This window comes from Sprattus sprattus, assembly GCF_963457725.1.
Source record: "Sprattus sprattus genome assembly, chromosome: 2".
Lineage (NCBI taxonomy): Eukaryota > Metazoa > Chordata > Actinopteri > Clupeiformes > Clupeidae > Sprattus > Sprattus sprattus.
Window position 1 is genome coordinate 24,184,739 of NC_137921.1, and position 125,843 is coordinate 24,310,581.

Here is a 125,843-nt window from a genome sequence, read left to right on the forward strand (position 1 = left end):
TTCCCTCATTCTCAATAGCCCCAATGGCAGGACCTGTATAGCGGAAGCCATCAGGCCCTGTAGTCACAGGCATGTGCGGAACTTCACCTTTGTTCCCTCTCTGAACAGTGTGAGACAGTTCATGAGAGAACGAATGCGTTCTTGTGGCATAGCCACCGAATTCAGCTCCAGCACTATGAATGTGACCATCTGGGAGGGAGTGAAGTTGCTCTTGGCATAGTTCAACATGAAGCCTAAGGAGTCTAGGTGTGTCCGACCTGTTGTGTGTCCCGTAACACCTGGTCTCTGGAGCTGGCTAGTATGAGCCAGTCGTCCAAATACGTCAATATTCTTATCCCCGCAAGATGTAGGGGGGCTAGCCCCGCTTCCACACACAGACAGAATGTTCTGGGGCTGAGGGCAAGCCCGAAAGGAAGAACCGTATATTCGTAGCATTTGCCTTGGTAAGCAAAGCGTAGAAACTTTCTGTGGGGGGGATAGACGCCAATGTGGTGAAAGGCGTCTGTCAAATCGATCGATGTAAACCAATCGTTTTGTTGTATTGAGCGTGATAGAGTGTTGAACATTAACATCTTGAAATTATATCGTCTCAAATGTTTGTTTAACACCCTCAGGTCCAGAATAGGACGGAGTGAACCGTCTTTCTTCGGAATCAAAAAGTAACAGGAAAAGAAACCATGATTCGCTTCGCTTAGGGGAACCTCCCGAATTGCTCCTTTTAATAAAAGGGAGTTGATTTCCTCCTCTAGGAAGTGGCCTGAGCCCTCTTCCGTCTGAGAGAAAATTATACCGTTGAAAAGTGGGGGTCTTTTGCAAAACTGTAGGCGGTAGCCTTTCTCTATCGTTCTGACAACCCACTCGGGGGCGGCCGTGGCTTTCCACGCGGTGACGTGTAGTGAAAGCCTGCCCGCCGACTCTGTCGGCACCTGAGCGTGAGGAGTGAGCACTCTCATGTGCGCTGCAATGTCGCCAGCTGATGGCTGAGTCATTGACAGCATTGGCTTTGGCCTCATAGTGCCTGGTTTCTGAAACATTTTGTTCAAACACAAGGCCGTAGCCTTTATTGGGAATGTGAACGTGATGTAGTGCAAACGGTGTGGTAACCCTTTCAAAGCACTGGACATTCCCACGTCCCCCTTTTCTAACGCGCTCTGGCGTGGGGATAACGGGCTCTCTCCTCTCAGCACGGGGAACGGTGCTGGAAATTTCGTGAACACTGGGGAGGTGGAATTCTCCCCACCCGCTTCGAGTCTTCTCCTCTTCAGCGGGGAAACACTTAAGTCCAATGGGCTGGCAGCCCAAGAACCTGGACAGAGCCCCGAGAGTAGACGGTCAGGTAAACCGCTTTCTCTTGGGATCGTTAGGGGTGGGTGGCTTCTTAGCCGCGGCTGCAGCAAAAGACGCCTTGCCCCACGGCTTAGCCTGCTGCTGCTGCTGCTGCTGCTGGGGCTGTTGTGGTCCCGGGCGAGGACCGCCACCGCGAGGTCTGTGGCCCCTATTGGGACCTTGTTGCAGGCGGTTAAATGGCTGGGGTCGGGGAGGTGGCGGTGGGCGAGGGGCTATTTTCCTCGGCAAGCAAAGTTTAAACGCCTCGTCCTCCTTCTTCTTGTCGTCGCAGCGTTGCTGCATGAGAGCGACTGCTGGACCAAAAAGCGCCTGGCCTGGCTCCACGGCAGCCCCTGCAATGCACCTCTTCTCGTTGTCGGGTAGACCAGAGAGGTTGAGCCATAACGCCCGTTCACCCACGACGGACAGGGCCATGTGTAACGGAGTTGAATAATCCGTTTGTATATATATATGAGTTTCGCCATAATTACTTTTATAAATAGTGTTGGTGTTTTGGAGCCACCTTTGGAGCTAAGGTGTACTGCAGGCTTGCAGTATATATGTTTGTACAGTAACCGTTACGAGTCAGAAAGAGTTTGCCTGACAACGGTAGGTCCACTGTCCAAAAGTACTCCCACGATTTGTACATATTAAGATTGATTATTGTAATAATAAATAATAAATGTCGACCACTTCGACATATAACATGTATTTTATTTGATTAGTATGTATTGTGTTGTTCATAGAATAGTTTTGTCCATCTACTGAAAGTGTAATCATATTGTACCTACCACGAGGTTCGCTAGCTAGTTCGCTGGGAATTTCCCATTCCTGGTGCTCCGTGAGCTAGCTGTCTGTACAGCAGTACTGATTGTATTTTGTTTGATTTTATTGGTGCAGGTGCTGTGTTGTTATATGATTGAAACAGGTATGTTGCTGTTTCGATAGTGTATTGTTTGTATGAATTGCGTGCATTGTCCGTTTGATAATTTGTGCAGTGTCTTAAAATGTGTTGTTAACAAGAAAGAGTTTGCCTGACAACGGTGCTGTGTTGTTATATGATTGAAACAGAAATAAAGAAAGATTTTGAAGAGTTCGTCAGGTCCTCAATTTGACCACCGTCACACTGGTGCCGTGACCTTGCGATTCAAGATCAGCTTGATGCAGATCGCCTGACCGAGGGTGCAGCGTGATTTGGAGGAATTCCGTGTTGGAACGTTGGAATTTCTGCTGGAGCTTGATTATGGTCAGGTACTGGGGACTGACAAAGCATCACTGACAGGATAAGATTTTGGTTACTTTCACCCTGTTTGTATTCACACTGAAATTTGTAACTGAGTTTTAATATATTTGTCTTTTATTTTCTATTTTCTTTATTTTCTATATTTCTTTCCTGCCTAGAGGTAAAATGGCTAGCAAATTTCCATGTGATGAGTCTGAACTTAGTCTCTTCTCTTTCGGGAGGGGTAGAGGTGTAATGGGGATAAATGTACAGCCCAGTAGGTCTGTTGGGAGGGATGTGGGTGCTTCGCCTGTGTTGCCGGCTGGAGATAGGGACTTAGGATCGAGTCAGGATCTAGGTGAGTCACCTATGGGGCAGGGGCTGCAGGGTGGGCCACACCACTCAACACCTAGTGGTGAAAATACGACATTACACCAGTTCAGTGATATGCTTTACCAGATGGGCTCGCAAATAGGTGAAACAATTGTAGCCTCACTCCTGTCTAGTGGTGCTATTAGTGGCGCTAACCACAGTAGTACTAATTTACACAACGCAGAGAACCAGAACACTCATACTGGCAATATGAATACAATGAATGACAATTCACACGTTAAAGTCGTTGTGAAATCCGATAAGGAACCTGTTATTTTCAGGGGAGATAAGACTGACAAATACACGGTGACTGAATGGGTTGAGTTGATGAAATCGTACCTCAACAAACAGAACTATGGTGTCCAGTCACAGACAGATGTGGTAATGGGGAGGCTGATGGGGAAAGCCAGATATGTAGTCAAGATAGGCCTCAGGAGTGATCCCTTGCTTGAGACTTCTTGTACCCCAGATGTTATATATAACATACTGAAGCAGTATTTCAGTGACACATCTTCATGCCTGCCCTTACAAGACTTCTACTCAACCATGCCAACTCAGAGAGAGAATCCAATTGATTACTGGATACGCCTCAATAAAGCTGCAGACTTAGCTGAGGAGGGTTTAAAACGTCAGGGCAGACAAGCAGAGAACATGGGGGGAGAAATTGCGAAGATGTTTGTGAAGCACTGCCTCGATCCAGAGCTTGCGTCTGTGTTTAAGTACAAACAGATTCATGAGTGGACTTCAAAGGAAATACAGCAGAGGATAGATGAATATCATCGAGAGCGTGTGTCTTCTGTGTGCACAACCCAGACACGTGCGGCGGCACTGCTTTGTCAGGAAATGCATACAGAGCCTTACAGTGTAGACAACATAGAGACATTCAGTGGCAACTCTCTGTCTTACCCAGCTCTCTCTCTTGGGGTTATGCCGTCTTTCTCTTCTCCACTTGTCTTGTCCCAGGCCCAGCAGCAGCCCTTCTCTCCAGGTCACCAGGGCCAACAGCCTTATTCCTCTTCTCTGCCGCAGTACCAGAGACAGCCTCCATCTTCCGTGCCACAGGGCCAGTTGCCTCCAAGTCAACAGCAAGGCAGTGATGCTATTCTCGGAGAGATGATGTCTATGCTCAGGGAGCTCCTGACTAAAGTGCAGGTTGGAGAGGGAAGACCCACCTGGCGGCGTGGTGGTCAGCAAGCCCGCAGCCGAACCCACTTTAACCGTGAAACCAACTGTCAGGTCTGTAACGAAAGAGACCACACTACGGAGGCCCACTGCCGCGCTAACCGTCTCTGTTTTGCATGCTTTAAGCCTGGTCATTCAAGGCATTCATGTCCCAGTGGTGCATCAGGCCACGATGCTGGGCAGGGAAACTGAATGACCTGTACTATAAGGGAGGCTGTACAGGTCCTGAAGACATCTCCCACATACATGATGCTGCAGCGCTATATGATAATGTTAAGGATTTGGATAAGTCAGAGACTGTTATCATTCAAAACACACAGAAACTTAGGAGCAGTGACAGTCTATTTTACACTCCTGTTAAAATTGGAAAAGTGATTCTTGGCGCTATGTTAGATAGTGGTTCAATGGCTTGCTCTTTAAGTGCAGAAGCGCAGCAGAAGCTTAATGAAGCTGGTGTTGTCTCTCTTAGCAGTCAAGAGGTGACTAGTGTGGTTTTTGTTGGATGTGGTGGCATTCGTGTGAGGCCTAAATCAGTGGTGAATCTAGAGATGGAAGTCTATGGATGTAAAGTGTCAGTGCCTACCTTTGTTGTGGAGAATCAACGTGATGAATTAATCATAGGCTCCAATGTCATCAGGTATATAGTCAGCAAGCTAAAGGGAGATCCAAGCTACTGGGAAGCTGTGTCGACATCAGGCTCCGGTAACCACGAACTTGAACAGTTCCTTTCTCTACTAGCTGGGCTGGAGCGCTGGTCTGATGATGTGGTCCCAGACAAAGTAGGCACAGTCAGATGCAACAGAGCTGTTACCCTGACAGCTGGCAGTGAGCACCTTGTGTGGGGGACCCTTCCTAAAGACGTGAAGATATCTCCTGGTAGCACTGTCATGACCGAACCGACCTCTTCTCACTCTGCACCAAGGGGCATTATGGTTGCCAGAGTAGTGACACCTCTCTGGGGTGACAGATGGGTTCCACTCAAGATCCTGAACCTCTCAGACAACCCAGTCACGTTGCGTAAGAACGCCAAGCTTGCAGATGTCTACACACATGTCTTGCGCTGGAGGATATGGAGGTTCCAGAGCTCAGGAGTTCTCTTCAGGCTACCTCTGTTGAGCCTGCTAAAACATCAACTCCATCAGATGTCGAGGCCGTGCAGGAGAGACTGGGACGTGTCGGCCTAGGAGGCCTGGACCTTGGATCTTGTGATGTGTCAGCGGACTGGCAGGCAAAGTTGGCTGATTTTGTGCTTAAATATGAAGATGTCTTCTCTCGCCATAACCTTGACTGTGGTGAAGCCAAGGAGTTTGTGCATCGGATTCGTCTGACAGACGAGAGGCCATTCCGTCTGCCCTACCGACGTGTTCCACCTGCCGAATACCAGAAGCTCCGCCAGGTCCTGACTGAGATGGAAGAGAAAGATATCATCAGGAAGTCAGCCAGTGAGTTTGCTTCACCTCTCGTTCTTGTGTGGAAGAAGAATGGTGACTTGCGAGTGTGCACAGACTTCCGCTGGCTCAACAAAAGGACACTGAAGGATGCCCATCCTTTGCCACACCAAGCTGATTGCTTAGCTGCCCTGGGTGGGAATGCGTTCTTCAGTACGATGGATCTGACATCTGGCTTCTATAATATGCCACTCCATGAAGATGACCGCAAGTATTCTGCATTCACAACGCCCATGGGCTTGTATGAGTACAACCGGCTTCCCCAGGGCTTGTGTAACAGTCCAGGCAGCTTCATGAGGATGATGACCTCCATATTCGGTGACCAGAACTTTCTCAACCTCTTATGCTATCTTGATGATCTGTTGGTCTTTGCCCCAACTGAGGAGTTAGCTTTGGAACGGCTAGAGCTGGTTTTCAGTCGCCTTCGCCTGCACAACCTGAAATTAGCTCAGAAGAAGTGTTGGCTGCTCAGGAGGTCTGTGAAGTTCCTTGGGCACATCATTGATGGATCTGGTGTGTCCGCAGATGCCGCGAAGGTTGAGGCTGTCAGCAAAATGACCACAGCAGATCTAATGGAGCCTGATGGACTCACGCCGTCTCAAAAGCGTGTCAGATCATTTCTGGGAATGGTGAACTATTATCAGCACTTTGTGCCTAATTACTCCGCCATTGCAAAGCCTCTCTTTGAACTCCTGGCTGGCCAGAAGCAGAAGCGCAAGGGAAGACCGCGCATTACACGCACTCCTCAGTCACGGAGGTTAACGCCCGCTGACTGGACAGCCGACCACCAACAGGCATTTGAGGGTCTGAAGGCAGCTTTGGTGACCTCAGTTGTGTTGGCTCACCCAGACTTCACTCGTCCATTTGTGCTGTGCACTGATGCCTCCTTGGATGGATTGGGAGCAGTTCTCTCACAGGTTCAGGAGGGTGACACCGTGGCGCGGCCTGTGGCTTTCGCCAGTAAATCCCTTTCACGGGCTCAGAAGAAGTACCCTGCTCACCGCCTTGAGTTCCTTGCGTTGAAGTGGTCTGTGTGTGACAAGTTTAGTCACTGGCTTAAGACATTGCACTCTGGTTTATTTCATGTGGGTGGGGTGTTGCATGAGCAGAAAGGGGGTGAGTATTGTGATAATAGCCTTGTACTGACAGATGTGTGCATTCTATTCTATTCTATTCTGTTCTGTTCTGTTCGACACTAAATGTTCTCTAAATAATTAGGCAGTTCTCCATATTAACATTTTGATTCATGTTTAGCCTTTGCATTCATTCTATTGAACTTGCAGTAGAAGAAAGCATGGGCAAGTTTAAGGAGTTAAGTGTATCTGGCTTTCTTGCAGAGGATGTACTTCCTGCGGCAGCTGAAGAAATTCAACCTGCCAAAGGCAATGATGTTGAACTTTTACACCTCCATCATTGAGTCCATCCTCACCTCCTCCATCACCATATGGTACGCGGCTGCCACTGCTAAGGACAAAAGCAGACTGCAGCGTGTCATTCGTTCAGCAGAGAAGGTGATTGGCTGCAGTGGCGGCGCCAGAGATTTTTTTCTGGTGGTGCTATGGGGGTGCTCTGCGTTTTACTGAGGGTGCTATGAAATTAGGGTGATAGCATATGAGTCTCATTTTTCTCTACTACAACACCTCCCCACCATATCGTCACACATGTATACACGTTTGATCTCTAACGCGTCTTTGGGGTACATAAAAGGCGCCATTCAAATCGATCGTATTATTATTATCATTAGGCTACTTCTGACGGACGCACACAAAGCCACGTTCATCTCCGAAGGTCAAAATGGATGCAACATGTTATAGATAACGTAATCCCAAATACTTCACTTACTTTAGTGTGTGGATTAAAGTTTGCGCCAGATGACTACCAGGTCACCACTACCATGTGCGACAAATTAAACTAAACATACCAAGTTCAATACACTTCTAACTAAAGACGGCAGTTTAGAATATCAGATAGAATTAACTTAAACGGGCAAAGAGTCAGAAATGCTTTCAAAAAGTGTATATTATTTTAGGTCACAAATCAATAAAAACATGAATGAAACCAAACAGTGGGCACTCAAAACTGTAATGTTTATGATTTATAACATGTGGTGTTATGTTAGGTTATAGGTTTTCCACATGTCAATGTTTCATTCAATCCAGAAGGGGGCGCTTTCAGTATTGGTTCGTAACGTTAATATTAGAGAAAAAGCAAGGGATTCAGAAAGCAAATGGAGTACGTGAACGGAACATGTAAATGATTGCAACACGTTTATAAAGAGTCCACAATTACTTTATTGTGTCAGACATTCATTCAAGAACTTTACACTGGCGACGAGGATTTAACTGTATTTCCCCCCCCTCTTCGAACATGGCAACTGCTGCACTACCGTCTTTCCCGGCTTTTGATGTCGGTGAGGATCAAAACTCATCCGCTGGAAGAAGTGGTTAAAGCGCTTTGAAAATTTCATAGTTGCTCTGGATATAAAGGATGAAACAAGGCAACGTGCAATGCTTTTGCATTATGCTGGGGATGGTGTACAAGACATCTTTGACACACTTACTGACACCGGAGAAGCAAAGGATTATAAACGCGCAAAGGACAAACTAAGTGAGTACTTTTCTCCTAAGATCAATATCGCCTATGAGACTTTCAAATTCAGACAAGCTAACCAACTAGCCGGGGAAACACTTGACTCCTATCACGTAAGACTACGGCACTTAGCATCTACTTGTGATTTTCCAGATGTTGAAAGAGAGATTAAAACCATGATCATCCAAACATGCAAGTGCAATAAATTGCGGCGTCAAGCATTACAGAAACCGGAGTTAACGTTGACGGAACTCCTGTCACTCGGTAGAGCCATAGCACTCGCTGAGATTCAAGCCTCAGGAATAGAACGAACACAACAACGTCCAGCACAAGAACATTCGCGTGAAGACGTTATGGCTGTAGAGATGGCAAGAGGGGAGGGAAAGAAAAAATGCTACAACTGCTCTGGTACTTTTCCCCACCGTGAGGGAATGGTATGTCCAGCACGAGAGAAAACATGCAACGCATGTGGAAAACAAGGACATTTTGCTAAATGTTGTCGCTCCAAACGGCCACAGCACAGCATCAGAGGCAGACATGACGTGCACTATGTACACACTGGTGGAAGTAGCAGCACTACACCTCAAGCAGCAGGTACTGTAGACACAGAGTCTTCTGAGGAATATGTGTGTACACAGTTACCCAACGAAATGCAAATCTCCCACATGCAAAAATAAAGGTCAGTGACTGTAATATACAAGTGATGCTTGATTCTGGTGCAACTGTGAACATCATTGATGAAGCAACCTATCAGAGACTGAGACATAGGCCCTCACTCACGAAATGTACAGTTCCCATTTTTCCATATGGTTCAAACACCCCACTGCCCACCCTGGGAAAATTCACCTCACTGGTGGAATCCAAATCACGATTCACAAATGCAACTTTCCAAGTGCTTCAAGGCAGTAACGGCAGTTTACTTGGCTATGACACTGCCAGTCAATTAGGACTAATCAAAGTTGCTAATACACTCCACACAGCTCTGGAGCAGCCAGTGCAGCATACAACCTCAAACCAGACTGAGATTAATGCAATAGGTGATCTCCTCACTGAGTATGCTGACCTTTTTCATGGGATGGGAAAATTAAAAGACCTTCAAGTCAAGCTGCACATAAGAAAAGACGTTTCTCCAGTCACGCAACCTCACAGAAGAGTACCGTTTCACATCAGGAAGCGAATTGAAGCTGAATTACAATGTTTAGAGACACTTGACATCATTGAGAAGGTGGATGGGCCCACTCCATGGGTTTCTCCAATTGTCCCTGTTCCAAAGCCAAAAGACCCAGAAGCAGTGCGCATTTGTGTAGACATGAGGGTACCAAACCAAGCTATTGAACGAGAAAGACACCTCACACCTACAGTAGATGACGTAATACAAGCGGTCAATGGAGCCAGATTCTTCTCAAAACTAGATTTAAACAGTGGGTATCATCAGCTGGAACTGGAGCCATCATCACGATACATCACAACATTCTCCACTCATGTTGGACTGCGACGCTACAAAAGACTGAGTTTTGGAGTTTCCTCGGCAGCAGAGGTATTTCAAAACGCCATTCAGCAAGCCCTGGATGGTATCCCAGGAGTCATCAACCTGAGTGATGACATTCTTGTGTTTGGCAAAACGAAGGCTGGCCATGATCAAGCTCTAAGGGCAACATTTCAGCGACTCAAAGAGAAAAACCTGACTCTTAATAAGGCTAAATGCTCCTACGCACAAACCACTCTGGATTTCTTCGGCTACACATTTTCAGATGGTGGTTTCTCTCCTGATCCCAAGAAGGTCCAAGCGCTACATGATTCTGCTGCCCCAACCAATTCTAGCGAAGTCCGCAGTCTTCTCGGCATGGCAAATTACAGTGCCCGCTTCATCAAAGATTTTGCCACTATAACCCAACCTTTGAGAGAACTTACAAAAAAAAATGTTCGCTGGACGTGGACCACCAGAAGTCCCTTGATAAAATGAAGCAAAGTCTAACAAGTGACGCGGTCATGACCTACTTCGACCCATGCAAGCTAACTGAACTGGTGGTTGATGCGAGTCCTGTGGGTCTTGGGGCCGTCTTGGCACAGAGAAGTAGCCCACATGAACCAGCCAGAGTGATAAGCTATGCAAGCAGAGCCCTGTCACCCATTGTAAGTGGCACTCTGTCTTAGTTCCATATGCCACTAATGGAGCAGGCTTCTAGCAACCAGTGTGAACGCGACAAAAAATCCAAACTTCCAAAAATCTTACTTTTAAACGTTTACTGACAAAAACGAGACATACAAACAAAACATGAATTCTTTAGTTCTTAATAAAAGGTTAATCTATACATTTATGTTGTCGGTCAGAAAAACTGTGTTGCTCCTTAACCTGACCATCTCAAACTGAACAAGCACAAGTTGGTCACATGACCACCGTTCTCTCCGGATTCCATTCCACTACTTTTAACCAGTAAATGTACTTTACACCTATGAATCAACTAACATTTCTCTATACATGAAATTATGAAATTACAAATTTAAATAAACAATATTCTGAATAATATTTTTATACAATTAAACTTTTCTTCCAAATTGGCTCTTACATTTCCGGCCCCTAATTGTTATGCAGGTGGGCAGAACAATTACCAAATTTCTTTATTTAAACAAGAGCCTAAACAATGTAATCCTACAATATGCTCATGCCTTATACATAGAATAACTCAAATCTTTACTAATACTCAAAACTATACAAATCAAGAATCAAGTCCTAGAGCCATTTTCATCCTGACTTGTATCAAGCAAAGCTTGCTGACCGGTCTATCCAGCTTGTTGGTCTTCGTCTGCACAATAGCTCTCCTTACCACACCTTTGCCGTCTGGTAAAGTCTTACTGATCCTTCCCATTACCCAGGAATTCCGCGGGGCAGCATCATCTGCAATCAAGACGACATCTCCTTCTTGAAGATTCCTTCTTGGTCTTGACCATTTCTGTCGATTCTGAAGTGATGGTAGGTACTCTCTGAGCCATCTGGTCCAAAACAGATCTGCAATATACTGAACCTGCCGCCATCATCTTCGAGCATATTGGTCATCCTTGGAGAAAATTCCAGGAGGGATGCTTGGTTGTGCCTTCAAAAGCAACAGGTGATTGGGTGTCAATACGTCCAGATCGTTGGGATTGTCTGACGCCAGTGTGAGAGGCCTGTTATTAATGATGGACTCCACCTCACACATGACTGTTAACAGTCCTTCGTCATCCAGAGACTGCTGTTGGACGATTGATCTCAAGATCTTTCTGACTGTACGAATCTGTCTTTCCCATACACCGCCGTGATGAGAAGCTGCAGGCGCATTGAAGATCCATTTGACCCCTTTCTCCATCATTGCATCTGCAATCCTTTTCTGGGTCAGATCTTGAAGTGCCTCGCGTATCTCTCTCTCAGCAGCAACGAAATTAGTCCCATTGTCTGAGCGCATGATCTTGACCTGACCTCGTCTGCATGTAAAGCGGCGGAGTGCATTAACGCAGGAGTCTGTGTCCAGACTGTGGGCAATCTCAATGTGGACAGCTCTTGTGGTGAGACAAGTAAAGAGTACTCCGTACCTTTTAACATGGCTGCGCCCTCTCTTGACCTCGAAAGGCCCAAAAAAGTCCACTCCTACATTTGTGAAAGGAGGCTGATCCGGGATGATACGATCCAATGGCAGATCAGCCATCTTTTGTTCTCCAGTCCTACTGGTCAGCCGTCTGCAGACTGTGCATCTTGAAATGATGCCTCTGATCAATGAGCTGGCTTGTGGTATCCAATATTTTGTGCGCAACTTAGATAACATATAGTTGCGCCCACAATGTCCAATTTGTTTATGGATATGTTGCAGGATAAGAGCAGCCACTGGTGACCCTTTGGAAAGAATTGCAGGGTGCTTTGTTTCTTCTGGCAATGACAACCTGGAGAGTCGTCCACCCACTCTTACGATTCCATCCTTCAGCAAGGGATCCAACTTGTAGATTGGGCTGTTCTTCCTCACATATCCCTTTGTTTGAAGAGCCATGATCTCCTCTGGGTAGGTCTGAATCTGGCAAACACGTACGAGTTGATTTTCAGCCTCTTCCAAGTCTTCTATTTCAAGCACAGCTGGGTTAAGCGTCCATCTGAACTTCCTCATGTGTGCTGTAGCCAGCATATCTCGCTTGTTTGGACAGATTTCTGACAGTTTGACTGTATCCATGAAAGCTTTTCTCTCCTCTCTCAGCACTAACAGTCTTCTTCTCAGTTTTAAAAACCAAGCGACTGCTCTTCTGATGCATGCCCAATCTGAGTAGTGTGATATGAGCTTGTTCAGAGGTGAGGCCTGTTGTTGGGGAGCATCTTCTTCAACTCCTACTGCACAGGACTTGACCTCAGGGTCATCTACGGATATGTCCATCATGCTAGGCAATTCCGGCCAATCATCTTGAGATTTTAAAAGGAAACCTGGACCTTGCAACCAAGTCTTGCCTTCTACAAAGTCCTTCACTCTCATTCCCCTTGAAGCTTGGTCTGCCGGATTTTCCGCTGACCTCACATAATGCCATTGTGAGGGATGGGAATTTTCCCTGATCATTGTGACTCTGTTTGCAACAAAAGTCTTGAAACGACTGTGCTGGTTTCTTATGTATCTCAGAACTGTGGTGCTGTCAGTCCAAAAGATGGAGTCTTGGAGTGGCAGCTGCAGCTCACGTCGCAGCATCTGATCCATTCTCACAGCCACCACTGCGGCAGTCAACTCTAGCCGTGGAATTGTCACACATTTCAAAGGTGCTACCCTTGCTTTTCCCATCAAAAGAGTGCAACATCTTTCACCTTCTTTGTTTTCCAACAGCAGGTAAGTGGCAGTACCATAACCAATCTCTGATGCGTCAGCGAAGTGGTGTAGTTGTGCTGACTGCAAAGATCCAAATGTCAATGGCTTCACACACCTGCTTACTGTGAATCCTTCCAGCATTTTCAACTCTGACAACCATTCTTGCCATCTCTGTGCATGTGGTTCCATGATTTCCTGGTCCCAGCAACACTTTTCACAGAGCGCCCTCAAGATCAGCTTTGCTGGCAGAATGGCTGGTGCTAGGAATCCAAGTGGATCATACATCGCACTTACAACAGACAGGATCCCACGTCTTGTCATAGGCTTTTCAGGTATCTTCATATGGAATTTGAAACTATCTGAGTTTGTGCACCACTGGACACCCAGGGCACGCTCCATGGGAAGAATGTTGTGGCTTAGGCCTAAGTCTTTGATCTCAGTGGCTCGGTCTTCTTCAGGAATGGTCAATAGGACAGTCTTACTGGAGCTGATCCACTTAGTCAGTTGAAAGCCTCCCTTGGCACACAATGCTCTCAATTCTCCCACAAGTTCAACTGCCTGAGCCTCAGTAGGAACTGACTTCAGACAGTCGTCCACATAAAAATTGTGGAGAACTGTGTCAACTGCTGTTTGGCTAGCTGTTCCCCTGTTGTCTTCGGCTGTTTTCCTCAAGGCATAAGATGCACAACTCGGTGAAGAGGTAGCACCAAAAAGGTGAACCGTCATTCTGAACTCTTCCATCTCTTCGCTCAGGTTGCCATCTGGCCACCACAAGAAACGAAGGAGATCTGCATCTTTCTCAGGGACCTTTACCTGATAAAACATAGCCTTGACATCTGCCATCAACGCCACTGTTTCCTGCCGGAACCTGATCAGAACACCAACAAGCATGTTGGTAAGATTTGGACCCTGCAGTAACTGTTCATTCAGAGAGACTCCTCTGTATGATGCTGTGCAGTCAAAGACTACGCGAATCCATCATCACGCAACAGTTGTTCCTTGGGGACCTTGACTGCATAGCCATTCTCAATGACTTCCTTCATGAATGCCTTATAGTCCTCATGGAAGCTCTCATGTCTTTTCAATTTCCTTTTCAGGCTGATGGCACGCTGCTCTGCTATGCAACGATTGTTTGGCATTTTCCTTGTCTCATCTTTCAGTGGCAAACTTATGCAGTAATGCCCATCTTCCAGTGTAGATGAACTCTCCACCAGAGTCATGAACTTGTGGTCCTCTTGTGACAATTCTTCTTTTTCTTCACAGTCTCGCTCAGGGAAGTCTGCATTATACTGTTGTCGTAGCAACTCTTCAATTTCCACAACTGAAACACAATTGGCTGTGTGGCTCTCCTGGGTGTCACTCTTCATCTGTAAACCTCTTATTGGTCCATTTACCACCCAACCTAGGGCCGTTCGGACTGCATAGGGACCTTCTCCTTCACTGTGTATAACCTGCCATGGCTCCATCGCCTTTGGTACATTGGTGCCAATGAGCAGACCTACTTCAGCGTCAATATGAGGTAGTGACACATCTTTCAGGTAAGACCACTTTGCAATGTCTTCCTGTTTGGGAATGTTTTCCTTCTGAACTGGAATGAAGCTATGGGTGAATACCTTGGGCAGATCTATGTAAGTATCCTCTTCCACACCGCACATCTCTAAGTCTGTTATGACAAGTGTCTTCAAAGTCTTACCATCATCTGCTTTGCTACAGCCCATGGTGTTAAGCAGAATCTGTGTTTGTCTACCCCTGAGATTCAGCTTTCTTCTGAGGTCTTCTGTGCAGAAGCTTGCTGTGCTGCCAGGATCCATAAACGCATATGTTTCCACATATCTATCACCTTTCTTTGACTTCACCTTAACAGGCAAAACAGCTAATGCACATTTTCCTCCGGCCCCAGTGTAGGCACACGCTTCTTTACTCAGAGAGATGCATGCATTGGTGATTTCCTTGCTCTCAGAGCCATCCTCTTCTTGCTTATCAGCAGACACACTGTCATCTTTCTTTACAATATGCAACAAGTCTGGATGTCTTTGTGAGCATGTTTGACACTTTGCTCTCTTTTTGCAGTCTTTGCTGAGGTGTCCCGGGGACAGACATCCAAAGCACAAGCCTTTGGATCTTAAGAAATACAATCTTCCCTTGAATGGTGAATCCTTTAATTTTCTACACTCTGCAAGAATGTGGTTGTTGTGACAGTAAGCACAGGGTTTCTGTGAAGCGACAGTAGCAGCCTTTTTAATTGTCACCTGTAGTTCCTTTTCTTCTTGTGGAGCTACAACTCCTGTTGCTAAGCTGCTGTTTCCCTTGTGAACACTTTTCTTGAACATCTGATCTTTTCTATCTCTCTCTTCCTTCATTCCATGAGATCCAGACAAGCTTCCAAATAGAGGGTCAATGGCAATTTTCGCCTGGCGGTCAATGAATTTGACCAGTTCTGAGAATCTTGCACGTCCTCTCCCCTTCTCTTGAATTTCAAAAGCTGTCATTCTCCACTTCTCACGCAATTTATAGGGAAGCTTAGACAGAACAGTCCTCATGTTAGTTGGATTGTCCATCTCCTCCATGAACTCCAAATCATCCATTGTGTTCTTGCAGCCAGTCAGGAACAGCGCATAAGCATTGAGAGCTTTGCCATCTTCCACCCTGATGACCTGCCAATTCAACGCCTTCTCTATGTAGGCATTAGCGATTTTAAGCTCATTGCCATAATGTTTCTGTAGTAGCCTCCTTGCTTCTTTATAGCCCCTTTCAGAAGACATATGCTCACAGCCTCGGATTAATTCCTGTGGTTCACCACTGGTGTATTGTTCCAGATAGTAGAACTTATCTTGGTAGGTATCAGCCTTGCTCTCCACAACATGTTCAAATGCTCTAATGAACGACTTGTAGGTGAGAGGATCACCTTTAAACACTGGTACCTCTTTGCTGGCAAACTTGATAAGTTATGCTGTTTAACAAGCATTTCTGTGATGTCACTTTGTTTTTGTAACACCTGATGGAGTTCTCTATCATCACTGTGCTTTTGTTTTGCAGGTTGTTTCTGCATGTTCATTGTTGACTGGTATGTCACTGGTCTGGAACGCTGAGAAGCCTTCTCTGGTGGTGACTGCAGGCAATCATCTTTTTCATCCTCCAACTTCACTCTACATTTAGAAATGTAACTGCTCATGCCATCTTCATATGACTCTAACACCTTTAGTTTTGCAGTAGACTCGGCAAGTGCTGCATCAACTTCCATCTTCTCTCTTTTAGCTTTGAGCTTAGCTTTGAGCGTAGCTTCCTCTAAATCAAGAACTTGTTTTTGTTCTAATCCTAATGCTCGTGCTTTGAGTGCTGCACGTTCTGCCTCCTCCCTGACACGTATTGTAGACAATGAGCTACGTGAGGATCTTCTTGATACAGTGGAAACAACTGATCCATATCTACTTTTAGGTCTGCAATCTTTTAAATTTACTTGGGACACGCTATCATCCGCTTGTACCTCATCTGGTTCTGGTGGGACTTCTGACAGTGCTCTTAGAGCCTTTTCTTTTCTTTTAATCTCCCCACAGACCCAATTCAGTGAGGTTTCCATATATTCTTTAACTGATGTCAATTTTTTATTAAACCATTTTTGATCTTCAATTATTTCTTCTTCATCCATCAAAGATATTATGGATTCATTGAGCTCTAAGAGTTCTGTATGCAAGTTGCACAAATCACTTTGCAAAAGATCTTGTACAGTATACAGATCATCTTCATTTCCCTTAAGCTCATCAATTTGTTTCGTTTTAGCAGTGATCTGGCCGAATTTCCCTTTCCTTGTGCCCATAAGCTTACGCAGCTTCTCTAAGGTAGCCTTTTCCGTAGGCTTTGGCGCCCTCTTCTGGCTAACATCATCGGGTGTAGGTTCACTTCCAGAAAGTTCTGCCATCTTCATTAATCAATGCAAATTCACTAACAAATGTCTCCAAAGTAGTCTTCCGACAGCAAATGTTAATGTCTCAATGGTTTCTTCAAATCACAATGATTATCAAGCATTAGATGATTCCTAACTTCAGTATGTCAGCACTTTCAATAGCAATCTGTTAGCTAGCACAGAATAGCAATAACCGCTAATGCTAACGTTAGCACAGGATAACTTCAGCTTTAGCTCACCTTTTCCAACTTGTGTTCAAACTTCGAAGCTGATTTCCACTTTCACTCTTCGAGCTGTCTTATTCTTGCTTCAGATCTGGGTTTTCTGTTTGTCCTTTTCAAGTGAAGCAAGTTTTTCTGACTTTATGTAAGTGGCACTCTGTCTTAGTTCCATATGCCACTAATGGAGCAGGCTTCTAGCAACCAGTGTGAACGCGACAAAAAATCCAAACTTCCAAAAATCTTACTTTTAAACGTTTACTGACAAAAACGAGACATACAAACAAAACATGAATTCTTTAGTTCTTAATAAAAGGTTAATCTATACATTTGTGTTGTCGGTCAGAAAAACTGTGTTGCTCCTTAACCTGACCATCTCAAACTGAACAAGCACAAGTTGGTCACATGACCACCGTTCTCTCCGGATTCCATTCCACTACTTTTAACCAGTAAATGTACTTTACACCTATGAATCAACTAACATTTCTCTATACATTAAATTATGAAATTACAAATTTAAATAAACAATATTCTGAATAATATTTTTATACAATTAAACTTTTCTTCCAAATTGGCTCTTACACCCATTGAACAAAAATATTCCCAAACAGAACGTGAGGCTCTCGCCATTGTGTGGGGCTGTGAACATTTTCACATATATCTTTATGGGGGACCATTTACCCTAGTCAGTGACCACAAACCTTTGGAATGGATTTTCAACAACCCTAAATCCAAGCCACCTGCTCGTATAGAACGCTGGAGTTTACGCCTTCAGCCTTACAATTATACAGTCCGCTACATGTCTGGCAAGGATAACCCAGCGGATTACATGTCACGTCAACCCGCACATGTTTCACATGTCTTTCAGGAAGTTTCGAACGCCGAACAACAAGTAGAAGAATATGTGAACTTTGTTACTGCAAACGCTGTCCCTAAGGTAATGACGCTAACAGAAATTCAGAATGCAACCATAGCTGACCCCACTCTATGCAAAGTCATCCAATTCATCAAAGGAAGCTCATGGGGGTCGCTGTCAGAAAAAACAGGATTTTGCTGATGGTGTGGATGTCCCTGCACTAACATCATTCCATAAAATCAAAGATGAACTGACAGTGACTGCTACTGATGACACAGTACTACGGGGCACAAAGATTGTTATACCTCATTCTTTACAAATCAGGGCCATATCACTAGCACACGAAGGCCATCAGGGTCTGGTCAAAACAAAGAAACTGATCAGGGAGAAAGTCTGGTTCCCTGGCATTGATAGACAGGTAGAATCCATGATAGCTGGCTGCATCCCATGTCAGGCTGTTGTGCCCAATCACACACAAGAACCTCTCCGCATGTCTGAGCTGCCGTCATCACCTTGGGAAAAAGTTGGCGTAGATTTCTGTGGCCCATTCCCCTCGGGTGACTACCTTTTAGTGGTGATGGATGAATACTCAAGGTATCCAGAGGTAGGTATCAGCCAGAGCCACCATTCCGAAACTTGACAAGATATTCTCGACACTGGGAATTCCGCTGGTGGTAAAAACAGATAATGGCCCACCATTCCAAAGCTCAGAGTTTGCAAACTTCGCAACATATCTGGGTTTCAAACATAGAAAGATTACTCCACTCTGGCCTCAGGCCAATGCAGAGGCTGAACGTTTTATGCGTACCCTTGAAAAGGCTATACGTGCTGCACATGTGGAAGGCCTCCCATGGAAACAGACACTGTACGCGTTCCTCCGCAATTACCGTGCCACGCCTCACTGCTCGACTGGAATGGCTCCTGCTGATGTGCTGTTTGGGAGGCCGCTTCGGATCAAACTACCTGGATCTCCTCTTTCCTTCCAGTCTCCGACTGATGCTCCACTGCGACTGGCAGATGCCCTAGCAAAGACCAAGATGAAACAACATGCTGACCGGATGCATCGGGTTGCTCCTCCCTAGGGAAGCTATGTCCTCCCTACAACCCCCACCCATACAAGGTTATCGCTGTCAAAGGTTCCATGATAACAGCCAAATGCAACAACCATGTCATCACCAGAAACTCATCCCACTTCAAGATTCTACCAGCATATGCAAATCACCCTTCTCAGTCATGTGGTTTGAAAGTCATGAGTGGTGGACAAGATGTCATGGACTGGACTGAAACTCTTCCTGAACAAACCCCAGAACCCCTAGCCCCTGACCCCCCTGGGCCACAGTCGCCTGTTCGCAGATACCCAGTCAGGATGAATAGAGGACCCCCATCACACCTCACTGACTTTGAATAGACAGTTATTAAAAGAAAAAAAAAGTCTAAGGAAAGGAGGGTTGTAATGTTTATGATTTATAACATGTGGTGTTATGTTAGGTTATAGGTTTTCCACATGTCAATGTTTCATTTAATCCACAAGGGGGCGCTTTCAGTATTGGTTCGTAACGTTAATATTAGAGAAGAAGCAAGGGATTCAGAAAGCAAATGGAGTACATGAACGGAACATGTAAATGATTGCAACAAGTTTATAAAGAGTCCACAATTACTTTATTGTGTCAGACATTCATTCAAGAACTTTACAAAAACCACAATAATAAGAGATCAAAAAGTGTATCAAAAAGTGCACACAAAACTATGCTTAAAACATCCCTTAATTGTTTCCTAATCATTTCTGCCATTACATTGATGATCTCATTCTGCACGTCATGGTGCACATACTTTGCATTTGACGGGTTGTTATCTAACTTTTTCTGAACGGTTTTATCAAATTTTCCAATTACAGATAGCAACTCGCGGAAATTACCCCTGTTTGCTGAATCCTCATCTTCAATGTGGCCTCGCTGTGAGATCCCCTGACAAGCAGTGTAGCGCAAGCTTTCCACAACATTTTTGTAATATTGGTCTTTTCGGACCATCCTGGGCGTTCATGCTTAAGTCACCCAGGGTGCTAGAAGCATGGCTAGCAGCGCCCTCAGTAGAGGTGAAGGGTTGACTTGGACCAGGACGTTCCTCTTCTTCTACATCAGAAACAGAATCCAATACCTCTTGCATGTTTTCTTCCTCTTGAACATCTTCTTCAACTCGAGGAAATTTGCGGATCAAATACCGATCCATTTTCGTGATTTTGTAAACGCTTGACTTGACCGATCGCGAGGATTACTGTTACTTAGCCTACTACTCATTAAACAATCACGTTCACGCGCAACGTGTCTGTGTCGTGCTACGTGAACAATCTGTTTATTAGTGTGCTTGCCCGAAGGGAAGCACACTATTGTTCTTCGTTTTTTACTATTTTTTTTATTCTAGTAGTTTTTCTTGCAGCGAACTACTCCTCGCCCGATTGAGATAGAGACGCCGTTCAAACACCAAAACGTCCGGCCCGATCCGGTGCAAGCTGCTATGACTTTTCGTGGCGGTACTCCTTGCCACTCCTTTTTTATTCCTCTTTTTCCATCACCTTTTTTCTTCATAGACTTGCATGGCAGAACTTTGAGGCATTATGACATCATAATAGGCTCATTAAACTGGCTTGCACCTGTGATTCACTGACAACTCTCACTGACACCTGCGCACGGTTCCTCTTCTCTCTCTGTCCCTCTCCATTCAACTGTATAACTAGGAATATTAAGAGACACCTTCCATACCAGGGCTCTACTGACTCATGCATACTCACTCATGTTTACTCACTCGTGCATACTCACTCATGCATACTCACTCGTGCATACTCACTCATGCATACTTACTCATGCATACTCACTCATGTTTACTCACTCATGTTTACTCACTCATGCGTACTCACTCATGTTTACTCACTCATGCATACTCACTCATGTTTACTCACTCATGCATACTCACTCATGTTTACTCACTCATGCATACTCACTCATGTTTACTCACTCATGCATACCCACTCATGTTTACTCACTCATGCATACTCACTCATGCATACTCACTCATGTTTACTCACTCGTGCATACTCACTCATGTTTACTCACTCATGCATACTCACTCATGCATTCTCACTCATGCATACTCACTCATGTTTACTCACTCATGCATACTCACTCATGCATACTCACTCGTGCATACTCACTCATGCATACTCACTCATGCATACTCACTCATGTTTACTCACTCATGCATACTCATTCATGCATACTCATTTGTGCATACTCATTTGTGCATGCTCATCCAGCAGGGAGAGCTGGAGAGCTGACACCTGCCCCAATTCCAAGGCACTTGTTCTCTCGGTCATGGCCGCAACAGAGCAAGCACACTCTCGCAGTTCGTTCACGAAACGCATTCTAGTTTCAATCTGTTATTTTCTTTTTTTAATTAAAATATTATTATCACACAATACATTTTATTAAGAACTCAGAATGAAATTAAATAACAATAATAGGCCTAAATAAACCATTATTTTCTTGGGGGTGCTATGGGGGTGCTATGGCCAATCTAGGGGGTGCTCTAGCACCCCCTAGCCCCCCCCTGGCGCCGCCACTGATTGGCTGCAATCTGCCATCTCTCCAGGACCTGTATGGATCCAGGACCCTGAGGCGTGCTGGGAAGATTATGGCCGACCCCTCCCACCCTGGTCACAAACTCTTTGTGACCCTTCCCTCCGGCAGAAGGCTACGGTCCATCAGGACCAAAACCTCGCGCCACCAGAGCAGCTTCTTCCCGTCTGTGGCTGGCCTCATCAACAAGGCCCGGCCCCAGCCCCCCAACACGGACTCTAATCCTGAACTCTAAATTGCACACTTATATTTAGTTTTTTCCCATGTTTAATAACTTAATATGTATATAATAACTTAATATGTGTATTGTTTATTGTTTACTGTGTATGTTTATTGTTTGCACCAACGAACCACAAAAAATTCCTGGTAGGTGAAAACCTACTTGGCAGTAAAAACTTTTTCTGATTCTGATTCTGATTCTGATTGACACAAAGGCTCAACCTAAATATCAGAGGGCCTGTCTTGAGGGGCAGAGCCGGCGGTCCGCTGGCCTTTTGCTCATCTGTTTTTGGGGGGTCCACTGGTGAGTTACAAACGGCCCACCATTTTGCCATTTGCTCTAAAAACATTGTTTTCTTTATACCTGTATATACCTATTCACTAATTTTCACCAACTCTTTACATTTTAAAGATGTCACCAGTGCGTAACAGATTTTGAATTGACCATGTCATTTTTCATCTTCAGAGCTTTCTAGCAAGACTACTTTTTGAAAGTTGACCGATATTTCAAACAGATTATATTTTATATTATAGATTTTATAACATTATTTGGAGAGAACTTATCATCTTCTGTCTCATTTTGTACACCCACACCATGTTAAATGAGGCTGATGGTGGTCCGAGGGGGAACCAGAGACTTCAGTGGTGTGCTGACAACCTTTTACCTGTGAATGGAGAGGCCGCTTTGCTGTCTAGGCCGCTTTGAAAAGCATATGTTAAATGGGAAATTAGTCAGGCTTACGTGCGCACACACTCATTTTACAGGCTTAGGGTAGACAAAGATGCTAAAACATCAGGAAAATCATCAAAACATCAGCTAACATTGCCTTATCAGCTGTGCAGAGTTATTAAATGATGATTGTCGCCTTACATAGGGAGAGTGGTGGGGACTGATCGGGGTCACTATAAATCTGGGGGGGACATGTCCCCAGTGCTATCTGCGCCCCTGCCTGTGAATTTATATACACATATAGCCTAAATTACTTACCATAGTTTCCTGCTTGATGTACCTTTTCTGGCAATATACAAGCTTGTGTTTATTGTTATGAGGTGGTTTTTGACCCCTTAGAGAGGAGGTTACTAATAGTGATCACAAGATGGCAGAGTAGTGTCACAATAAGATAGGAAATTCTGTTTGCAGATCTCAGAACTGTATTTGTAGACCACAGGATGTCAAACAGAACCAAGTGAACTATCTGCACTGATAAGAAGAATAAATAATGGCAAGGTTTAAAGATGTTTAATGTGCGGTGATGTGGTAGTTTGTTTGTCTCCAGTGTGAGATGGGGTTGTGTGAACTGCCATGTTGCCAGTTGATGTGTATTTAAAGATATTCCCATATACTGTGTTTTCTGTAGGCTATTTGTTGGTAAAACTTTGGACTTGGTCACTTTGGAACTTTGGAAGACGTTGGTGAACTAATATGCAAGTATATCTACCTGTGAACCAAAAGTAAAATCAACCCACCATATACCTTTACTTTTCTGTGATGTTTCCTTTAAAAAGTCTAATTTCAAAAGAAATCAATGTGTGTGTGTGTGCTACTTGCTCTTGTTTCCGGAGTCATTGGCAAAACCATTTTTGCCCGTGTTCTCTGATAACAACCCAAGCACACACTCATATCCACTATCATTGGAACAGATTTCCAACTGTTTTGGCCAAATCCACCATGCATTATGAGCAAACTCAACATTAAAAAGAATAACATATTTCTACATCAGGAAGTAGAACAACTTCTAATCCAGTCAGCTTAACTTGTGGGTGTCTCAGCCAATCATAGCTAATGACTTTGGACATGTCATAATGGCAGTCACATGGGGCAGTGCCGAGGCTGAACTCGACTCGGTGGGAACCATTACAGACCCAGCGTGGTGCCCATTGCTCATCATACTCTTAACAGTCCTTTCGTTTAGAGACTGAGAAAGAGAACGAGGAAGGGAGGGAGGGAAAGAGAGAGATAGAGATAGAGGGAGACAGGGTGTGGGATGGAAAAATGGCAATAGAGACAGCTGGGAGAAGGGGGGGGGGTGATAGAGTTGTGAGAGATGGGGGTATGAGTGTGGAAAAGAGCTGGAAGGACCGAGGCAGAAAGCAAGCTGGAGGGAGTAAGTGAATGTGTGTTTGGGTCTGTTTGTGTACATTTGTGCATGTGTTGGTGTGTTTCTGTATGTGTGGTTGTTTTGTGTGTGTATGTTGTATTTGTGCTATGTGTGGGCTATTATGTTCATGTGATTGCATGCATTTATGGATTTGTCATGCCCTTGCTGTGTGTGCACATGTGTGTGCCACCTTACAAAAGTGTGTGTTTTCTCATTGTGTACATTTGTGTGTGTGTGTGTGTGTGTGTGTTGGTGACCCATGGTGACACACAATGCTTGCAGACTGAGCAGTCTGTTCCCAACACACTGCTGAGCTCACAGCAGTCAGCCTGCAGCTGTTCTAGAACCAACTGACCATTACAGCCTGACCTCAGATCAGTCGCACATGTCACACTGCTCAGAAAGTTCAAGACTTACCCCCAACACAATCAACATTCAATACAACATTCTGTTCACAATATTCAGGAGAGACTAACACAATCACGCTGCCCCCAACATTCAACACACACTTACACAGTAACATTTATCAGTCTGATGGCTCTAATCTACGCTAATGTAGTCTCAACATTCAAACCTCATTAACTCAAAGACTCGACTTAGTGCACATGGCTTCACGGGTCAGCCTTCTCAGACCTGGAGTTACTCCACTCTACCCCCTCACACTACACACAGCAACCACCTCACAGCACACATAAACAACACACCTCACCCACTCACTCTACACACCCCCAAACCACTCTGCTCATAGACACTAGGAACCTGCTCCCAGCAATCACGTGCAAACTGTAATGCACACAAACATGGTCAGACAAACTCTCACCTCCAGTCTGAATGTCAAGCCACTGCCTCAAAGATTGATTTACCATTTGTGTGTGTGCTCAGTGGCACTCTGTTCCCTTGATCGCCAGAAATCACTTTGATCCCATGACAGCATCTTTCAAGGGTCAGGGGACAAATTGGACAATAAAAAACACTTTACACACCTCATTTGAACTCTGCTGCCTGTGCTCCTCCGAGTGTGTGAGGATGTGTGTGTGTGAATGTGGGAAAGAGATGAGGGATAAATACATAGAATGACAGCTAAAGTGAAAGTGGTGAGGCTAATGAGAGTGGTGTGTGTGGGTGTGGGGTCTGTGAGTACATTTACATTACACAGACCACCGACTCAAAATCCTGCATGCTAAAATTATATAAAAAAAGAAGTAACAACTGCTCATGTTAATTTGAATGCTTCTGGGTTCAGCTCTCTTCTCTCTGTGCTCTGTGTGGGGCTGTTTGAATGATGCAGTCACTCAGCACTTACCGACGAGAAGCCAAAAGCCAGAGTACTTCTGAGAGTCATGACTCATTACATAACATCGCTGCCAACTGTCATGACAACTACTCTGTTTCTAAATAAATAAATAAACAAACATACAGTATACTATGCATTCTACCTCCACTTCCATTATGTTTAATGCTTACCATGCTGTGTAGTTTGAGGTTTTATTTCACTGGTCACTCATCTGTTTCCTTTGCTCTTTGTCTTTAAGTGTTTAAAATGTCCCCGCCATTGCATCTTTGGTTTTTCTTCTTGAAAATGAGATGTGTTTATTTTTAGACGAGCTGAGGAGGGTGGCGGTAGTCTCTGCTTGGGGAGGATGGACGGCAGCGGCATCATGGCATTCCCAGCGGAGCCTCTGACCAAGGCAAGTGTAACATTCATGGTGTGGGTTATTGCCAATCACTACGGCCAACAAAATATATACATGTGCACACTCAAATTTCACCCATACAGCTATAAAACAATACATTGACTTGATTTATCCACATATTTAAAACATGAAATGGCCCTTTCATCACAGTACATTTAAGTGACATCCCTTCCAGTAACATGATCTACTCTGTTTATGTATAGGCATTCCGTAGATATTTGTATACAGGAAAAGTTTTGCCTTGAAGGTGCAGATAAATACTATAACACCTTCATGTTAATTACGTTTGAAGACAGGGTTTAATTCTCTCTTGGTGTACCACTGTATTGTTTTTTGTTTATGAGTCCACCTGATTGTTCTTACCTGTTCTCTTTTAAAACCTGATGATTTTATGACTGTTCTATTTTGGTGCCTCTGTGAAGCCCTTTGTCACGTGGAATTTTTTGCTCTACGAATAAAGATTGTTATTATTATCAGCAGTAGCAATACTACTTTCACCTTAGCCAAAGGTGTCAGTAGGTGTCATGGTGCATTTTAAAGCTAACTGCATTCATTGCGGCATCGGACTCTGGACCTAGAGAGGTGATCCGTAGGCAGAGCATGGGTTTACAGCAGTTAATGTAAGTAACCTTGTTTCTGGAGTGAAGGATATGGGCCAGAAGCAACTGTCAAACATAGACATCTGCTGAAGGTTAAATGTATATGTGTGTGCTTAAGTTTCTGAGTGTGTGGGTGTGTGTTAGAGGTTTGCAGATGTGTTCACTCAAGACATATTGGCTCTCTTGAGTAATATGTAAACACCAAAGATTAGAGTAACTGATAATAGCGTACATTGTACAATGAGCAACTTAATATCTTGGCATCTTTTTTAAATAAGTTTGACATATTGTTTTTAAATAACACTTTTACACAACTATGGGGATATTATAGCAATCTGAGGACAGCAGACAAAATAAAGGTTACCAGCTGTATCACCCCTAACTTTCCAAGGTTATACTCAGTCTTCGAAACAGAATCAAACTATGATTTAGGTTAAAAGGTCAGTGAAACACTAGCACAATCCAATAGCTTTGTTTAGTGAGACATACTCAATTTATGCTTTACACAACTGTTACGACCCCCTGCGCACCCCCTGTCCATGTACTGGCCATACAGAGGCTACAGGCTGTGGGCCTACAGCGGGGAAGCTGATTAGTGGTGATTACCCACACCTGGCACCGGTGTGAGGATAAAAGCATCTTAAGGTCTTCTTGTGGGAGCTTCCGCTCCACTCCCCTTCTCTTTCAGCGCACACACACATTTTTTGCAAACACTCCTACTCACTAACATATGCTACACACACCCATTCATCTTTGAATCCCCCTAGACTTTTTCTTTAAATCTACTTTTGGCTTAATAAATTAATTTTCTTAAAAAATCCTCTCTTTGTCTGTTTTTATATTGCGGTTTTATGAGCCGATCGTAACAACAACCAGAATATACATACTGTATATACTCTACTGATATGGTATGATGCAATATGCACAAATTGAAAAAAAAGGTTCAGTTTGAAACAGGATACTCAAATCTAAATGTTTCATGGTAAAACTGTAGGCTATACTGGCATTAGATCTGAGTTAACAGTTGTTGGAAAAAGGCACTGTGAGACTTATTGGGATATGTTTTGTACATTGTATTCAGAATGGATCTAGAATAATTTAAACCTACACCATTATCACTGTGGCTTAACACGTTTTAAATAATAGCTATTTATCAGAAAGCATGTTTGAGCAGCTGTTGATTCTCTCCGGCTCTCCAGAATAAACATGGCAGGCTCTGAAATATACGCTCTTGATATTTGGCTTCAGACCGAAGTCAGTTTGAAAATGTGTCTTTCACCTCTTGCTCACTTTCATTGTGTAGACATTTCTTCTCTGCTGAGGCATCTTTTAAGCATCTTTTTATGACTAATGAATCAGCACAACAGACTTCTCACCCCATTGGCTAAATCCCCTTGGTATACTGGATCAACAGTTCACCTTTGCAGCGAGCACCTTTCCCTGTGTCATGGGGTCCATGCTCATTGGATTTTAGTGGTGTAAGAAGAGACCCTAAGGTCTGAATGCTAAGTGGATGGCCTGTCTTACTCTCATTTGTATAAGCACTCAAAAAGATATACGGTTGTTTTTATTTTTTTTCTATCTCTTTGTTCCTTCTTCTCTCTCTATACCTGCTTCCTTCATGTTTGGTCTCAATATCTTTGTTCTCCCTGCCTTTGTTTCCATTTTTACATTCTGATTCTGCCGTGGTCCTACTTAAGGTAAGCGATGGTGATACCAGCTGTTCAGCCATCTCTTGAAAAAATAACACCAGAGAGCAAGCGAGAGGCATTTAAAAAGACCTATCCATGAGACAGACTCAACACTGAGAGGTTTGTGACAGCAATCATCTGAGATTGAAATCTATTTACTCAGTTTGTATGACAAGTGAAGAGAGCTGTAAAAATGCTGCTCAGCCTTCAGAATCATCGAGAAGATTGGAAGAGAAGGAGGAGAGACCAGAATTAGCAAATATTATGCATGAGTTCAAAATATATTGATAAGCTGTTGAGCATTCACCAGTCCTTAAAAAAGCAATGTATTACTCATTATCCCTCTTCTTGAAGATCCGTTTAAATCCAAAACACACCCATTGGCCCATTACCTTGCAGTAATGATAGGGTTAACAGCTAACCACACGTTTCTGAGCTTATGTTCAAATTTGAGACATTGAAACAAATGCGACTTAACAAGAATAAGAATAAGATATTTTGATCTATGGCCTGATGCTATTAATGTGGCCTTGTTGAAAACAGCACTACAACATTCTCTCACACACACACACACACACACACACACACACACACACACACACACACACACACACCACACATGCACACACACACACACAAAGTAGGCAGTAACAGAAATAAGCCTAATGAAAAAAATATATTAGGTACCAATATATAAGATAATAATAACAATGATAATAATATAAATGGGCATTTAAATGGGCAGGTGCCAATCCAGTTGCTGTCATATAAGCCAGAGAGGGATTTAAATGTAATTCTAGCAGCTCCAGGGACCAAGTGAAGGGTGACCAGCAGATGAGTTACATGTGTCCTCTTTGGTTGATCGAAGACCGAACATGCCGCAGCATTCGGAATCCTCTGCAATGGTCTCACTACACATGCAGGCAGGCTTTTTTAAATTGCATTGCAATAGTCTAAAATTGCAATAGTCTAGTTTAGACATAACCAAGGCCTGCTCAATACATTATGTAGCATATTGTGTAAGATAGGTAGCCTGGCCGTTACCAGCCAGTGACTCCATTTAATTCCGTCTTTCAGTCTGGGCCAACCCAATGCATTTTGGTTTCCGAGATGGGCGGGTGCTTATCTTGAGGTTTAAAATCATTGGAGTTCCCTTAACCAATCAGCAACGTTTAGTAAGCATTCGGTAGATTAAACTCTTCCCAAAGCCAGTTGGGAGAAGAGCTACGACGTCCTTTCCAATCATAAAACTTACAAGAAAATACTCTTGTTCTCCTTTTAATTTTCTGATGTTCACGAGAGTTGAGACAACTTTTCCGATAGCTTTTCATGTCTTTTCCTCCAAGGCGAGTTTTGCGTCACAGCTCTGAACTGTTCGCTGATTGGTCCTGCAAGATTTTGAGTTCTGGAGACGATTGTCAATGGGGTTGGGCCAGACTGAGTATGAGCTTGAAATCAATTCAGGCGGAAATACGTACGCTGGTGTCACCAGGCTATAAGATAGGGTCTGATGTTCCGAATAGTATAAAGTGTGAATTGACAAGACCCGGAGACAGAAGATACATGCTCAGGGAAATTAAGTTAGTCATCAAATATAACTCCCAAGTTTCGAGTATATTAAGTTGGGGTCTTCCTGTTTATCAGGGGGAAAAAAACCTTTTGATGGTTCCATGGCACTCATCTGTAACTCTAAATCATTTTCTTGAGTCTTTTTCAGCCTTCAGAATGCTTGACTAGTCAGTTGATTGTGTTCTATGGGCAACCTTTTTGTCTGTGCAGAACCCATGCATTTTGGAAAAGCTTTGTTGTTGCTTCATATAATTGAGTTAAAGCCAAATCCTGTCGATAAGGGCAAAATCAGCACTGTCCACATTGCCTCAGTCTGGTAATAAAACCATGACTGACAACCCTTGGTGCATATAAATAGACTGCTATAAATAGGAAACTCTGTTAACTGACTGTGTGCAATAAACACTGTCAATACAGATGATGCATTGCGCTGATCCAAGAGGCCAACTAATGCAATAAAAACATTAAAAAACATTGTAGTGATGAGGTTACATCTCCTGTTGATTTGATCTGTGTTATCCTCTTTATGATCCTCTGTGTTTTACACGTGTTTCTTTGTTTATGGGTTTGTGTGTGTGTGTGTGTGTGTGTGTGTGTGTTCATTAGGAGGGATGATGTTGAGATGACAGAGATAACAGTGGGTGTTCTTCCACCAGAGGAAGAAGATGCTGATAAATATTTGTGTGACTGTGTTTTAGTGTCTATGTGTGTGTGTGCGCGTGTGTAAGAGACAGAGTGTGTGTGTGGGGGGTCCTACTGTGTATGAGTGTGTGTGAATGAGGTTGTGTATGTATGTGTATGTGAAAAACAGAGTATGTATGTGTCTGCCTATGTGTTTGTGCAGCCGTGTGTGTGTGTGTAGGGCTGGATACTGCTGGTGAATAAGCAGGCCTAATTGAGCCCTGCAGGGGTCCTGAGGCAGGCGAGAGCATCATGCAACTGAGCACAGGCAGGGGAGGGGGCTGCCCATTGCCCATTGCCCTCACCCTCATCCCCCACTCTGACACCCTCTCAGCTGGTGGGAAGATTAGGGGCAGGGGTGGCAGAGGGGCTGCGTAAACGATGACGATAATTGGCATCAGGACTGGCACTGCCACCAGTGTGCCACTCACACTCTCTGTTTCTGCCGGTCTCTCTGTATCAAGCTCTCTTTTTAAATTCCTATTTCCATTACCATTTCTCAAATATTTCTTTCATTTCTCTCTCCATTGACCCTGTCCCTTCTCTCTTTTCTCTCTCATTTCTTTCTCTCTCCATTGACCTCTACTCTTCTTGTTTCGCATTCTCTCTCAGGTCTCTCCTTCTCTCTCTCAGTCTTCCTCGATCTATCCCTGACTGCAACACTGATTTGGTTTTCAAGCAGAGCTGTTATGTAATCGGGCTCTTTCCATTCGTTAAACTTTCACCCCAAACCACTGCATCAGCAGGGCTTCTCAAGCCTGACTCCCTTAACAAAAGCATAGTGTATGTGAGTGTTTGTCCTCATAAGAATATCCCTGCTGTTCTTTTTAGCCCAATGGTTAATTAATAATACTGGTCTGTTATATTTGTTCTGAAATGATCGTAAGTACTTGGCAGCAGTGGATCAGCAGCCACAGCACTGATTGCATATTACTATTTTGACAACACCAGGCTTAACATAGGAGCTTGGGGGAAACTAGATTGCATAGTCTGTTCATCTAATCATTGCTATACCATACAAATACACATTCACACACACACACACACACACACCCACACACACACACACACACACACACACACACACAGAGACACACACACACACACACACACACACACACACACACACACACACACACACACACACACACACACACAAACACACGCACAAACATACATACACTCGCACTCGCACTCGCACACACACACACACACACACACACACACACACACACACACACACACACACACACACACACACACACACACACACACACACACACACACACACACACACACACACACAATATCTCATCTGATCATAATTGCATCTCCAGTACTCAGTGCCACATCCCCTGTCATAAGGACATGACCATGTGAGGCCCCTTTAAAATTCACCATTTTATGATATTAATGAAATGTCGAAGCGGTGTTAATTCAACACAAGAACATTTAATCACTGATTACCCTGGAAACACATTCCCCTGAGAGACACCCACCCAAATCCTCTCACACAGACACAGGCAGGCACACACATATGCACACACACTATCTCTCTCTCTCTCTCTCTCTCTCTCTCTGTCCCTCTTTCTCTAAGTCCTTCCCCTGAATAAGGCCTACTAAACCTGTCTGGTTCTGTAACAACAACAATCTGTAAAAAGTGTTGTCAATCTATGTTTAAGCATGCTTTACCCATAGTAGAACAATCTGTGTCCCAGATATGGGCTATCATGGCTCCAGCACTCTTAAAGGCCTGTGGCCATTTTCTGTGGCCAAAGCATGTGGGGTGAATGTGTATGTGTTGGGGGGGAGGGGTATTTATTTCTCTCCTCTGAAATATGTCCTGGGATATCTGTAACAGTCCCAGAATGTACCAGCCTGTTTGTGTGTGTGTGTATGTGTGTGTATGTGTGTGTGTGTGTGTGTGTGTGTGTGTGTGTGTGTGTGTGTGTGTGTGTGTGAGTGTCTGCGCACAATACTTAATTTCACGAGTAAGCCAGGCAGGGCTTTGAACCAGAATTTTTTCCCAATTGGATCGTTCCGATCAGAAACAGTATTTTAACGTTTCCGGTTTTCGTTCCAACCCTGAAATTGACGTTCCTGAACGGTTAGAACAAAAAAATAAAGTTCCTGAACCGGTTAATAGCGTTCCATGTCAGCTGCGGGACATACAAATAAGTAGACTGATCATTAGGACTTTAAAATAATCTTATATGTCTCTATCCTGTCATTAAACATTAAAAAAGCACTATAGGCTACATTATGTAAGCGGCAACTGTAATTCTGACATTTTGTAAGTATTATACATGAGTTAAGACAAGGAAAATGTATGCTATGTTGTTTATTGGGCAAACAAAACATAACAGCATTTGGCCAAACCTGGTCAGGGCCCAATCAGTGCATTTTTGTCAACAGAGACAATACAAATATTACAAAACTACAATGGTATCTACATACATCCCTCAATGTTGTATTTGGATTTGTTAGTCGCGGGGTCAAATGAATAATGCTGCCGCATAGGATTCTCGCAATGTCTTCCCATCTGAACAAAAAGTTAAAATTCCAAATATGAGAACTACCGTATTAGCCCACGTTTTAAATAAAGACTTAACAAACTAGGGTCGGTTATGCTGGGCAATAGCAAGGTAGTCTACTGCCAATGCTAAATGTCCAATTTAGCTATAATTTCATTAACTTGACCCTGCAGATTTTTACAACAATGCATTGGGAATTCGTAGCCTATCTTATAGAATTCCTATTTAAAACAAACATGTGTGAGATACTTGGAACAATATTTACCTCTTCTTAAGATTGAGTTTGAGAGACTGGTGGCTACAGCTTGTGCATAGATTTGATCCGATAAGGCTACCAGCTGGCGGCGCGGCACGGTTCTCTAGTATCTAAGTTAACGACCGGAAGAGAACATCACCAATCATATTGCATTTAGGAATCTTGTGAAAGAGCGAAAAAATAACGTTATTAACCGGTTACCATTATTTTAGGTAAACGACTCTGATCCGGAACATATTTTTTTTGAAAGTTTCTGGTTTCGTTTCTGTTCCTAGCAAAACATCAAAAGTTTCTGGTTTTCGTTTTCGTTCCGTGAACCAGTTCAAAGCCTTGAAGCCAGGGTGAAATATGAAATAAAACTTTTCAAAGATCTACAAAGTTTCTCCATGATTTGATTGGCTGGTGTTAACTTTTGCTCCTTTGATTGCTGTTATCACACAGATGGATGACTGTCTGATTTCAGAGCAATTCTCTCGAATTCTGGGAGTTTTTCATCTTCTTTTTTCTCTCAGTCTTTGTGCCTGGAGTGCTCAGATGAATTGATCTCACTTTGCAAAAGAGAACATATTAGAACTAGATCTTATCTCTAAAAGTTAGTTTTGACCTGGCATTTTGTGGAGTAGTGGGAAATTGAATCCTAAAAACATTTCAGCTCTTTCTGTCGTCAAGCATCATCATTATAAACATGTCCTATCAGGTGCCATAACAGAGTTTCTGTGTATTGTTTATGTCTAGTCTTAAAATGTCTCAGTCTTCATTCTGTTGTTGTTGTTGTTTTTTATCAGGCCACCTCCAGCCACCCCTGGCACGCGGCATAGCTCCACTGAGTGTGGCTCCTCTGCCAAGTCATGGTCTTTCAGCTGACTGACTCCCCCTCACATCTTTGCTCCCAAATTGCTGTAATGACGCTGACACTGCAAATCCCGACCCCCCTTCTACCGAGCCCCCTGTCCTGGTCCAAAGGTGCTATGATCACATGCCGTGAAGTGACAGTGGTAGCAGCTGGGAGGTGGCATTATACATGGCAGAGGTAACATGACGCCACAGAACTAGTAAGTGTGGCTCTCTCACACTTTAAATAGTGTCGCTCTCTCATACTCTAAATAGTGTGGCTCTCTCAAACTCTAAATAGAGTGGCTCTCTCACACTCTAAATAGTGTGGCTCTCTCACACTCTAAATAGTGTGGCTCTCTCACACTCTAAATAGGGTGGCTCTCTCACACTCTATATAGTCCGGTGGCTTAATGCACAATTTAGGGTCGATCGTGACCGGGGTGATAAAAGCATGAAATTTGGCACACAGTTAGCTTTTACCCTACCAAATGATATTAGAAGGGGTGCCCAAGTGAAACTGGTCGTTTTTTCGTTTTATGGAGATTTTTAGTTTTGACCGATATCAAGATATGCGTTACCTGCGGTACAATTTTCAAAACTGTTTTTTTGCCTATAAATGCTCACCAAATAAGTAATAAAACGGTTATTCATGCATGTTTGTGTTTTCTAGTTTGTTTTTTATATGTATTGATATAGACTTAGTAGCAAAATTAAAATAAACAGACAAAAATACCATGCGCGAGCTCATCCTAGATTGCGGAATGACGTTCCTGTGGTACACTTTTTAAAACAGTTATTTTACCACCATTAAAAAAGAAAAAAATCCATTTGGTCTTGTATATGTATACATATTTTGATAATGTATAACAGATTTGCATCAACATCATTTAAATACTCCAAAGGCACATTATGCTATAGTTGGACTAGAAAAGCGGTAAAAATGGCCGCAGAATAAGCCCGTCTTTTCGTACATTAAAACATCATATGAGAAATGTGCTGCTATAAATTGCTCCACGATTTGCTCTTTGGTCAACTGCATGTAGGCTACACAATGATATTAGAAGGGGTGCCCAAGTGGAACTGCTTGTTTTTTCCGTTTTAAGGAGATATTTCGTTTTTGACAGAAATCAAGATATGCGTTACCTATGGTAGCCTACGATTGTCAAACAGTAATATTTTATTAAAGATTTGTATTAAAATCTCATCAAAACTGATCATATGAGCTCTATGTTTTGCTCTCTGGACAATTACATTTGCACAATGGCGTGCATTTCAATTTTTCTTTCACACATTTGCAACGTGAACAGCGTTGTGTGCAGGTGCACTTGATGAGCTCTCTGCACACAGTGGAGACTTTGGGGATAGTCATCCACACCGGTTCCCAGTGGTTGCTCTCTCCTTGGACCCATGAAAACTCTGTGGGAGAAGGAACATTCTGCATTGCCTGTTCCGATGACGTCCAAAGGCCTGCCTGGTACACTGCCCTCCGACAATGTTGCAGAAGTGCATCCTGAAATTGTGTAAAAAGTAAGCTATACAGTTATAGCTATTGAGAACAATCGGTATCGATAATGAAGTGTTACATTCTTTCCAGTCTTTTATAAATTAAAATTCTTGGTTAACTTTAACGATCAACTACCGTTAACACTGTGTTTTACCTGCGTCGGAGGAATATGGTCCAAGTCTCTGTTGCGCTTTGAGAACAGCATCATGCGTGCCTCATTAACAGAGATCAGGGGACTTGACTGGTCATATATTATCACCGTGAATCTCTCCAGCATCTGAAATATCTCGGAGGAGACACTCAGATGCTGAAAGGGGTTTGCTGCAATGTGCTCCAAGGCAGGTGTAACTTTACTTAAATTCCATGCTCGCCATGCAGTCGTTTTCCCGATGCCACAGAACTGCGAAGTACAGTCACACCCAGTGAATGCGTGGAATACTGGAAGGGCTCGTGACTTTGACTCTCCAAGAGTAAAACAGATGGTGTTAATGTCGATTACTGAATAGTGGCGTCCCATGCCAAACGCCACCCATATTTTGGCACGTCGGTTGTAGGCTAGAAGATCGTAAAGCTTTCCAACCAAGATCACCACAACATCGGTGTCAACCGTCCTGACAAGAATGGATTCTGCACCCCCCTCCAGACTGTGGCGTACGTGGACAATGATGCGGGTGTCGGCCTCTTCATGGTTACACTGACCCATAACCTGTTCAGACCCTATGGATACCACAGACATTCCTGGAAAACAATTAAATCACGAAGCATTACAGCTTAAAACAGTTTATCATATATCGAATAAATGAAATAGGCTACAACGCAGACCTCTTACTAACCGCATGTGATGTATAACCTTTTGTCAAGGGGCCATTGGAACTTCCTTGCCTTGGACGTCAGAAAAGCAAACAGTTCTGATTTATTGTCAGGGTCTCGTAGAAACGTCATCCAATTCTTTGGAAGCTTAGTTTGACCTGCCACTTTCCTTCTGATCCCTTGGCCTCTTTTCTCTCTTGTCGCGTCCTTTAGGCTGTTAGAGACGTATGAGTCCCACACTACATCCACACGTTTGCAATGATGGAGCTGCTGTTGGAGATGGGGTATGAAAACCTTCTCTGCGTACTCATCAAAGGTCAGAGCTTCGACAGTTGGCAGACTGTGAACAATTACTGCGCCATCCAAGACTTTGCAGTCAAACTGAGTAGGTAACTCAACATGAGTATAACCATTTGGCTGCAGACACTTCAGCAGATCAGACTTGGCACTTGGGAGGCGTATGTTACCAAACTCGGACAGCGCGGGTGGAAACGATTGCACTTCATGACTGAAGAACTCTCTCATATCCCCATCGCGACTTTGTAGTGCCACGTACAATTGAGCAAACAGGTTTAAATTGCTTTTGAGAACGGCGATCTTTTTACCTTGATTTGAAGTCACCTTTTTGGAATTCTTTCTGAAGAGGGGGAGATTATTTTTCTTTATCGGATTTTGGATGGAACTTGAGCGATTGAAGATCACATCTGTCACGTACTTTTGGTATTGCTCTTGGCCAAGTTTGTCAAGTGTCTTTATAGATTCCACTACACTGATGTCCGCACAGTCCCTGCTATCGAGAGTGAGTAGTTCGGGGAATTTGTCAAGAAAAGGGTTTCCACTTCGCCTCACCACATCACACAGGTTTTTCACTTGCCGGTGGAAGGTTTTCTGAGCTGCTCTGCCTGCTTCATGATTTTGAAAGTTCTTGTCTGCGTCCTGACTCGAGAGGAAGTGATCTTCAAACTGGTGGATTAGTCTTGCGAGCTCTGAACCAGACAGCATCCATCGTCTGTAAACAGTAGTTGGTATACATTACAATAACATATAACATGAGCAAATATCTCTGACTGTTAGATTGTATATGTTTTGTACCTACCTGAAGGCTACAGGATTCTCGGTTAGACCAACTGCACCACCAGAACCTTTGACCATCTTATTTTCCTGTTCATGTGCTTGATCTAGCGGCATTGAAGAGAACGTCTTTCCAGTCTTCGAAAGAACCCAGTGATGATGCTCCTGGAATTCAAGTCTGACCGATTCAGGGAGATATTTCATATCCCTGATGTGGATGGGAACCCAGCGCGCATAGTTTGTGTGGTCAAGAGCAAAGAATAACGGCACTATTTGCTCCAACACCTCAACAAACAGAGAGAAATCGCGTTCCCTGTGCGCACGGACGAATATTAGAATCAGAGTCTCGTACTTCATAATCAATTCCCAAAAAAGAAAGGTCGGACTATTCTGCCTCACGGCATTCTCCCACTCTGCAAACGAAGCTCCGTCACAGGCGGAGGCCAAGAATGCTTCCTGCTTCATAGTGTGTAGCGCCAACAAGGTAACTTGGTGAGCATGTCTGAAGTGAAATACAATTACATTATTATATAATTATAATTGCAACACCATCAAGTGCAACAATAATGATTATTGAAATAGTACTAATAGGCCTACATATAACTGTCGCAGTTACCTGGTTCTCGTAAGATGAGATGCATTCAGTAAACCTTGCGCTATGCCAGAAGAAGCCACCTCTGCTTCTGTAAGAATGGTGGTCCAGCCACTACCGTCAAGGAGATCGCCAACGGTGTTCCACATAGCCATCTCCAAATGTAGTCCACCGAACATGACTATGAACTTATCTTCTCCATATCCAATAGGCCATTTCCACTGAATAGCTTTTGCCAGCGCAAACAATGGCTGATCCAATGTAATGACTGGTACCTGTCCCGGATTAAGAAACGATGTTGCTTTTCTAATCACATCCATACCATGTTTTATCATTGCAGGGGTATCTGCCTTTTCGTAAAACAGAGGGAGGAGTGCTGTTATAGCAGACGGATCGTTCGTTTTCTGCTGATTGCGAGAGTGATAAGCAGCCCATGTAACACAATCTTCAGCACTTGTGTCATCATTGCTGAGTTTAGATAAAGCGTGGTTCAGCCAGCGACTTTCATGCTGTTTTGCGTCGTCACCGCTAACATTGCCGTGAAGCGGTGTTAATTTGCAGGCTGGGACTGAAACTGAACTTGTGCTTAGAGCAACTGCAGGGACCGTTACGTAGCTCTCTGGTAATCCTTGGTGCTCTGTTCCAGATGGCAGAACTAGTGGGGGTCTCTTTTCGCCAGGCAAACTTTTTGTTGGGAACTGAAATATGCTGATACCAGTTCCGTGAAATGAGGACACTGATGTAGTGGAACTCGGATTATGATCTATATTATCGAGTGCACCTACAGAAAATATGCCCTTTCTTAAACAAGCGGGTGCTACGCACCCATCTGCCTTGTAGCGCTCGCAAAGAGACGTCGCTATCCAGTCTTCTATTTCGATGATGCGGTCATAGGAGACAGAAAGGCCCATTGCGTACATCTTTTCGATCAAGCTCTTGCTTCTGGTGGAGCTATGTATATTTAGACCAACATATAGTGGTAGGGGTGGCTCACGAGATGCTGAATGGCGAGTTTGGCCCGTTTTGGTCATGTAGGACCTCTTTTTGCTGTTGAAGACCAATGTCTCACAGATTGTCAAACATGCCTGGCTTTCAGACTTGTCTTGATCCTCTATGTTGAGACCATTCAGAATCATTGAAATGAGAGACTTTAAGCTGGATGGTAAAAATTTTGATTGGCAATCCATTGGAAAGGACCCAGAGAAATGAAACCCTTTATGTGCAAAAATATCTTTCCTTATAATTGTCGCAGCCCTTGATAGAATGTCGGCATCTTCTGAAAAGTTACGCTGTTTTAAAGCGTCCTTTAATAGTCTGCTGATTGCATCCCGGAAAACTAAAATAGTGTTTATCCCATCTGTTTGCTCTTGGAGAGTGTCTTTGTAATATTCTAGCAATGTATTCTTTAATCTGGTTTTATTGATGGTTTTATGAATTCCTATATCTACAAGTCTCTGGGTGTATAAAGACGCCAGCTCAGCCAATTTAAACATATGAGTTCCCTGTTCTATCGATTGTTGTATATACTCGATAAGCTCAACAAATGCTATGGACTTGTCCATCTTCTCATCGTCACATGTGTCACTTAAACCTTGCGCTTTCTGTGCACAGAGTGATCTATGCCGATTTTTTAAAGCGATCAGGCATTTCAGGTGGTATTTTGCTTCAATGGCAATTAAGTCTCCCTCTGATATACGACCTAATAGTTCAAAGTCTTTAAGCTCAAGGGCCATTCTACGGATACTTGTATCCGTTTCTATCACCGAGAAACAGTGTAACTTATCGCTGTGGTCTCCTACTTTACAGAAGATACATTTTAATCTCTCTTCAGAGACAGACTGGCGTTTCCTGCTTTTCAGTGTGGGCCTTTCCTCCTCATCTGACCTACTGCCTTCGCCTCGTTTTCGGTCGGCTCGCTCTTTTGCTTTATTCAGCTTTGACCGACTGAACTTTAGGTGACAGGACTTGTGCCAACAACCGCGATTGAGACAAAGGCATTCTACATCAACATCATTACCAAATTTAAGTGCGATGGGTAAAGCGTTTGCTTCCCGAAAACTGTTAACGTTTTGAAGGAAAGCCAAATACGTTTGATGGGTATCTTCTGGTGATCCATGGCTGTTTAGGGGACACTTCAGTGCTTCTGTCGTACACTCCTGACAAATGACACACTTAAGGCCGAATTATGCTCTGTTTTAGACGTAACGCGTAAGCACGTAAGATACATAACCCCCCCTTGCGGGGTAAAATATCCCCCCTTACGTGCTTAAGTGCGTCGCCCAAAATTCCTGACTATGCGACTAAAACACTACGGCCCTACACAGCTCGCAAAGGCTGTGATTGGCCGGCTACCACAACGTTTCACAGAGTCTCACGTTTCCGGGTTAATAGCATACTACAGCCTTTTTTAGACCCAGACATTTTTTTAAATCATGAATACCCTGCAGACCGTCTCACAAGCCTTTTCTTATGGATTAGGAACAAACATAACAGAAGAGGTCCAAAGACATGAACTCCTTTACAAATCCTCTTTAAACACTTATAGAATGCTTAAATTACCGCGAATTTATGGAGAGAATATCCCATTCTCACCCGCGATTGTTTGGAGAGAATGTGGTCATTCACGAACAAATAGGTACTTTCATATTCATTTTCCGCCACTTGTGAGTCATGGTGATATCTTTCATTGAGTTCATATTGACGTGAATCATCAATTGCACCAGCGAGATTGATAGAATGAGCCCGGTCTGCTCATATACAAAAGTTAACAGTAACCTGCCGTTACCTTAGAGAATATCCCATTCTCACCCGCGATTGTTAGGAGAAAATGTGCTAATTCACGAACAAATACTTTCATATTCATTTTCCACCACTTGTGAGTCATGGTGGTATCATTCATTGAGTTCATATTGACGTGAATCAATCAATTGCACCCGCGATTTTGATAGAATGAGCCCGGTCTGCTCATATACAAAAGTTACATAACGTGGGCTTAACTGATGGCCAGCACCATTGTAGTTACAAGCATTGACAACATGATGAGATTCTCTCACTGTTTACCACCTCATCTTAAATAATGTAACTCATAAACACATCGTTTTAAAGCCTGTCGCAGTCATTAAAAGATGTCAATAAACGAACTTTTGCGTCATGTCTTTTTCGCCACTGGTACTGAATTGCCAACATTTGTATTTTGTGTAACACATGTATTCATAACATCAAGCCTTTCGCCCACTACACTTTCATGCTCCGGTAAGTTTTTTTCCTTTGTCCTGCTGCAATAAATAGGCTTACTTAACTCAAAATAAATCTACAGTTCTGGCGTCAATTTGCTTTGCAACACGCAACACAAGCCTTGCAACACGCTCTGCGTCTAAAACGAACCTTAAATCAAAACTTGTCTAAAACAAGTTCCTTGTGTAAATTACGTGCTTAGGCGTTACGTCTAAAACAGAGCATAATTCGGCCTTTAGTCCAATCGAGTGACATTGCCGTTAAACTGAAAATTCAAGCTAACACTCACTGTATGGCGTAGCTATTAGGCATCAAAATGAATGCTCTCTATATTCCAATATCAATCAATCAATCAATCAATGCTGTAAAAAAAAAAATGAATGAATGAATGAATGAAACAGTATAGGCTAAAGAAAAACAAAGATGATTGATGATGAATGAAACATTTCTTTCATGAAGTAGGCTTCTAAGGGTAGGCTACGCTACACAGCTCACTTATTTTTACATGAATGGAATCGCAAAACTGAACATTACGATACTGTCACTTAAACTAGGCATATCAAACCATTATATTATATAGCCTACACATTTATATTATTGTGTAGTTCCTAAAAATAGTTTCAACATATCAATCAGTTTTTTTTGTTAAATAATCTTTCACATTTTCATTAGATACTTACAGATTTAGCAGAATGAATGAATGAAGAATTCAAATTTACCGCCATGAGCTCGCGCAGGGCACGCGAGTGTTTTTGTCTGTTTATTTTCATTTAAAGGGACATTTGTCTATACCAATACATATAAAAAACAAACTAGAAAACACAAACATGCATGAATAACCGTTTTATTACTTATTTGGTGAGCATTTATAGGCAAAAAAACAGTTTTGAAAATTGTACCGCAGGTAACGCATATCTTGATATCGGTCAAAACTAAAAATCTCCATAAAACGAAAAAACGACCAGTTTCACTTGGGCACCCCTTCTAATATCATTTGGTAGGGTAAAAGCTAACTGTGTGCCAAATTTCATGCTTTTATCACCCCGGTCACGATCGGGTTGTTAAGCCACCTGACTAATATAGCGTGGCTCTCTCACACTCTCAACAGTGTGACTCTCTCGCTCTATAAATATTGTGGCTCTCTTTCAAATTAGGGTCCTTCCCATTCCCTCCTGAACCTGAGCCTGAGGGAACACTGTATTTCAATTTACAGTGTCAAAAATGTTATTTTTAATTTATCTTAGATTGCTTTTGTGCACACAATTCACACTTGTGCGCTGTGGGCTTAGAAAAACAGAGGCCTAATATATTCACTTGTCAAACGTATTTAAATCTTCGAGCAGTTATAGATTGCATCTCAGAGCAACACATCCTATTTTTATTGATTTGGTCTATTTTTAGCTCTGCTTTGCAAATTCACTTGTAAGGCAGCATGAAGATTTAACCGATCCATCAAATGATTTATTGATCAATTCGGTCCTTCTACAAGCACTGCAATTTATGCCTATTGACTTCATAAAGGAATCAGCTGACCTTTTCTTTAACGAAATAAGATTGTTCAGGCACACCAAGGAACTTGGTCGTTTCAAAGTGCATGCTCAATGTAGATGGATCCCAGTATTGACTTGGGGCAATACAATATATTGTGCATATTTTGTGTGTTGTTGTTGACAGCCAAACATTAAATAATAAATATGCTGTGATTAAAGTGACTTGAAGATTAACTTAAACCGTTATATTTTATGATGGAAAATATGTATTTTATAAAGTGTGAGAGACCTGTTTTTGCCAACAAGGATGTAACTCAGTTCTGTGTGCTGTCAGCAAGGAACAGCAGTTACTCACAATTAGGAAGAACAGGAAATAATAACAACAGCTGATAGTGATCACTCCGCCTGTTTGGTTGATCCATTTCTTGTGTCATTAGAGATCATCCTCTGTCCTTATCCTGAGCCTCTGGGAGGCTTTGTCATTGAAATGAGGAAAATACTATTTTTGTGCTACTTAATTCTCTCCCTTGCCACAAAAATTAGCTTTAAATAAATTGATAATTACCTTGTATGGCTAGCAATCAATTGAATGATTTATGGTTAATTAATAAAAAAGCAGATAGGCCTGTTATTTCTGCTATACTTTCTACAATACTTTGTACAAACATGAGCATCAAGTGCAACTACCAAGTGTATATGATTTGCCAAGAAGGGGCTAATAAAATGGTCCACCAATACTGCCTGAAGATTTAACAAATTGACAAACTTAATATAATCTCAATAATATAAATAGATTAATTATTGTCATTGCACAGAGTACAAGTACTGAGACAACCAAATGCAGTGTGTGTGTGTGTGTGTGTCGTGCGTGCGTGCGTGCGTGCGTGCGTGCGTGCGTGCGTGTGTGTGTGAGAGAGAGAGAGTGACTGTCAACACAAAAGTGCCTTGGCAGAATTTTAGTCCCTTCCGGATTATGTCTAAACTCAGCTGGGGGGATCCAGCCTCCAACTCATTAGCTCTTAGCTTTCCTCAAAACGTTCTAGTGAGGCCAGCATTACAGTTATAGATGGAATGTGACATGTTCCAGAAGGGAGGCCTTCTCCACATTTGACATTCATCAATGCGCTTGGCTTAGACAGGCTCTAATTACAGTGATTGCGTCCTGAGTAGTGACTGAATGCCACCTGGGGACAAAACTGGATGCCGCCTGGGGATAATGCTGCATTCTGGCGATGGACAATCTTATAAAAGATATTATCAAAGACAATATTTAAATCTTTAAATGTTACAATAATAACGTCGTTTTACATATCAGGGAAAAAAAATAAGCTTAATGTTGTCAGATAAATACACAATGCTGTTGTTAATTGTACTATACAGTTCCAGTCAAAAGTTTGGACACACCTTCTCATTCAATTAGCCTACTTTTCTTAATTTTGTATTATTTTATACATTGTAGATTAATACTGAAGACATAAAAACTATGAAAGAACACATATGGAACTATGTAGTAAACAAAAAAGTGTTAAACAATCCAGAATATGTTTTATAATTTAGGGCCTCGTTTCCCGATAACGACGTATCTTAACGTTCTGCGTGGATTTTGGCGACATAGTAGACTCAGTAACACTTTCTATTTACGAGCGTTTCCCGAACATCATCTTAAAGTCAGGTGCACGAGCGCCACGTGCACGAGTTCTTAAGTATCTCTTAGGGTGGAGGTCGCCTGTTCATCGATGTCAGACGAGTCGATTTTCTTACTTGTGTATACATGGGTTTCTCGGCTACGTCATCACTGGTTGCGTGCGCAATCTCGCTGCAGAAAGAAGCAAGAGAACGTTGAAGTGGATGAGAAAGCTGTGGAGGAAGGCAACATGACAGGGAGTTGTTGTGTGGTGAACTGCTCTAACAGAGCTGGTAAGATGTTCAGTATACCTAGGAGGAAGCATCCGTTTGCCAGGAAAAATAAAATATCAAATCAAATCAAATATAGAAAAAGGCTCAACAATGTACAAGGTTATGGGAATATGTTGAGGGTGTGTGCAAGCATTCATGGCAACAGAATAGGGAACGGTAGGCTAAATAAGTAATAAACAATACATTTAAACTGGGCTTTCTGTATTCATTTGTATTAGGGTAGATGGCTTTCTGCCGCGGATTTGCTCTCGCAGCCTTCAATGTTTGTATACAAGAAACCCATGTATAGGCTCATGAATGAAGTTCCAATATAACAAGTGTCGACATAAGAACAATACCTCAATAAATATATATAGGCTAGCGGGTGCCACCCTCTTGATGTCAATTTCCTAATATTGCAGCCTTACTACACAGTCAGAAAAACCATCTCCTTAGTTCAATAACATATTATTTTGTATAATCTTTATTTTCAAATACTCAATATTCTTTATTTCTATTTTGATGGGAATAGGCAGGTGAAACAATGACATTCTCATGATGTACACAGAAACATCCTTTGGATTTCGTCTATAGGCCGAACGACGCCCCTGGTGGATTGCATCGCTAAGTGTGAAGTTACTACTGGATTGCATCGCTAAGTGTGAAGTTACAACTGGTCCTGACCACACGTAGAATTCTTCTCAACGAAAGATAAATTTAAGCTAAGTGCCGCGTCGGGAAACCGCTCTGGGCCTCGTTTCCCGATAACGATGTATCTTAACGTTCTACGTGGATTTTCGCGACATCGTTGACGGCCGAACTCTTTCTACTTACGAGGGTTTCCCAACCATCAACTTAAAGTCAGGTGCACGAGCGCGACGTGCACGAGTTCTTAAGTAGCTCTTAGGAGCTGTTTACGCCACGTTAACCTGTTAACGTTAATTGCTGTGAAATTAGCTAGCCTATGCGTGCATCGAACGTACACTGCGCACTGAATTCGGGGCGGGGATAGTAACGCCATTTCCAGCAGAGTTAAACTGTGTTCCCATTGTAAGGACATTTATTACATCTGTCTGAGAGTGGGCTGTCAAAGCTACCATCATCGAAGTCATACAGTACAGTAGGCTACATACATTCAATAAAATTAACCTACATTTGAGTCCAACTGCATGCCCATTCTTACCCTACACTTACCCTTACAATAAAGAAGTGATCCTATTTCAACCATAACTTCATTTTAAATTATTTCTTTCTTTCTTCATGACATTTAGTTTATAGTTTAGACAGCAACGTTGACATCTATATTCAACTGCATCCACTACATAATCTCAAACTTTATTTGTTGGTAACAAATTCAAAAAGGCTACCATTAACACATTTCTTAATGAAAAGGAAACATGCATCACAATAATACTTCAGTGTAACCTGTACCTATGTGGAGTGCAAATATGTCTTGCCATTACACTACCCAACAGCTCTACGTCTGCTTACACTACAGAATGCATAATTCCTACGGGCACTGCACTAGTTTTGTATAGCCTAATCTTTATTTTCAAATACTCAATATTCTTTTTTTCTATTTTGATGGGAATAGGCAGGTGAAACAATGACATTCTCATGATGTGCTATACACAGAAACATCGTTGCAAAATATACATCGTGCAAATATATATGTATACAACTGTGTAGGGCACGAAACAACCACCTAGCTATAAAGCTACCATATAAGCCAATGGAGTGGTGGCATAAGCGCTAAATGTGCCATCAAACTACTGTTTGAAAGCTTCAGTAAAGACCTGCATACTCTGCATTGGTCGCGTAGCACATTTCCGATCAAACCGAGTCATTATAAACATATAAAAAGTTGTGTAGATAGCTTTATTAATGTAAAATATTCCTCGCTTCAAGTAGCCATGTTTTTTTTTTTTAATTCCCCTTTCTTCCGAACGACGGTCGAACGACGCCCCTGGTGGATTAAATCGCTAAGTGTGAAGTTACTACTGGTCCTGACCACACGTAGAATTCCTCTCAACGAAAGATACACTTAAGCTAAGTGTGGCGTTGGGAAACCCGTCTGCAACGTAGGAATCCTCTTACGAGCGATTTCAAGTGCTTTTTAGGCTAAGTGCGCGTTCGGGAAACTGGGCCCTGCAACGTAGGATCCCTCTTAAGACCGATTTCAAGTCCTTTTTAGGCTAAGTGCGCGTTCGGGAAACGAGGCCTAGATTCTTAAAAGTAGCCACCTTTTGTTTTGATTACAGCTTTGCACACGCTTGGCATTCTCTCATTTATCCCAGCATGCAGGGTCCGATCTATAAAGATTTGCAGCGGCAACAACAGGTGAGGTTGGATTGGCTGTTCCACGGATAACGTTAATTCCTGAGATGTTGGTGATTGGTCTATGCCATAGCTAATCCCGTGCCAAACTGTGAGCCTTTGTTAAGTATATGAAGACGTTTCGGCATTTTTAAAGACGCTGTCCAGTACAACCAAATTGAATTTATGAACTTGGCCACATCTACCCAATCACATAATTTGTTTAAACGTTTCTTATGGGCCAATAAGGATCAAGATTTTTTTTTCTGGCCCATACGGGACCTTTATACACTTGGTGGCCCTCCGCTGCTGCCTAGGCCAGCCTGTGCATTAATCCGCGCTTGCGGATGAGGTTCCTTTGGGAGCAAGATAGAAACTAAAAAAAAAATGTTTATAAGAAACTGACAAGAAGACCCTTTTAGCACTTTCTATGTTACCTTCCCTTAGGGATATTGACATATTTCATGTTTCACTTCAGAAATAAAACTAATATTACATTGAAAGTCTGAAAACATTGTAAGTAATCAAAAATGTTACATAACTTATATTAATGTAAGAAAATATGTACCCCTCCCCTGCCCCCCTTCCCCAAGTTAGACCCCCCGCCCAATGTACTTGAGACAATGATTAAAAAAAAGTGTCGTCGTGTGCAGGCTAAGTCTATCCTTCACAAGCATGCGCACACGGGTTAGGGTAAGATAAGGGGAGGGGAAAGGTAACGATAGGAAGAGGAATAGGGTGTTTGAGTGTATAAGTGAGCGAGAGGAAGGGAGAGGGATAGAGATAGAGAGAGCAGCGTGCGAAAATAGGGGGTGGTGCTGAACGAACAGCTCCGAGAAAACGAACGCTTCGGCGATAAAGTCATCATCGGAACTGGCCGTCCACCGGCGCACCCCCGGTCCTCTCTGACCAGACCAAGCGGAGCCATGAACCAGCCCAGCTCGCCGTCCTCAAGATCCACCGTCAAACTTCTGGAGCCCACCAACTCACCCTGACCATGAAGAGGCAAAACGTGAGGACCCTCGCGCTGATCATCTGCACGTTTACCTACCTGCTGGTCGGAGCGGCTGTTTTCGATGCCTTGGAGTCTAAGAAGGAGACTACACAGAAGAGGAAGCTGGACGCGAGGAAACGGGAGCTGATGGAGAAATACAACTTGTCCAAAGTCAACTTCGATGAACTGGAAGGGGTGGTATTGCAGCTGAAGCCGCACAAGGCAGGAGTTCAGTGGAAATTCGCAGGTTCTTTTTACTTCGCCATCACTGTGATCACGACAATAGGTAAGACGAGCTGAGAGCCTTCAAAAGTTAACGTTTTGCATGGTCACACACAACAAAACAGTGATCATTCATGAATTACACACTACGAGGAAGCGTCGTTATCTGCCACTAAACTAAAGTTAGGCTTGTTGTAAAGGAAATCATCAGAGTATCATTCCACTGCTCAGAACCCCCCCCCCCCGGTGTTAGAACTGCCTCATCTATAGTCCACATATTGTATAATCAAGTAGTAAACGTATGCTTGATGCAGTTGCCAATTCTAATCAAATATGGAGATAACGACAGTAAGTGGTTTATTTATGGGAACCCGCGGGAGTAGTTGATCACATCACTTACGGGGATGAACTGTCCACTTGGTTCCATCATGCGTAAAGGGCACTCAGAGATCGTTCTTTCCACTTGCTCCTGACTTGTTGAATGACCATTTCCAGACTGTCCACACGGAAGCGATTTTACAATATTTCATCCCCCGGGGAGAAAATAAATCACATGTTGACCTTGCAATATTTACCTTTTCAGGTAAACAAACACGGCTTACATTTTTCTCATGGAGGAAACCAACCTTACACAAACGAGTAAACGGGCTGCTATAGACAAGCAGACGTAAATGGTTCAGTCCAGAAAAACCTACAAGAAAAACCTAAAATATATGTATACTGTCAAGGAAAACTGTATGTGTAGGCTACTGGCACTGAATCAGTGTTATTACAAGCGTCACCTCCGAAACTCCGAAGCGAGTCGTTTGAGTGGAAAAGCGGGTAGTCCGTAATGTTTACGTAAATGTACCTGCATTTAGCACTTAAAAAAACTGACTTATTGCGGAAATCAATTTCTTGCCAATTCAGAACGACTATTTGGACACTTGGTTTCGTTGATACAGCCTGGTTCAGACATCCAGTTGGCTGAGTCGGAGCACAGGTGGCAGAAACCTCTGGTACAACGTGAACCTGCTTGCACATGTTTTACACTTTAAAGACCTACAGTCCATATTCAACATTGTCCTTATTAACAGAGTGGTTACTCGGTTCAAAACTGCATGGAGGATTTCATCTATGGAGTACTCCTGTGGCTAGAAAGCAAGGGCGTATGCATAGGGTTGGTAGGGACTAGTCACGACCAAAGTTTGGGAAAGACAAAAAAGTCCCTACCAATATTTTGTTAATTTGAGAAAATTATTTTGCACAATATATTTGCAAACTCATTCGTATTATTATCAATACAATGTTCGTCGCCCAGAAGAGTTAGAAATACATTTCTAAGTTTTCCAATGCGCCTGTGAGACAAGATGCCGTCATTTAATTGGCTGAAGTGGCAGTCAGAAACACTACGTGAATCCTGAAAGAGTGCTGCTAGTAGGTACGGTAAGCTACTAAATTCGCCAGGAAATAATAACGCCTCATATCAGTATTTCGTTTGGTCTCAGCATTGATATTTTGACCCTTTTGTGATCTGAAAAGCCACCTAAAAAGAAAAGAGATGCCAGAAGTTTTTTTTCCACCCATAGAGCTATCAAAAAGCCCAGATCACTGTTAGTTAGCTAGTCGGAAAACTACCCACATTACGAAGCTGCTAACCCTAAATCGCCACCCATTGTACAATGGAAAGATGTTTTGAAAGTTGTTAGTGTGTAGGGCATGAAACTTTAGCTTGCATTACATCTCGTCTTGTTGAAGCCAGAAGGATAAGCTACCCTACCCTGTTTAGACAATTTTACCCATGAATGTAATCAATCATACTGGCTATTTTGAGAATACATGTTATTGAAGGTAGTAAAAAGGTGCAATAAATTGGGATGCCCAAATGTATGTAGCATATAATTCATGACTACATTATTTCATTGCACTGCAATCCAGATGATGTAGGTTTAGTACAGCTCCATAAAACCTTAACCATTTACCCACATATTACAAAATACAAATTAATTTCAGAACAAACAAATGCACTGCATGTACTTATCATTAGGTCATTTTGTTCATTAAGGCAATATTTTGAAATGCATTCAGGAAACTAAGAAATCCAGTGCAGGTTGAGGAAGAAGCAGCTGGACCATCAGGGCTTGAGATGAGGTCTTACTCATGTTTGGGATATCCAAAAAGGACAACAAAAACATGTGATGTCAAGAAATGTGGAGAACGTTTAGTTTTTTATTTAAACTAAGGGTTTATTATTCTTATTATGTTTAAATCAGTTCCAAGTTCCACAAGTTAGTACACAAATGTTAATATATTCTAATAAAGTTTGCCTGTTAAATATAACATCAACTACATTTTTCAATTTATGGTGGGGGTGGGGGGGTCTGCCGGGCAGTGTCCCTACCAATGCTGAGACCAAACCTACGCCCTTGCTAGAAAGAGACAGCTGTCTATTAAAGTCTGTGGTTACATCTACATCTAACAGTCTCACTTGCTTTGAACAACTGATAAGCCTAGGACCAGTGGCCAGACCTACTGGACTGAGAAAGTATTCTTCTCATGTCTGTGAGATATTTTTCTCATGTTCATACATGAAATAGTGTTAAATGCAGCAGTCTGTTCACAACAAAACTGAAGCATCTGAAATAAAAAATACAGGAAAAATTGATGGAAATCTCAAAAGCATTATGTAGACCTTTTTGTATTTGTATACATTTGTCATACTATACGTATATACATATAGACATACAGTATGTGCATGCTTTACTCTTCAGGTGGGGAAAGAAGCAACGTTATCCATTCTGCACATGCAGATTAAAATGACTACTTTATGAAGTTTTATGTTGGGACGTTGAACTTTAGTGTACATAAGCCTTCTTGGACTTGAATAGAGCTTTACTTTGACTGCAGGAAATATTTATATTCATTCAATATCATACCGCAAGTGTTAATTACCCTTCTGTGGGCATATCCTGTCACTTCACCTGACCTTGTCCCTTGTGGTTGATAACATCTCCACCCCAAGTGTTTCCCCTTTGTAAAACCCAACAGCCGCCAGGCAGTTATTCACAGCGACCTGGGTTGTAACCCTAGCACGTTGCTAGCGCTAATTGCACACCAACCTGATCCGTCCAGCTGAAACCGCATGCTGTAATTGTGAGTGTGGGCCGGCTACAAGGCAGGCGTAGGGACAGAGCTTTTCACTGTGCCATCAAGTATTGATGAGAACAATACCTCCTCTACCCCTGTCCTCACTCTACCACCAGCCTTGCCCAACCACTGAGTTTCTTGGGATAGCCACCCTGCCTCATGTTTTCCCCAGACACTCCTACATCCCAAACCCTTTCAGCCATTAAGTGGCAAGGAGGACCGCACTTTATTTTGCAGGCACACATTGTATTCATCTGGCTGCAATTAGCGGGCTGATATGTTTGGTGAGGTAGTTTTCAGGAATCATTAATCATTCATAACATTTTCATACATTTAGTTCTTAGCATTTTCATAAGCAATACAAGGTATTTCATCGGTCTGTTGTAGGTGAGGAACTTGAGTGCTTTAATCAACACTTTATCATGTGATATGGATCTCACTGGCCAGTTATATGTCTCCTGCAATTGCCTGAAACAACTGTCAACTTGGAACCTGATGTCTGATACATGTCTGACACAGTCCATCTCAGGGTTGTTGATGTTGCTGGGCCATGTGGTGGGAAAACTGGCAGGGGTCTCATGACAAAAGATCTCCGTGCAATTGAGACAGTGGCTGACTCTCAAGGGATCAGCAAATGGCTGACATGAAATAAGAGGAGGGGAAGAAAGCACACAAGAGGGGTAAGGAGCACATTAAAACTTTAGCCTCATAAAATGAAATGTTTTCTTGAGCAGAAGGGCAAGTTTGAGGGGGGAAGAGGGTTCAGGGTTGGGGGAGTTATGAAAACAAAGAAGAGATAGGGAGGGTTTAGAAGCAAATAGAGAGAGAGAGGGGGGGGAGGGAGAGGGAGAGGGAGAGAGAGAGATCTGAGAGTGTTATGAGCTTTAAAGCCCACGTGAGAATAACACACAAGCGGAGCCTGCTAACAGCTTGCCCGGAGAGGGTGTTTGGGATGATTTGACCTCTCGTTGCTTTTGCACGTGCATAAACACATCCTGGAGTTTTAGTCAGGGGGAGGGGGGTGTCTTTTGGGGGTTGGTGAGAACAGGCAGTGCACAGTACAGTGGAAATCAACACAACCAGAGAGCAGGTGGGAGGTCCTTCTTTACCCTCCTCCCCCTCGACCAAACCCCCTCCTCTCCCCAAAAATCGGCCTTCTTTGCCTCCTCCTGGGAAAGAGGCTGTGACATGGAAGGAATGTGGGATCACAAAGAGTAAATAAAGCCCTGGACCTGGAGAGCTGACATTCCGATATCCCTGGCACAGCCAAAGAGAGAGAAAAAGTGAGGCGATGTGGGTCTTGGCACCAGAAGGTTTTTTTTTGGCAACTTCTGCTGGGACCTTCAGCAGAGACCGTCTTTGACTTTGGGTAAAGGCCCTGGCAGTGCCACCCTCCCTGGCCCATTCTCACGTCCCCGGGGCGCAGGGCACTGATAGCCCCCAAGGCCGGGCATGCTTATGGATGGCACAGCTGGGAATGGGCAGAGAGTTTCAGCAGTGGCTTACTTTCAGGCGTTTAGTAGGTTGTTGCGGATTGCAGAAGTAGCAGGCAGGAATAGACCTTTCTCCCTCTGGCCGGAGCGAAGCCACTCGCCACTCAGCATCGATGCCTCTCTAATGCCACACTCTCAGCTCAAGCCGCTTGTTTGTTCTCTTCTCTTGGCCGAAGCTTTGTAGTTTCAGCAAGTGGCAGTTGAAGCACACAAAGACATTTGTGCCATGGAATCGTCTCTGAAACAACAAAAGGCATTACTTTGCCCTGAGTATATGGGCACCCTGTCCTTCCCTAAAGGAATGTTATGTTAACATTACAAAAGTCTTTAAATGCTCACTGAATCATAATTATGAGTAACTTGCACTAGCACCCATCTATAGGGGCTGGTGCAAGCTTTTAGAATTACATCAATAAATGGCAGTCAGAATGATATATATATATATATATATATATATATATATATATGTGACCAGCCGTGGCTAAACCAGCCACAAGTCTCCCCAGAGACATTTTGAGTTATTCACATATTCTGAAAGTGTAGGTTTAAAGCTATCCAATGATGTCTCACTCATGTAGATCTGATGATATTTTTTTTATAAGTTGTGATCATTTGAATGTATACCCCTCAGAAAAGCTTTTCCTGAGAAAAAGGACCTCTAATTTTTCCAAATTGCCACCTCACCTGGGACAAAGGGAAGACAGTTGTGCTCATTTGCATCTCAGTGAGATTAGCCCTCCTCTACAGATGTCACACTGACATCTGGTATCTGTAGCCCTTCCCCCTACAGGTGTCACCGAAGACTCGAATCGAATGTGATGATGTAGTACGGTACGCAGCGTCTTAACTGAAGCTCAACTCAACTATTAGTTAACTTGCCGCTAACACTAACTGAAACACATTGGAACACATAGTGGCTAGGTAGCTAGCTGCTAATAAGTAACATATAAGTAACACATCAGCAGTAATGAATCAAGTGTACTGATATTAAATGTACTACTAAATGTACTAATAACATGCCATTCTCAAATTAAAGCCAGTGACATGATGGTTAACGATTAACGAGTTAACGATGGATACCGACAGTTAGCATACCTAGCTAGGTAGCATTACCATTGGATTTGAATGGCAGTTATGCTAGCTCTGGCTATCCAGACAAAGGAGCCTGTTTCAGGACACGTTTCACTTGACGAGCGGGGGCAATACAGTCATCTGGAAAGTTTAAAATTATACTAAACGAAGGGAAATCTACTGTATGGAGATATTTCTGCTAAGTAGACAATGCAGATTCTAATTAGGCTGGTGGATATGTCCAATGTAAGAAGTGTGAAGTTTTAATGAAATATGATTGATGCAACTCTCGTTCTCCACAACAACATGGATAAACCTCGCTGGTTGGATGTAGATAGTTTTCAGAACGAATGTCGTCGTGCAAAAAGATCCTCAATGGTAAGACTTGTCTGTTGAGCCTCTGTTGGTGTCTCATAAAACGTGAGGTTTATTAAAGCATAGCGTGTGTAATGTGTAGCTATTTCATTCCGTTTGTTAACATTTCCTGCTGTCTGTCTCTGAACGTAGAGATTGCAGGGGAGTAAAATGCTCCGCTGCCGAAGTAGATTACATGTTTTTAACTTCGGGGTTAATAACCTTTCCTTTGCGTCTGCTGCTGGCTTTTTTGGTGGATGTAGTCATCTCCGAAGTAACTACTGAACGTCTGTTTGCCTCAAGATGTCCAATGTTTCGCATGTCCTGCCACTCTCTCTCGGCTGCTAGAGAATCACTCTGTATGTTGTACTAAAGCTCTGGAGAAAGTTTGTTGCTACACGAATGTCTCCCGAGGAGAGAGTTCTCCTTTCTTCTTGCGTTGCATTTGCAGTCAAAGTTACCGTAGAGATAGCGTCTTATATGTCATGCTCCAGCTCCTCTGCTGCGAGGCCGAAAGATTCTTCCTCGTCGGCTAAGGTCAGCTGTAGACTAGGGATGTTCTCCAGTTTGATGAAATTGCGTTCATCATCTGTGCACTCATCTTCAGATTCAGAAGTCAGATTGCCATCTGGATAAGACTAGTGGAGTATGATGCTGTTTAAGTAGCCATGTGTATCGCTTGTAACGTGCAGCTGATTGGTCGAAAAAAAATAACAAACGCGATTCAGCAGTTCATATGGAAATTAGGTAACACCCCCCCAAGCGCCACGAGAGCGAAGCTGAATTTAACCAAACTGTACCCACTTCATCGACAAAAGGTATACTTTTAAGGTTACCAATACTGGTAGCCTATCTGAAACATGGAGTGGCTTCTTCATGACTTCAACTTGCACATTCTGCAAAAAAACGAAAATCACTAATTTTGAAAAAAAAAACTTCAATTGTGTTTACTCGAAATCGTCTCGGCCGACTTGTTCCCCCTTTTCGCGTACCGGGTCACACATATATATGTATATATATATATATATACGTATATATTACATGTTTTCAGATATGAATATTGAAAAAGACTGACAGAAAACAGCTTTTGCAATGATACTTGGGCTTTGTGGAGACACTCTCTCCTACTTCAGCCTACTTAGGTAATCTGACCTGCTTTTAAACTGGTTGGATCAGCCCTGGTCATAAAGCCTTTGATAAATGGCTCTGAATAGAGGCTCAAACAGGGGGTACTGAGCACACATGATCCATGAACAAGCAGCAGTCTTGTGTGTAACACAGCCCTTAGCGTGCATGTGTGTGAGACACACACACAAACACACAAACACACACAGGATCTTACACACACACACTCAAACATACACGCACACGCACACACAGTTATGCACACACACTGATCTGATGCAAACACGATGTTTCAATGTAAGCAGGTCAGTGACAGCACTGTTTGTGTGTGTGTAATGCATGAGTTTGTATGTGTCTCTGTGTGTGTATGTGTAGACTGTGTTGATCTGTGTTGGTATACACCAGTATCAGTAATGCACGTGAAAACACCCTAGACACATGAACACACACCCCTCTCTGACCACAGTCCTGCACACACAGCTGTATATGTATGGGGCAGCGAGCCTGAGCAGAGCTAAATGACCTGAGCGTATCCTGAATGAGTGTCGGGTCATAGCAACTCTGAGAAGTGATGCAGTGATGGCCCTTCAGAGCCAATCATTACATCAGGAAAGAGAGAAGCAGCTCGCCCCCTCTGTCTGCAGATGAAAGGGGATTGCCTTACAGAATGACAACAATCATCTTTTACCAGCTCATTCTGTCTTACACTCTCTTTCTCTCTATCTGTTTTTCTCTGTCTCTCTCTCCTGATCCATTCTTCTTCATCTGTTTAGGTGTTGCATCAGCTTCCTCTCTTGGCAATGTTTTCTCTATTCTGTACCTGTTTTGTCTTTTCTCTATTTATGTATATGTATTTTATTTGACTGCCCATATTTTTCCAGTTGTTAGCTAGATCTTTCAAACAATTGTGATCAACCGATCGTTAAGAGTATTTCAAAGCATTTATGTTTACTTCCTTTAAGGTAGTAAAACTGTGTATACCTTTTGCCATGCGAGAAAATATTTGCCCTGAAATCAATGATAAAATGGAAACTGAGCTGATATCAGGTTGAAGACTCTGTTCAGTTTGTTTGTCATGGACTCCTTTTTATTGACTTATTACAGTGAATGGTCCCGTAATAAAAATGGAGGTGATCATGACAGAAGCCAACCGTATTGTTCCAAGATGAATCGTAAACCATGAGAGTATATTTGTGGATACAAAAAAGAGAAAGGGACAATTATGACAGTAAGATAAACAGTATTAACAGCAATCCAAAGGTAGTAGTACCGTATAAATCCTAATGGTTATAGTTACTGATGCAGACCTTTGCCATTAAAAATGTTTGCCATCTCAACTGTCAACTTAAATTAAAAAAACATCCTGTAGAATATAGTAACCAGCAGCGCCAGAGACCATGGTTTCAATTGGTTTGCATCACAAAACATTACATTAACATCCTACCTTAACCTTACTGCAAGCCCATACAGAGGGTATCGTTAAAGCGTCTCTGTGTTTGCGAGACTCATCTCATCTCTGACTCATCCAATAGGCAACCTTTTCCCGCTGCGCTTGACCTTACAGGACTCACCTTGTCCGTTCTAAGAGCTGTCCTTGAGCGGGAGCGTGGTCTTATCCAAAAGGGAGGGGGGGATGAGAGATCACCTTCCGTAACCCTGTGTCACACCATGCACCACCGGGCTGCCTGCTCTGGTCACGATCAAAACGCAGTCGCACGACAAGTGACAACGTGCTACCCATCGCTCGCTCCGGCCCTCAGCCACCCGCACCGCTGAGCAGCAGGGTGCAGGGCTGCGACTCAACGTGGTCAGTGGGTGCACATTCACAAAAGCACACTCATGCATTTACACAGGAAAAGGGGATTCAGTCATACATGTCCACACACACTCACAAGTCCAATCACATATGTTCACATTCACACATCCATATAGTATGTCTGCAGTTACATTCACAGATGTAGACACAGAGGTAATCATATACAAAAATGCACTCTGGCATACACACACAAACACACACTCTCTCTCTCACACACACACACAGAAAGACACACATACCTAATACATACACACACAAACACACACATGCTTTTGTCAAGCAAGCACAAAGAGTGTAATATCTGCCACCCCCTTAGGTTGTGTGACTTTTTAGAAACACCAAATGGATTTCCAGTCAGACATAAAGCTACCTTTAGGACATGAAAGCCCCATCAGATTACGTTGCGGGAGAAAGAGCAGGTATGAGGGATTGATAATGAGAGCGATGAAACAAAGAGATCAGTGTGGTGTGGGAGACTGAGGCATGTCAGTGGGGAGGTCTTGTGTGAATGCCAAGTGTGTATGTTCACGCCCCGTACCATGTCTCGGCACCTCTGTGTTATTAATGGGAAAATGAGTCAGTGGGCTTGCCCTCCTCTCCCTCCCTTTCTCTACCTCCCTGCTCTCCCCCCTTCTCTACCTCCCTGCTCTCCCCCCTTCTCTCTACCTCCCTGCTCTCCATTCATCATTCACTCTCTGTCTGTCATCATCTCTTCCTCTCTCTTTTTCTCAGAATCTGCTATTCTACTATGGCGACAAAACCTCTGGACCCTTTAATCCAGGCGTACCGGCAGGAGTGTGGAAAAAAGGGAGGGAAAAAAAGATGACAGAAATATTGCTTAAATCTCTAACGCAGCTCAGACAAATCCCCCTTCCCTCCTCCCCCACACTCTTCCATTCCGTAAGGAGTTGCCGTGGAGATAAATAAATTATGACTTTTTTAGAGACTCAGAAATGAAATGAAGGCCCTCACACAGATCGCCTGTACACTTTCAGTTCGCCTTTTAAGCTGATGTCAGGACTTCATGGTGATGTTTTTCCCCCTCTCAATGTAATGATAGGCATAGCCACATGGCTGCAGCTTATCAAATCATATGGATTGCCCAGAGACTGGAGCTGCCTCTGTGATTTGATTGGTGGTTTAATGGCCTCAGTTAGAGAACTGAGATTAGAGAATCAGTGCCACAAAGCATACCAGGCCCAGAGCTCAAACCCAGATATGACAGGAACAAAACTTTTTTTTTACGGTAACCTCTGTAAATATCTTGGTTTAAAGGCACAATACGTAGATTGGGTTGTTTAAATGGACAGATTTGGCTTGACTAACGGTTCTCAAAGTTTGAGGCAGGCTGCTCAGTGTGGGGTGTGAAAAAACTGAACAAGTAACCTAAACAACCAACTACAGGTGCAATTTTGAATGGCAGTGCTCTTACAGTAAAGTAGCCTATAATTAACCTATATAGCGATGGGTTTATATCAAGTTCGAGTTTGTTTATATCAAGTTCGTAATCTTTGCAGTGGTGGGTGGTGGTGGTTGTCAAAGGGGGGTATACCATGAAATGTTTGGGAGCCACTGGTTCAGTCAAAAAGACACCTCCTAGGATTCCTGGGCACGCTTTTTGTTTTCCAGAATTGTCATGCATTTATTTACATTGTCATGTCACATTACAATGCCTAGAATAACAAACTCAGACAGACAGATACATACACAAACACAGGCCGACAGATACATACACAGGCATGCATGTCTGCATAAAGGCCTACTGAAGCCAATACATCAATTATGTAGATTAAAACCGAGTGACAGATAGATTGATCTGAGGATGGAAAGAGACGAGTACAGAAACATAACAAACGCCTGTAACATTACACTGGCCTTGTGTGTCTGATGGGTGTTAATTGTTGAGGTAACCTAACGACCATCTCCAGGGTAAAGTTAAGGGCTAGTGTCTAGAATTACCTTTTCCGAAGAGATATGCCGTGGCCCCACAGCAGATATTCCAGTTTCCAGTCTCAGCAGAGATGCAAATCTCTTACAGTACAAATGTACACCAGGGCAGATCAAGAGTGAACTTCTCATAAGCTTTTTGAATCTTTTACCCTCCAGGGACTCTTTAAACATAGATGTGTGTGGTTCCCCTTCCCCTTCACGCAGAGAGGTTTCGGGAACTGATTGGGCTGGGGGGGAAGTGTCAGCAGAAGAGTGATTATAATAAAGTTGGCCACAAGGTGACCGCACGTCACAGGATGTGTGTTCTAGCTTTGCTCAGAAACAGTTATATTAAAGGTGCAGTCCTCGATCCAGCCAAACAAATACACTTCTTAAGCAACATTGTTGATTGACTGGAATAGTGTAGTAGTTGTCAGAGACACTTTGGGCCCTATCTTGCCGATCAGAAACGCAAGTAGGACGGCGCCAAGCGCAAGTAGCTGTGTGGGCGGCTCTATGGCGCAGTTGCTATTTTAACGGCGGAAAAAACACACTTGCGTCCAGCGCAAGTGTCAAAAGGGTTGGTCCAAAGGAGGTTACTCAGCCATAGGTGTGGTTTGGGCGTAATATGCAATAAACCAATCCGAGCGTCATTTCACATTCCCTTTAAGAGCGAGAAGCGCATAGTCCATAGCGGCTTGTTATTTTGATGGCGGAATTACCTGGGCTCTGTTCCATTTTCCCTACCTACCGTACCTACCGTACCTATACTTATACACAGTACACAGTACACACTCACTAGGTACGCAGATTCTCAGCAGGTGAGTGCTGCTCCAAATCTAATATTCCGTGGTGCACTTACCGGAAATTACGATCGTGACAAGCCCCGCGTTTGTCTTTTTCGAGCTGAGCGGCTCTGCCTGGGTCCGCCTCTTCCGCTACGTTGACAAGATGGCGGCCGTTGAGAATGGACAGTGTACCCTGCTTCCACACTCAGCGTTTTGACCGTTATGAGTACAGATACGGGTCCTTTGGGTATACTTCTTTTCGACGCGGAAATGGGAAATCGGAAAACGGAACACCCTACATACTCACACTAAGGATGGTAGGTACGGTAGGTAGGGAAAACGGAACAGAGGGCTGGTGGAAGACCGGAGAAGTTCACAGCCGAGGAGACCGACGTGAGATTTACACACATTTTTTGGCCATATATAATTACAAGGAAAATAAAGTATTTACCACTTGAGGAAATCATTGTGAAATCCATATCCAAGATATTTTAAAAATAAGCATACATGTAGCCTACACATTGACCCAAATGATTCAGGTTAATTGAAGCTGCGTGACATTTGATTTATTGTATGGCTTTGTAAAAAGCCGGGAGATAGATATATATGGGGATGCGAGAAACCCTTCAAAAGTAAGCAAAGTCAAGCAAGCATGTCAAGATATTGCCGTGATTGTTTCTGCAACGGGGCACCCGAAAACGTTGCCGAAAACGCTATAATGACGTCCGGAGACGTGGGACATCCAAGCTGGAAGGTAACACACGTTCTCGTGCCTTCACGGGAGGTGGATCTGCCTCGACCCAGGATCTGACGGCAGCAGAGGACATCGCCACGTCTACCCTCACGCCTGAGAGCGTGCAGGGATTTGGGGGCATGGAAATCGGCACCCAAGCCAGTGCACCAGCTGACCAAACCCAAGGTACATAAATAAAGTCCACATACACAGAGATGAGTTTACAAGATTTATAATAATACTGGCATTAAATAAATGCAACAAAGCCATACAATAAATCAAATGTCACGCAGCTTCAATTAACCTGAATCATTTGGGTCAATTGTGTACGCTAGATGTATGCCTAGTTTTTAAATGTCTTGGATACGGATATCACAATGATTTCCTCATGTGGTAAATACTTTATTTTCCTTGTAATTATATATGGCTTGCCAAACAATTGGTGTAAATCTCTCGTGAAGACGACAGAAGTAAAGTGTAGCCTACAGGTCCTATACTGTGCGGGCAAGCACATGCGCCCTTAAAATAGCGTTCTGAATACGCGTTACAGACTTTAGACATTGCGCCTCACATTAGACCAGATTTTTTTTGGTCAATGGCGCACGGCGCACGGCGTTGTTTTGAAACTGCAAAATACCACTTGCGCCAGAGAAACGCCTTCTCTGTTCCGCCCCCGCCCATGTCGACGCAAGTTCATTTCGAAGCGCGCCTCTGGAGGGAAAATCGCGCTGTGCGCCGGGTGCAAGATAGGAATGATACATGCGTCGGTGACAATGTCAATTGCGCTGGGTGCAAGATAGGGCCCTTTGTATGTTTCCCATTTATAGAGCGAGGACTCTGACACGGATAGCTAGAGGAAAGTGAGGAGAAATTAGCTGAACATGACAAAAAGTGTAGTGGATTAGAATGAAGGACCACACCTTTAAGTTGTTCTGTTGACACTAGGGGCCCTATCTTGCCGATCAGAAACGCAAGTAGGATGGCGCCAAACGCAATAGCTGTGTGGGCGGCTCTATGGCGCAGTTGCTATTTTAATGGCGGAAAAAACACACTTGCGCCCAGCGCAATTGTCAAAAGGGTTGGTCCAAAGGAGGTTACTTAGCCATAAGTGTGGTTTGGGCGTAATATGCAATAAACCAATCAGAGCGTCATCTCACATTCCCTTTAAGAGCGAGGAGCGCATATTGCAAAGCAGCTTGTTATCGTGATGGCGGAATTACCGGGAGGAAGACCGTGAGGCCACCAGAACGTGTGTTACCAGAAACAATCACGGCAATATTTTCCCATGCTTGTTTGGAGAAATGGTTCTACTTTTCATTTCTCGTTTGTATTTTTTCAGTTACTAGCATTCGTTTTTTGGTGGCAACATATTTGAAATAAAAGTCACAAAAACATACTTTCCGATGTTTTGGGTTCATGCCTCACTGAATCACTATGTATGCATGGTAATAATATTGCACCCATCGGCACATGCAGTTCAACCTCACGTCTTCTAAAGTCCTCTTATCTATCCTCATTTATGTCATTGACACATCCATGATTCATGGCAATGTTGTGTAAAACACTGGGGGGGCACGTCTGTGAATATGGGTACAGTCTATAGCGCCAAGGACGCCAGGGATCCCATACTTCTGTACCCGATTCAGCACCCTCGCTTGATCGGAAAGGAAACCGGTTCGCCTAAACAAATGCAGGGAAAAATACTATACTACGATTTCATTATTTGTGAAAGAGATGGAAGAGAAGAACACAAGTGATTACAGTCTTTAGAACTGCTCTAAAGAGTACAAACAACCGATGTTTTTCTTCCAAAATCCTCGGATAATAGCGAACGCAAAATAACACCTTTTTGTTCTGTGGAAATATATAGCCTACCCCAGCCATGACTACAAAATGAATTAAGTTAATTTTCCTTTGAGCAAGTTGAATGTATTTGACACGGCGTTTCACTAGACTACATATCGAGGGGGTGCATCTGCTGAATCGGGTACAACACTGCCATTACAATTAACCTGAATCATTTAGGTCAATGTGTACGCTAGATGTATGCCTATTTTTAAAATATCTTGGATATGGATATCACAATGATTTCCTCATGTGGTAAATACTTTATTTTCCTTGTAATTATATATGGCTTGCCAAAAAATTGGTATAAATCTCTGGTGTACACGACAGAAGTAAAGTGTAGCCTATAGGTCCTATACTGTGCGGGCAAGGACATGCGCCCTTAAAATAGCGTTCTGAATACGCGTTACAGACTTTAGACATTGCGCCTCTGTCATTAGACCAGCTTTTTTGTGGTCAATGGCGCACGGCGCACGGCGTTGTTTTGAAACTGCAAAATACCACTTGCGCCAGAGATACGCCTTCTCTGTTCCGCCCCCGCCCATGTCGACGCAAGTTCATTTCGAAGCGCGCCTCTGGAGGGAAAATCGCGCTGTGCGCCGGGTGCAAGATAGGAATGATACATGCGTCGGTGACAATGTCACTTGCGCTGGGTGCAAGATAGGGCCCCAGGGGTGTAAATCTGTCATGACAAAAATGATTCGATTAGTATCTCGATACATGGGCACGATACGATACAAGAAAAGATGCATGTTGATAAAAACCGATTCAGTACGATGCGATGCGATGCGATACCGTTCAATTATTGAAAATGCTAAGTCAGACATCCCAACCAATCCCAACCATCCCAATCCCGCCCCTAGGCCTACGTATTTCTGTTGTGGTCCCTAAAAGTTATAAAAGCATAATATCTTTCTACAGGCTATAGCCCTATGCAATTCTTTGTTAATTATGTTTAAATATGTAGATTACTTTTACTATTTATTATATGCTGCTAATACTATCCTATTTATGTTAACTGCATTTATTTGTATTCCATTGCAACTTTAAACAAGTCTAAGGAGCTTGTTGATTCATGTAGCCCTGGCAACTAGCCGGCATGAATAATATGCACATGAAATGAAACTTGTTGAACTCACCTCAACATGTCTTTTACAGTCATTAAACCCATCATGGGCAATGCTGAAATCACTGTTACAGATAGTACAGCGTGCAAGACTGTCATTGTGATTTACTTTTATAAGACAGGGGTACACACTGTAAAACGTAACAACTGTCCTTACTGAAAACATACAATTAATTGGACTCAGTTTTTGTTTTTTGTTGAGTTTACTTGTCTAAACTGAGTGTTATTCAATTTTTTGGTAAAAAAGTTAACAAACTCACTGCAATCTAGTAAACTACACTTAAACAGCTTAAGTTTGCTTAAGTTTGTGGTACAAGCTTAAGCTACAAGTTAAAATAACCATTACAATAAAGTAAACTGCACTTAAACTGCTTAACCCTGTGCTACAAGCTCTGCCATTATATATATGAACCTGCATATTGAGTAAAATTAACTCACATTTTATTTCTTGTCCTCCTAACTTGTCTGAACTAAGTAGCCTATTGAATTTTAGATAAAGCCTACTTTAATCAACCAATTCAAGTAAACTGTAAGCCTAGCCAATGCTACTTGATTTGCATAAGTTTGTGCTATACTGAATAAATAGGCTGCTATTATTGTGCCTATTTTTGAGATCAAAAAGGCTATCTTGAAGACTTGCAATATTGTCTTTACACTGACCAGTTTGTCTTAACCTTACAGGACCGAAAAAATACTTGACTATATGCAAGAGTCTATTATTACATGCAGCCAAACAAAATACAAAGCAAGAGGTCACTTTATAAAAGCCCATAGCCTAGAAAGCACAATGCATACAGGGGTCCAGGGCCCAAAGAATCACAAGAAAACTCAAGTGAGCTCATGTAAGTATTAAATTCCCCAATAAAAGATAAAAACAATGGTTTCCTTTCCAGGGATTAGCATAGATTAGCATTCTCTTGAAAGGCGCCCTATAAATAAAATGTAGCCTATTATTATTATTATTATTATTATTATTATTATTATTATTATAGTGAATGTAGAATTTCCAGATGAAACGAAGTAGCCTAAGTAAGGCTAATTATGAAGTCCTTTTTAGTGACATCATTGTCCTTAGGAAATCCTAAGCAAACCTTATTTAGCGTTTAGATAAACTCTCTAAAAATGCTCCTCCTAACAAAGTTGGGAAAGTACAGTGTACAGTGTGCATTCCCAGAGCAGTCGGGGCTTTTACGTCTGTTGGTGACGTCAGCCCAGAAGATAGGCATTACTGGTGCATTCTTGCGACGAACGTTAGATCGACGAAGCAAGCCACAAAACAGAGCATCTCTGGCATTTCGGTTATTGGAGTAGAACGGCGACTCGGACGGTGCACTCATTTACAACTTCTGCTGGTAAGTAACATGCTCCTTAATATAATAGATGTAGAGCTGACATTTCAATGTTTGTCCCCTCAAATGCTAGTTTATTGCTTGATACGGACCAGCTAGCCTGCTAGCTTCGATTTCAGGGCTGGTTCCTTCAGTTGCCGCGCATTTGCAAATTTGTACTAAACCAATTGTTCGATTAATAATGTTTTTCTAACCAGCAACTTGCATCTATATGCTATACACATAAATACACTGTATTGCTAAACTGTGTCTAGGTAAAATGGGTTATATTAACTCAAGTGTCAATGATTTTCGAATTTGAACGGTTAGCTATCTAGCTAGCTTAGATAGCTTTTCTCAAGGCAGATAGCAGGCTTAATCATAATAAGTTCCTCTGTAACTTTACAGAGGGAAGACTAAGACGCTATAGATAAGCTGCTCTTTTATACAAATGCAGATTTTGGCTACATGCGGGCATTTTACTTGATGTCAGCCTAGTTTTACTAGTTAAGTAATTTTGCTGAAATGGTCGGCATGTCATGAAGTCACCTTTGCCTCCATGTTGTGTTGAAAAAAAAATCACTGTTGAAGCCTAATCATAGTGCTGTATCCTAATGAGTCATTCTGTCTTTCTTTTGTTGCCGAATCAGATGGAAGAGAGGAATGCATTGGCCTTGTAAGTCCTGCACATTTGTGTGTGTGTGTGTGTGTGTGTGTGTGTGTGTGTGTGTGTGTGTGTGTGTGTGTGTGCGCGCGCGCGCATGTGTTCAAGTGTGTGCGTGTGTGTGTAAGTAAAAGAGAGAGAACAGCACCCCACCACCCCCCATCAAACAACACACACAGTCCCCCCGAAACACACAAAGACAGAAGGAGCAGGTTGGCTTTTAGTTTGTTCTGTGTTGCCAGTGATGGTCCTGTACCCGATCATCAGTCAAAAGTGTCCCGACAAGAAGTAATATTGGAGAGCATGTATGAGATCAATGGGGATTTATGTACTGTTCTTATGCCGTTTTATAACATTACAACACACTGTTGTTTTGAAGGTGTTGTTTTATAACTGAGTTGAATTCATTGTTAAAAGACATGTGGAAAAAAATGTGTAATGCTTTGGTTTTCTTTTGTCTGATCAGACCAATACATTTATCAGATGTGAAAAACCATAGTTTACAATCGTACAATCAGAGTCTTTTGGCTTCCAGTTCTATTCAGAGGAAATAGGAATATTCAGTGTTTGGAGTATATAGTTAACATCAGTACTCAGTACATTCTTAAATACAAGACCTGTGTAACACCTTATCCTGTGTATTTAGGAATGAAGTTCTGTTGTTTACTATATTTTCATAGGGAGCATAGAACTGGAAGCCAAAAGACTCCAATTGTAAGATTGTAAACTATGGTTTTTAGTATATAGTAAACATTTCAGTGATGTCATAAGGTCAATGGATTAGTCTGATCAGAGATTATTATTTATTATTATTATGTTTTTAAGTCAAGTTAAATTTTGGACAATTTTTTTCCATTCCATACAGTGGAAACAAGATGTTTCTGTTTTTTATTGAGAATATAGTGTTTGTGATGCTTTTCCACAAGAGTATTTTCCATTTGTGTGCCTGCTGCTTACTCTTCAGAAGTTCAATAAACTTACGTATTTCCAGGTAATCGGTTTCCTCATTTTATCCAAGTTCACAGAACTTACAATTGCAGGGTTTTTGAGTTCAATTTACTTAAAATAATGTAGTATTGCTGATTGCTTTTTACTCATGTACTTGAGTTATGAGAACTTAGTTTCTTTGGTAAATGACTTTATTTGTGTCAAGTTCACTTTACTTCAGTGTGCCAAGTACACTAAACTTAGTTTTCTCTTATTTTCACAACTGAAGTGAACTGAGTATTGCCTACTCACCGTGTGCTAGTTTATTTTAAGTGAACAAAACACTCAGTTTAACTTAAAAAAACAAGTTCTTTTACTCAATTTTTTCAAGGTAATCGGTTTCCACAATTTTTTTAAGTAAAGTTAACTTATCAGGTTTTACAGTGCACCTTTGTATAGTCTGTTGTAAAATGACTTATATTTTCTTTTTTGGGGGCACTCTCCCTGTGACATGGTGCCCCTGTTCCTAGATACACTGAACTGGTTAATTCGGTTCGGGAGAAGAGATAAAAGCCCGCCCACACTGAAAATTGATTGGTTGACTTACCGAAACAGGCCAATCAGGATTATACAGAGGTACAACGAACACTGCCTCACACACGCACAGTCTCTACGTCCCTCTCCATCTCTGTCGTGCGCGTGCTACACAGATGCTAACGCGGTTTGGAGCACGTCTGTCTCGTGTGCGCGGTCTTGCATGCTCGCTCTAGATTCCGGGACATTTTAAGTGATTTGCGGGCATCAGGGAGTCTCGGAATCATGACTATAGTGTTAAACATAATTGTTAATGATACAAATATTCTCCTATTTATTATTTTATAATTATTTAAATCCGAGGATGTCTGTAGAAACACGCAATCAAAAACAATGTATTTTCCTTGGCTGAAGTAGCTAGCATAGCATTGGTCGTTCAAATAAATGAGAATTGTCATTCTCTGACTATTCTAATGACAATTCTCATTTATTTGAACGGCCAATGCTATGCTAGCTACGCTATTCATTGTCAATGGCCAATGCTATGCTAGCTACTTCAGCCAAGGAAAATACATTGTTGTTGATTGCGTGTTTCTAGAGACATCCTCGGATTTAAATAATTATAAAATAATAAATAGGAGAATATTTGTATCATTAACAATTATGTTTAACATTATAGTCATAGTCTTGGCGTTAATACTGAGAATACAGCCTGATTGGTTATGCGGGCTTTGGCCAATGACAGGCTGTCGACTGCATGAAATGTGGGATTTACGACAGTCTTCGACCCTGTGTATTGCCGTAGAAGCCCACATTGGTAATTAAATTCCTTGTCGTTTTCAACCAATGGCTGCAGCAGGGTGTGTGTGGCTAGACTGCTGACTGTCAATATGCTAATAAGAACATTTCGCACATCTGTCAGCGGGAGGTAAGAATGCTAAACACATCGCCACCCCTCCCCTCGCAGGTTCCTTCCCGGGAAATTTCGTTCGTATGCGGCAGACGGATATTTCGGGGGAATGTCCGCGATCAACCAGTAATGGTGATCATTCGCGGCTGTATCACAGCGTGTACGGGCCCGATAATCTTGGTTTTCGTGCAGTGGTCATTGTTCTGACTGAGATCAAATGCAACAGTCCAGCGAGTGTTTTGAGTTTAAAATAGGGTGCCCAGATTTCCCGGACCTAAAACTGGGACACTTTGCGCGTGACCATAAGGCTCGTGCACACACATGCTTTTTTATCCTGAACATGTGCCAGGAACATAGATTTGGCCAACAACAGGTGCGTTTCTAGGTATCAAAGAAATGACCGTGTTTCTCCAAGGGGAGAGGCATGTTTGCGCGCACAGCCCATTAGAAATACATCTTAATTATCAAATGATAAATACTGTATAATGGGCTGAAATGGAAGGCACCCAATGCATTCACTATAATCATATCAAATTAGGATTCACTAGCATTAACTGATTATAAACAACAACATTCTATAGGGACTGATATTATTGTTTCGAAATACTAGAGAGATATGTTAATGCAAAGAAAAGAGATATGTCGAAAGTTATTTCTTGTTTTTCGAATCCGCTCATTCACACTTGCTCACTGGAGACAAAATAGCTAGCTAGCTTAGTGTTAACATAGCCCACTGCAATATTCCCTTTCATTTACCTTAAGTAAACCTAAATTTGAGCAGGTAACAGTCGTTAACAACTACAGATAACAACTGCAGCCATATTCTGTAACTACCTGTACTTACAATTTCACTCCCTGCATCATTTACTTTGAGCTAAACTCCATGGCTATAATCCTGGCTGTCGTTGAAGAGACGTTACTAGGCAAAACAAATACATTGTAACGCTGGTTGCACAGGTTATGCAGACGCAGACCGCTACGATTGACTGACACACAAACACACATTGTTCAAATCATACGCTGGACGCTTTATTAGTATTTCTGCATGGGTTTAGTTAATGATCAGGCTATAATAAGATCACATTGGCTATGTAATCGCTGACAAACGGGACAATTCACAGTGGTTGGTGTAAACCGGGTCATTTTAGAGTCCCGACAGGTTTTTTCAGGGACTCGGGACGTGCAACTCAAAATCGGGACGGTCCCAGTAAAACGTCTGGTCACACTAGTTTAAAAAGACGGAGGGACAAGCGCTTGTGAACCGATTCATAACTTTTAAATCGGGCAAAGACCGGTTCATGAAATTTTAAAACCGATACGGGACTTCACGCCTCGATGTAGTCTTATCTTACACGCTAAAAACGGATATCAATACGTATCGGTTATTTTTTACACCCCTAGTTGACACCCATCATAGCATTCCTGCAAATGTACCACCAAGCTTATTCTACCTACTGTAGATAGAAGAATGTGGTGCTGGCAATGTTTGGGTCAGTATGTCCCCTGTTTTACTCACTTGATTTGCTGTCTCCCTATTAACTTGTCAGCACGTTAATACCCCCAAACTGTCTATTATTGAACAGATATCTGTACAATAATATGTTAAAATTGCTCTTTTTGTGGTAACAGATTTGCAACAGATGGTTTGTTTATAATCTGAGAATCTGTAGATAGTCTGTTGACAGGGGACTATCCAAATAAAGCAAATAATTTACTGACACCATATCGGGCAGTTGGTGTTCCTCATTGTTTTCCAGTAATCCTTGCTAATTTTAACCTCAAGTACCATGTGGGCACCATTCTGCCGATGGAACCAGATTAATAATAAAGAACTGAGCTGACTCACTCACTGTATGTCTGGAGACCGGACCTCACAGTGAAAGTGAAAGTGAAAAGTGAAAGTGAAAGTCCTCTCTATGGCAGAGGTGGTGTAGACACACACACGTAAGGGATAACGGCCGACGAGCTGTGCAGTTCTACGAAGTTAATGGACGCTGCGGGGCAAAGAACACCACGACGCGGAACTGCACAGCTCGGAGGCCGTTATCCCGCTTATCTCCCGTTTACAACATCCAAAAATGTTTTTATTATTAGTATTATTATTATTTAGAATTTCCTTTATCTTTAGGAAATTTAATATGCATAATAACCTGATGAATTCTTGATTTGAAGCCTAGTGCTCCCGTTAGAGAAAGTAGTGCCTGGAACCGGCTGTTTTTCCAAAAAAAAAACGTTACGTTGGTTGTCAATGGTAACGATTCAAGAGCATTGATATGGAACGGCGATTTAACTTTTCTACTGGGACTACGTCCAAGGTGTGCGGTTCCACGAACTTAATGTACACCCCATTAGCCAATCAGAAAACAGTATTTCGTTCCAGAGGGAGATAATCTGAAATTAACCTCTGCATTTAACCCATCCAGGGAAGTGACACACACACACACACAGAGAAGCTCTGCGTTAAACTTCGGCCTTGTCATGTCACGTCATGTCCCAATCGGTTACTAGCTTCTGCTCCCTGACACACCCTTGTTTGATAAAAGGCTGACGCCAAAATCCCCGATCCAGTCAATTCCCTCAAGACCCCTCTGTATGATTACTGTGTCAGCCCTCGTCTGGTGGGTCAGGTGAGCCGGGGAAAAGGTCCATTGATCTGATTGATAAATGTTTTCTGACATCACCTGCACACTATGTCACTGCAACATAACTGTACCTTCTCAAGAGAAGACTGGCAGCTTAAGTGTATTATGTGGCTTTACAGACATATATGACCTTTTCAAGTTGTTACAACAAAGTGCAAATGAGGCAACACCATTTGTCCACCATCTGTGCACATTACCTCCACCAAGGAGATAATGTTTTTGGTGCAGTTTGTTTGTTTGTTTGTCTATCTGTTTGTCAGTAGGATCATGCAAAAACTACTGGTCCCTGATGGTAGGAGGCAAAACTCGGTGTGTAGTGGGTGAGTGATGTTAGCCAAAATGGCCATTGCCCTCTGTGTGGCTCTGGCCTCATTCACATGCCCAATGCTGTTGAGGTCAATGGCAATTATTTTCTGACATATCTTGACAGTCTTACCCAGCCTATTTTTGTTGGTTACCCTCAGATGGCCAAACCAATAGATCATAGCAAAGGTTAAAATTGACTCAATAAAAGATAGATCAAAAGTTTTTAGAAGTGAGCTGTTAACATTGAACACTTTCAACTTTCTTAAAAAGAACAGTCTCTGATTGGCCTTTTTACATATGTAGTCTGTGTTGGTATCAAAATTCAGTTTATCATCCAGAATGGTGCCCAAGTACTTATATTGGCCTACCACCTCCAACGCTGTGCCATTAATCAGAGTTGGAATGATGGTGGGGGGATTACGGCGAAAGTCTATACACTTCTCTTTGGTTTTAGAGATGTTGAGAGGTAAATAAGAGTCCTTGCACTATGAAATAAAATTGTCCAAAACTGGGCCATGGCCGGCCTCTTGGTCTTGCAGAAGGCTAATAATCACAGAATCATCAGCATATTTGATAATGTGCCTTGATTCAAACATACTCTGACAGTCATTGGTGTAGAGCACAAACAGAAGTGGTGACAAAACGCATCCCTGAGGTGACCCTGTAGAACACATGAGGAAACACACTGCAGTTACACCAAACGGAAGTGTTTCCAGAAGACACTTGAATAGATGAGCACGTCTAAATGGCAAAACACTTTATGTTACCTGGCTGCTACGTTAATAGTTAATTTCACTTTGATTATTTTTTTTAATCAGTTAGCAAAAAATTCTTCCCTTATGTGAACGCATGATGGTTGAACAAGTTTGAGTTGGTGGTCAGCTGGACCTGCTGCAGGAAAGGAGAATTCACATGGGTGAGTATTAAAAGACGTTTTGATATGATAATGTTACACACTGGAGATTTTTTACATTAGTTTTACTCATCAGTTATCTGTCTATAAAACTTTAAACACTTGTTTTTAGTTTTTTGTTTGATTGAACATGATTCCATAATTATCTCACTCCCTCTCTTTCCAGCTGTTCACACGGTTCTCAGCTGCTCACATTGTTTGGGGTTTTGGGTCTTCCTCCAGCTTCTCAGGTATGGAAACAACATGGATTTTGCATCACTTTGGTTTGCCTTATAATCAAATGCAGTTAGTCCATGTAAAGACATAGTATCCAATGAGAGTGAAATGTGCACTTTCTACTAATGCAGACCCCCACACTGTTTTCTGCTTTGGTACATGTTGCTCCTCACCAGTTTAACAGTGGATCTGCATACGGTAGGCTATGACAGTGCAACATTCATATCATGTGAACATTGATTCAAGTCATTGGCTCCCACAACAAAAGGCCAGTTCCAATGCAGTTTTAGTGGAAAGAAAAGTGACTGTGGCACTAAAACTCCACCTGAATAGTTTTGACGTGTTTATTAGTTGTTTTTCACACAAATAATCTATTAACAGAGCAATGTGAATTATACATTATAAGGTGCATCAGGTTTACACACTTTAAAAGGTAATGATGTCTCAACTTGACCCAATTCAAAGATATTTTCTGGTTCCTTTAAAGTTCTTGATTTCCTTACCATGACTGTCTAGTCACACAGTCGGCTCATCCTGGCCCAGGGCCTCAGCTACTTTGGACGTCATACTGTGCACAGAGGACTCGAACTCTAAGAACCTGACGGTCACAGTTTTCCTTGTTTGGATTTACCATTAACCACCTTATTAAAACATTCCGGAGTATAAATATAAACAAAACAATTGGGCCTATTTATAATGCCCAATACGCCATGTTCCAAACTAGAAATTGAGAAATTGTAAACAATTAAACCCAAAATGTAACACGCAACTTTCAATGATTTTTCAGTGGCTCAGTGGCCATCATTTTTGGTCTATTAGCTCCGGGAGCAGGCTGAGACAATGGGGGCACTGGGTGGGCAGTGAAATGTGAAGCACACAGGGTTTTGACCTAGACCTAGACCACCGCTGTAAATAAATGGTCAAAGCTATCTGTTCTTCCTGAGAAGCCTGAGATCCTTCGACATCTGCAGACCTCTGCTGTGCTCCTTTGATCAGACTTCTGTGCTGTGTTCTTTTCTGTTTTTTTATTTTATTTTATGTCTGCTTTAACCATTTACTATATAATTTGCTGCTCTGCTCAAATTGCACACTTAGAATAGACTTTTGCACACCTGGATTATTCCTAGGTTTGTTGTCTGATACATCCTAGACATATCACCATGTCACAGGGCTGTTACTATCTTTTTCTTTGTCGCTCTCTCTCTCTCTCTCTCTCTCTCAGACACACACACACACACACACACACACACACACACACACACACACACACACACACACACACACACACACACACACACACACACACACACACACACACACACACACACACACACACACACACACACAGGACAAGTGGTTAAATAAATGAATGTGCTAGGATGGATATCTAGGTATACCACATGTAAAAAATATACAGAAAATTCTTAGCAAATAAAAGACATTATATTATTTTCACAAGTAACCGCTAAGTGGTTAGCTGATCAACGGGCAGCAATACTACTGTGGTTTTAATGTACAATCTCTATACAAAATACCTTTCTTGAATTGTTTTGTCAGTGGTAAAGTGCTCTGCTCTTAAACTTACCATTTAGAAAACAGTCTTTTGTTTTCCAGTTTTTCCGTTCTGGTTTAAAAAATCAAGAAAAGAAAGAAAACAACGCTGTTTTTTAGTGGTTTGTTTTTATTTGGTTTTGAAACAGAAAATTTAAAGAACAAACTATATATGGATTAACAATGCTTCCTTATTATGCAGCTTTACAAGAAACAGCTACAAACCTTATGTCCAGTGATGAGAAGAAAAGGTGGTCATCATGAAACCAACCTGATGGAGGCCTACAAATCCACAAGTGGGGGATGTCAACTAGCAGCAGAGAAAGCACCATACTCAACAAGAATGATCATGGTGTGGATGATTTAAAGCTGTCCTCCATCCCTGCAAAAGATGATGTACGCTTTTATACACTGCACTTTTATAAAAAAGGATTATGAGAAGTGGTGTCAATGGAAAATAAAAACCAATGAGAATGTGTACAAAATGGTATTTTGTCTCGTTTTATAATGCTACAGTAACATTTACTGATTGACTCGTTTTGTCTGATCACCAGTTTTTAAGATTTTCAGACTTGTTAATGGTCTTTATATTGAAATTGAGCATCAAACATTTAACTTTGACTTGTAAATATTCACTTCTGAAAAAAGTCTGAAAGATATAAGTCAAACCTGAAAAGTAGATTGCAAGGATCAGATAAGGAAAGTCTGATAGATAGGTTTCAGGGAGTAGACACACTCATCCAATATGTCCCTTTTACATAGACCAGTTATGCTCCATAATCAGTTTCCATAAACAGAGATGTTTTGGACTACATACGTCTGGCATGACAGATGACCTATACAGGGAAATATTCAGAGCCCATATTTTACGCAATACAGGGAAATATTCAGAGCCTATATTTTACGCAATATGTTCCCATCCCAGGGTCTGTACACGGTCCATATATGACAGCTGACATACATCTGGAGCGTGTCCACCCATGTGCCCATAAACAAGTCATACCAGAGGATATACGAGTTCAAACATCTCCAGAAACAGAGTCTTTTTGCCCCGTGAAATTCAAAGATTTAATTTTGTTAGACGTGTTAGAAAAAACTACCGATAGTTTAACTTGCTCCTAATCCTTCATTGCTCCTAATACGGGTTCTGAAAGTAACTATTAAGGTAACAGCCAGATAAAATTGCGTGTTTGTATTGTATTAATGTGCTGTCAGTTACAGGTTGCAGTGCATTGAGCGCTCAGGGCCAGCGTTCTTATGGATCTTATAGTGGTTTATAGCTTCAGGTATATGATGAAATTGATGGATGGTGTATTGTGAGTTGTGGGTTTATGACTTACCCTCATCTAATTACACACCGCACCATCTTCCCTGTCAAGAGATTTTCCTCCATATCTCCCTCTGAGAGGGTTAAGTGAGACTTACAAAGTTCCTGCTGTGATTAGTGTACGTTGGAATGTCATTTCCACTGTAATTCACAGCACTTCATCTTGTTTCGCTTGGTTGTGTAATCCGCTCGTATCTGTCTCAGGAACGTCTCACTGGGCAAAGCATGGTGCCTCTTACAGTGGAGCTATAGCAGTATGAGGTGAGCGAGTGTTTACCCTCCAGGGCGAGGAGGAATGCCAGCTAGCTGATGAGATGGGATCATGGGTGGGAGTGCTTTTGTAGTTTACTTTCTCTTTTTTTGTTTGGTGTACTTCCCCTATAAAACTTACAGAGTCTTCAGACAAACCGAGTTTCTGTGTTTCACCATAACTAGTCTTGACAAGGGAAGATAGAGAGAGAAGACAAAGCCAAAGAGAGGGTTGCCGTGTTGGAGAGATGGAGAGAGCGCCTAAAAAGAAAAAGAGTGATAAGACGATGACACATCAGCGCCTTAAAAGCCTGTCGTTCCCTGTCTATTATTTATTTATAACTCGTTTTTTAGAGGAGAGTCAGAGTGTTTGTCTCAGGGGCTGGTGGAGAGGGAGCTTGTCTTCCTAATCTAGGACAAGGATGCAGTTCAGACGCAGGTACCTCAGACCTGCAGGCCCCCCTCCTCTTCTCTCTCCTCTCTCTCTCTCTCTCTTTCTCTCTCTCTCGGCCCTGCTCTCTTTCACCCACTCATCTCAGGGCGGCATATGGCCGGCCCGTGGCCATTCTCTCTTTACTCAGGTGAGAAGAAGGCTTTGTGTTTCTTTTTTGCCCACAGCGCTGTCCTTCCCTCACTGTATCCCAGGCATCTAAACCAGATCAAGTACCTGAAGACAGGCCACTCTACTGCTGTTCACCTTGTTGTGAACTCTTATTCTGAAGCTGAGAAAAGGAACACAGGATTCAAAGGTGTCAGTTTGCCTGAAATGGCATCTCTACTTTTGTCCTTTTCTCGGTCTGCTTTGAGTCTATTTGGTCAGGTTGTCCAACAAAAGAGCAGGCGACCCCGCATTTTGCACCAGTTCACTTGCCTTGGTCACCTCGCTGATATTTTGGTCCATTACGAAAGATTGTTACAAGGGGCAGACATATGCTGGTCATCTGGTGGCCTTCATGCTCGATCGGAGGAGAATCTCATCATGTTAGTGTTTGTATGAGTTATTGCATAATGATAAGCTGAATCCAATGGTTGGATAATTCAATTAAGTAATCTTCTGAAGATTAAAACAGGAGTCATGCCAAATGCGAGCATGAATGTTGCCTAAAGCAGTACACCAGTAGCAAGCTGCTTCTCTGAACTTTTAACAGCCATTGTGTATCACAAGCCTGCAAAGCCACACCAGGTTAGACAATAATAGTCTCTAACCCAGAGTGAGAGACAATGAGGTCTTGGCTTACAATTTTTTCTATGGGTCAGCTCTGTTACCTGTTTTAATGGCGGTCACAAAGCATTATGTTCTATGCAGCTATGGGATATAGCTGTGATGGGTGATATAGGCTTACAGCCTTGGCATCATGCCCATCCATGCACCATGGTGTCATGAAGCGTCAGGTAACCTCTCTCTGCCGGCTATGGAGACTGACAATAAATGTCCAACGCTTTCCCCACCTGTCCCTCCTTGTGGTTCTTCCTCAGCTGTAAATGTCCCTGAAGTGCATCAAGATGGCTGTCATGTATGGGAGAAAACAACATGATAGGAGATTATAGTGATGATGATGGTGATGTTGTTGTTGTTAATGATAATCATGATGATGGTGATGATGATGTTGTTGTTGATGATAATAATGATGATAGTGGTTATGATGGTGATCATAATGGGGCTGCTTCTGATGATGATGAGGGAGACATGGTAGAAACTTCATGAAACTGTATCTTGGTTCCCTCTGTCTTCCTCTCCTCTCCTTTCTCCTGTCTTAGTTTTTTTCATGGTTGGCAGACTGAGGAAGTAAAATGATCCATGCATTGGCCCTCGTGCCAGCTTTCCTATCTCTCTCTCCCTCTTTCTTTTTCTATCACTCTCTTTATTTCCCTCTATCTCCCTGCCCCATCAGTGCCCTGGCAGATGTCTGTTGCATCTGCCTGCTGTGGAGCATGGCACCCTGCATAGCCTGTGTCGCTGTGTGCCCATGTGTGCCGTCTATCTGTGTGCCCATGTGTGCCTGTCTGCATGGCATTCATTAGCTAAGAACTGAGGGCCAGTGAAAGGAGTCGGGTGGCAGAGCTGGATGAGTCCTCTCGTTTCACTGGAGCTGAATGAGTGAGGGAGAATCAGACAGGCAGACACAGGGAGGAAGATCTCTTGAAGGACATGAAAAGAGAGAAGGAGAGCGATAGGAAGAGGGAGAGCTAGAGCTTTTACCGAGTAATAGGGAGAAAGAAGAAAGAAGGGGAGAAAAAAAGATTGATCGTTCCAGTTATGGCAAGTTATGGCAATATAGAGGAGACAGAAATGGAGAGTGGAATTAAAAACTTGAGTGTGAAATATAAGGAGAGAGATTCAGGCAGAGTGAAAGAGATATAGAAAATTGAAGTGTGAGGGGGCTGGCTTGGAATAGAAGGAATTGGCTATTTTTAAATGAAAGCATTCATCTAATTAAATATTCACTGGCTAAACTTGAGAATTAGCACCAATCAGCAGAGTTGAATCAAAATCAGACTTCAAAACACAACCACCATCCACAGAGTAGTTTAGGAAGCCTCTGCTATGTTTAAAGCATGGAAATAACACAAACAAAAAGTGTGTGTGTGTGTGTGTGTGTGTGTGTGTGTGTGTGTGTGTGTGTGTGTGTGTTGTGTGTGTGTGTGTGTGTGTGTGTGTGTGTGTGTGTGTGTGTGTGTGTGTGTGTGTGTGTGTGTGTGTGTGTGTGTGTGTGTGTGTGTGTGTGTGTGTTTGAGTGTGTGGAAAAAAAAATATGCCAGCCATGGAACCTTTCACTGGCTTTCTATGTCTATTCTATTTCTATTTCTATGCCCAATATCTACTACAGGTTCCAGAGAGGTCCCATTCTGATTCCTCCTCCTTCTTTATGGGTCAGTTATGCACATCAATAGACCAAGAGTACCAAGACCATTTCTGTAGTTAAAACAGTCCTGTGCTGTTCATAATGTAGGATTGTGAGAAGGTCAATTCTCCCCCTCCTCACCATGGCAAAAAGGGATGGTGCCCTTTAAGACTTTTGGACTCAACCCCCATAATGATTGTGGCTGGGCTCACCTGCTTCCAATGTTGGAGCCAATTAAGCCAACGTGGCTGTGCCCTATTTTAAAGGGTGCCTCATTTCTAAACGGGAGACTGGCTGAGAAAGACTGAGAACGAGGACTTGTATTGAGGCATAAGGTAAAACCCTTCCCTGATGTGAGGAGAAGTGTTTTGTAACTAGTTGTGTGGTTACTGTTGGCCTTGTTTTGTGTCTGTTGTGCCTCTGTTCTGCGTTTGGTCTATTTGCCTTGTCTGTGTGCCTAGTGTATGTGTTTGTTTTCTGTAAGGCCTGTGTATGTACTTAGCTTCAGGCTAAGTCACTGTGCATGTTTTGGGGCCTGGCTTTGGTCGAGGAGGTTCCTGCGATTAGGTCTCCATTAGGACAAGCAGGTACCCAAGTGCAGGTGATTTTAAAAGCCTTTGTGTACGGCATGTATGTTTCTTTTGTATGTTTCATTTCTTGGGCACATACTGTATGTTGGGGAATATATTTCCTCTGTTAATAAATAGATATATTTTGTATACAAAAGCCACCATCTCCTGTGCAGTGTTTTTTCCCAACCCCTTCACCCATTCCAGTCGCCACATCCCAAAAACAACGTGGGGTGACCGTCCGGTCCTTCACAAGGATAAATTCATAGAATCCAAACTAACACAAAAATACGAATGTGTGTTCGCACACACAAACACACAGAGACACACACACAGGATGGCGCCAACACCGTTCCCGTAACGGAAATGCCAGTGTAATTTAAACCTGTTTGTAAATAAGCAATGACAACAAAGTTAAGCCTTTCTCTTCATTTGATTAAGTACCACAAGAAATAGCACAAATGCACACTGCCAAAATTCCCATTGTTAGAGATAGTTTCGTAAGTAAATCTATTTCTCTTTAAGTATATATATTTCTACGTATTAGGTATTATAGAAAATAAAAGTTGCGCAGTAATGTTGTCCATGTTAAGCAGAAATCTGTGTAAACACATCGGTTGCTTTCTGAGAGAGGCACTTCTTACATCAAATACATGGGAAAACCACAATCTCTCAAAAACTATCATACGCTTAGTAAACTGAAAACCATTCAAAATTTTGGACCATATTAACCAATCCTATATCATGTATTGTCACATCAGCATATATTGATCGCCAATTTCATTTTCCAGCCTCATTTCATTTACTTCCCAAGAGGCAGTTTAGCAAGTGCAATTTTGGACGTAGTATCTGACTGCTCACCAATTTTGAAGGACACTTGACCTCTGTGTCTCAGGACACCTGACCTCTGTGTCTCCTAAGCTGCGCAAATACGGCCATAAACCCAACTCTCCCCCTCGTCAATATCTTGACAGTTCTCTCTCACATTCTGTGACCTTATGTAGTTGTTTCACTAAACACCCTATAACGGCTAAGCACTAAAAATCCCTGTCGATATCCACTGTCGATATTGTGAATATTCATAACACTCCCTGTCCCTGTCGGCCCCACAAATATGGCATCTCATTTGTGAAGTGCATTTCGATAGATTTTGGCATCAGGGGCCTGTCCGTGTTTTACTGCTGCCAACTGTGAGCTGTCGATTGCAAGCAGGCAGTTCTGTGAGATACAGCCTGCTATCTTAACTCGCTAACTCTGACCCCCTGGCTGTTCTGCATATGCACATAGCCTGTGCTCCACAAACGTGAGTCTAAATAAAGCGCTGCCCACATAAACATGAAGGAAAAGTGTGTGCCCAGGAGGCAATGGTATGAGGCTGCCCTTTTGGAGGTGTGTGGGAGGAAGTCCATGTGTGTGTATAAATGCTGCACAACGTTGGGTGAGAGTGTGGGTGAGTGTGTGTTTTGAGTGTGAAATTGTTTCTGTTCATACATGTGCGCAGAATGGGTAGCTATGTATCTCGTTTAGGTGTACATGTGTCTATGGTACAGAAATTCAATGAGCACACAAATGATCCATGAGCTATTTTTACAGGCACTGTTATCAAACATGGCTACTTTATACACGTGTTAGCATTGTTATGTCTATATATGTTAACGGATACAGTGTGTGATTTGTGTGTGTGTGTGTGTGTGTGTGTGTGTGTGTGTGTGTGTGTGTGTGTGCGTGCGCGTGTGTGTGTGTGTGTCTGTGTGTGTGTGTGTGTGTGTGTGTGTGTGTGTTGTGTGTGTGTGTGTGTGTGTGTGTGTGAGTGTGTGTGTGCGTGTGTGTGCGTGTGTGTGTGTGTGTGTGTGTGTGTTCATGTATGTATGTGTGTCCATGTGCATAAAAGCCTCTTGTGAGCAGATGCTGTGCCTGAAGGCTCCCTCTGTCTCTTGTTTTTTCTGTGTGTACTGATTGAAACACTTTTAAGCGGCTAATGGCACCTCTAAAAGGTCTGACTGAGGAGCTTTTAAAGTCATCCCACAAGCTCAGTATGATATTGTGAGGCATTACGTAAGCATATGATAATACCAGACTCCTCCAAAGCTACTTCAAATCTTCTTTAAATGCAGCACAGCGACTGGCTAGTCCTTCAGCTCTGTCTCTCTCTCTCTCTCTCTGTTTATTATTCATATGCCTTCATTACTGTAATACTGTGTTTTCCACTGTAACTGAAGAAGCAGATAACAATTTCTGTGTGCGTGCGTGTGCCTTCAAGTGCACCTGTGTGTGTGCGTGTGTGTGTGTGTGTTTGTGTGGGTGAAAGCTAGTGTCTTATTCGGTTAGCGTTTTTTCTCAAGGCAGTGGGGCAATTGATAAGGAAGCAGTGCAGAACAATCAACAACAACAACAACTAAAACTCTCCATAAATCCGAGTTAAGGGGTGCCCACTGTTTGTGAGTGTCTCATTTTTAAGTACAGTTGTCACATGCAGTTGTACACAAGGTTTACACTATTAGGTTGTTCTGTTCTGTGGTGGTAATACAAAGTAGGGATGCACGATAATATCGGCAAGACATCGGTATCGGCAGATATCGGCTTCAAAACTTAATTATCGGTATCTGCAGATATGAAACATTTCTGCCGATATACCTGGCCGATAAGGTGACGTGTAAATTATGCGCACACGAAGCAAATGTTTATGAGCGTCGGCTGTGTGGCAGTAGCCTACTTCACAGTATCAGAGGATGATGACAAAATGCCTATTTGTCAGAAAACTTTTCAGGAGAAGGATGAGGAGATGCAGCTTGGCCATAACGTAGGTTGCATGCATAGATGCAGACCACCCGCGTGCCACGCTTTACAACATTACCTGTCGCGCTAATAGACGTTAATAAGTTACGGAGTAACACTAGCTTGTTAGCTTGCATGCTAATTGACACCAGAGAAGTTGATGATACCTCATTTCACGGGATGTGAAACGTTATGTCACAAGCCCACGCTATCTGTACATGGCTCACTTTTGCATTTATGGAATTTATACAGCTAACTTGGCAATAACGTTACATAGATTAGTCTAGAAATCCTAGAAGGGACGCTATTAAACTGTAAGTCAGTTAACCAACGTTAGCTTGCCAAGTAAGCCAAGCTGCATTTCCAGAGTGTAGTTGTTCAAGTTCAAGGAGGTACTGTTCAAGTATGAAAAATGTGACGTGAAAATATAAATAAATCTGCCATATTTTAAACCATTTCAGTTTCATGAGTGAATGTCTATTTCTAAAATGATACAAATCAAGTCTGTAATGTCCTGTATTTACAGCAATACCCTAGCATAATAACAGATTCATTCTAGTACAGGAGAGACTTTTCAATAATTAAAAAGCTGAGGTGTATATATATCGGTATCGGCATCGGCAATCGGCCAAAATGAGCTAGTAAATATCGGCATATCGGATATCGGCTAAAATTCAATATCGTGCATCCCTAATACAAAGACAAAAGCACCTGCTCCATGCCCCATGGTCTTAATATGGCATCGCCAAAAGCTTAGTGTGGATGCATTTCAGGTCACTTCACTCCAGTGTCTGGCACAGACAAGGGCATAGAAAAACACTGAGCTCAGTTTTATTTTACAAAAGGATGGCCACATTTTTGTAGATGTACAAAATTTTGTTTTTATGTCAATATTGTATTTTCGAAAAACATAGATGTTACATGGTCAAATTGACACATATCCACCTGTTATGGATAACAGAGTACAACAAATAGTTATCTCTTGTTGTTTTTTTAGGAAGATATATTGGAAGTGGAGGATGGTGGTGTTTCAATACCATGTGTGGGTCTGGTCACTGTCTGTGGTTGTACAGTGACACACTAGCATAAACCCACAAAGACAAACTGAGATGGAAAATGCTTTCAAAGTGTTGTAACGCACGAAACAACAGCGGAATTACATTTTGAACAATGTTCTGTCACTTTCCGTTGAAGCTGGCCAACTATAGTTTGTACCATGACCAACCTTGAAAAAGCTCTAACTTAATCCCTGCCCTGACCCCACACAGTCAGATGTGGCTTTGATAGTTCAAGTATGGTGATGTTTAGGGATTGAAATGTCTATGTGTCTATGGGACCACTTTCCCCTGTAAGACCTCTCATCACACAGTGGGCCCCTCTGGGCCTGTGAAGGCTCCTGCACTACATCAGACACTCCCGGTAAAATAAACAAGCGTCAAAAAAGTCCTCAAATAGCCAGATTTCCCAGAAACCTACAGTAACTTGGCCTCAGACACCAGTGAGAAACAGCTGTACACAGCAGTGGATCGAGGGTCAGGAGGTACACAAGCTTACAAAGCAAAGTGTATCTGTGTGTGTGTGTGTGTGTGTGTGTGTGGGTGGGTGGGTGGGTGGGTGGGTGGGTGTGTGTGTGTGTGTGCGTGCGTGCGTGTGCCTTCAAGTGCATCTCTCCGCCATTTGAGCCACAGAAGCAAGGGTCCTTATATGTGTGGACATGCCCATTTGTGTGTATGCATGGGAACGTGTGCATTTCTAAAAACATGTGCGTACTGTTCATCTATGTGTGTCTATATGTGTATATGTGCATGCATGCGCACATGGTTGACTGAGCCCAGAGTTCATGCAAAAGTTAATACATAAACTGTCAGAGGAGCTGAGGGCCAGGATGAGGTGTCGATAAGAGATTGATGGCCTCCCCATGATGTGTGACCACCATGAATCACAGGGGCTGCTGGGAAACAGGAGGACGTGTGTCCACTCAAGTGGAACAAGTCAGCCAGGCAACGCATTGGGCCGCTAGTAATGTGTTTGGGGGGGTTACACAAGTACACAGGGAGGGGTGGGGGAGTGTTCAAGGGTTAGGACGAAGGAGCGTGTAAGAGCCAAAAAGGGACAGAGCAACCAAGAGTAGGGCGGGGAGAGAGAGGAGAAAGACAAAGGGTAGAAGAAGGAGTGTGGAAGAGAGACACTGAGAAAGAGAAGGGGTGGAGGGACAGAAAAAGAGAAAGTAAAAGAAAGAGGAGGTAAAGGGAGAGGTCTGAAGTAAATAAGGATGAGAGCTCCAAGAGGGGGCATGGACTCCACACATCATAAAGACAAGGAGGAAGTCTTCAGAGAGCGATAAGGTTACCAGGCAAGAAGGATGGCAGTGACGTTTGCACACACACACACACACACACACACACACACACTAGTGATGTGTCGTTCGTGAACGATTCGTTCATTTTGAACGAATCCTTACAACGACTCGAGAGTTACGAGTCCTCTCAAAAAAAGATTCGTTCTTTTTCTCGTTCATGACCGCGCATCGGGACAACTGGGACTGTTGCATTGGCTAAGCCAAGGAAACAGAAATGATTTGTTGAATGCAGGTCACGTAAAAATGATCCAAAGACCCGTATCCAAGAGACCCAGTCGGAAAAAGAACGAATCATTTCTGTTTCCTCTAGCTGACTGTACTGAGCCTATGCAGGTCACGTGGAAAAGGATCCATATCCGGCAGATGAACGAATCATAGATCCAAAGACACGGTTGTCAAAAGAATGAATCATTGAACGAAAGACTGATAGAACGAATCATTGAACGAAATACCCATATCCGGCAGATGAACGAATCATAGATCCAAAGACACGGTTGGCGAAAGAACGAATCATTGAACGAAAGACTGATATCCGGCAAAAGAACGAATCATTGAACGATATCCGGCAGATGAACGAAACGTTGATCCAAAGACGGTCGGGAGGTGAACGATTAGGTCATCTGCCGGATACAAGTATTTGGATCATTTTTCACGTGATCTGCATAGGCTCAGCATGGGAAGCTAGAGAAAACCGAAATGTTTCGTTCATTTTGACTGGGCTCTGGATATTTTTTCACGTAACCTGCATAGGCTCAGAAGAGGAAACAGAAAGGACTTATTAACCTAGTTCACTTCCGAGTGTCTATGGTTAGTAAGACGTGAATGATATTCGTTCACAAGAAATAATTACAGGTTTAGTTATTTTAACTTTTTAAAACTTTACTTACAGTTCAGTGCAGCGTAATTGTTTGCCGTGATCATTAAATGCTTATGTGATAATAAATGACCATTTCATCCAAACTTTCATATAATATTATTTGAATGCAGGAATTAGTATCTGCTGGTTTACATGTAGTAACCTCCATGAAAATATGATACGTATTTGTAGTGGACGTATTTACGCCAGTGAATTGGCTATAAAATTTAAAAATGTTGAGTAGCACCCCCCCCCCCCCCCCCCCCCCCCCCCCCGTTAAAATGAACGAGTGACTCGAAAAAAGATTCGTTCATTTTACTGAACGAGATTCAAAGATTCGAGTCGGTAAAATGATCCGAACTTCCCATCACTAACACACACACACATACACATACACATACACACACATACACATACACATACACACAAATTCTGTGGGAGGATAAATGTCCTTTGAGCCTCGATAGATTTTGGCGGCTGCTGGTCTTTTAAAGAGGGTGGCCAACAGTAAATTTTCTTTGTCACAGCACTTCCAGTCAGCCAGCTAACTTTGTCATACCAGGAGAGCTGAAAAGACCTGTTACTTTTTGTACCAAATCAATCTTAGGTGTTGATCTGCCCTGCTGTTTAATTCTTAGTTTCTCCTCGTAAGGAAGACTATCAAATGGCTTCACCAAAATCAGGTCGACGATATTAGCATCGTCTTCCATCGTGTGCACCTTACCAGTTGGCTAGTTCACTCCGACCTAGCCAACAGTATGAATGAACGAACAAACGAAACGATATTAAACTCGAACAAGGAAATGTGGAAAGTATGTTAAACTGAAACAAGGAAATACGATGAATGTTTTATTTACAGTGTAAGAAATGAATAATGGAAGCAATTTCGCCAAGCAAATATCAAGAAATGGGTTTCAGTTTTTGTCGTAAGACTTCACCTGCAAAATCCGCGATGGGATGCGATGGATCCTAGATGTTCAAGTGACTGTGTATATCTCAAAATAGCTGTCAATCAAAAGGTGATTCAGCCTTTCGACGGCTCCTCCAATCATCACGCGGAAGCCCAGCGTCCAGGCTAGCCCAGGCCAGCCCACTGCTCCGGCCAGCCCACTGCTCCATCCACCCCCAGAGACGCTGAGCGTCCGGGGGCGGGACAAATCTTGGCATTTATCCAATGACCGTCGAGTTTCGAGGCAATGAAAAAAACTGTTTCATGCAGTCTCATTCAAGTGAATGGACGCTCGGCTTCTACGGTCAAATGCATTGACATTACGGGAATGTATGAGAAGTTAACAAAATCGAGTCAGTCTTGGATAAGATTCTGATCGAACTCGTACATATTTGACAATTTAATTTTCGACATTTTAGGGGAAACTGAGCTTCCCTTGCAGTCTTAGAGAAATCGCCCCTGCGATAGAATCACCATATTGAGGGCAAGGCTTACGTCCGCGAGCCGTACGTTCCCCACCCCTGGCTTAGAGCCTTACAAGGCAAAAACTGCCCTGGCAGCAGCAGAGGGCCGAAGTAAGATGAGGAGATCCTTCAGAAAGCCCCTGAGCATGAGGACCTCAGGTTTTTAGAGAGATTGAGAGGATGCAAGTTTTTGTTATGGGGGTTATCCTTTTTGTGATGTTTCTAAAATGCCATGCAAATTAAATACCTTGGAAATCCTTCATTTGGACATGACACTTTAGCATTCCATTTTGTGATTTGTTACAAAAGATGAGCCTTTATAAATTTTGCACCTCCCTCTCTCGTCCACTTTTTCTTTGTATATTTAGCCATCATAATCTCTCGCTCTCTCTTTCTCCCTTGACCTGCATCTCGCCTTGTGTTCTTTTCATCTTTCTGCTCCATTCCTGCTTCTGAAGGCGTTAAGCATCCAGTCCTCTCCTGGCCCCGGGGGTGCAGACGTCTAAGAACATTTTGGCTTGAGCCGTGGCCAGGATTTCTAACCCCTCCGGGGGCATTTCAGTTGCCACTGCCCTCCCCAACTCCCTCTTCATCTCTTATTCCCTGTGGTACTTCCACAGTCGCTCCCAATCAGGATGGTTTCACCGTCCACAAAATATCTCTGCGTGCTCAGAAAGCATCCAGACACTTTGCCAAGGCAAGAAGCTGGTTGTAATGGGATGCCTGAGGCTAGTCTGCTTTCACATGCTGCAGAGGCCCCTCCTCGCCTCCGTCTTTAATCTTTTTTTTTTTTCTGGGTGTTTTTTTCTAGGCAATTTACACCACCACTCCTCATAACCTTACAATTTGGCAAAGAAGAGATATGCAAGATGCAATGACATAAGAAACAATTATGATAGCACTTGTGGACCGAGGGAAAAAAGCATTTTCTATCAAATAGGTTTTTTTCTTATTGTATTATTTCTCATTGTCCCACCTTTCCTCCGATATTATATTTTCAATCTATTTGAAGTTATTCAGAAAAGATTAATTTTCTCTGACCCGTCAAAAATTAATTAATTCTGTCATTAATGAGCCAATGAAGAACAGAGGGCATTTACTTTGACATATGACATATGATACACCGTATCAGCAGACACATTGAGGCAACACTGGAACCGCTTTAGCCTAAATCTGACTTTGAACTGAACTACATGTGGGTAAACTTTTGCTTCCATTGATAGTACTGACTAGTAAATCTAGTACATTTTGCCAAATGCTGGGGGGCACTGTGGCCAAGGAGTAGCCCCAACCATATACTGGCTTGAACGCCCACAGGGACACAGGTTCGAATCCGACCCGCTGTAATTTCCCAATCCCACTCCCCAACTCTTCTCTCCATCTCATTTCCTGTCAAAACCTTCACTGTCCTATCTCATTAAAGGCAAAAAGCCCCAAAACAAATCTTAAAAAAAAAAAAAAGCCAAATGCTATAATTTACGACGATGATGCTACTCCATCAAACAAGTGATCAGAAGTAACAGAAGTGTACTTGTGGGGGGGGGGGGGATAAACCTTAACATTGGGAATAATACATGAGCAGCCGTTTTCCTAGTGACAGGAGCAGGTGGATTACCCTCTCAGACATGTGCATTCACATCAGTACAAATTGAATAGACACAACAAGGACAAGGATACTCACCAGTACCGAGACTACAGACCTTTGATGTCTGTTTCTGAGTAGTTGTTTATTTAATCTTCAAAAGAGCCCTTCTCCTCTACCACCTTTATCAAGTCAGTCCAATTAGGAACCATGCGTTTGTGTGTGCTGGAGGTTTGGATATATGTGTGTGTTTGTGATCAGATTTGTACAGTAGTAGCATCGAGTGGTGTTTTGAAAGAACGCCACACACACTCCCCTTACCACTCTCAGATAAACTGAGAAGCTTTAAAACACACACACACACACACACACACGCACAGACACACACACACACACACACACACACACAAGCTTGTGAAACGTGAATGACTAGAGCTATGAGGAATTTAATATCTAAAATCCTTGTGAAGGTTAATGTGGCTGCAAAGCTGTGAGCAGCCCAGTGGAAATGAATGGAGGGATTAAATAATAATACAAAAATAAAAAACCTTGGCCACGGAGTGAAATCATTCACGAAGAAAGATTTGATGACAATAAAAGGAGAGGAGAGAGAGAGTAGAGATGAAAGAGAGGTATAAGAGAGGGGAAAACATCATCATTTCTTATGGGGGCTTCATAGAGGGCACGTCAAGAGCTAAAACAGAACAGAACAAACAACTTGCCAACGCTTTTGAAGTAATTCTGACAGCACATCATATTTTCGTTGCAAATTTGCTTACATTTCTGTTGGTTCAGTGACAGTCCAGTGATTCCAAGCTGTAAAGGGAATTGGACTGATCTATTGTTAAATACGGTGGATTCAGACCAAGTAGATCTGTATGAACTTGGGTGTGATGTCTTGCATACCATAGAAGACAGCTTGTAAAGAAGGTCGATAAATAAAAATAAGGGAAATAAATCCCATTCTTATGCTTGTTAAATGTTTTCTTTATCATAGAGTGATAAAGATGCATTAAATCCCCTGTCACACACACACACTCAAACACAGAGAGAGAGACACACACACACACACACACACACACACCGCACACACACACACACACACACACACACACACACACACACACACACACACACACACACACACACACACACACACACACACACACACACACACACACACACACACACAGACTCTCCCTTTAAATTAAAATGTCCCCTTTTCTATCGTTTATCTCACAGTGAGCCGCTTCCAAATTGTGGTATAAATTTAAAAGGCCTACTTAAATGTGCTGAAGACGATTGAGAAAGGCAACTGTCCATTAAAACGCAACATTATATTTGTCGGTTCATTATAAATTAGCAACGCATCAACATGGTTGCCAGCTGCTTTTTGTCATTCCGTTGCACAATAAAATAGGTTACACATGGCTGGCAGCCACATCAATTGACAAAAGCCAGGTTAATTTGTTTAATTTATTCCCCGTTTAATAAACAGAATTGCGCTGGGGCCAGACATTTTCCACAAGCCCCCAAGTCTCACAGATGCTGCTGACGTACTTCAGGAGAAGCAAAGCAGGCCAAAAGAAATCACCTTATTTGTTTTGTCTTTTTTTCCATGCGTCTGCAATCAGAGGGCTGAGGGTTGCTGTAAAACTGAGCGACAAATGGTTTTCTCTGAGTGCTAATGTCTGTAAATGAGAAGAGGTCTACGGAGAGAATGAAATAAGAGTGGAGATGGAGGAGGGGATTAGGGTGCACCTGCTGACCTTTATGCATTTTTCATCCCTCTTTCTCATTAATGACTGCCTTTTTAGGCCTGGTGGAAAAGTCCTCAGATTGCTATTCACCGCATTTGGGCTATTCACGTTTCGCTTTCATATGGTAATTCTGGGAAATCGATTTTTGACCAGGCAATCAACTTCCCGAGCTTGTTTTGCCAGGGCCCATAAAAGGTTGTCTTTGATGTTCCATGTCATCTGACAAACTAAAATTAAGTTGTTTTGATTTTTTTTGAAGAATATTGAACAGTGCTGTTCACCTCACCCTTAAACCTCCAAACAACTTAATTTCAGTATTTCAAATAAGACAGGACATCAAAGGCCATGCCCTTAAGTCTCAGCAAAGTAGTATGATGCCATAACCCTGAACGAAAGGGGATACCATAGGCTCTCTATGGCCAAAATATCTGTGAAATCTGTGATATAAGTATACCTTAAGGCCTAGCAATGAGAACAAAAATCATACTATTTGAACTTCCTTCCAACACACTAGTATTGCACAACATAGTGTTTACATGCTCCATTCACAATTTTTTGTCCAGTTGGATTTCTGTAACCAGTGGGTGGGCAAGGTTTTACTGTAGAGACGAAAGCTATTTTACACAGTCAGACATTGGCATCTGAGAAATACATATCATACAATGGATGGACTGGATGGAGCACTCAATGGACTTGGTCGCTCATGAAGACCAACACCTAATCTACACAGAGGCGTTTCTAGGGACTCTGGGGGCCCCAAGCAATAGGGATTCTGGGGGCCCCTAACCCATCAGTTTCGTTTCGTTTCCAGTTGTAGGTTTAAGATAGGGAGCTGTTCATCATGGTGTTGGTCTCAGCAAGCTATTGGTATAGGGGCCCCAAAGGGGGTTTCTCGACATGTCATTGAGGTGTCCTCAACAAAATCATAGATTTCAAGGCGGTGAATGGCAATTGCTGCCAGTGTATCTACACAGGATATTCTGCATTCACAACACAATTAAGTTCAAAATTCCATCATGGTTCCCATGACTAATAACAACCAATCATTTTTTATTTAGTTTACATTTTTTAAGTAAAAGTGTTCACCCCACCTTTTTTCAGAAATTGGTTAGGAAACTTCAGCATGTAGGTCACCTCAAACCGTATGTATGGTCTGTGCTGTAGTGAGCTAGTACAGTCAGCTCTTCCTGCTGCTGGTTCTCTGGTGCCTGTCACTGAGGTGATGTTGCCTCTCTCCCAACCCGGTGATGTTGATGGGTCTGAGGAGCTGGCATTCGCCCCTGGGTAAGCATCACCTGGCCCTCACTTCCCACGTGAGTGCACTCACTCTGCGATGCACAGTGACACATGACAACACACATCACATGGATGCATAGGGTGGGTGTCTGGGGTAATTTCACCTCGCTATCTTTGACCTTTGACCTCTTATTATGTCACTTGAGTGTCAACGAGGCATGACTACAGAGTCACCACTGCTGCTCTATTGGCCAGACTCTGCTGTCATCTCCTTTGGCCTGGCAACTTGTCTTAGTACAGACCCACAGTTGAGCCTGGCTCTCTCTTTGCATGTTTTTTGCATGCTTGTCTGTGTGTATGTGTGTGTGTGTGTGTGTGTGTGTGTGTGTGTGTGTGTGTGTGTGTGTGTGTGTGTGTGTGTGTGTGTGTGTGTGTGTGTGTGATGGTCTGACATTTGGGTGGCAGCTCTTTCTCTTTCGTAAGGTTGTGCAGTTAAGTTTATGCCTGTGTGTGTGGGTCAGAGAGCACCTGAGATGAAGAACTTTACTTGCTCATTGTTTTCTCTTAGCATTAAGGGAACCTTACTGAGTTAGTGAAGCATATACGAATTTGTGTGTGTGTGTGTGTGTGTGTGTGTGTGTGTGTGTGTTTATACGGGTGGGTGGTGTCTGTTATGTAGTGGAGCTGTCTTACACTGTCGTGTCACTTGCTCAGGTTGTCACTGTTGACTCTCTCACTCATGCAAATGCACTTCTGGCTGCCTCTTCACAAATTGAGCTTTCGCAAAGCTGACGGCTGTGCCTGGAAGTGTTTCTGTTGTACAACGCCCAACTCTGTTTTATTAGCACAAAGTTGAAATCAGCATTGGGGGCCTCTGAAAGTAACACTCCACATTGCTGCTGAGTTGAAGTTGATTAAACCTGTCTGTGGCTCAGGATTTACATATTTTAGTGGCTTTTCACCTTCGATTCGAGTCAGAGTTTCTTCTAATATTTGAGTGAAATGTATGAATATACCAATAACATAGATAACTATACGTCTCATATTCATTCAGCTGATGTATAGGCTATGTGTGTGTAGTCTATTCTCATGGTTTACAGTTCATATCATGGCAGACATTATATTTTTTGGTGACTGATTAGTAGCCAGTCGACTTCTCAGGAGAAAAAACATGGGAGTTGTTGGCCTTCTTTGATCACCGCAGGAATCAGGTCGACCACAGGTGCGCAGAAAACATAATTACATCTTAGGAGAACGTTTTAAAAAGCCACGCATGACGATCGGGCTGAAGTCACACGCAGGCAAAAGATGTAGGTTAGATAACGGATCATGAAAACGTGCAGGGAAATTCAATAATAACTAACGTCATCGACTGACGTTGTTCTGCCTCCCTCCTCACAGTATGAACTTAAAGAGCTTTTAAAAGAATATTAACCACACGTGCAGGGGCCAAGGATCTCTCCTTGATCGGGCACACTCTCACACGTGGCAGAGAGAATCAAACTGGCTGCTTGTGAGTTGTAAAATAGAGAAATGGGTTTTTTTAAAAGAACTGAGTCATTTGAAAATTGAATGAAGTTGACATGCGTAATCACATTGTAGTTTGCGACGTTCGAGTATGCAGCACGAGACAACAGAGACCTACGTCCTTATCAGCTGCGGGCCATAAGCACGTGCATAGCTTCCCACGCAAACCGCTTTGTTGCTCAGAGCCCCTTTACCAGCAGGCTGACCACATGGACCACAACTAATGTGTCAGGTTTGTGCTAGGGCAGGGCTTTCTGGAATGACCTTCTGTTAAGCAGATGATATGTAAAATAGACTATGCCAAGGATATGATTTAGAAACTCCATGAATTTCTAACATTTTAGTTATATTTACTTAATATCCACACCCGGTTAAAGCTAAGATGATGTTGGTCTTCATAGAGTGTAACTGTGTAACTGTATATGTAAAATATTAAAGGTCTAGTAGTCCATTGGCTGGTGCCACCGGGCACTCGCTCAATGCCATATCTCAATGATCAGGCCTTGGGCTAACACCAACTGCTGAACATCCTTCAAAACACAAGCTCTGTTCAGACAATAACTAGTTTTCACCCAAATGCAGCTCAAATGAATTTAATAGAGAGTGAATGAGGCTTTCCAAGGTGAAGTGCACCAGGATTTCATGGAGCCCTCTCTGGGCAGCACTCCCACAGGGTCACCAAAGTACTCGCAAATGGTCTTCATCAAAGGTCAGCACACATAAATATGCAATCAGTTTGCCATGGGGACCGTCTCTGATGAATAATTCTAATAGGAACTCATAGTTCCAAGTGGTACATGAGTCTATATAGTATTGCTTTGAAAGAACACACATAAAATCCACTGTAAGGCTTCAAATGAGAAAGATGAGTAGTTCAGTTTTTGGTATCATAATCCTGAAAAACATTAAAAAAAAACGCCTATAGGTCTTCTGAGGATGGCAACCTTTCAGAGGAGATTGTCCTCAGAAAGGAGGTCATATTTCATTATTACCCCATTTCAAGGTGAAACTCAGAGGTTCATTTTGACCCTGTTCTAAACACAACACAACACAACACAACACTGTAAAATGTCTGCTCTTCCCTCCCTTATTCGTTGATTTGTTTGTTTCCTTTTCTGTTCCCAAGGCATTATGTGGTACTGTACTGAAGAAAGAGCAAGGCATAAACAAATACATTTAGTCAGGTGGATATCTAGATGGTATAAAAAGCTTTGTGGACACCAACCTGCTTTATGTTTAACTCTATACTACAAATACATACCTTTTTAAGAATTGAGGACGTTCTGGTATATTAATTCATGAAAATGAGAAGACTATGGCATTGTGCAAACATTTCTACCAGTCTGTGCTTAATTCTTATGCACCTGCCTACAACATCCAGTGGTGTGAAAGTTGTGTAATCTTCTGAATTGTCAGTAAATAGTGATTCTGGTACTAGGGCATTGACAGGAACTCTACTGTTAATAAGTTCTTGTTTTTGTCTAAAACTCTTGTCTAAACATGGATGTTCTCTTCTTCTCAATCCCTCAATCTTCCTATGTCTCCCGCTGTCTGTGTCTCTATCCACCCATTCATCTCGCCATCCTATTGCTCCATCCCCTTTATCTTTCTGCACTCTCTCTCTCTCGCTGTCTCCTTTGTAGGATACGGTCATGCTGCTCCCAGCACAGATGGTGGTAAGGTGTTCTGCATGTTCTATGCACTGCTGGGCATCCCGCTGACGCTGGTCATGTTCCAGAGCCTGGGCGAGCGCATCAACACGCTGGTGCGCTACCTGCTGCACCGCCTCAAGAAGTGCCTGGGTCTGCGCCGCACCGAGGTCAGCATGGCCAACATGGTGTTCATCGGCTTTGTGTCGTGCATGAGCACTCTGTGCGTGGGCGCGGCAGCCTTCTCGCGCTACGAGGACTGGAGCTTCTTCCACGCCTACTACTACTGCTTCATCACACTCACCACCATCGGCTTCGGCGACTACGTGGCGCTGCAGAAGGACCATGCGCTGCAGACCAACCCCAAGTACGTGGCGTTCAGCTTCATCTACATCCTGACGGGCCTGACGGTCATCGGGGCCTTCCTCAACCTGGTGGTGCTGCGCTTCATGACCATGAACGCAGAGGACGAGCGGCGCGACGCCGAGCAGCGGGCACTGCTGTCACGCACCGGGGCCCCCGGGGTGATGGGCAGCGGAGGCGGGGGAGGGGGGCGGTATCACTTCGCCCCTGACCCACCTTCGTACTCGTCGGCTGCTTCGGAGCTGGGGGCGGCCTGCTCCGGCGGGGGCGGAGGTCCTGGCAGCGCGGGTGGAGGAGGGGGAGGTGCCAGTCGGGGGCTGCGGAACGTCTACGCGGAGGTGCTGCACTTCCAGTCCATGTGCTCATGCCTTTGGTACAAGAGCCGCGAGAAGCTGCAGTACTCCATTCCCATGATCATCCCGCGCGACCTGTCGACCTCTGACACCTACATGGAGCAGGGCGAGGCTTTCTCCAGTAGCCCCCTGCCCCTTCACCCCAACGGCTGCGCCTGTGGCCTGCAGATGCCCTCCGCCATCAGCTCCGTCTCCACGGGCTTGCACACCCTGGTGCCCTCCTACCACGGACCTTCCAAACGGCGCTGCTCCATTTAGTGGCATGGAGGTGAGAACAGCATCATTGTGTCGGCATTCACTGGAGGCTGGTTACCCGGATGTAGAGTGTATAGGTGACTCCAGCACTAGGCAGAGAAAGGCTTTCTTTTCTTTTCCTTTTCCAAAGTCTTTCTACAGATGAATTTCCTGAAAGGAAAGTGCAGAAATGGTTCCTTCCTCCCCCTAAAACATACTGTATGCTACATACGGTATGCTACATACTCTATGCTACACTGTGGATGACAAGAGTTTTACTGAGGGAATCATATACTGTAGATTATAAGAATGCTTGTAGTCGTTACAATGACCTGACTTTATGTGAAGTATGTATTTTTTTCTAACAGAAACCTAACAAAGAACTCTTTGGAACACTAGTTCACACCAGTAAAAAGTGTACAGATATATATTTGTTATAAGACAACTATTTAAGCTACATAAGGCGAGGGAGACTTACACTTTCTGTTGGTAGATTACAATACATATTCTCACATATCTCTTTATCTGAGCTGCAGTTTGAAGCCAAACACTCCCTGTAATTCGACACCTCTGTCACTATGTCTTTGTGGTATGTAATTTACAGTTTCTCAGTCATCTTTGTCGTTTTTTTGTTTTGTTTGCTTGTTCGTTGTGTACTTGTTTTAAACAATAAGTAATCATATGCATTGGACCATTTGATTTCGAGCACATGGTGTCCCACTGTGTATGGTAAACACAATTTAGTTATACATACTGCTGCACTTTAGACCGCGCTTTTATTGTTTGTTGTTTCGTTTTTTTTTTTGTCAGTACACTGTTCAACAGTGCACACACATTGAACTGTGTTTAATTTATGATGATGCACCTTTTCAATTTATTTACCAGAATGATCACTGATCTTCTGTTGATTGCATGTTTGATATGTTTGTAATGAGATCATTCATATGTCAGTTGCTTTCATGTCCTACCCTGGAGTAAAGCACCAGGGTTTTAAAAGATTTCAAATAGGCGAGTGAGGAGGTGATATCTTCTAGCAGTGTGTTTTACTTCTCCAATTTTGGAACGACCAGTGTGTCTGTCCGAAACTTCATGTTGACACATTGTAATAGAATGTCATGGGAGCTTTTTTGGGAGAATTTAAGGGGAAAGAGAAAAATCTCTTAGTCAGATTCAGTATTTTCTCGATGGCAATACTGAACTGTCTCTTTGTTGAGTTGGAATTTACCTGCCATTGATCATTCTAATTTTATTAATAAAAAAAACCTTACCAAGTCACAGTTTGTATTGTCTGTTTGTCGACCATCTTGTCCATACTGTTGACCAGATTAAGAATGGGTTGAAAAGTGAAACTTCTGCCTTGCACTTAGCAGTTACCGTATGATGCCACTTCATAACATAGTTCATCTGTTAAAACAAAACAGAGGAATTCAGGCGGGATCTCTCTCACACATGGAAGAAAAAGGTATGTAGTATATACATATGGAGGAAGAAGGTATTTAGTTTATATAGATGGAGGAAAAAGATAGCAATCCCTTTTTTCACTCATAATGAGAGACCAGCAAGGGTAGTGCCAATCGTAGTTATTTTTCTGTTGAACAGGGTCGTTTCATCGTATTGACTGGCATTGGGGTCTAAAGTTATCAAGAGAGCTGTTCTGGTAGTTATTAAGGTTTGTGAGTAACCTTTAATTTTCTTCCCATGGCCAATAAAATAACTTACATGTTGCCATATTATGGTTCTTATATTACTCACAAAATTACAATTATCACACTAGTCACAGTGAACCTATTTCTGATGGCTATAAATCCACTCTAAAGTTAATGATGTGATGCAGAGGTATTGTTACATTAGTTTCATGAAAGTGTAGTAGTCTTGTTAACCTATATTGTGCAGGTGGGTTAATGGTATACATATCATGTTTAGTTATCAATCTTGTTTAAAAATCTAGCACATTAGAGGTAGAGCAGTGTTAATGGGTATCCGTGAACTTGTCTGAAATTGAACTTTCACACCTTCAGAATAGCCTGCCTGGCCCAACAGCAGACGGCCCTGCACCTAAACACAGATGATCTTTAAGAAGCCTCCCACTGCTCTGGCATCTGTTGCTCACCAATCTAAACACATGCTGAACCCACCTAGTTGCTCTCACTGGATCGGGTCCAGAGCTGACTTGGCACACGTCCACTAGATCAGGTCTGGATTTGGTGCAAAGCCCATCACAATCTGCTGAAGCCATTGGTGCATTGCAGTGAAATAATATGACAAGTCACGTAAACCGCAAACCCCCACCCCAACCCCATACCAACTCATCTCCCAACTCAAGTCCTCTAGCAGCTACTCACAGTCTGTGGCATGGCTATAAGGTATAATGTAATACCTTGCACAAACATGCTGCCAAAGGGTTGTGGAGTCAAAGGTTTGGGCTCCTATATATGCTGCTACTTCTTGAACAAGTGCCGAGAATACGCAGCATAACACGTGTGGAGGTGTAATTACTCTGCATGGAACTGGGTGCTTCTTGAGTGCCTCTGTGTGAATTGCTGTAATTCACCTCCAGAAGTTGACTGAAAGACTTCATTCTGACTGCTGTTGGGAACTCTTAATGGCGCTGTCAGGGCAAAAAGTGCTATTGCGTTGGTATAGCAACTGTCACTCAAGAGTCGTTTGAAAGCCAATATAAGGTCACCTGGGCTCTTTTTGGCGCCCGGTCACTTTTTGCCATGACAAAGCCATTAAGAGTTCCTATATATGCTGCCACTGTTTAAAGCAGGGATCTCAAACTCGAATTACCCGGGGGCTGATGAGCATCCAGTCTTTTCTGGTAAAGTTGGGGTGGCCCATTTAAATCAATGGAACTTTATTTTCGTTTTAAATCAATGGAACTTTGCAGGCCGGATAAAATCGCTTGGGGGGCCGGAATTGGCCCGCGGGCTTGAATTTAAGACCCCTGGTTTAAAGGCAACATTAAGAATTTCCAACAGCAGTCAGATTGAAGTCTTTCAGTTAACGTCTGGAAGTGAATTACAGCAATTAATACAGAGGCACTCAAGAGGCACCCAGTTCACCCTGTGGTCAAAATTACTTACAGACAACTGGAGTGGTACTGCAGATGTATTAACGATATCGGGAGCATTGTTACAAGCAATCCATGTTCATGAAATGTCCCACAACAATGCCCATCAGTCTCTGGTCAAACCCATCTCTTATACCTAAAACCCCTCCCTCGGACTAATACACTGTGGCCACCTTGTCCTCCACTACAGATAAGAGTATTTACATAGGATCCCCTTACCCCAAGCCTTGAATAACTCTCTTAGCTCATCAAACCTTACCCAACAGGTCAGACAGAATACATGGCCACACTCAGTTACCAATTAAATTGATGTTATACTAAGGAATCCTATACTAACCTACTTAATTAAATGTGAAACATATATTTTTTATCCCACAACCCAATAACACCTCGACACGTGTCATGCTGAGTAATCTCAGCACTTGTTCGAGAGTTTTTCCTGTGTAACCCTTTGGGGAATAAGGGTTTAAAGTGAAAATAATTGTGACCCACGTATTTCTATTGAGTTGGAGTGAAATAATAATGTAAGTGCACAACTTGTGAATGTCATAAAAGTTTTATATCTGAGGGTTGAACAATTTCTTTCACGTGAGGTCAACCTGCATCTTGATTAGCGTGAGCTAGTGAATGTGAGAGAGATGTTCGTGGACTTTGCTTGTTCGCCAACACTGTGATCTTTAAATTGTCGGCGCAACAATGGAAGAGACATCAGTGAGAGCTGCTTCGCTTGGACAGACTCAACATCTGGCTACAACACAAGAGGAGCCACTTACACCTGAATCGCAGAACCTGTGAGTACACTCTTTTCTTTTGCTTGGTAAAGTGAAGGAGCCACCATAGTTTCTCACTACAACGAACGTAAGCTCCGCCAGGCCTGCAGCAAACTTGATTGGGGTGTACTGTTTTATTTATTTCATAGGTTAAAAGAGCCCATTATTAATACAAAATAAATGCTTTTGAAATTATTTTAATTTGAAGGTATTTCATGATTTTTGGTTTGTTTATATACTTTATTATTACATGTATACATTTGTTTATTCATATTTTAAACTTGCTATTGAACATAGAGGGTCAGGGAGGTCATTACGTTTCCTGAAACAACAAAAGATACATGAGAATACTCTTAAGTAATACATCATTTTAGGAGACAATACTATACAGTTTGATATAAGAACTCAGGGTTGACAAAGGGGGCGCTACACCTGTTCATTTGTTTTTCTGGCCAACCCTATCAAACATTATAATCTTCAAACGGTTACCCATGTCTCATAAAACCGAACCTCTGAAATTTCTTATCAGCCTTTATTACATGAAATGTGTTAGGTGTATCTCAGGTTGGTAATGGTTATTCTCTTAATGCAGTAGACTGGCAATAGGGAGACAAGGAGATCTTAACCTTGGGGGCTGTTCTCTTTTGGTTTCTTATCTTCTGTCCCCACCCATCCAGTATTCTCTTCTATTAGATTCATTATTTCTCTTTCTTCCTCTTTCCTTCCACCTGTCTCGACCCTGTCCTCCTTGTCCTTGTTCTTCCATTCTCAATCCCAAACGATTCTCTCTCTTCTATTTATGCTCCTTCTTTTCTCTTCAACTCTTCTACTCGTCTGTTTCTTTCTTCTGCCCCTCTCTACTCCTAATTCATCCCACTCTTCCACTCTTGTCTCTTTCCCCCCCATCTTCATTTCTCTCCTCCTTTCCCTTTCTGCTCCACTTCCCCCCTTTCAGATAATTCCTGCACCAAGGGCCGATCCTCTCTCGCCGGTGTCTTTAGATATTACTTTGGCTCGCTTGTTTTTGCTGTGCTCTCTTTTTTCCCCCTCTCACTCACTTCCTGCAGACTGCAGTCCGAAAGACACTGCTGTCGCCTCCCAATGATTTACCCATCACTCTTTCTCCCCCTCCCCGCCCCCCCTCTTTCCTGCTCTCTAGATCTTGATAAACACACTTTCATAACTTCATTCTCGTTTCCTCTATGTTGCCCTATTAGTTATCATTGGCCAGTGATGTTGCTTTTCTTTGAACACTGGAGGACTTGTGTTTTTCTTGCTTCTCAACACCAAAGTCTCTTTCTCTCTCTCTCTCTCTCTCTCTCTCTCTCTCTCTCTCTCTCTCTCTCTCTCTCTCTCTCTCTCTCTCTCTCTGTGTTCACATGTACGTGTGCTTGAGCACGTATGATTAAAAGTACAGAATTTGTTCCAGGAAGATTGATTGGCTTCTTTTGTGGGACAGCCATACAGGAAGTCATTGTGCACTTAACCATGATGGATGATTGTTGGATTGATGGACTTCTAACATTTCTTGTAAATCCATATAATTTTGGAACAAGTACTGAACAAGCAATAACCCCAAACGACCCCACAATCTTATTAATGGTCAATCAGAAGGCCTGTGAGCAGTCAGTCTGTGAACACCTGAAATATGTGCACTTGGCCCAAAGTACGCAAACTGCTTCTTCAGCGTGCATTCGACCTCTGTCGACCTCATGCCTTGGAATATATCATTCCATACTCTTTATTCACACATACAAAAAACCCAGTTTGGAGGAACTGTAGTCCTTTCCAACCAAGGAAGCCTGAACTTTTTGGGGCTTGTTCTCAGGTCACATACCATTAAGGGAAAAAAGAGCTAAGAATCCAGCGACGTGACAGTGGACTGCATGGGAGCTGGCAATTTGGTGCTGTGTTTCAATAGCAACAGGAAGAACATCTGGCCAGCATCATATTACTACCTCTCTTTTTTTTTTAAAGGAGCTGCTCTAAGAAATGACACGTAGCGATAACAAAGATGTCTGCCAAGTTTGAATTCTGTGTTCTGAGTTCTGTTGAAGACCAGCAATACATTTTTTAAAAGAGGACGTTACGAGTTCGGGCTGAGAACATCACTTACAGAGTGTGAATGGTTTTCATTAGCAATGCGCCCATCATATTTGTATCATGTGTCTTTGTTTGTTGTTGTTGTTTTGTGTTCTGTTGTTGTTTGTTCAGTTCAGAGCATTTCCTTTTAATTTTAAACCACATTGATAAACCATAGCTGCATTCACTGGGCTGTATGAAAGGGTTGTTGATAGAGAGGCTGAAATTTGGAGAGTGTTTGCCCATTAGGCCAGGGTGACTGCAACTGAACAAGAGCTTTTAATTTTCCCATCTTGGGGCCAGGCGTAGTGCAATTATTGCGATCTCATTTTCCCCAGGACAATAAAAACATGTCTGCCCTGAATTTCATTAAAGGGCCTCTTTGCTTTGATGAAGAGAAACAGGGGGAGGGATGCTAATGTAAACATACATGGGTACTTTGTGTTCAGTCTGCATGGTGTTATAAACTATGTGCATACTAAGGCAGGGTGGCCACATAAGCCAAGTTTTATTGGCATATATCCCATGTTTGTCACCCTGTGCCCCCTAGTTCAAAGAGTGTGAGATTCAAGGGCTTTAATCAGTGCTGATTTCCCTATGGTGGCAGCATTTAGACCTTACAGAGTTGTGTGTGTGTGTGTGTGTGTGTGTGTTAGCGCACGTGTCTGTATGTGTGTGTGTGTGTGCATGTGCATGTGTGTACATGCGTGTGTGTGTGTGAGTGTGTGTGTGTGTGTGTTTGTGCATGTGAGTGTGCGTGTGCGTGTGCGTGTGCGTGTGTGAGTGTGCATGTGTGCACACGTGTGTGTGTGTGTGTGAGAGTCAGAGCAGAGCAGAGCAGAGTTCACTTTTTCACATTCACACTTCACACATTGAACATATCTGTAGACTATGTCAACTAAACTGTGGATACTTTTGCATCACCACTTCTTCCAAAATTCATAAATAGTTGTCTCAGTCAATGTTCACCACAACGGCACATTTTGCAGCTATTAAGGTTCTACTTATACTGTTCAAAACTGTTAACTTCCAGTTCAAAGCCTACCAAAATTTGGATCACAGAGATTATTCTGATTTTAGCAGAAAATATATTTATTTTTTCTGTTTGTATATTGAAGAGATTATATATTTTCATGCACAGAAAATACAATAACTCAAATGATCACAGTTTTTCTCAGTCACCTTGGTACATTTCTCAGATCGGAATTAAAATTCTTAAAACTTTAAAACTTTGTTCACCCTTCACATCATCTAGTCATTTGTGTGCATCAAAACAATCACAACACAACATTTTTCATTCCTTTGAATAGTTTTGCAAATACGTTATCGCATTCATACAAAAGGGTATGAACAATAGTCTGCTGTTTAATCTTAACCACCAAAACATTTAGGAATCTATTGATTGTGTAAGTCATGACATGCCAATAGTTAAATCAGCTATCATCATGTATTAACCATATGCTTCATCAGTGTCAGTGACATGGTATTTTTGGAATGTTTGCTAAATTACTTTACTCAATATAAACTTTTTTTTACATTGTATTTATTGATTTTCGGTTTACAACAGCGAGGCAGTACAAACATCACAAATGAAAATACACAGCTGTAAACTTTTCACCCCACTGCCCCACCCCATTTCTTTGAGGAGATCCTAGCCCAAGGATATAGAGGTCAATACAAACCTTGATTGCTAGAATGATTGATGAGGATTGACTGAATTTGTTCAAAGCTAAAACAAATTGTGTAAAACCTCATAGGCTCATAGGAGTCAATGTGCCAGGACAGCACAAGGAAAAATCAGACAACAATGTCAGGTCATATTTTCACCATTGAGCTTTACAGAACTCTTACCATCCTTACATAACATCAACCACAGGGATTTCATTCACGAGGGTGGGAGGGCTTTTGTAAGAGGCAGCATGACTGTACTGTATTAGTACTGTATGTGTTAATTTGAGTCTATGTAAACCTTCTCCACAAAAACAGCATTAGGGAATGATTTGATGGACTCAATTGAATGCTGATTACTGTTCTATTAATTTTACTCAGTACTTCAACTCCAATGGCAGAGTTCTTTTTTGAATGAAAATTAAATGCCCATGATCACTGTGATTTAATAACATTACTCAAAGGATTGAGTAAGACTGTCCCATTGTTTCTCAACAGGTTGTATGTGTTGCTACTCTCTAGTCTCTCAAGTGATTTTTTTTGCCTCCAGCTACAATATTCTTCAACAATCACTTACAGTCTTGCTGAATTGAAATTTCTGTCATTTAACTTTTTGAATAAATAAATTCAGTTAGTTTGAGACATGCAATAATCTGGTATGAGTGTGAGTGAGACGAAGAGATACAGTTAAAAGTGAGCGATGGAGCCTGTGTATGAGAGGGAGAGTGCATGACAGAGAAAGTGAGACGATGTGTGTGAGTGTCTGCTGTGTGTGTGTGTGTGTGTAGTGACCAGCTGTTGGTGAAAGAGCTCTTTAACTGGGCGTTGATGGTATTTGGCTGTGAGAGAGTGAAAAAGAGGATGACAGAGGTTGAGGTTGAGGAGAAGATGATGAGAAGAGGAGAGGAGGAATGGAAGAGAGAGAAATGGAGAGATGAAAAGTGAAGGAAGCTAAAAGAGAACGAGATGAGTGCCCTCCAGCTCCCGAGGATGGTCTGGTCCATGCGGCTGACATTATGCCTCTTACATAAGCCTGACCTCAAGCTCTGCTTGCATCCCATACTGACATGCACATACACATGCACAAACATACATGTGTACAGGACGGGCATGTATATCCACAGTATATGTTATCATAACACACACACGCGCACGCTAGACAGACACACACACACAAACACACACCTCTATACACACAAAACATGCACAGTGTACACATGGATGTAACATTACACCTATTAAGGAGCACACTCGCACCCTCATTCAGCTCACTCCTGTATGCATGTCTACAAGTCACAAATGTACTTTATACACACACACATATACACATATGAATTATGTAGAGTCTATTACCCTGAGCTAATTTGATGATCATTAGAAGCAACGCAGCCGATCCCCTGCCATATTCTTCCCTCTGGGCCCTGCTTCTCATTACAGGCTTTCAAAGAATTAGCCATGATGACCACAGACCAGGCCTGAAGGGGCTCTGCCACTCAACCTTCCCACTCCGCCCCAGGTGTGTACATACACTTGAGCATCTCTCTCTATCTAACTATCTATCTATCTCATGCTCTCTTTATCTCCCCTTCTTTCTTTCTCTTCAAATTTAAATGAGCCTAATTGGCATGACAAAAACTCACTTTGTATTGCCATAGCATTTCTAAGAAAAACAGAACATTGTGTGTGTGTGTGTGTGTGTGTGTGTGTGTGTGTGTGTGTGTGTGTGTGTGTGTGTGTGTGTGTGTGTGTTTCTTCAAGAACTTAACTGATGAAGTGAATGAAGATCTTGTCTCTCACCTTAGAGTATTCTAAAAATGTGATTGTCTTCAGTTCTTGGAGTATTGAGTCTGAGTACGTTATTTAAATTTCTCAAACTCTCTGTATCTCTGTATCTTTCTGTCTCTCCAAATTCAATGAGCTTTACTGGCATGACAAAAACTCACTTGGTATTGCCATAGCAAGTAGTATAATAAAAACAGAACATTGTGTGTGCGTGTTTCTCTTCAAGAACTGAATAAAGATCTTGTTCCTCACCTAATAGTATTCTTAGAATCTGATTGTCTTCAGTTTCTGAAAGTCTGGTTACATTATTGTGAACTCTCTCTCTCTCTCTCTCTCTCTCTCTCTCTCTCTCTCTCTCTCTCTGCATCTTTGGTTCTCTTCTGGCCAGAGCTATGTTGTTTACAAGCTGTTTACAAGCCTTAGTTTATGTTTTGAGTTGAATGTTTGTAACATGCTCACGTCAGAGCTACAGGTGGAAGAGAGGAAAGTGGGGGTGTTGTGGTGTTGTGGTGTTGTGGTTTGTCTAGAAGAGAAGGAGAGAGCTCCAGGCCACCGGATTAAAACAAATAATAATCTCATCATGACTAAATGCACCGTTCCTAAACACACACATACAGAGACTCACACACACGCACGCACGCACGCACGCACGCGCGCACGCACACACACACCGCACACACCACACACACAACACACACACACACACACACACACACACACACACACACACACACATACACAGTCTCTCTCTCTCTCTCTTTCTCACCCACACAAACAAACACACACACACACACACACGCACCTTGCTTGTGCTCTGACGTCCTGACCTCCTCTGCCATATCCTCAGCTTGTGGGTTTGATCTGAGGCTCGGCATCAATGGTCACAGGGCCCCTCCCAGGCAGATGCAGAGAATTAATGGAGGGTCTGATTTAATTGAGAGTGGAGGGTGGGGGAGGGGTGGGCCTCTGGCGAATGAAAGGGACACCCACAGCCAGAGGGCAGAGCTCTCCTCTTAATTATCAACATGAAAAGGGGGAGCTGCAACTGTGGCCCTGCATAAACAAACATGAAAGAAAGGGTGAGGGGGGGTATAGAGATTGATGGACAGATTGTTGGAGATTGTTGGAGAGCGAGGGAACATGGGAGAGTACGGAGGAAAGATGTTATGTTATTACAATGATGGCGTTAAAATGGACAGGGAAGGTGAAGGTAATGGTGATGAGACAGGTAGAGACAGAAAGAGAGACAGAGAGAGCGTGAGAGAATGATATGCTAAAGAAGATGAACAGATGAGAGATGAAAGAAAAGGTCCAGACATTAAAGGGAAAGGAAGAAAATAATACCTCAGCTCATTATTCAGTGGAGGACTGGCAGCAACAAAGAGAGGCCCTTCTAGCACATGTAATGACCTCTCAGGTAAAGCCTATTAGTTGCACAACACATTATCTATCATCACAGGCACCTTTCATTCACAGTCACAACAGTAGTGTGTTACATGTTTCAAAAACTATTGCAATGCATACTTATTTTTGTAAAATCAAAGTCAAAGTCAAAGTAGCTTTATTGTCAATTACTTTATATGTCAAGACATACAAAGTAATCGAAAGAACGTTTTCCACTCTCCCCACGGTGAAACATATAAAGTGCACAGGCACAACAGATAAACATTTCCTAGTACTAAGTAGAGTATACAGACAAGACATTACATAACACTAAGTAGAACATACAGATAAACGTACAGCAGCATAGGTTTTTCTTAAAAAGTGAGGTTATGGTAGTGCAAAAAAGGCAATTGGTAATGGCAGCTGGTGTTAACATGCAAAATGCTAACCTGCTTGATATTCTAGTGTGCTATAACGTCTAGACGTATGGTTAACTAGACAATGATCTCAACATATCTGTATTACATGAATGCATTATATTCAATTTGATAATTTTACACAATAGTGTATTTAATTATAGCCCAGTGTATTACATAACACTCTTATGTACGCCATACTGCTCTTGCTGGTGTTATTACTGAATGAGTGCTGGACATATCTGTGCATTCAGGAAAAACTCACGCGATCTGCTCGGGGCCTGTCACAGTTGTCCTGGGCTCACCATACTGTAAGCGTTTCTAATTCTGGGACCTGTGCGTCACTCTCAGACCTGCGGGCACTTTTTTCTGTCTGCCCCGTCCTCACGCCCAGGGTTTGAGTGGCTTGGCAGAAGGTTGGATTGTACCAAGGGAGCTCGGGTGCAATGGGTGCCCATGCACATCTGGCTGTAATGGGATATAACTATTATAATAATAATAATAATAATAATAATTATTATTATTATTATTATAATCATCTGCTCAGAGGGTCTTGGATGTGCTACCGTTTTGGAACTTTCCACACCATGCTGTTCCTTGCATATTGTTACAATTTACTCCGCAATACATTTTGTATTCCTTTAACTAGATTCCACTGGTCACTTTAACTAGATTGATGTTTTGCCTAAACTTCTGATATTTTACATTATGTATTTATTTGTACCTGCTCTCTTTAAGTCATTATTTTTTACTTCTATATATTACATCACTGTGCAGCATTTTGAATTGCCTTTGTTCACAACATGTGCCTAAACTTTGAGGTATGACATCATCACATCAGTACTGTTTGAAAAGATCCTTAATCCCAGCCCAACACAATTATTTCTGCTTCATCGCTTCATTCTTAATTCTCTGTAATAACAAAACACACACATGTTTTTCAGTGTTGAGATTAGGACATCAGGAGGTTGTGTGTCACTATAGCCATAACACAATGCAACAGTTTGTAAAGCTGTTGCCTGTGGATCATGTCAGGATTGCATGTGAGAGGATGTGTTAGGAAATTATTTTGCTCTAAGAATAGTGCAGTTGAAGGAATGTCCTCACTTTACTCCTGGGGCACAACGATTAGGATTTGTGGAGTGAAGATGAGCTATGCGATCATAAAATGCTTTTTAGTGCTACTGCGCCGAAGATGTTTCTCTCTAAATCACTCGCTCTTTCTCGCTTTCTTTCATTCTGTCTCCCTCTCCCGCTCACTCTCTCAGTCACTTTCTCTCCCTCCCTCTGCCTCTCTCCATCTCTGCTGAGACACACTGAGTGCCCCTGAAATGTTTCTGACTTCAGACCCCATCAGCATCAAAACCGCCGCGCCACTGTTCCCACGTCACATGAGATTAGGTGTCCTCTGACAGGACAGCCAGGAAGAGTCACTCACTTCATCAGTGTTCTGGTGCAAGAACAAAAAGGGGGGAGGAAGTCGTCTGGCAGTTAAGTAAGAACATGCAGTAACGGGAAATAAGATGCAGTGTGATTTCCAAGGATTGAGATGAGATTTGCAACCACTGTTGAGTATGAAATCAGAACGACTGAAACTGGTTTCATGCAAAGGCCTCAGTTTTCCAGTTTTTTGTTTGTTTGTTGTTAAGATTTTGACAATCTTTCTTTTGTAACATTTTTAACCTTTGAGAGACTGTGTTGTTAAATGATGTGTCCTGTGCCAAATGTTTGCTTTTATTATATTACAGGAATTAATTACCTCTGGATTGATATAATTATGCAACCCAATATTTGCTACACAATTGCTAAAGGCACAAACACAATTTCTGCATATATAACATTTAGCTAAATAATTCTCAATGAGAATGTATAAATAGCTCCTGCAAATCCTGACAGGATTGGAGATGTAGTATTACTATTACTTCAAGTCAAATTAGCTGCACATATCATAATTTTTCTATTCTAGTTTTTAACATTCATATGAACAATATGTAAATTGTCAATCATATTATGTCTGTTGCTCCTCTGAGCGCCTATATACAGTACTCTCTCTTTCTGTTCAGATTTTCAGTAAAGTAGCCCCCAGTGTGTTTTCAACTTATTTGTGGTGCGTTTTTAATTAAAACAATATGTTCAAACCACTTATTTATTTATCTTTTTATTTATCTATTTGTGGTCCAGTCTTGGGGCGACATGAGACTTCTCGTAGACGAGTGAACTCATCATTCTCCTCTGGCAGGTTAAGCCCAAGGCATTCTGGGAAGGCGGAGGGGGGCCATTCCAGCATGTTATGTAATAAGATTACGGCCAAGTGACACAATGGCTTGTGACTTTGGTGGCTGCATATTTTACAGGAGAAGATGCAATGTTTGTGTGTGGTTGTGTGTGGGTCTGTGTGTGTCTGTGGCTGTATGTTGGTGCAGGCCTGAGCTCCAGAACACTCATTAATGACAAGTGTATGTGTGGGTGTGTGTGTTGGGTGTTTCAATCATTGTAATACAGAGTACAGAGGCCTGTTGAACTCTTTAACTTGACAATTGATTATGTCTTTCTAATTTGAGAATAATTGAGCAGTCTTATACAACCAAAACATACCATAAAAACATTTAGCAAAGAAAAGGGTCAATATTATGTACAGCACTGCTTTTTAGTTATGTAGCTGGAACTAATGTAGATATGCTAATGAAGGTTATTTAAAGCAATTGAGGGCTCATTAAAGAAAAACCAGCCTATTTCCTTTCTTTTCACTTTGATGACCCTGTGACAAACTGCAACAGTTTTTCGAGGGAAATTAATCTGGCAACCATCACCACGGCTTCAGAGAAAGAAACAAGATGATTATTAATTTGTTTGGCTTAATTTCACTGATTCCCCCCTCTTTACATGGCCATAAATTAAACACCTTCTTGTTTCATTGCCAATAAAGCATTGTTAATGTCCCTTGGGTTTGGGGCAAGAGGCCTCTACAGACAGATTTACGAGCCAAAACAAAACAAAACCAAAAGAAAATCTGATGATCTCACTTTCAGTAGGAGGCAGACATCTCGCTAGTGTTTTACAGCCTTATATGGCCATCAGGTCGACGTCAAATGACGAAGAAGAGCAGTGGACACAAGTACACAAGTTGCCTGAACCTGGCTTTATGGCTCCATGGCATGAATCCCATTAGTGTTAACATGCACATCTCTTTCTCTTGCTGACAACTCCCTTTCCAATCTGAAATTGCTTGACATGCAAGTTTCATCCAAGTTTCGTTGGCTCATCACACGTGTTCAGGGTGACAAGAGATAGTTATGGGACTCCAACCTCCCCCCACCCCTTCTTATACATAGAGGGACAACATACTACACACACACACAAACACACACACACACACACACACACACACACACACACACACACAGAGAGAGAGAGAGAGAGATTTTTTTTGATTTTATAAAAAACTTTATTGATACCATAATCAAGAACCTCTCATACACAGTTCCTCATGAAACCACAAAAATACCATAAATAAACATAAACTACTCCCTCAAAGGAGCAAAAAAGAAAATGTGTCATGAAACCCCAAACAATGAGCTCCATGACAGCACCATACTTCATCAAAAAACTCAACTGCAACTATCAACCCACAAAAAAAAACGAAAAGTAAAACACAAATTCAGACTTCAATAAGTACCTTTTGGTAAAACACAAACAAATCATGAAAACAGTATACTTCATCGTTTCCCTCTACGGACAGAATAAACCCCTGTCGCCCACCTCGGGACTCACGACCTATGAGAGTGCACTCAACTGCGCCTTGCGCTGCCTGCGCAGCACGTCGACTTTTTTTTTAAGTCGAATTACTTCAACCTCATCAAAGGCTCCAGCTTTAATTAAGCATTTAGAATCTTTTATAAACTGCACCTTATCCTTGAAATAATCTTCCACCAGTACCCCCCTCTTCCCATACGAGTCCTGTAGCAATTTCCTAATTTCTTCCGCTTTGTAGACAACGGACCTGCTATCCGTCTGTGAACAATCAGACCAGTTGGAATCAGACGAATGACCTGACAGGCTGGAATCAGAAAAGTATTCCTCATCAGATAGAGACCTAGTTGTGTTCATTTTCTTCCTGTTCGGCAATTTTCTCCTTAAAGCTGTAGGTAGTTTGAACATTGTCTCCGTTGCCATCTCTGACCCCACACCCGACATAAATCTTTTAGTCTTTTCTTCCGGAGGACCAGAAGAGTCTGTGACTGACTCAAGGGAAATGAGCTCAGCCACCTCACAACCTGCCACAGCAGCCTCTTTCACCGCCAGGTCAAACACCACCGGTTCAGTATCACCAGTCTCAGTCACAACAGACCCACCCGCGGCCGGCTCACCAACCGGAGGCGCTGGGCAGTCCGACACGACAGGGCCAGGGACGTCTGTAACAAGGGAATCAGGTGCAGGTGGAACCGATGTGGGGGAGTCAGCAGGGGTATCCGTAGATCCAGCTGCAGTCGACTCGGCATCCTGATCCCGATCTTCCTCTCTTTTTCCCGGGCAAGCTCTCGCTAGATGCCCTGTTTTCCCACACCTAAAACATTTCATCATGGAATCTGATGTCGCAAACACAGTATAATCAAACCCATCCACTTTAAACTTTAAAGAAAGGTCGAGGTCCTCCTGGCCATTTTTTAAAACCATATAAACCTGTCTTCTAAAAGACACCATGTGTTTGACAAGGGGTGACTTACACCCTAAGGGCATTTTCCTTATGGGGGAAACCAATTTACCAAAACGCGATAATTCACGTTCAATAAGCTCATCCTTAATAAACGGTGGAATGTTTGACAGAGTAATTTTTCTCGAAGGACTACTAAGCGGAAAGACGGGCGTAACTACGCCCCCAATCACAACTCCATTTTGGATCACCTCATGGGTTTTTCCGACTGAACTCAAAAATAAAACAATTGCTTTGTTCATTCTTGATGCAGATACTACATGTTCATGGCCAATTAAACTTCCCACAGATAGAGAGCACTGCTCAACGCTAACCCACGACTCCACTCTAATGCCATGTTGGCGGGTTAAACATTCAAAATCCATTCTTCCCCGAAATGCCGTGTACCGGCAAAACCGGTACGCACCTCCCGGAAAACCAGCGAACGACACAAAATCAATAGACAACCTAAAGGTCAAAACACCAAAACATAACTACAAAAAGACACAGTACAAACAGTCAAACAAAGTTAGAAAAGTGAGAATGCCACAGACGGCAAACCTGTCGCATTCACACTTAACGCGCTCCACTCACTCAAGCAGCTCCAACAAACACGTCCGCTCAGGTCGAGAGAGAGAGAGAGAGAGAGAGAGAGAGAGACTGATGCTGGTCCTGGTCCTGAGCCTGAGCTTTCCAGATCCCCCCACACACACTAACACCTCTGGACCAGAACAGAAAGGAAACTGAAATAAGGATGAACCAAATTGCAAAAACAATTAAGCAAAATTACACAACCAATTGGAAAACACAAACTAAAATACAAAGTAAAATGCAATTCTATTTCTAACAGAAATTATACTTGAGCACCCTATTGACCTTTATCACAGACAAAAATACAAGAACCACGTTGACAAAGTACAGACTCAGTGAACACAGCCTGGTCATAGAGGTGGGTAGGCACAGACAAACCTGGCACCCAAGGAAAACAGACTGTGCCCCCACTTCGATCAAGGAACAATAGAGACAGAGCTGCACTTCCTGACACAGTGCACAGAATATGAGGACATTAGGAGAAACTATTTAAATAGTCTGGTGAGGTCCTCCCTGAGTAATTGATAGCAAGCAGTGAGGAGAGGCTTTCATACCTCATTGGAGAAAATGAAGAATGTCTCATCCTCGCTGCACAATACATGACTTCCTGCCATTAACGGATGGACAGCCTATAAATTCATCATTTACATATGTTCATCTACCTTGCTTATTATTATTTTTGTTTTATTTTGATGTTTCCACTTCTCTCTTTCCCTTCTGACGTATACACCCAACCCAATGCTTTGGCAATACTGTTACATATTATGGTCATGCCAGTAAAGCTTCTTTTGAACTTTGAACTTTGAGAGACAGAGAGAGGGCCATCACATACTATAAAGGATTCTCACTCAGTCGGATTTCAGTTATGCCATGTTCCATCCAGCCTACTCGCTCCCAGGCTGACTGTGCCCACACCAGGCCTGCCTCTGAAAGGGCACCCAGAGCCAGAGTTAGAACCTCTCCCTCCCTGGGCAGGAAATAACAGCTATTACACGCCAACCCAGACCGATTGTTGACACTTTCTCTCCAGGAGATGGAGAGCTTCCAATGTCATTACATGGTACACATTACCAGCCCTGAGCTCCTCTGGGGATACTGTGACATTGTGGGAGTGTGTGTGAGAGAGATAGAGATAGAGAGAGACGGAAATGTGAGTATGTGTGTGAGTGAGTGTCTCAGAGTAAATATTTTAGACAGAAAGGGAGTGTTTGCGCGTACGTGTGCGTGTGTGTGCATGTGTGTTGCCTGTGCACGTGTGCCCGTTGTGGACAGGCAGATGTGCCATTAAAGAATCGGCTGCAGCCCCCTCTCCCCATGGCTGTGCAGCTGGTGCTGACTACATGCTTTAGGGACAGACTCACATACGCACACAATCTCTCTCTACACACACACATACACACACGCACACACACACACACACACACACACACACACACACACACACACACACACACACACACACACACACAGACACACACACACAGACACACACACACACACATGCTGCCCTCATATGGTCCCTAATACACCCATATGCAGATTGCACAGAGAAAATCCAACATGTAAACAGTCATGAATCTTTAAAGGCACCCAGTGCAACTTTATGTAAACATTCAATGAAAAATAAACATTCAATTTCTAGTCTTTTTTTACACGTAGTAAGTTTCAATAACTCCATACCATTACATATCGACATTCAAGGAGCAAAGATGAGACGTCGTTGTGTGGTGGTAAACAACAACAATCGATGGTGGGGAGAAGCCATTTTTCCATTGACTGGAAGCCTGCTTTATTTATTGTAGGTTACAAAAAATAAAGAAAATGGTGGCGATTGTTATTGTTATCGATTTTCTATCAGTTCTCACCACACAACGACGTCTCATCTTTGCTGCTTGAATGTCGGTATGTAATGGTATGGAGTTATTGAAACTTACTACGTGTAAAAAAGACTAGAAATTGAATGTTTATTTTTAAGCCTCGAAAGTTGCACTGGGTGCCTTTAAAAGCAATTCATTCGAGAAAGGGACAGATTCAGATGAGTATATTCCACGAGGCTATACTATGGATCTTAATGTGTATAGTTCTTCCTTTCTGTTTTCTTTCTACAATATATCTCATATTTCATTGATTTGTTTCTTTCTTTATCTCTTCCTGACTTCCTTTCTGACACTTTGAATGGAATTCTTTATGAAATAGAAAGCTGTCAGTTCCCAACACTCTGCAGGCAAAAACATTTGTAAATAGGAGAAGGCGATTCAATAGATTACAGAGGCTTGGGCAAACATGAAATGAGTTTGGGAATTGCAGCTAAGCAATGGGCCCAATTGAGTTTTGGGCTGCAATTTTGAAAGTTTGGGCTGCTTCCCAGTGTTCTGTTCATGCCGGGAGCTTCAGGACTGGCCGTCGATTTCACTGTGGCACCTTGAATTCATCACTGCGGCAACGGGAAAACCTCTGCGAGGAGCGATGAAGCTCCCCCACTTCAATGGAGAGAGCCCACTTGAGACGTACCGCATCCAGGTACAGCTGGCAGTCCAGTTCAACGCCTGGTCAGCGGAAGATACGGGGGTCCAAGTTGCTCTCACTCTGGAAATCAGCAGAGCAGGTCAACTGGCCAGCCGCTGAGGGAGGGGGGCACTGCAACGTCGGCTAATACTTGGTCATGCCGAACCAATGCCCTCTTCTTGCAGTGGCCCTGACTCATCGGCCAGGGTTCGACAGAAGTGGGTTTATTCACTCATCCGCTCCTCCACTGCTGGGGAGGGGACTTTGCTAGGGGCACACAGGTGCGGGTTTTCAGTCCTGAGCGCAATTTTTTTTTTTTTCTCCATACTGATGAGCCAATGGGTCAAGCGTCCATGCGCTGTTATCAAGAGACTTGGACGGACATTGTGTATAGGGTGCAGCTGGTCAGACAGAGCAGGGCAGTGGTACTCCACCGAGACCGACTTGCACCCTGCCCTTAGCTCGTCAAGACAGAAACTGAGGTTTTGCCCCCTAGCCCCACTCCTTCTCCACAAGCCACTGACGACCCACCGTCTCAATGACAGTGTCAGCTTCCCCAGCACCTCAGAGACTTTATGTTGAACGATTGGGTTGATGGGGACAACTAATCCGCTAGGTGGGGGCTGTGTAATATGGAGGGGGTTAGAGAAACTTCCACACACTCTAGGTAAGAGACTGTAAGTGACCCCCAGGATGCTGTGCGGTTAAGAGAGACAGTGTTCTGTTTATGTGTCAATGTTACAGGTTAGGTGATGCTATATTATTGATGTTAGATTTCAGGTATGCCCTGATTTGATAAATCATGTAAATCCCACTTGTGTCATATTTCATGTATCTCCTAGTTTCAGGTTACACCCTAAAGCTTGGACACTTGCATGTCGTCTGAAGCCTCAGGCGTGAGGTCTAGAGCTGCAGAACCATCTGTTATTTGTGCATGCTGAATATTAGCCAAGGTCAGGAAACAACATCTCTAATGGTTTCCATGCATTCAAAAACCCACAGCACACATGGAGTTGCTTATCAACCCTGGAAAGCGTGTTACCACCAAATATTGAATATATTACAATAATTATATATATTATTGAATATATAATTTTCAATATTTTTGTCCTACTGTTGACAAAAAAGAGATATGTTGTCATTGCAGGTCTTTACACTCAAAGCCATATGAACCTGTACATAATACATTATTAGACTGTTTCATATAATCCAAAGCTAACTCCTTGCTGTGCAGGGAGCACAGGTTTTTGGGTTCCATGTGGCTAGTGGGCCATAGCAGTACCAGATGTTAACAGCCCAGTCTGGTTCCAAGGCTGAAGGGATTCAGTCAGCCATAGTGACAGGTGGCATCTGAGAGACATCTGCACCTGTCCCGCTCTGTTTGCCCTTCATCTGAGGTGACCTCCCTCTGCCATCCTATTCCACCTCACCCCTCTGCCCAACCACCTAAAAGCCCCCAGCGACCTCCGCAAACATTTTGTCACTTGTGCATTCTCTGTCAGTGTGTATCTGCCCTTGGGTTCTACCTGGGAATAAATAAAAAACAGACATGAGCAGAGGAGGCAGGAGAGGATAAAGACAGTGAGGGCAGAGGGTGAAATGTCTATCAGATGTTATGTCTGGGCTAGTCGAAATGTGTTCCCTCAAAACTTCTGGCTCCTAGCCTCTCATGATTCTTTTAGCACACAGATGTTGAACCTCTTGCGGCTCATGGCTCCGACAGAGCAGAATTCTTCCTTTTATCCTGTTTATGATTTCTCTGTGGTTGCAGGAATCTCTTTAAAGGACCGGTGTAGTCTTGGCACAACGCCCTCACACAGACTATTTGAGACAGGACATTCAAGTGATAATGAAACAGCATACTTAGCTGGCTTCATGTCTGACAGGCAGGCAGGCAGGCAGGCAGGCAGGCAGGCAGGCAGGCAGGCAGATAGACAGACAGACAGACAGACAGACAGACAGACAGACAGACAGACAGACAGACAGAAAGTCAAACAAAATTCAGAAGAACCTTCAAGAGCAGCAATTTGGTGAGCTTTAATTTAGATTTAAACAGGTAGTGTAATCAGCTTGATTGGACAAAACTACAACTATACTTGATTGAAGGACATCCTGCTGACTTATTGCACTTTCTCTTGACTTTGCCAGGCTGACACTTTGTAGATATATGAGTTACTTCCCTTACTTGTCTTATTTGTGGGGTTCATGACTGCAGTGTCCTCTTTTCCACAGTCTGTCTTGTCTATGCTTTCTGAAAAATGAATGTGACTGAGGAAGAATTTTGAAGCTTACAAGCTGAAGTTACTTCTGTCTCAGAGGCCACCTACATTGAATTCGTCAGCCCAGCCACAGGACCTGTGTACAGCTCTGACAGATAGGTAGTATCTGTCAGACATGCTGGTTTTGGGTAGAAACAATGGCTGGCACAAGTCAACAAAGTGTTGCTGCCCTGTATTTAAGCCCTGCTTTAAACAATATCACAGATGTGGGCAGGCCTGAATTTCATATTCAGACTAATTGTGAAGAAATAACATTTATAGCCTTGTCTAGGCTATTTCAACTTATTTGAGATATAGTTGAGAGTAGGCTATAGAGATCTGCTTCCTAGCCTTTACCAACAGCGTGTGAGATCGTCATGACCTCTCAATCGAGGACCGAACAGTTCAAACTGTGACCTGTTAGCAATAATGTAGCGCCGCCTGGTGTGCAGATGTAGAATTATTCTGCTCTGTGAATTTAAAAAGTTATTTAAAAAAAACTTAAAAGTCTCTTAGGTCTTCAGTTATAAAGGTTTTTTTTGTAGAAATTATAGCCTACACCCTGGCCAAATTATTCACAATAATTAATATGCACAGAGCAGTGTAGTCTCTGTCATACCCAGTATGTTGATTTTCCAACGCACAACAAAGGTCATATTTTAGATCTGGTCTGTTGTTCTGGTATAATATAACACCTGCCAATTTCAGTACTGCTGAACTACCCATCTCAGACCACAAAGCTGTGCTATTTGATGCCTGTCTGTCCATTAGAAAAGCAAAAGTTCAGCGTGTCATGTCTTACCGCAACATCAAAAAGGTAGAGCCAGAGGCATTTACTTCACTAGTTGCCTCCTATCCTTGCCCTTCTTCCAATGCTTCAGCAGCGGATCTGGTTGACCACTACAACAACTGTATGTCTACAGCTCTTGACAGTCTTGCCCCCTTAAAGACACGGACTGTTTCATTTGTGCACTCTGCATCTTGGTTGACTCCTGAGCTACGCCAAATGAAGTCCATGGGTCGACGTCTGGAACGACTTTCAAAAAAGACTGGTCTTGCTGTCCACCAAGGGATGTACTTGGAGCACATACTTCAATACAAAAAAGCACTCTCTTCGGCAAAGAGTTCACACTATGCAAGGGTCATTAATGAGGGAAAAGGAAACACCAGGGCTCTCTTTTCCACTGTGAATGGCCTCCTCAAACCACCTGATTGTACCATCCATCAGAGTGTCTCTGTTGAACGCTGCTCAGCCTTCCTGAACTTTTTCCATACAAAAATTGAGGCTATCCACCAGCAATTGGAATGTTCAATTACTCAGCTGAAACAACCATGCTTGATGAACACTCTGGGATCTCACAACAATGAACTCTGTGAATTCCGTCTCCCTGCTAAGAGTACCATCTGTGGCCTCATAAAAAAGTGCAACTCCTCCACCTGTCAGCTGGACCCTCTTCCAACAAGCCTGGTTAAGAGCTGCCTGCCATCCATTGCTCCGTTGATTACATCAGTACTCACCACCTCTCTCCTCTCTGGCACTGTACCATCATTAGGGATGAGAACCGATAAGATTTTAACGATTCTGGTTCCTTATCGATTCCTGCTTATCGAACCGATTCCTTATCGATTCTCTTAACGATTCTTATAATTTGGTAAGGGGCGAAAAAAGAGCACAAACGGGTTTTTTACATTAATGTTCTTTTACATACATTTCTAGAATGTTTACATACACATTTAAATAAAAACTTACATAACTTAAATAATATGTGTTCTGTTTAATATAAACGTTCATACAAATAACAATGCTCCTTCCTTACAGAAGACGTACTAACTGCAGCCTGTAACGATGACAGACTAGCAGCCTCTGAGCCCGTCTGATTTAGAACGTCATCATCAGCTTAATTGGATGGAAATGGAGATTATTTATAGAGCGAACGCTGGTTTGCACAATGGAAAAAATGTCACTAACAAAATCGCTGAATTGCCTGATCTGACATACAGCCCTTGTTATTGAGGTAAAGGACTGTATATTTTCTTGTAGGTTGCTTGGTTGTATTGCTAATAGCGAACTATTATGCTAAACGCTTCTAATAGCAATGTAGAGTCCACTACAAACACAATTACATACTGAAACATAATTACTTGTATCATGTACAAACTAGGCACTCAGTATATTTAACACTTAGCTATTGCTGCCACTGAATTGGCTACGAGAAACGTATCCATATCGAACTGTCAAACTGAGGGAGCTGCACGCGTTGCTTGCTTATTAACGGAGTATTTTGTACAGCCTAACCCTACCCTAGGACCAACAGAGGGGAGGCAAGCACTGCCCCTGCCTCTAGCCAACGGTTGAAAATAGAAGATTATACAGTTAAGCTAGCCTAGTTATGTAGCCTAAGTTATATATAATATATGACAATGTCCAAAATCGCCCATTCTGTTAAGCAATTCAATGCTAAGTTTAGTTATGGTTAACACGTAAACGCAAACGTTTGCTGATAACACACGCGTAACACCGTTTTGACTTGAGTTTACCTTGGCAAGTAAGGGATGAAGCGCCGACGTTAGTTGAGCTGCTGCTGGCATCGAAAACATGACATTCTTGTAATTTTATACCATGTGTGCTCAAGTGCTTATTCATGGTAGATGTACTTCCTCCCTTTGAGGAAATAAAGCCACACTTTAGATCGCTTCTGTCGAGTTGCCATTTCTGCTGCATTCTGACTTTATTATAAGAGTTCGCGCATGCGCAAACGGCACAGAGACCCGTTAACAGACCCGGTTATGAATTTGGCTAACGATTCCAAAGATTCGGCTCATTGGGAACCGGTTCTAAACAAGACCCGGTTCTCGGTTCCCATCCCTAACCATCATCATTTAAAACTGCTATTGTCAGACCAATGCTGAAAAAACCTGGACTGGACTCTGACAACTTCAACAACTACAGGCCTATTTCCAACTTGCCTTTTCTCTCCAAAGTTCTTGAGAAGATAGTGGCAACTCAACTCCAGGATCACCTGAAGGCCAATGATCTCTTTGAGCCATTCCAATCTGGATTCCGTCCTATGCATAGTACTGAAACGGCCATGATCAAGATTACTAATGATCTCCTCTGTGCAGCTGATGATGGACTTATCTCCATTCTGATTCTCCTTGATCTCAGTGCAGCCTTCGATACTATCTCTCACCATCTTCTGCTGGAACGTCTAGCTAATATCGGAGTGTGTGGCAGTGCTCACCAGTGGTTCACCTCCTATCTCTCTGGAAGGACACAGTACGTTCAAATGCTGAGTTGCAAGTCTGAGAGTACTGCTGTGACAAGAGGGGTGCCCAGTGGCGGTTTTAGGCACGGGCGAACCGGGCAGCCGCCCGGGGCGGCACTTTTTCATGACACCTGGAGGGCGGCACTTTTTCATGACACCTGGAGGGCGGCACGAGCACTTAAAATGTTTTAATAAAAATCATCTGGGCCGCGAAGCGGTTTTCTATTGTCTATCTATCATATCACTGTGTGGGGAATTGGCAAATTAGCGCCCCCTGCGGCTGCAGGCGCCACTGCTCCTTAAGAAGGTGCCTAGCCTAAGCCCTGCTTGCACAGATCCAGTGTGAGGGGGCGCGGGGGACAGTTTAACTCTGGGTGTCCCAAATGGAACTTGTTAGGTTGGAATTTCCCTCTGCTAAAGTAATAAACTAAGCCTACATGGTCATAGGCATACTCATTATTCACATTTTTGTCATTGTGAGTACCGTCATACTTTCACCACTGATGTTATGCTAGGCTTAGGCAAGTTATCTCTGGTTAAAACTAGCTAACGTAAGCTATTCGCTAGCTAGCTTGACAGTCATCGTTATGGTGTTAATTATCTGACTGCGTGTGTTTTCGGCAAACGTTCACGTTGTCATTTGAATCCATTAGCTACTAAAATGAGCACATCGATTGTTAAACCATTATTAAACTTAGCATTTTGATTGTTTAACAGAATTGTCGATGTTTGACACTGTCAGATAACTTACCTAGCAGCTACGCTAGGACATTGCCCTGTCAGGTATACATCTCAGTGCCTCTCTCCAGATGAGTTTTAAATGAACTGAAAGAAAATTAATATAATCTTTCACTGCGGTGCCTGAACAATGCTGGTATGGGATGTGATCTGTCAATTCTCGCCTCCAATTTAAGCTCGTCATCCATCATATCTAGTTTTACATTTTGTACATATCCCTCCATTGCATAATGAAGTCCCTTTCGCAATCAGGTACTTCTGTATCAAAATGTTGCATAGAGCCTCTTGGGATGTCATTTTGTGAACTCTAGTCAGCTCCTCTAGTTTGTCCTCAGTAACTAATATAAGGGAGACCGGGCTTAGCGATAGGTCAATTGAGAAATTAAAGTGTGTCTTTCACTTATATACTTATAATAATAAAAAAAAAATACAATTTTTTTTCCCTGTGTGTGGAGGGGGGGGCGCTCGGAGGGGGTCATCTACCTCCTCCCACTATGGCACTGGTGTTCAATTCCACTGTTATGCTGACGACACCCAGCTCTACCTTTCAACAAAGCCCACTGCTACTCTTCCGCCAGCTGTACTCACTGCCTGCCTCCATGACATCAAATTATGGATGACACAAAATTACCTGAAGCTTAATAGCAGTAAGACTGAGCTGCTAGTGGTTGGCTCCAAATCAGCTCTTGCTAAGATGGAACCTTTCACCATATGTGTAGATGGCAGCACCATCCCTTGCTCCAACCAGGTCAAGAGCCTTGGTGTCATACTGGACAATACACTTTCATTCAGTGCACACATAAACAGTATGTCAAGAAGTGCCTTTTACCATCTAAGGAACATTGCACGGCTTCGCCCAGCGCTCACCCAGCAGAGTGCAGAAGTCCTTGTGAATGCATATGTGACATCCCGCCTTGACTACTGTAATTCCATCTTGTCTGGAATCCCAAATAAGCTACTCCACCGGCTCCAACTCATCCAGAATTCTGCAGCAAGGATTGTAACACGCTCCAAATCCATCAGCCATGTAACACCATTGCTTATGCAACTGCACTGGCTTCCATTATCCTACCGAATTGACTTTAAAGTCCTGCTCCTGGCCTACAAGTCCCTACACAACAGTACCCCCACCTACCTCTCTGACCTCCTGGAAGCTTACAATCCTGCCCGCTCACTGAGATCCTCCTCAGCAGGCCTACTGCATGTTCCTAAGGCGAACCTCAGCACCCTGGGAGAGAGGGCTTTCAGCTACATCTCCCCCAAGTTGAGGAATTCACTGCCAGACTACATCAGACACTGTGACTCAATTACTGACTTTAAAAGCAGACTTAAAACTCATTTCTTCAAGATAGCTTATGGACTGACTGACTGACTTTTATTTTTCTTATTTTTATTTATTTCTATGAGATGTTTTGTAATTCTCACAACCTGTTTGTGCAGTGGGTGTCATGAAAGGCGCTTTAAATAAAATGTATTATTATTATTATTATTTAGTCATTTATCCCACAATAAGCTTTACGTATCGAATCATATCTCAAATTTCTATTGATATATGTGACTATTTGTTCTACTGAGAATGATTATTTTAGACAGTTCAAGTAAACTACGCACGCTACCTGCTGAGTCTCACGGGAGTCTCATTTGGACAGTCGAGAACGCCTTGTCATTGGATAGAGAGGATCCACCGTCAGCTGACTACTAAGTCATGTGATTTCATCAGGAAGAACGGTTGTCCCCTTTCAAAACATTAGAGTGGTGAACTTAGGTCTTTGTTTTCTAACACATTGGGGGGTGTGCTTGTCGATTGAACTACCACGGCTTTGCAGTAACTGACCTCCAGTCTGCCAGCGTACCCGTACACCAGAGACACCATGGCTTGGACAAAATATCAGCTGTTTCTCGCAGCGTTGATGCTCACAACTGGATCTCTCAACACATTATCCGCAAAGTAAGTGTTATGGCTAGCCTTTGGAATTCCATTGCCTATAGTAACTAGTTTTCCATGTTGTCTAGTGTTCAAAATCTGTTGTAACAACTGTGTTTGTTTGTTGGAAATCATGGCAATGCCATGACTGGTAATGAAACTGGACAATGGGTCATTCCATAGTTATCTATGTGTCATATTGGTATTGTTAAACATTATCCGAAACAACGCAAACTACGTTAATAGTAGCATAATTTGCAGTGTATCGTATAAACTTGCACAAAACCACTGGGATGATATGAGACGTAGCCTACACTCAAGCGGTGTTCGTGCTTCATCATGAAATCCCGGTATATTTAGCATGTTCAGCAATGTGTCATGATCTCACGCGACACTTCGTTTATCACGCAAACTGTTTCAAGACGTTGTCGTCAAAACTCTGACCACAAAAACCACTGTTATCGTCTCCAAAGTGGCACATGACTTATGTAGTTGTCTATGCCGGACGCCTTTGCCAGTCTACTATCTGCCAAAGCTTCACCTTTAATTTCCCCACGTTCTGGAGCTGATGTGTGGCAGAAACTTAGTAGCCTACCCTTTGCGCTAAAACGTTTTTTTTTTTGTACTTGTATGGACCAATTAAAATATCAGTTAAGATAAAATGCTTCAACCATAGTTGTTTTAATGACTACGTTTAATATTTTGTGATTTAAAAAAACTTTTCTTTTGAACCTGTGATTCAGTTATGCGCTGTCAGAAATCAGAATAGATGTCATGGAGCTGCTTGTAGGAAATGTGACACCAGATTTACTTCTGCAGTCATCATACACCCACTATCAGTTACATATCAGAGCTATCTATCTCTCCCACCCTCTCTCTCTCGCTCTCTCGTGCGCTCTCTCTCTCTGCTAAAAAGCTAAAGTGAGTAGTTGAATACTATACTGAGAATGTAATTGTTGTTACTGTAAAGTACACTCATATTAGGCACAAAAAGTCTGGCACTTGAATATTCTGTCCTGGTCTGTGGCACTGTATGTTTAATCATTAACATGACAATCATACTCTTTGGGATAACTTAACTGTAAAAGTCAGCTGATGGTAGATGCCCTAAACAGTCCCTCAGCAGCCCAGAGCAGTATGGCTTATGGCATAAACTTATGGCATGACTAAACTTAACGGATGTCATCAACCCAAAGGATAATCAGCAATTCCTGAGGTTGCAGTGTTCCTGTTCTGTGATTGAGTATATGAATCTCACTTCATCAGCTGACATGTGTCTACAAACACTCAGCAACTTAAGCTTCCTCTATCTCAGACGAGTTCCTTATAGTCCAGAGTTCGTGACAAACGACTGTTTAGGTCCAGGGGATGTGAAACTACCACCCACTGGAAGTGTCTTGAAACCTGTGGTGTTGAACATAGACCAAGAGAGAGAGGGGACTTTACCCTCACTTTACCTGTGTCATTTATGCCAACTGTGCTTTACTTACTTCCACATTTGTAATGGATGCTAGGATTGTGTATATTGTATGCCATGGTTTGGCTTTTTAATATAACTTCTGGGTTTGATTCTCTACTTTCTGCTGTAGGCTAATGTGAGATTTGTGCAATGGGTGTGCACTTTTGGCATGCTAGCATTAATATAATCTTATACAAATATTATGAACTCATCATTCCTTGAGGCTCAGCTAGTGTAGTGTGGTTGCAACTTGTGCTGGGACCGTGGGTTTAGCCACTGGGAGTAGAAGGTCAGAACAGGAGGCCTGTGCACCACAACAGCTATAGCCTACATGATATCAGTGTTTCTCAATCCTTTGTGCTACACACACACACACCATCATTTCTCTTTTGTCCCTAATGTAGCCCAGCCGATTGTTCTCATATGCTCTTTTAATGGAATGCTTGATTAACTGCACATCGCATGTCACATGTTGGGCTAAATTGGGGTTGTCTGTGCTTTGGGTCTAAACAAGCAGAATTGAATAGATTAGAACTGAGTGGATTATGGAGGCACTCCATTATCAAATGGATGAAATATGCACCATCACTCACTGCTGTTTCTTCCTGTTTGTAGATGGGCAGATATGTTCTCCGCTCCAGGATGTCACGATGTTCCAAACCATGCCTTCGTTCATCCATTTCTGCAGGTAAGTCATTTTACCAGATAATACAGCTACATTCTTTTCCATACAAATCTAACCAAACCATTTTCACACCATTAAATAACATCTTATCTGCTGTCCAATTTAGGATGGACATCTTGCTAGTGAATTAATCCTGAGTTATAAATAGCTGTTAGCTGTGGTAACCAATAGATGTGATAGTTATTTAGGGAAGTAAATTATCCTTTTGTTTTAGTTTAGAGTTATGTGTAGAGAGAACAGTGAATTCTCAGAAACCAACAAAATGTTGAACTAGGTGTGTTATATCCTGACATTTTGACATATACAGTACACACACACACACACACTCACCATGTTATCTCTTTTTTCACTCTTAAACTATTTTTTTCAGTCTTTCTTTTTCTTATCAAATAAACATAATATCTCTTGTCCCTCTTTCTTATTGGTTGTACTGAATACCTCCACACAAAGTCATTCACTCATACAGTGCTGTAGTCTAGTTTTCTGTGGTGGGTATACTGTCTGTGATGGGTCGGTGCCACAGCTCCCCCCTGGCCTAGGTTTTAGTGGAGACATAGGTTTTAGTGGACATACGCAAACCCACAAACATTTTAGGTGGTAATACGGCGTATACCTGCGTATCACGTAGACTACAGCCCTGCACTCATACCCTTTCTATGATCCCCTTCCTCCTATGTCTCTGTTTGAAGGCGGTGTGTATGTTCCTGGGAGAGTTTGCCTGTCTGTTAGTGTTTCACCTGCTGCTGTGTCATGACCGGAGGCGTCCTGAGCCCACCATGGACCCGGGCCAGAGCTTCAACCCTGTGCTCTTCCTTGCCCCGGCCCTCTGTGACATGACGGGCACCTCCATCATGTATGTGGGTAAGTAAGGAAGTTAGGGTAAGCCTGCTTTAACAAGGCACACACAGATATACACACACAAACACTGTAAGAAAAGTCATATGCAAATGAAATGTGATAATGTCCTCGTCATACATTATCAGCACAATACAGATTTTGCATTCACACAGAAATGTAACTGTACTGTTACTGAAATTGTTACACCAAAAAGTACACACGCACACACAGACACGCACACACACGCACACACACGCACACAGACGCACACAGACGCACACAGACGTGCACAGCTTCAGTTTTACCTTACGTCTGTCAGGACACACAGCCCAAAGGTGCTCTAGGTATTTCTGTAGAGCTGTAGTGAGAACACTTCCACAGGTTAAGAATATAAAAGTGCTTTCCATGTCACTGAGGCAAACATTTACATTTTCAGATTGGCTCAAGCAGAAGGTAGAATACAAATAAGCGCACACCTTCACACACACACATACACACACACACACACACACACACACACACCCACACACACAGTTTCCAGTCAGACCACTTTCAAGGTCAGACATGCATGCCAGTGTTTGTTAGTCGCTTCTTTGTTCCGAGAATGCCTGAATAGGTCCACAAGGGTGTGTGCATGCTCAGCAAAGTCTCCCTTTGAAGTGGTTATTTTTCACGAGGCATGCAGTCACACTGGAGATGGAATGGCACTGTGCAATAAAGTGTTTTCTTCTCCAGCAAACATTTACGTTTAAATAGTTTTTGGTTGCACTGCAACTTCAAATGTTTGCAACCAGAGATATCTCCAAAAGACCAAATGGTGACTGAAAAATATTTGACACTAGCCCTTCTCCTCTCCTCCCTTCTCGCCATTTTCGATTTCTTGTCTGTTCCTATCTCATGTGTTTCTGTACTAATTTCCCCCTCCATCTGTTTTTCTCTCTCTCTCTATCTTCCTCCCCCAGCTCTGAACATGACGAGTGCGAGCAGCTTCCAGATGTTGCGTGGTGCTGTGATCATCTTCACAGGGCTTCTCTCAGTGGCATTCCTGGGCCGTAAACTGCAGCCGAGCCAGTGGGTCGGAATCTTCGTCACCATCCTGGGCCTCGTCGTTGTCGGCCTGGCCGACTTCATCACCGGTAACCGTGACGAGTCGCACAAGCTCAGTGAGGTCATCACAGGTGAGTGTGGATAAATGGGTTTTGCCCTCAACGTCCTATTCACTAGTATAATGATAAGGAGAAAAAAGGACCCAGTCTAAGAAGGTCTGAACCTAACTTGGCACTTGGTCGGGTTTTTGTTACCAGGGAAGAGTGAGATTGTATGATTAATGTTGTGGTAAATTCACTTCTGCAGGGTTGGGCAGTGCTA

At 42.7% G+C, this 125,843-nt stretch overlaps 2 protein-coding genes across 2 annotated transcripts in view; both read left to right on the plus strand.

The window, feature by feature from the left end:
* Window positions 1–47,637: 47,637 nt before the first annotated feature.
* kcnk3a (potassium channel, subfamily K, member 3a) lies at window positions 47,638–94,372 on the plus strand (the record flags this gene model as incomplete). The annotated part of the gene is made up of 2 exons (XM_080831914.1): window positions 47,638–47,920; window positions 93,393–94,372. The coding sequence occupies 2 exons, from the start codon at window positions 47,638–47,640 to the stop codon at window positions 94,370–94,372; spliced, it is 1,263 nt and encodes a 420-aa protein (XP_080688040.1).
* A 26,959-nt stretch (window positions 94,373–121,331) lies between these two features.
* slc35f6 (solute carrier family 35 member F6) overlaps window positions 121,332–125,843 on the plus strand; it is a 7,988-nt gene continuing 3,476 nt past the window's right edge. The window contains exons 1-4 of the mRNA XM_080832320.1: window positions 121,332–121,518; window positions 123,569–123,641; window positions 124,328–124,499; window positions 125,438–125,653. Of these exons, the coding sequence (XP_080688446.1) occupies window positions 121,442–121,518; window positions 123,569–123,641; window positions 124,328–124,499; window positions 125,438–125,653 (538 nt within the window). The 5' untranslated portion in view covers window positions 121,332–121,441. The remainder of the gene's footprint in view (window positions 121,519–123,568; window positions 123,642–124,327; window positions 124,500–125,437; window positions 125,654–125,843) is intronic.